Here is a 143,574-nt window from a genome sequence, read left to right as displayed (position 1 = left end):
AGCATTCTGGCAAGTCAGCTTCTTATGTTCATAATAGGGTCTTTTGCCAAAGACTTTCATGTCGTAAATTGCATGGAAATTATTATGTGCTTTGGAAGGGTTTCAAATTTGCAGTTTAAAGAGGTTAGTTGTGCTGAAGGCAATTAACCCAGAATCCCTACCCTCCCATTCCAGCAATAAAACTGGATTCCATGCTGTGAATAAAAACTAGGGTTTTGCCAAAAGTTTACATATATGTCCTCTGCTTATGGAAAAATTAAAGGATGGTGAAAATTAATGTATGATTTGCTTACCTAAGTAACTTTGGATTATAAGTTTTTCAACCTTTACATGTTTGTGAAAACATATAATGAACTCCTGGGGAAACATTCCTGTGGTGGTCCAAAATGTTTCTGGATTCCTGTGGTTAATTTGAAAGAAAAAAAAAAACAGATAAATATAAAAGTTAAATCATAAAGTTTTCATGATAAGTATTATAAAAATGACTATGGGATTATGACAATCCATTTCTGTTAATTCTGCCTCTAATCTCTCCCCAAGTTTAATAATTCTTTGCTACCACCAGATATTCTCTTCTAAAACACAGGAATAGAACTGATGTCACTCCTGTCTAAAAGCCTTCAGTGGTCCCTCACTGCCTATAAATTTAAACTCCTTAGTATGACATTTAAGACTGTACAGTCTGGTTTCATAATTAAAGGACATTATCCTCCATCACTACATTACCATCAATCACTGTAGTCACACTGGGCCACTTAAAATTCTGCAAACACATCATGCAGGCTCTTGCTTCCACATAGCAGTTCCTGAGATTCTCTTTACCCAAAAAGTCTTTCTTCCCTTGCAAAAGTTTATTCACTTTTGGGTCCAATCTCTCTAACCCCAACAAATTGGAATCACTTCCTCCTTTCTTTGCACTTCCCTGACACTCAGCAACCCATTTCTGCACTGACACTTATCTCTTATGTTTTTATGGCTCCTGCAAGATGATGAGCTCTTGTTTAATTGGAGGCTACCAATTTTGTTGATGATATTTATTGAACCCAAACACTTCCCACTACTCATCTTCATATCCCTAGCAACTGTTAAATAATTAAACCACAGTATGTTTGCTGAAAAAAAAATTAAATATGCAGTTTTTAAGTTGTACAGAAGTGTGTTTGAAATAGTATATGTGGTACTGACGACAGAGTAATAATTTCAACAATGTAAGCCTTTTTCTTTTATGGAGGCAAAATTTATATACAATGAAATTTACCTTATAACTTCATAAGTTTTTGTTTTTTGCTTTTTATGATGCTGGTGATCAAACCTAGGGCCTTGCATATGCTAGGCAAGTATGCTACATGAATTACATCCCCAGGCCATTTAATGAGTTTTGATAAATGTATATGCTTATGTAACTGATCCCAGGATAACCAATACCCCCATCAAGATATAGAACATTCTCATGACTCCAGAAACTTTCCTTCCAGACAATCCCTACTTCCCTGAATTATTACTTTGACTTTTATCACCATGACCTATGCTGCAATGTATGTATGTGTATACACACATGTATATATACATACACACATATAAACACATACGTGTGTATATATACATATATATTCATATATATATGTATGTGTGCGTTTTGTTTTTTTTTTAACTACTGGGGATTGAATCCAGGGATACTCTATCACTGAGCTACATACAGTCCTATTTTATTATTTGCTTACTTACTTATTTTGCATTACTGGCAATTGAACCCAGGAGTTTTACACTGAGTTACATCTCTAGTCCTTTATCTATCTATCTATCTATTTATTTATAAGCCAGGTCTCACTAAGTTGCCACAGCTGAGTTACATCTCTAGACCTTTATTTATTTATTTATAAGCCAGGTTTCACTAAGTTGCCAAGGCTGATCTTTTTTCTTTTCTTTTCTTTTTTTATTTTTATTTTTATTTTTTGTTAGTTGCTCGGGACAATACAATGATCTTGACATATCATACATTTGATTCAAATGGGGTATAAATTCTCATGCCAAGGCTGATCTTGAACTTATGATCCTCCTGTCTCAGCTACCCAAGTTACTGTGTTGACAAAAATTGAGACAGGATCACACTAAATTGCTCAGGCTAGCCTGAACTTGCAACCTCCTTACTCAGTTACCTAATAGCTGGGATTACAGGCATGTACTACCACACTTGACTTGTTCATTCTTTTGTTTGATATTTGGAATGCTTCCAGTTTTTTAATGTTATAATAAATAAAGCTACTATAAACATTCTTACACAAGTGTCTTTGTAGACAAAGTCATTACTAAGAGTGGCTTTGTAGGATGATAAGGTAGAGTTATATTTTACTTTATAAAAACTGCCAAATTTCCAAAGTGGTTGCACTATTATATACTCTTACCAGCAATGTTAAGAGAGTTCTACTTGCTCCACACCCTTTGTCAACATTTGCTGTTATCAGTCTTTTTAATTTAACCATTCTAGTAAATGTGAAATGGTCTCCTATTGTTTTAATTTGCATTTTCCTGATAACTATAAAGCTAAGCACTTTTTTCATGCATGTTAGTCGCTCATCTATTTTCTTTTGTTAAGTGTCTCTTAAATATTTTGTCATATTTTTATGAAGCTGTTTGTATTTTTATTATATACCTGTAGCAGTCCTTTGGTATGTATGTGTGTGTGTATGTATTTATTTATATACATATATATATATATATATATATATATATATATATATATATATATATATATTTTTTTTTTTTTTTTTTTTTTCCAAATGAATATTTTCTCCCAGTCCATGATTTGCCTTGTTGTTTCTTTTGTTTTTGGTACCTAGGGTTTGATTCCAGGGGTACTTAATCATTGAGCCACATCCCTAGTCCTTTTTATTTTTTATTTTGAGACAGGGTCTTGCTAAGTAGTTTAGGATCTTGTTGAGTTGCAGAGACTGGCTTTGAACTTGTGATCCTCCTTCCTCAGCCTGCCAAGTTGCTGGAATCACAGGTATGCAATGGCTTGCCTTTTCATCTTCTTAATCATGGCTTTCAATAAGCAGAAATTTCACTACTGACAAAGTCCAGTTTTGTTACTTTTTTTCTTTCTTTCCTTCTTTATCTTTAAAAAAAATTTTTTTCTTTTGTATTTACATGTGGTGCTAGGGACCGAACCCAGTTTCTCATGTATGCTGAGCAAGCTCTCTACCACTGAGTTACATGACCAGCCCCATTTTTTAATTTTATGCTTAGTAATTTTTGTGTCATCCCCTTCCCAAAAGAAATATTTGTCTACTGCAATGTCGCAAAGTTCTTTCTTATGAGGTCCATGATCCATCCTGAATTAATTTTTGTGCTCAGTATAGGATAAGGGTCACAGTTTATTTTTATCTATGTTTACTCTGTTGCTCCAGCACCATTTGTTAAAAAGGCTTTCTTTTTCTTATTGGAACTTATAGTGTTTTTCTCTAAAATAAAATATATTTTGTCAAAAATATAACCTAATATAACCTGATGCTGTGGGTCTGTTTTGGGCTCTCTATTCTATTTCATTGGTCTAATATTATAAATACATTACACTGCTTTGATTATTGTGAATTGGTTATTCGATGTCCTGAAATCAGAGTAAGTAAGTGCTTTAACTTTCTTCTTTTTCAAGATGATTTTGACTAGTCCAGGTCTTTGTATTTCCAGATATGTTTCAGAAAAAAATTTGTTAGTGTCTATGTAAAAGTACACCGAGATTTTTAATTTGGATTGTACAGACTCTACATTAATTTAGAAAAAAGCTGGCATTTTAACAATATTAAGTTTTCTAATTATGCACATAGTATATATTTTCATTTATTTAGCTCTTTATTATATTAAAAGTTTTGTCAACAATATCTTTTTTTTTTAATCTTGCCCTAAAGGCAATTATTTATTTATTAATATTTATTGTTTAGTTTTTGGCAAACACAACATCTTTGTATGTGGTGCTGAGGATCGAACCCCGGACCGCATGCATGTCAGGCGAGCACGCTACTGCTTGAGCGACATATCCCCAGCCCCTGTCAACAATATCTTATAAACTTCATTGTGAAGGTCTTGTGTGTCTTATTAAATTTATTCTAAACTATTTTATGTTTTAAACACTATTTTAAGTAGATTTTTTGGGAGGAGGGACGGGTACCAGGGATTGAACCAAGATTTATAAAATGATGTTTTAAAATAAAATTTAGGTAAATTCAATCCAAAATTAGAACTAATCCAGATATCTATCACTGACAAATGGATAAATAAAATCTGCTTTATCCATGCAATTGAATATTATTTGACAATAAAAAGAAATTGTTCTGAGATATGTTACCACATGGATGAAGCCTGAAAACATGAAAAGTGAAAGAAGCTAGTCAAAAGGTCATATATGTATGATTCCATTTACATGAAAAGTCTGAATCAGTAACATCTACAGAAATAAGGTAGATTAATAATGGTTACCTAGGGCTGGTGGGGATGGATAAATACTGGGTGACTGCTAATGAATGCAAGACTTCTTCTGGGGGTGATGAAATGTTCTAACATGGATCGTGGAAATGGTTGCATAACTCTGAATATGTAGGAAATACTAAATTGTAGACTCTAAATGGGTGAATTATACAGCATATAAATATATAAATAAAGGGTATTTTTTGCGGGGGATACCAGGGATTGAACCCAGCGGTGCTTAACCACTGAGCCTCATCCCCAGCCCTTGTTTATATTTTATTTAGAGGCAGGATCTCATTAAGTTATTTAGGGTTTTGCTAAGTTGCTGAGGCTGGCTTTGAAACTTGTGATCCTTCTGCCTCAGGCTCCCAGGGATTATAGACGTGCGCCACCATGCCTGGTATATGTCAATAAAGTTGTTACAAAAAAAGGGTTAGGTCTCCTATCTAATAATTCTGATTTTTAAATTCTATATTTAATAATTTATAATTTCCTTTTTACTTATAACTATATGGTTTAAAATTTTATCTATTTAAATAATTTAGTGAATTTAGTTGTCCTGGCTTTTCCTTCAGTGCTTTCAATAAACATGACCAATATAATAATTCTACATATTATTATATAGATGCACTTGGACTTTAAAATGATATAATTGCATCCTCATAATGAGGTATAAGGAAATTGTCAAAGTAGTAGTTTTCTTTTTCTCTTGCTTTTACCAGCACCATGTATTGAACCCAGGGGCATTCAACCACTGAGCCACATCTCCAGCCCCTGCTCCACACACGCCCCACCCTGCTTTTTTAAAAAAATTTTTTTTTAGTTGAAGATGAACAAATAATTTTATTTTGTTTATTTATTTTTATGTGTGCCTCACTCATGAGAGGCAAGCCCTCAACTGCTGAGCCACAACCTCACCCCTCTTTTTTTGGTATTTTATTTAGATACAGGGTTTCACTGAGTTGCCTAGCACCTCACTTTTGCCAAGGTTGGCTTTGAACTCGTGATCCTCCTTCCTCAGCCTCCTGAGCCACTGAGATTACAGGCACGCGTGGGCCACTGCCTGGCAATAGTTTTCTGTTGAATAAGGATTGAATGCTAACAACTGTTTCACATCTATTATCTCATGTGATTTTTGTTGTTTTTTTTGTTGTTGTTGTTTTAATAACTCTGAGGAAGGCAGAAAAGGTGGTGTTATCTCTATTTTTTAGACTGGAAATGGAGGCCCAAAGGCTGAAATATATGTCATCCTTAAAAAAAAGAGGGAGAGTAAAACACCAGATCTCTGAATGCCCCTTTCTTTTCCCAAGAACTTAGCCAAGTTAAGGGAACAATGACAGCAATCTGGGCTGGAATGTCCAGATAAATATTATCATGAAGGACACTGGCTTTCTCTGTTATATGCTTGGAATTAGGGCAAGTTAGTATAATGTATGGAAAGTTGCTTTCTTGCACACATGTCAGGATAGCTGCTCCTTGGGATGATGAGCATACAAGGAACAAACTAAACAGTTTAATGATTGTCAATGTTTCTATAGCTTAATTTATTCTTCTTAATTCTTCTCCCTACAGTAACTGGTATGGATCAGAGCACTGTCTAAAGGGAAGTGCTCATTTGCCACCTCCTGACAAAATATCATGATAGATAGGAGGCACTGCTCTCAGGCAAGGCACCAGAGGTACTGAGTGAAGCAGAGGTATACCTGTCCAGCCTGTCACCTCTGGATTCTCAGGCAAAGTTATCTGTCAATCATTGCTACTGGACCTTCCCTGTAAGCATTTTTCAATGAACTTTATATCTCATGTCCCACCTCCAGGTATATTCCTTGGTCTCTCTGATCTTATCTCACTGACCTAGCACAACTGGGCTTAAAACATTACATATAACCTTTGTCTAAGGTAAAACATGCAGTTCAATTTGACAAGAATTTTAATTCTAAATCTAGTGTATTCCAACACTATGTAAAGTGAATCAGTTCTCTTAATTTTTTTCTTTTTTCTAGGGTAGAATTTTTTCTACTTTTTCACTGACATTTTAAATATAAAGGACAAAGGTAGGGTCAATGGGAAATAGAAACATAATCATTTTCTTTAACTCTTATTTTTGAAGAAATTGAAAGTTTGGAGCAGGGCCATAAACATTCTTCACTGTTGAGTAGGGGTAAATTTATAGTATGTTTTCCCTAAATAATTCTATGATTACTTGCATTTAGGTATACCAATTTGTGAACAGAAATTTTTTAACATCTAATATATAAAGTCTAATTATATGTGCTAGAATTGCATATGAATTACAGTCAATGACGTACTCCGTGCAGTCTGCAGGACAGTAACTACCTATATTCCATGTTTTTCTGTACTAACAGTTTTTGTCTAATCTAAAAAAAAAATTAGGTCCTTAATCATTCCTTAATATAAACTTGACAGATCCTAAAATATTATCTGCTACATAATATAGCTAACTCTAATAATCTTTTTTTCTTTTGGTACCGGGGACTGAACTTGGGGTTGGCACTCAACCACTGAGTCACATCATCCCCAACCCTATTCTGTATTTTATTTAGAGACGGGGTATCACTGAGTTGCTCGGCATCTAGCTATTGCGGAGGCTAGCTTTAGACGCTTGATCCTCCTGTCTCAGCCTCCCGAGCTGCTGGGATTACAAGCATGTGCCATCATGCCCAGCTGACCCTAATAATCCATAAACATATTACCTTGAGAGAAAAGTCATCAAAAGGGTAGAAGGTAAACTGATCTTGCCTTAGAAAAATGATCTCTCTCCAATCAGAAATAAGGAATGTTTCTGGAAAGATCTTTATTCCTAGCAAACAACATTAAGGCAAATCTCTACAGTTCTGTGTATTCTTTTTTTGGGGGGCGGGTATTTGGGATTGAACTCAGAGGCCCTCAACCACTGACCCACATCCCAAACCTATTGTGTATTTTATTTAGAGACAGGGTCTTACTGAGTAGCTTAGCACCTCACTTTTGCTGAAGCTGGCTTTGAACTTGCAATCCTCCTGCCTCAACCTACGGAGCTGCTGGGATTACAGGCATGCGCCACCCTGCCTGGCTCAGTTCTATGAATTCTTATAACAGTTTCCATGCTAATTTTTCTACTCCAAGTTAAGAGTGGGTTAAGAAATATTACTTCACTTTCAGAAAGTAAAAAACTGACATGAACTAAGAGACACAGGCAAAAGCAGATATTAACTTTTTGATTCAATGTTGATTTGATTTGTTATAGTATAGGACAAAGAGCCCTTAACTAGCAGTTAGAAAATATGAGTGTTAGTTGATTTTGCCATCTGCTTCTCTGTATGATTTTAAATAAGTCATTTTACATGTGATCATTTGTTTTCTCATCTTTACAGTAGGGTTGAAAATACTTCTTTGGATTTCTTATTTCCCAATTGAATAACATAGTATATGAAATTATAAAGTCTTATACAAACATATAACATATGCATATACATGTATGTAGGTTTATGTATATGTGTGTATAAATATACACTCTAATACTTTTCAATATTAGCCAAGCTGAGAGCAGTGGTACATGCCTGTAACTTCAGGTACTAGGGAGGCTAAGGCAGGAGGATCACAAGTTCAAGGCCAGCCTCAGCAAATTAGTGAGGCCCTGTCTCAAAAAATAAAAAGTATTGGTGATGTAACACAGTTGAAAGCCCCTTGGGTTCAATTCCTAGTATTAAAAAAAAAAAAAATTAACCAAGTTTAACTAATATTTGATGTTCTAATTCTGTTAAACTTTTTTTTAATATTTATTTTTTAGTTCTCAGCGGACACAACATCTTTATTTTGTTTATATGTGGTGCTGAGGACCAAACCCAGTGCCCCGAGCATGCGAGGCAAGTGTGCTACCGCTTGAGCCCCATCCCCAGCCCCTCTGTTAAACTTTTAAGACTCTATGGAATAAAAGATGAACAAGATATAGATTTTGATTCCTAGGAATTCACAGTTGAGAGAGGAGAAAAACATTAAAAATAAACAATTACACAAAAAGGAATAAGAAAGATACTAGAGGTTATACCAAATGCTATTAGAGTCCACAAAGAGATAAACTTATCCTACCTGAGGGGAAAGGAGCAGAAAGGAGATAGCAACTAAAGTTGAAAGAAGAGGTCAATTTGCTAGCATTTTGTCTAGACATGTGGTCTTCATAATAGAACACAAAGAATCCAACATCTCTATCTTACGACCAGCTCTGCCTCCAATAATTAAAGCTGGTATTTAACATATTTACACCTCTCTTACCACAAGTTTAAATGAAGGGCTTAGACAAGATGAACTCATAAGTTCTTCCAGCTCTAAAATTACATGATTCTGTGAGTTAAACTCTGGTGATTATACACAAACCAAGGAAGAGAACTCAAGACAGTAAGGAAATAAGTAGAACTATTAAAAAAGGAGTTCTCCCATTTTAGTTCTTGGAATTAAGACTCTGAGAATAGTATTTATCTCTACCGAGAATGATTCTAGACCTCTTAAAGAGTGGAAACTGGAATGATATCAAGAAGCTGAGAAACAAACAATGCGGGAGCAATAAATAGCATGAAGTGAAACATTCATTTCAGCAAAGATGTCACTTGGGCCAATAAGGAAATAGGGAGCAGATAGGAAGCTATGTTTACATTTATATTTCCAAGAAAAATCTGGAATAAAAACAAACAAAACTAGACATAAAAATTTACACATTCATAAAATGAAGTTGTTGTTTGCCTTGGTAAACAAAATTATAAAAAAGTCCTATTGTTGGGGGTGTAGCTCAGTGGTAGAGCACTTGCCTACCATGCACAATGCCCTGGGTTCCATCCCTGGCACTAGAAAAATAATGATAAATAAAAATAGTAATAATAATAAATTTAAACACCTCTTTGTATAAAGAAGTCCATTTAGGAATTATAAAGAAAAGGATCAAAAACTTAAATATCTACATATGAATTAGTTGTAGGAATGATGACAAAGGTGGATACTACCAGGAAATCTGGTTCATCAAACACTTATTAAACTATATTTAACAGCACTAATTGTACACACATAGTTCCAGTACCACAGGGGTTCACTAGCCCAATATAAAGACTTCAAGTGAGACAGTATAGTAACTCTTACCCATCAATGATATTTTCAGGTGGGTGTTTTTCATCACTTGATGTAGCTAAAACCACTTCAGACCCTTCAGAGCTCAAACAAAGATCAAATTGTCTCATCTTCAAGTGTTAAACCTGCAAATAATAAAGTAAAAAGTAAAAAAGCAACTCCTTGATTCTCTTAGCTTCATCTAAAAAAGGAAAGAAAAGGAAAGCCTGTTGCCTAGCATACTGTTTAACCACCAAGCAATTCAACAAGTGGGAGGGACTCCAGTGTTTGTTTATATAAGTAAAGTTCTGACCTCAACTCTGCTCTACAAAATGTCTTTTGACTACCTAAACTGACATCATTTCTCTGCTCCAATAATTACATGGAAACTGTTAACAAGTCAGGGAGACATAAATTAGTGGAAGTTGTTGATAGTTATACTTCTGAAATAAAAAAAAAAAAACAACTGGAAGATAAAAACAGATTTTATAACTGTTTATCCATATACTTTTTTCTTTTTTGGGGGAGGGGTGGGGTACCAGGAATTGAACTCAAGCACTCGACCACTGAGCCACATTTTGTATTTTTATTTAGAGACAGGGTCTCACTGAGTTATTTAGTGCCTCGCTTTTTGCTGAGGCTGTCTTTGAACTCGTGATCCTCCTGCCTCAGCCTCCTGAGCCGCTATGATTACAGGCGTGCGCCACTGAACCTGGCCTTGTATTGTTTTTTGTTGGTTGGTTTGATTGGCTTGGTTTTGGTACAAGAGTTTACTACCCTGCTTAATTTTTTTGTCATTGAACTATACCTTACATACCGAAAAGTGCACACATCATAAACATAGCTCAATAAAATTTCATGAATAAACGCAACTAGATAAATAAATAGAACACTCGAGAAGCCTTTCTCACCCCCCCCTTAAGAATTACCAACCCTCTTGCCTTCCCATAAGTAACCAATACTAAAGATTAACTTTGCCCAAAATATATGTACATGAAATCACACAGTTAATACTGGCTTTCCCCCCTCCCCTCATTATTGTTTGTGAGATGTATCAACGTCATATATAACAGAGAATAGCTACAGAGGCAACCCAGCCCCTACTCAGTACAACTCTGTATGAGATCAAAGAAACTAGCCCTTGTGGAGCTTCACAGGAAACTGGGAATGAGCTGAAAAGCAAAGACAGGTTTCTTTGGTCTCAAGTACTTAGACACCAAAGCCCTCAAGAAGGAGGGAATTAATCTCATTCTCAGTTATATGAAATCAGAGTCAACTAAAACTATTTAAATCTTGATCTACACTCAAAATAATTTATAGCTAGACTGAATTGGTTTACCCCTCATCCTCACTACTAGATTAAAGAAAGATTGGGTTTTCTCTCTAGGGAAGAAAAGGAGTGGGGGAAAACAATCCCCAAACATTATCTATTTCAGTCTCTACTATTATTTAAAATGCAATATTAAACAAAGCCATTAGAAGCAAATCTATAGGTAACTAAGTGCTGGAATGACCCTCGTGCTAATTTGCATTAGCAAACATAAAGTAAGATATTATATATCTGTTAGAGAAAAGATAGACCAATGAGTAAACAGAAGCAGCACCTTAGCAGGAAATGGAAACTCAAAAATGGAAAACCTAGAACTTAAAATACAGCATCTTGGGCTGGGGATGTGGCTCAAGCGGTAGCGTGCTTGCCTGGCATGCGTGCGGCAATAAAGATGTTGTGTCTGCGGAAAACTAAAAAAAAATATTAAAAAAATTCTCTCTCTCAAAAAAATAAAATAAAATACAGCATTTAAAATAAAAAATTCATTAGTTAGGTGAAATAGTTGATAGGATCTAGCATAAGAATGGGATCAGTGAACCTAAAGATGGATTCAGGGGCTGTAGGCCTTGCTCACTAATACAGCACTTGCCTAGTATCCTGTTGAGACCCTCTTACGACCAGCTCTGCCTCCAATAATTAAAGCTGGTATTTAACATATTTACATATTACGCGTATTAACATATATACACCTCTCTTACCACTCCTCTGCACAACCAAAAAAAAAAAAAAGTCAATAGAAATGATCCAAAATAAAACAAAAAAATTTTTAAAAATTAAGATAACAAACAGAGTAGGGCCGAAGAGCATAAGAAGAAGATTAACATTAAACAGGGATGAGAGGTGGGAGGGAAAGGGAGAGAGAAGGGAAACTGCATGGAAATGGAAGGAGACCCTCAGGGTTATACAAAATTACATACAAGAGGAAGAGAGGGGAAAGGGAAAAATAATACAAGGGGGAGAAATGAATTACAGTAGAGGGGGTAGAGAGAGAAGAGGGGAGGGGAGGGGAGAGGAAGGGGGATAGTAAAGGATAAGAAAGGCAGCAGAATACAACAGACACTAGTATGGCAATATATAAATCAATGGAAGTGTAACTGATGTGATTCTGCAATCTGTATACGGGGTAAGAATGGGAGTTCATAACCCACTTGAATCAAAGTGTGAAATATGATATATCAAGAACTATGTAATGTTTTGAACAACCAACAATAAAAAAATAAATAAAATTAAGATAACAGAATAGAATATTAGATATCCTTTAAATAGTATTAAACTATTAAAGATACTGTTTGGCCCTTTACAGATGCAGACTGAAATACACATAATTGAATTCCCAAGAGAAGAGAAAGTGAATGGTGTAGAAGAAAATGATGAAGAGATATGGTTGAAAATTTCTCCAAATCTATAAAAGACATAAATCCACAAATCTAAGACTCAGGAACCCACGCTAAATAAATACAAAGATTCCATCTAGGCAAAACATAGTTAAAAGTTAAAGAGAAGAAATTAAAAGCAGTCAGATTTGGGGCTGGGCTTATAGCTCAGTGGCAGAGCACTTGCCTCATCCATTTGAGGCACTGGGTTCGATCCTCAGCACCACAGAAAAATAAACAAAATAAAATAAAGATATTATGTCCGTCTTTTAAAAAAAAAGCAGTCAGATTTTGTAGAACAACAGTTAAGAATTAAAATTAGGGATTGAGGCAGTAGCTCAGTGGCAGAGCACTTGCCTGGCCTGTGAGAGGCACTGGTTAGATCTTCAGCATTACATAAAAAAATATATATATATTAATAAGCAAAGATATTGTGTGTCCATCTACAACTAAAACAATATTTAAAAAAAGAATTAAAATTAAAGGGCTGGGGTTGTAGCTCAGTTGTAGAGCACTTGCCTAGCATGTGTGAGGCCCTGGGTTCAATCCTCAAAGGGGAATTTTTTTTTTCAATTTTCATCAGAAATAATGCAGACCAAAAGAAAATGGAATGGCATTTTTGAAGTGCTGAAAAAAAACCCTTCAGAATTTCATATCTAGCAAAAAATGTTCTAACGGCAAATTAAAGGTATTTTTAGATAAAAACTGAGTATACATCAGTAGACCTATACTATTGGAAAAATTAAAGAAGTTCATTAGGCTAAAGGTAAATGATTCCATAGTTACATTCTGGGTTCAAGGGAAGGAATAAAGAGCATTATAAATGGAAAAAATATTGTTAATATAAGTGCATATTCTTAAAATATATTTACAAGGTACTGGGGCTGGCAGTATAGCTCAGTGGTAGGGTGCTTGCCTAGCATGTGCAAGGCCCTGGGTTTAATGATGTCCAGTACCAGAAAAAAGAACTGGACTACTGTCTGGGTCTAAAGAAGAAAAATTAAAAATATTATCAATGAATGGTGGGGATTTAACAGATGCAGAAGTAAAGGCAAGGGGGAAGGTAAGTGAAAGTACTTATAGAGTATTTTAGTAAAGTTCTTATACTGAACATGATGTCATAGAATATTAACTCAAAGTAGACTAGGATGTTAAAGATGCATGTTATAATCCTGGAACTAGAATAAAGTAACTGCTAAAAAAAAAAAAAGTAATATAAGAGAACCATTATGGTTTGGATATGGTTTCTCCCTCAAAGATTCATGTGCTGGAAGCTTGGTCCTTAACAACATATCAACCCAACTCTGAAAGGGGCAGGGGTTGGGGGTGTGGGGGTGTGGTCCATATGCTGTGGCACAAGCCTAAAATTTTACCCAGCAACTCAGAAGGTTAAGACAGAAGGATTACAAATTCATGGCCAACCTGAGAAACTTAAGTGAAACCCTGTCTCAAAATTTTAAAAACGACTAGAGATGTAACTCAGTGGTAGAGCATCTCTGGGTCTGATGCCAGTGCTAAAAAAATAAAAATAAAAAAGTGGGACCTTTAAGAGATGGAGCCTATTGGGAGGTGATTGGGTCATAGCTGCCTTTCTAAAGGAATTAATGCTGGTCTTGTAGTAGAGTGGGTTAGGTCTCATAGGAGTCAATTAGTTTTCTGGGAACTCAAGTTATTATAAAAGAATAGTCATGTCCTCCATCCTTGCTTCCTTTCTTGCCATGTGACCTTTCTATCCTCAAGGATGCCATCACCAGAGCCTGGCAGAAGCCAGTGCATGCTCTTGGTCCTCCAGAACTGTGAACTAAATAATTTTTTTTTTTTTTTACAAATTACTCAGCTTCATGTATTTTGTTACAGAAACATAAAATGGACTAAGATAAATGTCAACAGAAGAGAAAATCTGGAATACCATAAAAATAATCTGGAAACAAGTAGAAAGGAACAAAAGAATAAGAATAGGGCAGACAGGAAAAAAAAAACGTATCAAGAACACAGAACTTAATTAAGTACAAATATATCAGTTTTCCTTCTAAATATTAATAAACTAAGCATTAGACTATTTTACTGTATTTAAAAAAATGTTTTTGAGCACAGGAGCACCCTACCACTAATATACATCCCCAGTCCCTTTTATTTTGAGATATGGTCTCATTAAATTGCCTAGGCTGGCTTCTGGGCAACTTGTGGTCCTCTGCCTCAGCCTTCTGAGTCACTGGGACTATAGGCATGTACCACCATGTCCGGCTTAAGATACACATTATGAATATAAAGATGCAGACTGAGGGCTGGGGTTGTGGCTCAGTGTAGAACACTTGCCTAGCATGTGCGAGGCCCTGAGTTCAATCCTCAGTACCACATAAAAATAAATAAATAAATAAAATAAAGGTATTGTGTCCAACTACAACTAAAAAATATTAAAAAAAAAAGATGCAGACTGAAAGCAAAAATGATCAAGTTAAATATTTGACATGGTAAATTCCTCTACTTAATTATCAAAATTAGTTTGGTCCTATACTTTGTACCTAGCTTATTAGAAACAATTTTCTTAAACTACATGAAAATTTTGAGATTAGATAGCAATTCAATTAAATTATAGATTAATTTGGGGAGAAGAGACATGTTAATGATAATCAGTGCCCTGAATCTAGCATATCTCTTCATTTATTAAAAAACTTTTTAAAAATCCTCCAAATATATGTCTCTTTTGTTAGATATACTCTTAGACACCTTATAGTTTCTCCTTCTATTGAAGTGGGATTTTTTTTTTCTTTTCTGGTACTTGGGATTGAACTCAGGGGAACATAACTATTGAGTCACATCCCCAGCTCTTTTTTGTATTTTCATTTTGAGACAGGGTCTCACTGAATTGCTTAGCACCTCGCTAAGTTGCTGACATTGGCTCACGATCCTCCTGCCTCAGCCACCCGAGCCGCTGAGATAATAGGCATGTACCACTGTGCCCAGCTACGTAAGTGGGATCTTTTTAAAAATAACATTTATTCTTGACTATACAATGGGTCTTTCTTTCTTTTTTCTTTTTTTTTGCAGTGTTATGGATGGAACCCAGGCCTTATACATGGTAGGTAAGCACTCTCCCACTGAGCTATGTCCTCAGTTCTATAAGGAATATTTCTTAACATTTCACCATGAAATGTGTCATGTACACTGTGGTTTTTGTTACATATTATTAAGTAAACAGAAATTTCCTTCTCCTTCTTGTTTGTTGTTTTTTTTCCTATACATATGAATAAGAATTGAGCTTTACCAAATACTCCTCTATATCTACGAAAATAATCATAATGGATTTTTCTACAGATGGTTAATGTGATCAATTAAGAAAATTTCTAATGTTATAGCATCCCCAGTTCCTGGCACAAATTCTATCTACATGTCTATGGTGCATTATCATTTTTACAGCTAAATTCAGTTTCCTAGTATTATATTTTGAATTTTTGCAAATATATTGTTAAGATTATATTGGCCTACAATTTTTCCTTTAGTTCATGTCTTTGGAATAAAGATTGTATTCCAAAGAAATCGGAGAGCTTTGCTTTCTTTTTCTAATTGTTGGAACAATTTATATAAGGTAGGGGTTATCTGATCTTGTATACCTGGTGAAGTGTTCATAGCGTAATTTTTGACAATTCAAATTCAATAGATCTCTTCAGGTTTTCTATACCTTGAGTCAATTTTAGTCAGTTGTATTAATTATTGATAATTTGTATTTCATAAGAGATCAAGTTCTTCTTAGTTTTTATTTTATTATAATACAAAGTAAAGTCCACTTTCTATCTTAGTTTTAAAATCTAGTAGTAATAGTAATAAAAGCTGGGTCACACTGATCAAGAAAAAAAGAGATTTTAAGCCAGGTGCAGTGGCACATGGCTGTAATCCCAGTGACTCAGGAGATTGAGACAGGAGGATCTCCAGTTCAAAACCAGACCCAGCAATTTAGCAAGACTCTAAGCAACTTAGTGAGACCCTGATTCTAAATTAAAAAAAAAAAAAAAATGGATGGGGATGTGACTCAGTGGTTGAGTGCCCCTGGGTCGAATCTCTTGTACAAAAAAAAAAATACACATATATGTATATATAGATATGAATATATGTATACACATATACAGACACACACACACACAGACCAGACTGAGGTGGAAAATATGGATTGTAGGACAGGCTGCACTTTAGGTAGTTTCTTATAACTTTTTGAGTGGCTATACTCAAAATAATAATGACTATTAGAACAAAATGAACTTGTGGAAGATTTTTATCCTTTTAAGAATTTTAACTAGGGCTGGGGATGTGGCTCAAGCGGTAGCGCGCTCGCCTGGCATGTGTGCAGCCCGGGTTCGATCCTCAGCACCACATACAACCAAAGATTTGTGTCTGCGAAAACTAAAGATAAATAAATAAATTGAAAAAAAAATGTACATTCAAAATTTACATAAAAAAAAAGAATTTTAACTAAGGGTACAAAAATATGCTTATCAATTCTAGAGACAATAACAAAGATGGGGTATCAGCTAATATAGCAGACGACGCAACTGGCCCTCAAAAAGAAGTGATCAGGGTTTGGGGGGTATATCTCAGTAGTAGAGCACATGTAGGTAATGTGCGAGTCCCTGGGTTAAATCCCCAGAGCACATGTGCACATGAATGTGCTCACGTGCACACGAATCCCTAGAGCACGTCTGTGCATGCATACACATACACACACACACACACACACAGAATAAAGACACAAGAGCAAGCTAGAAAGATGTGTGGCAATGAATTATAAGTTAAAGATAATCATAAAGGCTTATACTTAAGTCTTAAAAAATTAGTCCAACAAGATCAGGGGTTAGCAAACTACTGCTTTCAAGTCAAATCTAGCTTGCCACCTATTTTTTTTTTTTTAATGATCATGAATAGTTTTATTAGAACATGGCAGTTCTCATTCTTTTACATATTGTCTCTGATTACTTTTGTCCTATAGTACAGCTGAATACCTGTGACAGACTATAAGACCAATAAAGACTAAAATAATGTTTGGCCCTTTACAAAAAAGTTTGCTGATACTTGATTAAGATGTATAAAACTTATTGGCTTCATTGATCTTAAAGTCAATGACGATAACAGTGTACTATATCTATCTCCAAAAGTAAAGGAATGCTATCTTCAATTATTGAATAGGGTTTGAGGGTGCAGCTCAGTGGTAGAGCCTTTGCCTAGCACATGAGCCCTTGGTTTGATCCTCAGCATCATCCAAAAAAAAAAAAAAAAAAGGTAAGGAAATACTATATTGTCAAAATTTCTGAATATAAGCTAAGGCCCTTTTGAACCAAGGGCCAGGCACCATGCTAGTAATGAAAAGATGCATACAACCTAAGTGACTGAGACTTGTTTGTCTTCAAGTTGAGTCAAGGAAGATGGACAAATATGCAATTAATAATACAATGCCATGTTCTAATATAGTGTGACCCACACAGAATAGTTATTCTATATATGGGAAGAGTTTGGTTTTTGTTTTTTTTTTTGGTACTGGAGACTAAACACAGGACATTTTACCACTGAGCTCCTCAGCCCTTTCTTTTTTGAGATAGTCATGCTAAATTGTGGAAGCTGACCTTGATCCTGTCATCCTCCTGCCTCAGCCTCCTGACTCTCTGGGATTACCCTTGTGGTGGACTTGTTTCCTTAAAAAAAAAAAAAAAAAACTTAATTCAACTTTTACTATCTGAATTCATTTGAATGTGTTCAAACAAGTAAACATAGTAAAGCCTGTATTCTTCATTTCTTATGTAGACCGAAATGTACAAGGAAAATTATATTTATGATTTAGAAGAGTTACATTTTAGGAAAATGCATCTGGAATTCACATGTATATTATGTTAAGTAGATAAATGGGATAGGGTGTATTCTTCAAATGTTCAGTTCTTTGCTTACTGCACATTCTTAATTATCTAAGTTGTCTGAAGGAAGCAAACAATATCCTTTGATTCCCTGTTTTGGAAAAATTGCTTAAATAACAAGAAAGAAAGGGAGGGGGCTGAGTTCCCTTTAAGTTTCTTTTGTTACAATTCAGGAGAAAGGCAAATCAATTCCAAAAAAACCCTCAAGGAACAAGAGTATGCTGTTCTCCCAACTCCAAGGTGCAGGTTTAAGATGTGGTCTAATCCTCCATACTGAGATGCCTTGTTCTAAATAAACACGTATTTCTTCAGGGCCTCAGTTCACTGAATGTGGGAGGTGCACTCCAGGATGCCATCCTTCCCATTTTTTTAATCGCTAACCTTGGACTTCCCTGCCTAACCCTAAACCTTGGCCACTGGTTTCACCTGGAGTTCACACGCCCTTTCCGTGCATCCAGTCTCCCCAGAGGCCAGGACCTGTTGCTAGAAAGGCGGGAATCAGCCCTGGATACAAAGCTCACATCCATCCCAAGCCTTTGACTCAGTCCCGTCCCAGGTGACATAAAATACATTAACTGAGCCCGCCTTGATAGTAAATACAATTTATAACTACATGTTGTTATGTTGCAGCTACATCTTAAGTTTAGGCAGATTCGTTAACTTCGATTTGCAATCAGTTTTCCCTTTGGGAGCCAAAGCACTACTTCAAACCTCAAAAAGGTCCGCCCCGGGCCAAGCGGCGAGCACAGGCCGGCGTCAGACGCCTTCGTGAGGCTACCGCTCAGCGCCGCCCGCCACACCCCCGCACCTTCCAAGCCGCGACTCCGCACCAGCCCCCCGCGCTCGCTCCCTTCCCGCCAGCATCCCTTCCGTCCGCCTAGCGCGCCAGACTCCCACCTCCCACGGTGCCGGCCTACTCCACCCCGCTGACTCGCTCGCCTGGGCCTCAAGGTAGCTCCGGGGGTACTGATGGTACTGATTTCCCCCGCGCCCAGCTCGGGGCGCCCCGGCGGAGTCCCGGCCACGCGCACAGCACTACTCAAAGCGCCCCACCCGTCAGCTTCCCTGCAAACTCGCCGGCCCAGCTGCGTAATCCCGCCTGAGCGCCTTTTCCCAGGCCTAACCTCCCCCAGCTCAGCTCGGCTCAGCCCAGCTGGACCGCAGGACCGCAGGACCCAGGAGACCCGCCCTCACGCGGGCACGCACGCGCAGTGCCCAGCCCTGCCGGCTCCCAGCCCCGAGCAGCCCTCAGGTCGATAGCCCGGCTTCCAGGCCCAGCCCCGCCTCCAGGCCGGCCCCGCCCTAGGCCCCGCCCCGCCCCGCCCCGCCCCTTATGCCGGCCCCGCGCACGCGCGCCTCCATGGCCCAGCCCTCCCCCCGCCCCGCCGGTCCCGCGGTCCCACGGCGCCAGGTCGCCCCCAGCCCCCTCCCTCCTGCCACCCTCTCTGTTTCCCACCCTCGTCAGCGTTGTGCCCAGTGTGTCGAGCCGCCTTCCTCGTCAGCCGCGCCACGGAAGGAAGGAGCCGCCGCCGAGGTGCTGCCTCTCGCTGCCCCAGGCAGGGGCACAGGTAGGTGGCGGCCGCGGGCTTGGCCGCTGGCCGAACCCCGGGCTGCGTGTGGCGGCGGGGGCAGGGTGTGAGGGAGGGGCGGGTGGGGGAGGGGAGGTCGAGGGAGGGTGGGAGGATGAGGATGTAGGAGTGTGGGAGGTGGGTTTGAGGGTGGGGGCGGGGAGCCGGGGAGAGCTGTGGGGGCGTGTGAGACTCGGGGTCGGGGTGCGAGGGGAAGCAGCATTGGCTTGGGAGGAGTAGGAGAGAGGCATGCGTGGGAATTGAGAGGGGGGCGAAGGACTGCGGTACCGGGCGAGGCGTAGGGGAAGGTGGTTTGGGGGGGGGTGCACGGAAGAAGGGAGCTAGGAGTGGAATGGGGGAAGGGGTGGGGTCTTGGAAGCAGGGAAGAAAGAAGTTGGGGCTGCGGATTGTGAAGTTGGGGATGGTGAAGCGTGAAGGAATGGGATTTTGAGGGTTGAGGACACAAGACTGGAGAGGAATGGAGAGGTTGGGGTCCGAGGAGAGGAAAGCCCGAGGGAGAGGAAGGGAAGGATGGATGCTGAAAGACCTAAGGGATGTGGGTGGAATGGCGTAGAGACAGGAAGGGAAGCAGGTGGAGGTGGGATTGGGTTTTGGGACTAGGAGCCACGTTTTTGGAAGGGGTGCGGAAGGATTGAAAGGATTGAAAGCTCTGAAGAGGGGGCAGATGAGCTGTGAGTGTGTGAAGGGGAAGGTTTAGGATTTGGGGTGAGAAGCTGTAGAGTTTGTAAGAATATCAAGAGATTAGTTTGCCCTTGAGGGAAAGTAGAGAGCTGGGTACTACGTGAGCCTCCAGAGTTTGTGGGAGGAACGGGTATGGGTGAGAAGGCAGGTAGGGAAGTGCAAGCTACAGGAAAAAAGTAGTGGGGAGAACTGAAAATTGAATAATGGCGGTGACACAGAACAATGAGAGGGGGATTGTTTGTTGGTTATAGGTAGTTTAGAACTGCTTTCTTTTCGAGTCTTTAATGTTAGAAACTTTCTTAAAAATTCTAATAAGCCAAACGTGTCTGCAGTCTTGAAATGAAGGTCATGGGTTGACAGATGTTTTTCTGGTGTGGGATGTGGCTAATTTCTATCCTGGCAGAAAGAAGGGAGGCCTCATTGTAACTCTATTCTGGCTCTGTTCCCACCAATTCTCTCCTCAGAAGTCCCCTGTTTTTTGGTTTTTGTTTTTAATCTCCTCTCTTTTCCCTACCACTCAGCCTGAGCCAGTGAGTACCAGAGGGATCAAACAGGTGGGTGAGATTAATTTTTAACGTTTTTTTAATCCCTAAGATTGATGTCATGTTTTTATTCTTGAGAGAGAGCATCATGCAATGGAAAGAGCTTGAACTTTGGAGTAGTACAGCCTTGACATTGAATTTGGGCTCTGCCAATTACTAGCTCTGTTCCTTGAATAAGTTACCACCCCTTAGGATAAGTAATTACATGAGGTCATTTTATTTAGTACTTATTATAGTGCTTGACAACTGGTAAGCACTTAATAAATGGTAGCCTTTGCATCCAGTATTGACTAATATCAGACATTATTATAACCTGTTATTCTTTTTTTTTTTTTTTTGGTACCAGGGGTTGAAGCCAGGGTCACTTAACCACTGAGCCACATTCCTAGCCCTTTTATTTTTTGAGACAAGAGTCTCACTAAGTTGCTTAGGGCCTCACTAAGTTACTGAGTCTGGCCTTGAACTTGAGATCCTCCCGCCTCAGCCTCCTGAGTTGCTGGGATTATAGGTATACACCAGCACACCCAGTTTAACATGTTATTCTTAAGGGGTTGTTAATTATTTTACCTACTAAAGTTAGGTGCTTTCTTACTTTTCTTCTTCAAATTAGATAACCGCAGGCTCATCTCACAATTTTAACCCTATTATCCTCTGCATCTTCCTCCCTCAGTTCACCCGACTGGGATAATTATGCATTTTGCTTGGTAAACTGGTTTCAGGGTCTGAAAAACTGTCATGTTTAGTTATTTATTTATTTTTTATTATTCAAAGAAGCTACAAAGAGCTGAATTTTGATGTACTAAGGTCATATTTCATTTATTGGAAGAAATGATATGGCAACTTTGGCTCACTTGTGATGACCAGACCCTAGAATATGGACTACTGTATTGTTTTGAAAGATATTGTGTGTGACAAAGTTGCTTATCTGGAGAGGACTGGGAGACCTATTAGAATGCCTGTCACTCTGGCCAGACATGGTGGTACATGTAATCAGGAAGCTAAGGTAGGAGGATCACAAGTTCAAGGGCAGCCTCAGCAACTTGGGAGAACCTGTCTCAAAATAAAAAGGGCTAGAGATATAGCTCAGTGGTAAAGCATCCCTGGGTTCAATCCCTAGTTACCCCCAACCAAAAAAAAAAAAAAAAAAAGCAAGTACACCTGTCACTCTGTTGACCTAATATAGCTGCAACTGATCTACATTGGACATTGTTATTCTTGCAGATATCCACTATTTTAATTTTCCAGTTTCAGATTTTTGCCATCCTATAGAATAGGCCCTGTCTCCTGAGAGGTCAGTTTGTAATAGATCACCATGTACAATAGCCAGGGGCAAGCAAAGTTGAATACAGGAGCTTTGTGTAGAATCATCTTGCCTTTGTGGTTCTTAACCTCAGAAGGTTCAAACATTAATTTAATTCTTAGATCATTTTATAGTACAATACAAACTCCAAGGAAGCACCTTATTGGGAGGATACAGGATATACAAAAATTTTAGTAGAAGAAATCAAAGGTCACTAGAATTTCCTGAACTAATTTCAGTTCCTTATATATCAGTTGAAGAAAGAAAGGCTTTGAACAACTGGACAAATGATATGGTTCTACAAGAAATACTGAATTTTTTCATTATTTAGAAAGAGAAATAGCATTTGTTGAGTAATTTAAAGATAAAATATAGTTATAACTGTGCCTTTATGCAAAATGATCCCTGCAAACTCAAGCTGACAGGATTTGGGGCAGGGGTTGGCAGCATTCTTACTGTGGTCCCAAGCTGTTTGTGTCCTCTGCTGGATGAAGTCACACTTTTCTAGTTTTCATAAGAAAGTGTCATCCATACAATTATTCTTGAATTTGTTTATTTTACTCCAAAGTTTGTGGAAGGTTACTATTGGGACTGAGGATTATGAGCAGTGAATATGGACAGACCCGGTTTCGTTGCTCAGGGCTCATAATGTGCTGATTTATTCTAATGTTATCTTCCATAGAATTTGCCTTTCTACCATTAAAATTAAGTCATTTCTTTTTAGGGCCCTTGGTGTCTACTTCCTGATTGGCAGGTAGAGTAGGCTGTAAATACCATATGAATAAAGACTGAAGGAGATCTGCCTTTTCTCCTCATTAGAATTAATGTCTGTGAGGTTGAAGGGGCCAGATATTAACCTCTGCTGGATGAAGAGTTTAGAATAAGTGAGGCATCTCCTTAGCAGCAGACATTGAGTGCTGGCAAGAGAAGAGTGGGTTATGAGAACTGGCACTATGACAGAATTTTCCCCTAGTTTTTAGTTAAGTTCTTTCTTTCTTTGTTTTTTCCTCCTGGTAGTACCAGTAGCAATATACTCCCTTCATCTGGTCTGCTTCAGCCACCTGCAGAAGGGTCTGGCAAGTGGGGGAGGAGCATGCAGCTGTTACTTGGAGGAGGAGCTGGCTCCTAGCAACAGTATCAGCAGGCCCTGTAACTCAGAGCACTAAATCTGTCCCTTTGAGGTCTCTCCCTTCCTCCTGTTTAGTTCAGCAAATATCTTTTGAGGGCTTACTCAGTACTAGGCATTTTGTTTGTCTTAGGAAAGAGAGATGAATCAAATTTTAAGTGCCTTGCCTTTAAATTGCTCTCAGCTCTTGGTACAGTAACAAGTAAACAGACTTAGACATAGTACTAACTGCTAATGTAGAAGGAGACACTGGGTGCTCTGGGAAAACCAGACAGACATGTCCTGGTGCAGGGGTTGGCACAGGATTCCCAGGAGGGGGATGATGTTGGAGCTCGGTATTAATGAAAAGTAGGAATTAACTAGCTCAAGGAGGCAGAGAAGGATGCTCCAGCTGAAGGGAGTAGAATAGTTCAAGACCAGTGGAACAGAAGAGCACTACCAATTTACCAAGTAGTATAGCATGGCCATGGAGCAGGGGATAAAGGGATGAGCAGGAGAGGGTGAGGCTCTAAGGATAGACCGGGTCCTCTTTTCTGATGTGCTTCATACACATAATTATCCTTGGGAGAATCATGTATAGTACTGATTTTCACAAACAGGATCATTGTTTGATCTCCAGAGACTCAGCATTTGTTATCACTGACTTAATTGTTTGCTGACACTCGTAAGTGGCTTCAGGGCTGCTTGTGGCCCTGCGTTAATGCAAAAGCTGAATTGTTCACTCAAAGGTCAGTCAATCTTAGGGATAATATCAGGCCTATTTATATTAAATTTTACCTCTTTTCTCTTTGAATTGTAGAAATAATTATCAAACACTTTCATTTTATTTCAGATAATAATTTTTCATGTATTTAGAAATCTCAGTTACTCAAGAAAACAAGTATATATTCCAGTTAGTTGTTGGACATATGTCACCCACATGATTGCAGAAAAACCCAACTGTGTTTTTATTTTTTTACTTACTTCAAAAGTGCCCTAACAAAACCTTAATATTCGTGATGCTTTCAAGAGATTTTATTTAGATCTGGTGGTGAAGGCCTTTTTATAGATCCAGAAAATTTTGTTGCTTGTGGTTTATGTAAGGTTTAACAAGTAAGAATGCTTTAATTCCACAACTGTCTGCCGAAGGACTATAACATGCCAAAGTGCTGGTTAGGGAGCTTGGTTGAATTAAACATGGTTCCTCCTCTCAAGGAGCCCAAAGCAGTAGGGGCCAGGCCCAGAAACAAATCAGGAGGAGCCAAGTGTAACAGTGTGTGCAGGATGCAAGACTAGCAAGGGAGTTACTTATTTACAGTCTTTTTTTGTGCCCCCCCCCCAATATATTTTTTAAAACTATAATTTTAATGACTTCATAACATGTCATGGTGTGGAATGGATAGTTTACTTAATAAAAACCCCAATTATTAGACATTTATGTTGTTTCCAATTGTTTTTCCAATATAAACTTTTACCATGAATTTACTTGTAAAAGAATTGTTGCTGACATCTGGAAGAACTTTCATAAAGTGGGCTCTAAAAGATGAGTACGTTACCCCAGGCAAAGGGTAGAAAAGGGTCTTCCAGGAAAAGACAGTAGTTGCACCTCAGGTGCCAGAGTTCCCAAGCAGCTGGTGAACTTCGCTTTCTTCACACCAGCCACAGGGCCTGCTGGGTAGGCTTATAAAGCTCTGGGCACAGCTAGATGAAGTTACATGTTACAGATGGCATTTTAATTGGATTTGCTTCCTTGTGTCTCACTTTTACAGTTGTAACCAAGGCAATGTCTTACTACCTCAACTCAGAAAATCACCTGGACCCAGGACCCATCTACGTACGAGAAAATGGGCAACTGCACATGGTGAATCTGGCTCTGGATGGTGTCAGGAGTGGTTTGCAAAAGCCAAGGCCATTCAGACTGTTTCCCAAAGGTTTTTCTGTGGAGCTTTGCATGAACAGGGAAGATGATACTGCACAGAAAGAGAAGACTGATCATTTCATCTTCACATATACCCGAGAGGGGAATCTTCGGTATTCCGCCAAATCCCTCTTCAGCCTCGTCCTGGGCTTCATCTCTGACAATGTTGATCACATTGATTCCCTTATTGGCTTTCCTGAGCAGATTGCTGAAAAGCTGTTCTCTGCTGCTGAAGCCAGGCAGAAATTCACAGAGCCAGGTGCAGGGCTGAGAGCTTTACAGAAATTCACTGAGGCCTATGGAAGTCTGGTGCTATGCTCCCTGTGCTTGCGAAACAGGTGAGTGTTCTCATTAGGATGTTGAGTATTTTACTGGATGTGTTCATTCTGTCAAGCCCAGGGGCTTAGTGGAGAGGACTCAGGAACTTCCAACATCTATAGTACTTCAGTTTAAAACTTCCAAATATTGGGGCTGGGATTGTGGCTCGATGGAAGAGTGCTCGTCTAGCACGTGCAAGGCCCTGAGTTCGATCCTCAGCACCACGTAAAAATAAATAAAATAAAGGTATTATGTCCAACTACTTCTATAAAAATAAATGTTTTTTTTTTTTTTTTTTTTTTTTTTTTTTAAAAAACCTTCCAAATATAAACTGACAGGGCATTTTGAAGAAAATAAAATACTTTTTCCCATTTCATCTCCCAGATGACATATAACTTTATTTTGAAAATATTTTTCAAGGATTGTTCAGCTCCTCTATTAGGTAGAAAATACTTTGCAGCCAACTTTTCTCATAAAATAGAGAAGATAAGGTATGATCTGCCAAATATCTCTTAGTATGTTCTTGGAGGTGTGAAGATTACTCCCAGAATTCTTGGCCCTATTTCAGTTTGAAGACCATTAAATATTGATTGTTAGATGAAAAAACAACCTTAAAATAATGAGTGATTTAAATTTTAAATATTCTAAAGTTGGGAAATTGTCCAATAAGGTCCCAATGCCAAGGCATGTCTTCTGACAAAGCAGATATTTCCTCTTGTGACTTCCTCTTCTGCTCATACTTTTATGTATTTATTCAAAAGTTTTATTCTACCATAAAAACACTTTCAGAAAATCTACTAATTTAAAACTCTTACAAAAGAAAATAAAAATGGGGCTAGGGGTGTGCCTCAGTGGTAGAATGCTCGCCTTGTATGTGGGAGACCTTGGATTCGATCCTCAGCACCGCCTAAAAATAAATAAGTGAAATAAAGGTATTAAAAAAAAGAAAAGAAAAATGATCAAACAATTCCAACAGGAACACAGAAAAGTATAAAGTGAAAACATAAGTCTTCCCTTCTGTCTCATCTGTTTCCTCTCGCCAGAGACCAACTAATATTATCCATGTCTTTTATGTCATTCTAGAGAGATTCTGTACATTCACATGCTTATATAGCTCTCCATGTTATGACACAAATAATTACATACTGCACACAGAGCCTTGCATCTGGCTCTGTGAATTTCTGCCTGGCTTCAGCAGCAGAGAACAGCTTTTCAGCAATCTGCTCAAAATCTTGCTGTTTTTTTTTTTTTTTTTTTTTTTTGCAGGGGTATGTGGGATTGAATTTATGGGTTTGACCACTCAGTCACATCACCAGCCCTATTTTGTGATTTATTTAGAGACCAGGTCTCACTGAGTTGCTTAGCGTCTCACTTTTTTGGAGGCTGAGTTTGAATTCACAATCCTCCTGCCTCAGCCTCCTGAGCTGCTGGGATTACAGGTGTGTGCCATCGTGCCTGGCCTTGCTGTTTTTTGTTTGTTTGTTTGTTTGTTTTTTTAAGAGAAAGAGAATTTTAATATTTTATTTTTTAGTTTTCCGTGGCCACAACATCTTTGTTTGTATGTGGTGCTGAGGATCGAACCCGGGCCGCACGCATGCCAGGCGAGTGCGCTACCGCTTGAGCCACATCCCCAGCTCCTGGCCTTGCTGTTTTTGAAAATCATTGTTATTAATACTTGTAGACTTTTAAAATAACTTCATAATTCGCTACCATCTGAACTTTTTTTCTTTCTCTCTCTCTTTTTTTTTTATGGTGTCATACTTAGGGTTATGCACCCAGGATTGCACATGCTAGGCAAGCCGTTTATCACTGAGTTGTATTCCCACCTCATGATTAGAAACCCTGAGGGGCTGCTTATCATTAAGATGCACAATCACTGAATGGTAAAATGAGGCTCAACAAAAGGTGTACAGAAGAGAAAAACATACCAGAAATGGAAGAAAAACTCATGTACCTTAAAAATAAAAAAGAAATTATTTAACTGGCTCAGAATTACTGGTTTTACCCCAGGCTGAATATTGTACTTTAAAAAGAAAAGGCATATATACGTACGGAAAAGAATGGAATCTTGGACTCAAACTGAGCAAGCGCCTTTGAAATCTCTGCCTATGTGCCATGGTCTCAGTCTTGGCAGGACTTAGGGCTGCTGCCAGTGGGAAGGAGAAAAATTGCCTTGCCTAACCTAAGTGAAAAAGTCAAGCCATATTTCGTTGTAGCTTATATATTTAATATTCATTTTACTCCTTCATTTTTTTTTAATTCCAAGTTATTTGTATTCATTGTAGAAAAATAAGATGTGGAAAATAGAATTATGTATATCTTGTTTTAAATTATCTTATAAAAACTACATATTATTTGGGAGTTATTACATACTATAAAACTATAATATTAAGAAAATTTCTGCCAGGCACAGTGGAGAATGCCTTTAATCCCAGCAGCTCAGGAGGCTGAGGCAGGTGGATCACCCAGTTCAAAGCCAGCCTCAGCAACAGTGAGACACCAAGCAACTCAGTGAGACCCTGTCTCTAAATAAAATATAAAGTAGGGCTGGGGATGTGGCTCAGTGGTTGAGTGCCCCCGAGTTCAATCCCCAGTACCAAAAAAAAAAAAAAAAGAGAGAAAAGAAAATTTATAATCTCACCACAGTAATCATTTTTATGCATTTGGGAATGTATTCTCTACAATTTCCTCTTCTACCCTTACAGCTGAAGTACTTTCCATGCTTTTGAAAGTGCTGCTTATCCATTTGTTCCTATGGTCAGATTGGTGAGTCTGTGATCAGAAATGCACTTTCATTCACATTTGATGAGCATATAAATTAGTGTATCATTTCTGGAAAGCAGTTTGGCAGTTTGTGTCAAGAGACTGAAAAGCATCCATACCATTTGTTAACCCATAATTTCACTTACAAGAGTCTGTTCTAGTTTCTGATGTAATAATCAGAGGCGGGAACAAATATTTTTATATAATGGTGTTCCTTTTAGTAATACTTGTACTCGTGAGAATCAAAACTAAATATTCAACAATAGGGAATTTGTTAAGCAAAAATAAGTCATATGGTGAAGTATTATATAACTACTAAAGAGTAATCAAGGATCATTTTATGATATAATAAAATATTCATAGTGACGAGTGATCAGAAGAATGGGCATATACTGAAGAATCTTTTTTTTTTTTTTTTTTTTTTTTTGGGTGGTGTTGGGAATCAACCCCAGGGCAGTTGGGGTGATTTAATGGTTTTTTACTCCCCAGTTCTTTTTTTTTTTTTTTTTTTTTTAATATTTGTAGCCAGGAATGATGGCACCTGCCTGTAATTCTAGCTACTTGGGAGACTGAGACAGAAGGATCCCAAGTTGGGAGGCCAGTCGAGCACTTGCTCAGTACATGCCCTGAATCCCCAGAACAACCAAAATAGATAGATAGATTGCACATTTAGAAAGACAAGAGAAAATCCCACCAAAATATAGTCTAGACGGTGGGATTGCAGTTTTTTTTTTTATTTTCTCTATACTTTTCCATATTAATTTTTTCTCTCTCATGAGCATGTATTACATTTATAAAAGAAAATGTAGGAAATGTTTTTAAAGTAATATTTGGGATGTTATTTTGACACAATAATTTTAAACTTTACTATCATTCATATCTGAGTAAAACTTTTCAAATAAGAGTTAAAAAAAAAAAAAAAAAGAAATCCCAAAACTCTCTTCTTTTGCCTCTTCAAAGGAAAATAGAAGGTAGAAAGTTTGTGGTTGTGTTTGCAATCCAGGGCTGAAGTTACAGCTGCAGAGGTTTTGCCAGCACAAAAGAGGTCAGGTCAAAGAGAATGAGCTTGAGAAAATAAGGTAAAAGGGTAGGTGCAGGCAGTTTTGTCTTGGGTGAGATCGCAAAGCTGCCTGTCAGAAGGAGAGGCCAGTGTCTTTGCAACTGGGTTCCAACTCTACAAAAATTTTCTCTTTCCACTTGTGTTGAAACTTTAGTGATTTTAATTCCACTGGTGGCCACAGGGATACAAGTATGTTTTCCTTAAAATAGATCCCTGTGTTACTGAAGTAATAATAATAGCTACCTTTTAATGAGGGGTCTATAAGATGTCATATACTTTTAAAATACTGTTTCTGATTTTCTTAGTTCTGAAAAGAAAATTAAAAGCCCCATTCTGTAGTTGGAGAAGCTGACGCTCAGAAAGCTAAAGTAACTTTCTCAAAATTGCAGAAGTAGTTAAGGTTCTAGAATCCATGCTCAGGTCTTCTGGCATTGAATATGTTTGTGTTTTTTTTCTGTTGCTTCTCCACTATACTGTTCTGACACTTTAAAGGTCAAATTGGAAGAATAGTTGCAAACAAGAACTGGGAGCTTTGAGTATGTACTAGATAAGCATCTGGTATTTTCTATGGTCTAGCATATAGTTTCCTCAGCCTTGATTTTGTAATGTTTTTAATCATGTTGCACAGTGTTATATCCTTCACAAATAACCCTTGTTTTAGAATTACTGAAAATCTTTTGGTTAATTGATCAAAGGATGTGTATTTTCCTCTCTCTGATTGCCAGTAATCCTCTAAATCCCCATTAATATACTTCAACTCTGTGATTGGAAGGTGGAAAACAGCAGCTTTATTTACAGTGCAATTAAAACACATCTGAGTAAATAAGGCTCATTTGTGTACCCAGCTGAACTCAAGTCTTCATGCAGCTTAGGTTCCACAGTTTAAAGAGGTACCAGTGCCTCGAGTCATCTGTACCTAGCAGTCAGGCCATTGATTAGTTCCAGTACATCTGATTTGGGTTGGATGTAGAAAGAAAAGTGATCCAACTAGCCTCTTGCATTCTGATTATTCCATTCTGGTTTTGGCAGTTATACTGCCGATGGAAGAAAGATGTGAACTCTTAGGTATAACCCCACTGATCCTGGCACACCGTCCTGCTGTGGAAATTTAGAGATCTCCAAGAAGAAAGTAGATGAGAATGGAGTGCTCTTGCCACCAGTTTCCCTGGTCCCTTAGGATCCTCTCCTCTCTGGTTCCTGTCACACCTAATCCCTTTCATTTTTTCTCACTGACTTCATCTGAAATAGATGAACAACTGGAAAGTGGGGTGAGGCCCAGCCTGGGCTGTGGAATGCCGTTTTGATCTCCTTTTCCTCTTCAGAGGCCTCCCTGATGCTTCCTGATAAGTTTGGCAAGGTGCTCCAAATTGTAATTAAGTTGCTTGTGCTTATGATTTGTCTTAATAAGCATCTAGTGGAGTGGTTAGTAGGGTGACAGAGTTACAGTGGAATGGATAAGTGCTCAGGCTTAGGTGTGAGGAGGAAAGGTAAAATGTGATCTGCCAAATATCTCATGGGATATTCTTTTTTTTTTTTTTTTTTTTTTGAGAATATTTTTTAATATCTATTTTTCAGTTTTCGGTGGACACAACACCTTTATTTTATTTTATGTGGTGCTGAGGATCGAACCCAGCACCTTGCGTATGCCAGGTGAGCGTGTTACTGCTTGAGCCACATCTCCAGCCCGCTTGGGATATTCTTTAGGGATGTGCAGATTACAACTCAAAGAGTTCCTGGCTTTTTTGAAATCACTGGATTTTGAAGATCAGATTAAAAAAAAAAAAAAAAAAAAAACTTTGAAAGAGTGAATACTTAAAACTTTGAATATCCTAAAGTTTGTAAGCTTTTAGAAAAGGTCCTAACACTAATGCCAAGATTTATCTTGTCTAATAAAACAGATGTTTCCTCTTGTGACTGGCCTTTGCTCATATATCTTTTTTTTAGGGAGGTACCGGGGGTTGAATTCAGGGGCATTTGACCACTGAGCCACAAACCCAGCCCTATATTGTGTTTTATTTAGAGATAGGGTCTCTAAAATAAGCCTAGTGCCTTGCTGTTGTTGAGGCTGGCTTTCACAACTTGTGATCCTCTTGCCTTGGCCTCCCAAGTTGCTGGGATTATAGGCATGTACCACCGTGCCCAGCTCATATACTTTTATTTATTTGAAATGTTTATTCCACTACTGTATGCAAAACCTTTTGAGGCATTTACTAATTTAAAAATTCAAACTGTGGGCTGGGGTTGTGGCTCAGCAGTAGAGTGCTGGCCTAGCCTGTATGAAGCGTTGGATTTGATCCTCAGCACCACATAAAAATAAATAAAATAAAGGTATTGTGTCCAACTACAACAATAAATAAATAAGTAATTCAAACTATGTCCAAGTGTCATCAGTGAAGAAGAGATGATGGGATGTTGACTAGCACAAAGCCACAAACTTCAATGTTCTAAAGGAAGGAAAAGAAAAGCTGTTGACTGCTCTCCACACTCCACAGGTATCTGGTGATTTCAGAAAAACTTGAAGAGATTAAGTCTTTCCGGGAGCTGACTCGCCTGGACCTTTCCTGTTGTAAGCTTGGAGATGAGCATGAACTTCTAGAACATCTCACTAACGAGGCCCTGTCCAGGTACAGACCTGCCACCGCTTGTGGAAGAAATGTTTTACATTTTTAACGATATCCATTCCTGTAGTTATTTGCTAGTTGTTGATTTGGTTTTGATTTTTTTTTTTTTTTTTCCCTAAAACAAATCAAAACCTCCACTTGCTTGGTACAAGCAATATCATTTGGCCAATCCTTAGGAAAGTCAATCAGTTGGTTCTTTTTTCTAAATAACCTTTATTTCAACATGTACTGAAGCTACCTGGGTTATAAATTTTTGCCTTTTGTTAGCTTATTCTAACGAGAGATGAGAAGTTACACCATTTCTCATAAACATATCTGCTGTTTTTAAGTGTTACTGAGCTGTAAACTATAAAGAAAATCGGCTTTTTAAAAATTTTTATTTATTTTAATTAGGTGTATATGACAGCAGAATGCTTTTTGATTTATTGTACACAGTTACAACACAATCCTACATTTCTGTGGTTGTACACAATGCAGTGTCACACCATATGTGCAGTCATATATGTACCTAGGGTAATGACGTCCATCTCATTCCACCATCTTTCTTGCCCCTGTGAACCTTCCCTTCTCTCCCTCCCCTTTACACAAAGTTCCTCCATTTTTCCCATGCCTCCCCCCCTCCCCATTATAGATCAGCATCCACTTATTGGCTTACTTTACTTAACATGATATTCTCCAACTCCATCCATATACCTGCAAATGTCATAATTTTACTTTCTTTTAATGCTGTGTAATATTCCATTGTGTATATATATACCACAGTTTCTTTATCCAATCATCTATTGAGGAACATTTAGGTTGCTTCCACAGTTATTGTGAATTGAGCTGCTGTGATGTGGCTGCATCACTATAGTATGCTGATTTTAAGTATAGACCAAGGAGTGGGATAGCTGGGTCAAATGGTGGTTCCATTCCAAGTTTTCTAAGGAATCTCCATACTGCTTTCCAGAGTGGAAGCACCAGTTTGCAGTCCCACCAGCAATGTATGAGTGTGCCTTTTCCCCCACATCCTCACCGACATTTATTATTGTCTGTATTCTTGATAACTGCCATTCTGGCTGGTGTGAGATGAAATCTTAGAGTAGTGTTTTTGTTGTTTTTGTTGTTTTTTAATTTTTAATTGTAGTTGGACAGAATACCTTTATTTTATTTATTTATTTATTTATTTTATGTGGTGCTGAGGATCAAACCCAGGGCCTCCCACCTACTAGGTGAGCACTCTACGCTGAGCCACAACCCCAGCCCTGAAATCTTACTTTTGATTTGCATTTCTCTAATTACTAGATATATTAAACATTTTTTTTATATATTTGCTGACCATTTGTATTTCTTCTTCTGAGAAGTGTCTGTCAGCTCCTTAGCCCATTTATTGATTGGGTTGTTTGGTTTTTTATTGTTTTTGGTGTTAAGTTTTTTGAGTTTTTCATATATCCTGGAGAATTGTGCTCTATCTGATGTGTGGGGGGCAAAAATTTGCTCCCAAAATGCAAGCTCTCTGTTCACCTCATTAAATTGTTTCTTTTGCTGAGAAGAAGCTTTTTAATTTGAGTCCTCCCATTTATTAATTCTTGATTTTATTTCTTGTGCTTTAGGAGTCTTGTTAAGGAAGTCAGGGCCTAATCCAACATGATGAAGATATGGGCCTACTTTTTCCTCTTTTAGGCTCAGGATCTCTGGACTAATTCCTAGGCCCTAAATCAACTTTTAAAGACAACCTTTTCAAGAACCATAATTTAAAGAAATAGCTCAGTTCATACCATTCACAGATTACCTAGCTGATCTCAGATAACTCAGATAATCTCAGTTTGGCCAGAGGAGTGGAGGCCAGATGGGTTCCTGTATGGTTTCTTCAACACCATGGAATGAAACAGCTTTTTACATCTGCTATGTGGGGCTACCTTCTGATAGTGATATCTACATAGTGCCCTGTACAGAGGTCATTTTATGTGAGGCAGCTAGCACCAAGGCTCATATATCTTAATGAAGGACAGTGTAGCATGTTACTACATCAGTTTCATGTAAACTAGTTGGATTCGATTATGGCCATAGCCTAATAAGCCCAATCTGAAAATCTGAATGCATAAAGCATAGAATTCTTACAGGAATTCTTTTGCAGGCTTTCTTGACCTGTTGAGAATGTTTTTGGTTTTTCACACAGTTGGTCCAAAAATGCAGTTTTTTATGTTAAAGGTATATTTGTCCCCTTAATGGAAGTCCTTTTTTACCTAATACCCGTATTCCTTTGGTGCCCTCTGCCATCTGAGAGTAGTACTACATGACACTTCGACCCTTGAGTTCCTCACTTGATAACTGCAGTAGCACCAAAAGAGCCTTAACTCTGTTCAGTGCATTGGGTGTGACACAGCAGAGGGTAAGGTGGTTTTATATTTTTAAAAGAAATGTTTGAAAGCATGTTCTCAAACTTTAAATAAATTATTTATGGGCTTTGTTTTCCCAGTGTAACTCAGCTTCACCTGAAGGATAATTGTTTATCTGATGCGGGGGTGCGGAAAATGACAGCGCCAGTTCGAGTGATGAAAAGAGGTCTTGAGAACCTAACGCTGCTAGACTTATCTTGTAAGTTTTACTGGCACTTGTAGGTTATTAATGTTGGAAGAGTGGCTTTAGATATTATCTAGTTCTCTTTGTTTTAGAAGTGCTCTTCCTAGGTGCCATAACAAGTTAGTGGCAGAATAAGACTAAAGCCAGAGGCCTGATTCTGGGCCCAATGCCTTTTCCAGCATAGTGCCCTTCTCAAGAGGGCAGGAAAAGCCCTTTCAGATTATCCATGCCACTTTGTGGATGGAAGGCACCAGGCAGCCTTCCATCACATTCATAGCTTGCATAAAGGACATTTGGCACTACTTTCTTTGAGTCTCTTTATCTTGATAAAAAGTTAGGTCTTTTTTGTCTTGTAAGTCTACCTGATGAAAAGCTGCAAGACTCCACACTTGTGGTAGGTAACATACTCAGGATTAGCCGGATATTGATTCCAATGATAGGAAATCATCAGGTCATTTACAGTTTGACTGAGTATCCACTGAATTTGTAACAGGCTGGTGTGGTGCCAGAAGAGTAGGAGCCTGGGGTGTGAGATCAGAGGACTGGTCTTGCTCTGCTACTTTTACTAGCCGCTTACATACCCTTGGGTATATTATCTTAGCATTGGTTTGAACCTATGTAAAATGAGAATAATAAGTGCTCTACCCTATCTTCCAGAGAAGTATATTCATTCAACAGGTGTTTTCTTTTCTTTTTTCTTCTTCTTTTTTTTTTTTTTTTTTTTTTGTGGTGCTGGTGATCGAACCCAGGACCTCAAGCATGCTAGGCAAGTGCTCTACCACTGAGCTACACCCCCAACAAGTATTTTTTGAGCATCTGCGGTGTGCCAGGCACTGTGCTTGTGTCCGAGAGGACAATACTAAATGCAGTACTCTCTGATGTGATAAGGTAATAAGATTCTGGAAAAAAATACAATTTAGTAAGAGTAGTGATAGTTTCTGTGTTTAAAATACCCTTGCAGATCTTTTTAAGATAAATAAGTGCTTTTACTTTTGAGGTGAAATGGCCATGAATGATGAACCATTTTAACACATGTTTATTTGTGCTGTTTTCATATGGTTCCTAATTAAACCCTTTGGGATAACTACTTGGTTCACTTATTTTTCTGTTTCTCCCCAACTCCTAGGAGCCACCTAGTATGGCTATTTCGTGTTACAAATAGAAAAGATAAGACCATTATGTTTAACTTACTCTGAAGAGTTTGCTCACTCAATATTTTATAGTTTATTATTGCCTGGACATTTTTTCTGAGGTTATAGTTTGCATTTTAGCAGCAGTTATATTATAACTGATGGTCACCTTGTTTTTGATATCTAGGTAACCCTGACATCACAGATGCAGGAATTGGATACCTCCTTTCTTTTAAAAAATTAAACTGCTTAGACATTTCTGGGACAGGGCTCAAGGTAAGTAAGACTTTCAGTTGCTTCTCTTATTTTTCCCAAGTCTTGATTAATATTTTGTTCCTGCTAATTGGTGTTTAGAAAAGGCTGGTATTTATGATGATCTTCGTTTGCTACTTAAAACAAGTAAGAATTGACCAAATGTATATCCTTCTAGAGATAGTCTATGTAATCAGGTCACTGCTGGCTACAGTCGATAGCATACATATCAGCATGATCCAGCACTTTGCTCTTGTCACTCAGCAGCTCTCTTGGAGGTCTATTTACACAACTTTGTATAAAGCTACTTAGTAACAGCTTATATTTCTGGTTGGTCTCTCTTTCTCTAGGACATCAACGCTGTCAAACAGAAGCTCCAGACCCACATAGGCCTTATTCACTCCAAAGTGCCTTTGAAGGAATTTGATCATAGTAACTGCAAGACAGAGGGCTGGGCTGATCAGGTACTCCACATTTTTCTCCCCTACAATTAATACAGCTATTCATTTTAATACCACATGTCTTATACAACAACACATTGAGCAAACATTAATCCTTTTGATATTTCTTGGCTGAATTGTCAACCTCATGTCAAATTGGAAACAGTAGTGGGGTAACTGACCCATCTACTTAAGGAGTTAGTGTTGGATGCCAGACCTTCTATCTCAATACTCTGGTCATTAGATTGTGCCAAATCTTTACTGAATATAGGAAAAAATGCCACTTTACAAATGACTGAAAACAAATTCAAAAGTGAATTTTGGCTCGCTATGCAAAAAAGCAGTCTGACATAACTTCAGGAAAGATTCACTTAGCAGTATGTTTATATTGGAAAGAGAATAAACTCTGATGTCACCTGGTATGGATTTAAATCCAATCTTCCCTTTCCTTTGGGCACATTTCTTACCTCCCAGAGCCTTAGTGAAGAAATGTCTTGGTCTTTCTTTCACTGAATCTTGCCAGTGAGAGAACTTAACTTTGACTTTTGTCTTTCCGATAGGTTTTCTCAACTTGGCAAAGTAGAGACTTAAGTAGGAAGTCAAATAATGAAGTAGGGCAGCATGAGCAAAATGCCAGCTTGCCTGTGGCTGGTGCCTTTTGCCTTCAAATGTTTTTGACAAATGTTTCCTGATAGAGGCTTAGAGGACCTATCAAACTCTTTTGTCCTGGTTCTCTCCTTAACTCCAAGACCTACTGCATGATGATGAATCTATCCAGCGGCCTTATGGTAGCATCACCTCCCTGTAGGTAGATAAGAAAGGAGACCAGTGAGTCAGCCTTTCAGAAACAAAGACTTTGAGTTTAATCTAAAACATGCATAATAAAATAATTGCCAGTTTAAAACTGGTTGAGTTCTGGATGCATCCAATGAATTTGGAGTGGGTGTGGGATGGTCACATAAAGGCTTGATGAAGTTTGTTAGCAGGTGGCTTGGTGGAGTCAGAGAGCCCTGGGTTTGGGATCTTGGCTCAACAACCCCAGAGCTGTGTGACCTAGGACAATTTTGAGTCTTTTTTTTCTCTGTCCATAAAATGTAAAAACCAAACTTCTCTTACAAAGAGGGCTTGTAAGGATCAAGTAAAATACCTATCAGTCTGTCCTGAAAGTAAGTTCTTGGGGCAGGTGCAGCTGTCTGCCATCCAGCCTCAGCGAGGCCCTGGGGCTTGGTAGCAGTGCTTTTCCTTGTCTCTGTTCCCTTACAGAAAGCACTTGAGCTTGACCCCATTCTCCTTCTACTGTCATTCTTAGCAGGTGCTAAAGAATGAGGCCATGTAACAGAAGTCTACTTTTTTTCTATCTCTGTCTCAAATTTTCTCCATTTCTTCAGTCATATTCTACTTCCCTCCTGTCTGAGGGAACCAGGCACACTACTTTATTTCGGTGTCAAGCCCTTTATTTCTTCATTTTTTTTTTTAGTCTATACCTGAAGGTCTCCGGTTTCCTCTGTAATATTTACTAATAATTATTTCCTCCTACTTTTCTGCCACCACATAGTCAATGTCACTCTTTGGTAGTTTGTTCCTTTTTTTGACATGTTCCCCATCTCCTCCCTGCCCCCCCCCCCAACCCCTACATGCAACTTTTTCCTCTGTCCAGTATTAGGGATTCAACCCAGGGGTGCTCTACAGCCAAGCTGCATCCCCAGCCTTTTTTATTTTTATATAGGTTCTTGCTAAATTGCCTTTGCTGGCTTTGAACTTGCAATCCTTCTGCCACAGCCTCCTGAGTTTTAGGGATTACAGGTGTGTGCCACTGTGCCTGGCTTCCCCAGCTTTCATTGTTTCCTGTTCTTTTTTGTTGTTGTTGTTGTAGGTAGACGCAATACCTTTATGTTATTTACTTATTTATTTTTATATGGTGTATGGTGCTGAGGATTAAACCCAGTATCTCACACTTGCCAGGTGAGCACTCTATCACTGAGCCACAACCCCAGCCCTGTTTCCTGTTCTCATTCCTCTTTCCTGTTCACTGCCAGCTTAGTTCCTAACCCCATGCAGTCAGTTCTGGCTTCCATTGAGTGTAGCAGATGACCTCCTTCACCTTCCCTGACTTTTCTGCAGCGTGTGATGTAAACATGGATGCCTTAGGGTTTTTCTCTCTTGGGTAATTCCTCCTTCCTCTCTCTTTCTACTCATTCCCACAGTGATCTTATCTTTTACTCAGGATCATATCTATCCCTATGAGAATGATTCTACCATCTCAGACACGAGGCCCATTCCCAAATACTTTCCATAAATCTCTGCCTGGCGCTTCAAATTAGTCTTACCTAGAACAAAATCATTTTCTTCTCCTCTCTCCCCAGTTAGCTCTTCGTATTGACATTTTTGTTAGTGAAAGGAAAATTTTCCTATTTCCCACTAAATCAGCAGATTCAGTTAGTCCATCGTAGCCTTCAATCTGTTCCCATTTTCTTTCTTTTTGTGGGGGGAGGCAGGGGATACTAGGGATTGAATTCGGGGACATTCAACCACTGAGCCACATCCCCAGTCCTATTTTGTATTTTTTTTTAGAGACAGGGTCTCACTGAGTTGCTTAGCACCTTGCTTTTGCTGAGGCTGGCTTTGGAACTCGTGATCCTCCTACCTCAGCCTCCCGAGCCACTGGACAGGTATGCACTATTGCACCCGCCTGTTCCCATTTTCTGTAGCCAGAAAAATTATAGGAGGGTCCGCAGTGAGTATTTATGAAATACTTTCTTTTACAGGACATTGTGCTAAACTCTGTGTGTTATTAATCCTTGTAACAGCTCTATGAAATATATACAATTATTAATCCCAATTAGAAATTGGGACTCAGAAATTAAATCCCATGTAATTCCAGCATCTCAGGAAGCTGAGGCAGGATGATCAAAAGTTCAAAGCCAGCCTCAGCAACTTAGTAAGGCCCTAAGCAATTTAGCAAGATCCTGTCTCTAAATAAAATATAATGAAGGGGCTGGGGATGTTGCTCAGTGGTTAAGCACCCCTGGGTTTAATCCGTGGTACCAAAAATAAAAAATAAAAAAGAAGGAGGAAATGAAATCTCTTGCCAAGGCTTCTCTGGCTAGAAAGTGGTGTAACTCTAGAACCATTCTTAAACTCTGTTGTACTGCTTTTGTGTTGTGAAAATGTTATTCTTTATGATCATTTGATTGCATGCCATAATGAGAACTATTAAATGCAAAGTTTTTGTTATTTTCCATGTATTGAAATTATCATTTACTTTTTTTTCATTTATTTGTATATAATTTATATTCATTCAAATTTCTTTAAGAATTTATAGTAGCTTATAGTAAAAAAAAAATAGTAACAGCAAAAAAAAAAAGAAACTGTAGGATATGGAAACATATAAGAGGAGGTACATTTTAAGGCGTGGGGGGGGTCTAGAAATGTATGAAAAGTGTTATGACTAAGGTTTTAATATTTTAGTATTTAAGGATGTGCAGTTTATTTCTAGCTTGGACTAAGAATGGAAATACTCAGATTTATAGACTTGCCTGACTCCTATAAATATATGTATATTCAACATGTATTCTCATTCAACTTACATGAGAACAGAATATCTGGTTCTTATTGTGAATCATCTGAAATAAAATTTTTTACATGGGGTTTGTGTTGATGGAAAAGAAACAAATGGAATGGGAAGCATTTGAGATTAAAAACTTGAGATTTTGTTTGGATTTAAATTTTTCCAAAAACCTTTTAGATTGTTCTGCAGTGGGAACGTGTGACGGTGGAGGCCAAGAAACCCAGAAAAGTCCCCGAACCTCGAGAGGCAACTCAGTACTTTTGTGAGAAATTCCCTTTATTTTTTTTTTAATTTTTGCCCTTTGGGTTTTGTACCTTTCAAATCATCAGCCTGTCCTCACAGTGGGAAAATTAATAAATAGTATTGGCTTATTTACTATCATCAGGACTTGTATTCCATCATCATAACTTACAGTATAAATTCACACTTAAGTTTGAATGCCATCACTCACCAGCAAGATAGTTTTTTAGAATTATTTATTCATATCGTGTTTTAAAGAAGATTTGTGATGACACAAAAACAAATTAAACAGGAATTAAATATAGCCAAAAGGTGAAAGGGGGTTGGGGATGTAGCTCAGAGGCAGAGCACTCGCCTGTGAGGACTCACCAGGATTTGATCTCAGCATCATTGGAAAAATTTAAAAAAAGTCTTGGGTGGGGGGAGAGTAGGGAGTGACTATTTAATAGTTACAGGGTAAGTTTCAGTTTTCAAAATAAAGAGTTCTGGAGATAGCAGTGATTGCATGTTGTGAATGTGCTTAATACCACAGAACTTCATATTTTAAAAATGATTAAAATTGTTAATTTTATGTGTATTTTTACCACAATTTTAAAGGAAAAATTAGGTGATGAAATCAAAGTGAAGAAAACATAGGTGTCAGACTTTGAATCCAGACATATTAAGAAAATATGAAGTAATATTTATTGTTGGCTGGAGTTGTGCCATAGATTTGGCTCTTCAGATGCAGAGTCAAGTCCAGATTTTGAATAACAATTGTTAGTTTTCGAGCTTTTAATGTGTGATAAGTCCAGATTTTAAGTAGTTGTTACTACTTATAATTTTTGAACTTTTAGTGTGTGCCAGGCATTGTGCTAAGCACTTTATCTATATTATTTCATTTATCTTTATATCACCCTATGAAATAGGTTTTATATTCCTAGAAGGGAGAGAAAACTGAATCTTAGCCAACTTACTTGCTCAAACTCATTTATCCAGTCTGAGTCCATGACTTCAACCTGTGCTGGACAACACTGTTACTGCACAGGCACTCAACAAGATGTAGTTAACCAGACCTCTCCCTGTTTGGGCCTTTGTCATTTCCCTGGGGTCATTTCTGGATTCAAGCAGTCCTTAGCATTCCAGCTTAGTAGATTCATTACCCTGTCCTTTGTCACTCTTATAGATCGGAAGCGGGCTCTGATGGAAGCCTCAAGGAAGTGTCCCCTGGCAGACTCCCACATGAACTCTTCTGGAAAACTCCAGTTCTATAAAGAGAAAGCCCCAGACTGCCATGGGCCATTGTTAAAACGTGAAGCCACAGAGAGCCAAGAGTCAAAGAAGAGCAAGAAGAGGGCTTTTGAGGAGTCAGAGAAGGAACAGAATAATTCTTCACAGTCTTCAAAGCAAAAATATGTATGTCTTGCTGTGGAAGACTGGGACTTATTAAATTCCTACTGACTGGCAGATACAAGTTGACCTTGTCCTCTCAGCTCTAATGGATGAGGAAAGGAGACTGATGATGACTTACTTTTTGTTTGAATTTACCTACGGCATTAGCGTAGCAAGCAGATATTTCTACTTTTGTGGTGGGGGAGGGGAATGCTATGGAAGTATGTAATAATTTCTAATGTATATTTTCAATACATAGTAATTTTTTCAAATAAACCGTTTTGCTGTCCTTAAATTCTGTTTGTGAATGATGAACTGGAACCACAGGAAATCACACTGGATAGAAGACCACGTGAGCTAACAAGGCTGCTTATCCTGGTTTGTTACTCCTACAATTGGCTGGGCTAATAGGCTACATATGTGAATGTAGCTATCAATTATTGAATGTCTCCTCTGTGCCATGTCCTGTCCTTGACACCAACCATGGAGAATAGGTACTTGCCCCAATTAGAGTTAAAAAAAAAATCAGCTTCAAGTTAAATGACTTGTTTAAGTTCACCGAGTTTATAAGTGACAGAATTTATACTCCTTTCTAGCCAACTCCAAAGCCCATTCTGTTACATTGCCTTAAATGTAACCGTTTATTAGAATCCCATTCATTAAGTATGTTAAGTAAACCACCAGGAATCTTTATACTTGATCTCAAGCAAATAACTGAGTCCAGTGTCTTGCCTAAGAGGCAGAGGCTTCTTTTTTCCTTGAGACAAACTTTTGGAAAGGGATGTATAATAAATATTTTAGACTATAAAAGCCATAAAATTCCAATTGTAACTACTTAGCTCTGCACAAAACCAGCCATATACAATAAATAAATAAATGGAGGTGTATTCCAATAAAATTTTATGTACAAAAACAGGTAACTGACTGGAGTTGGCCTGTGGGCCATAGTTTGCTTACCTCTGACTTAGACCCATGTTTCTCAACCTTTTTTGTATATGCAAATCACCTGGGGCTTTTGTTCAAATGCAGATTCAATAGGACTTAAGATTCAGTTTCTAACAAGTGTCCAGGTCCAGTTTGCTTGTGGACTGAACTGAGTAGCAAGGCTCTAGACCTCTCTGTCCCAATTTGGTATTCCCTAGCTGCGTTGAGTATTGGCTGTCAGATGTCAAAGACTTAGTTAATACCAACTACAAATACTTGCACCCATTTTTACTTTTCTAATGTGACTACACAGGGCTTGCATTTTATTTTGTCGTGTTTTTGTGTATGTGGTGCTGGGGATTGAACCCATGGCCTGCTGCATGCAAGGCAAACACTCTACCAACTGAACTATATCCCGAGCCCTAGACCATCTATCTCTAAAAAGCAAGCTAACAGCAGACTACAGGCTATTAAAAGGAAGGGAAAAAATGCCTCAAGAACTGGAGTATATTGGTTTGATATTTGGAAATGCTCTGAAGGTCAATCTAGGATCAGATACGTGTTTTATTTGCTATCCCAAGCTATTCAAGGTTCTATCTTTGTAAAGGTAGCCTGTTGTCTAGGGTCATATCAGAAACTCTGATTTTTGAAATTTATGAAAAAATGCAAATGTGGTGCAGGTTTTTCATTTATTTGAAAACTATCGGGGCTGGGAATTTACCTCAGTGATAGAGTGTACAAGGCCAAGGCCCCAGATTCAATCCCAAAATCACCAAAAAAAATAAATAAAATTATCTATTGAAAGTATAACAGACCAGGTTTTAAGGATTCAACTCAACAAGTATTTGCCTTTGAGGAGATTACAAGTCCTTTAAAGGAAATGAACGAGGGTGAAAGTACATTGAGGGATAAGAATGAAAAGAATTCATTTAGATTTTTAATCAATTTAGAAGGTTACAGAAGAATTACATCTGGGAGAAGAGAGCCTCAGGGAAGGAAAGAAGTGTAGAAGCAAGATGGAAAATGCTTAGCACATTGAAGGGACAGGGGAAAGGAAAAGAAGGCCTAGGGCCTTCCCACTCTTAAGAACAGGTGAAAGAGAAGTAGATGTTGAGACTGGAGATAAAACCAGAAAAGGGCTCAATATAAGGCTAGAAATGAAAATATTTCAACAAAAAAGAATGAATCATAGGCTGGGGTTATGTTTCAGGGGTGGAGCACTTGCCTCGAATGTGTGAGGAACTGGATTCAATCTTTAGCACCATAAAAAAATAAAGGTATCCTGTCCATCTATAAGTGAAAAAAAATATTTTTAAAAAAGTGAATTGTGTTGACGAGTCAAGTCAGATGAAGACAGAATTAGCTTTGTCAATGTGGAGTCAAACCTATGGTCTTCACTGGGTTCAGGGTAAAGGTGAATATTAAAGGCCTGATTGGAATAGGTTAGAGAAATGCAAGATGAGAAATTGAAAATACAGGAAATTTTCAAGAAATTATTATATAAAGGAGTATAAATTTCAAATTCAGTGATAACTGGGGTCTTGGGGTTAAAAGTTTTCCTTTATAACTTACATTCAAACATTCAAAAATAGAATAAAACAAACTTCCATGTACATTGTACCCAACATGGAAAACTAAATAATGGCTCCCCACAGATGTCCACGTCATAATCCCCAGCACGAATTTGTTACACGGGAACAGTGATTATTATGATTAAGGAATTTGCAAAGGAGACTTCTTTTCAGGGCCTGCATTGAATCCAGGGCTAGGCAAGTGCTCTGTCACTGAGTTATATCCCCAGCTCTGAAGGAGATTATCCTGAATTGTCCCCAAGGGCTCTATGTAATCACTAGGATCCTTACAAAAGAGAAGCAACGCAGGATTACACCCCTGTAATCCCAGTTGCTCAGGAGGCTGAGGCAGGAGGGTGGAAAGTTCAAAGCCAGCCTCAGGAACTTAGCAAATCCCTATCTCAAAATATAAAAAGGGCTGGAGATGTGGCTTAGTGGTTAAGCACCCCTGGGTTTAATCCCCATTGCCAATAACAGAAAATTTTTAAAAAGAGGCAGGAGGGCCCAAGTCATAGCAGGATACGTGATGATGGAAGCAAGAGGTTGGAGCGACACAATGAAGAGGCCAAGAACCAGATCAAATAGTGGCCTCTAGATCCTGAAAAGGGCAGGGAGTGACTGCTACCCTACCGCCTCTGGACACAGGAAAATGCAAGGGACTAGGAAAGCCCGGAAAGTGGAAGGATTGAGTGCTCAGCTTCCCCAGTCACGGGCAGTTTGGAGAATTTGGCTTCTTCACAAGTCTTGCAGAGGTGCCTTGCAGACTTTTTTCTCATCTTGTAATTCTCCCCACTGTCCTTTTCATTGTTAAATTAACCATACATTTCTGGAGGGTTATAAGTAAACAAAGGTGACACCAAGTCAAAATAAATAGGACACCTCACCAGGAGGCCTTGCACCCTAGCTTGTAGTGTGGATCCAGGAGGAGCATGAAGCCCAAGCCTTGGAATAGATCTGTAGGAGAATAATCTGGCAACTTTCAGAGCTGTGTGACTCCCAGTGAGCAAAGAGCAAGGGCCTCAGCTTTTCCAGCCTTTAATATTCATCTTTCACTGCCTTTACTTTTTGAACATTGTAGTAAACCCTAAGTTGATAGTTTTTCATAATACATCAGGTGTGTACTCCTGACCATATCTGTGCCCTCTTGATCACAGAAGAGAAACTACATTCAGGAGTTCCTGGGTTGGCCTTACCTGGCTCATTTGGACATCCTATTGTTGTGATCTGAGTTTTCATAGTAGAGGCCCGCTCTACTCCTTCTTCTGCTTCCTGCTCCTGGAGACTTCTGCCCTGTATCAACTCTCAAAAACAGTTCTTCAAGCCCAGAAAAATCATCTCTAGATTGGGAATCAGGGAAACCAGGCTCTAGCCCATTTCTGCCACTTCTTGAAAAACCTCTTTGTCAACTGTGTAAAGAAGACGGTAACAAACTTGCTTGATAGAATTGTAGGAATTAAATGATATTAGTGAAAGTACTTTAAACTATAAAGTCTAGCCGGGCATGGTGGCACACACCTATAATCCCAGCTACTCTGGAGACAGGAAGACCATAAGCTTGAGGCCAACCTCAGCAACTGAGAGAGATTCTAATAAATAAATAATAAATTAAAAATAAGGGATGTAGCTCAGTGGCAGAGCACTTGCCTAGTACGCGCAAAGCCCTCAGTTCAATTGTTAGTACCAGAAAAAAAAAATCTGTAAATTCTAATCCAGACATTATCCAATTAGAACATTATCATAGCTCTTTGTTTTACAGATGGGGAGGCTGAGATTCAGAGAGGAACATATTCATTTTGATAGTTAATCTTTTGTGACAAATTGGCTTTGATATGGTGCCCAGCTATTTGATCTGAGGCCAGTCTAGATGTTGCTGTGAAAGTATTTTTATTTTTGTGGATCGGGGTGAAACGCAGGGCCTCACATATATTAGCAGGCATATATGAGCTATATTCCCAGCCCTGTGAAGGTATTTTCTATATGAGTTTACCTTTTAAATCAGTAGACTTTGAATAAAGCAGATTGTCTTTCAAAATGTATGTGCCTTCAGAGAAAAAGACCAAGATCACCCGAAGAAGAACGAATTCTGCCTCTAGACCACCTTTGAATTCAAGACCGTACCATCAACTCTTGCTGGAATTTCTATCAAGTTAGCCTGCCCCTCAGATTTCAGACTTACCAGCCCCCACATTTGCATAGGTCAATTCCTATATAAATCATCGATTACAAATACAGATATGCACACAGAGAGAGACACACTGTGGTGCTGTTTCTCTGGAGAACTCTGACTAATACAGATATCTTTTCACTTATGTGGTAAATTATTGGGAACTACTGTGGGCCCAGTTAGACTCAGAAAATGAGACAGCGTTCCTGCCCTCAAGTAGGGAACAGGCAAGTGACTTCCCGTGTACAGCTTAGTGTGACTAGTGCTGTGAATCGAGTTTGCCTTGGGACACAGCAGAATGTTCAAATGAATAACCAAGAACTGGAAGTCAGGAAATGTTTCCTAAAAGATGCATGAGTGAGTTTGAAGGATGAATATGAGGTAGCAATCACAGAAGAGAGGGGTCAGGTCTTCCAGGCTCTGTGGGGTATGGAAGAGAGTGGCAGCATTTCCACATGAGACTCTCAGGAGTTCCCGGTGGCTGGGGCCAGTGGGTGTTGGGGAGAGTTAAGTATTGAAGCCGGAATAAACAGCAGGGACCACTTTTAGGGAAGGCCTTTATCCTGAAAATCATAGGGAGTCATGAAAGGAATTCAAGCAGGGAAAAGGTATCTTTGAAGATGACTTGGAGGGGAAGTCTCCTGAAGAGCCAGGTAGGGTGTGAGGAAAGCAGAAAGATAAGAAGAGGTGACAATGGTTAGATGTAATCATTTACTCAACACATATTTGTGGAGCACCAGTTACCATTTAGTAATTCTGCTTAGTGATGGAGAGCCATAATAAACACTGCTGCTAGTGAGCTTAGTAGTAGAACTGAATGGATCTGGTATTCCCTATCAATTTATAAGTCCCTTGGGCCTGGGAGAGAGATTGGAAAGAAGCCAGGAGTGAGAATAAAATCAGGCAGGGAGGGGCTGGAGTTGTAGCTCAGTGGTAAAGTGCTTGCCTAGTGGGGGTGAGGCACTGTGTTTGATCCTTAGCACTACATAAATAAATAAATGTTAGATTCTTAAAAAAAAAAATCAGGCAGGAGAAACACTTTGGGTTAAGAATCTGGAGTCATAGGCAAAATGTTGTGGGTTGAGTTGTGAGCTCCCCCACCCCCAAATTCTGTGGAGAGGATCCACGGTCATTATCACATTCTCAAAGGGAAGAAAAGAACTCCTTCAAAATTAGAAATCATCAAGATAGAATTGGGTGAGGAATTGGCTAAGGATGGAGTGCTAGGGAAGGGCAATGTTTAAAGGGAAGCAGAGGAAGAGAGAACTGAGAAGAAATGGCTAAAGAAAGAGAAAACCAGGACAGTGCACTATTATGGAAACCCAGAGCGGAGTGTTCCAACATGGCGGGGAGCACTCTGGCTCTACCTCCTGGGCAGAGAGAGCAAAGAAGATAGACATAGGCAATTGGGCTTGAAGTTGAGAAGGTAGCTATAGAAGAACCTGTTAGAGAAGGAGGCGGTTTTAATATCAGAAAGACTGCAACATGGCACATGCTTACATGCTTCGAGGAACAAGTCCCTAGAAGGAGAATAGGCACTGACCAATAGGCTGCACCAGTCCTTGTCCTTCAGGATGGCAGTGACCATGCTGGCTTCCATGGAGCAAGACAAAGCCAAATAACAGGTAAATGAAATTTTGGTCTGAATAGGAAAAGCCAAAGACTTCAGGACTGTGCAGCTTGAAAGGCCTCAGGGGAAAAGGACTGCTGCTTTCAGAGAAAGGCCTTTTCTGGGGCAGATGGACATGATGTGTTTTCTGGATCCAGGACTAATTAATGAAAGACCAAGAAGATACAGTTGCAGAAGGAAATTTCTAAAGTAAAGGAAATCAGCAGGAGTGGCAAGTTCCTTGTTGTTAGAAGCCTGCAGAGGTTGGGTGGCTATTTGTCGGAGTTTGTACATAGTCAATATCAACGCTTAGGTGGGGTTGGATTTGGTGAACTTAAGGTCCCCTCCTGGCTTGAGAATCTCTAACCCATACCCCATTTCCCTGATCATCTCAAAGGGTTTTGTGAAATGATCAAAAAGACTATTTTACTTGGTTTTTTCCCATGCCACATAGTGCTCATGAAGTTAGACATAGAAAGGAATATTGTAGCTTACCAAAACAACACATTTAGTAAGTACTGTAGCTTTTTTTTTTTTTTTTTTTTGTATGGATTTGAAACCCAGGGGCGCTTTACTACTGAGCCACATCCCCAACCTTTTTAATTTTTTTTTTATTTTTTTATTTTGAGACAGGGTCTCACTAAATTGCTGAGGCTGGAATTCTCCTGCCTCAGCCTCCTAAGTTGCTGTTAATTATAGGCATATGCCATTGCATCTGGCTTGTTATTTGTATTCTTGATGTCTGCCATTCTAATTAGAGTAAGATGAAGTCTCTATGTAGTTTTGATTTGCATTTCCCTAATTGTTAAAGATGTTGAACATTTTTCTCATGCATTTGCTGGCAATTTGTATTTCTTTTGAGAAGTATCTGGTTCATTTGTTCATTTATTGATTGAGTTATTGATTTTTTTGATGTTAAATTTTTTGAGTTCTTTAAATATTCTGGATATTAATCCTCTGTCAGAAGAGTAGTTAGCAAAGATTTTCTCCCATTCTGTAAGTTCTATCTTCATGTTCTCATTTCTTTTGCTGTGCAGAAGCTTCTTACTTTGTTGCTATTGTGTTTATTAATTCTCAGTATTATTTCTTGAGCTTTAGGAGTCCTATTGAGGAAGTTGTGACCTGTGCCTATTTATTGGAATCCTGACTCTACATTTTATTCTAGCAGTTGCAAAGTTTCTGGTCCAATTCCTAGATCTTTGATCCTTTCTGTGTTGACTCTGTGAAAGGTGAGAGATAGAGATCTAATTTCATTCTTCTAACATACGGATATCCAGTTTTTCCAGCACAATTTGTTAAAAAAAAAAAAAAAAAAAAGTCTCCTTTTCTCCAACATATATTTTTGGTGTCTTTGTCACTGTCACAGATCAGATGATTGTAGATGTGTGTGTGTTTGTCTGTGTCTTCTATTCTGCACCATAGGTCTATGTGTCTATTTTCATGCTAGTACCATGCTGTTTTTGCTTACTATACCTCTGTAGCATAATTTGAAGTCAGGTATTGTGATGCCTTTAGCATTACTTTTTTGGTATAGAATGGCTTTGGATATTCTGGGTCTTTTATTCCTTGAAATGAATTTTTGAACATTTTTTTCTGGTTTTGTGAAGAATGTGCGGTATTTTGATGGAGATTGCATTAAATCTGTGTATTGCCATTTTAACAATATTAATTCTGCCTATCCATGAACATGGGAAGTCTTTCCACCTTTTGAGGTCTTCTTCATTTCTTTATTCAGTATTCTATAATCTTGATTATAAAGGTCTTTCACTTCCTTGATTAGATTTATTTCTAGGTATTTTATTTTTAAAAGACTGTTGTGAATTACTTTCCTTATTTCTTCTTCAGCAAATTCATTATTGCTGTATAGGAAAGTATTGATTTTTGTATGTTGATTTTGTATCCTGCCCACCAAATAAAATTTTAAATTAAAGCCTTAAAGTATCAAACTGTTCCAAGAAAATTAACTGTAGTCCTAGAATGAAGCATAATAATATTTATTAGAAATAAAAATATTCAGCACCAGACATTAAAATTCACATCTGGAATCCAATAAAAATTATTTGATATGATCTAGAAATATACTCTCAATTTATGATCAATTGATTTTTACAAAGGTGCCAAGATGATGGAATGGGAAAAAATAGTATTTTCAGCAAATGGTACTGGACAACTTTATATCCACACATAAAAGAATAAAATTGGATCCTTTTCTCATACAATATGCAGATTTTAACCCAAAATGATCATTCACTTAAATGTAAGAATTCAAACTACAAAACTCTTAGAAGAAAACAGGCAGAAATCTTCATGACCTTGAGTTAAAATTTTCTTAGGTATGACACCAAAAGCATGACTGACCAAAAATTAACTAATTAATTAATTAAAATTTACCTAAACTAAAATCTGTTATTTATGCTTCAATGGATACCATCAATAAAATAAAAGGCAACCCACAGAATGAGAGAAAATATTGCAAATCATATCTGATAAGGGTCTAATACCCACAGAACATGAAGAATTCCGACAAATCAAAAAAACAAATACCTAAAAAAAATAGGCAAAGTGTTTCAGTAGACATTTCTCCAAACAAGATAAATGACCAATAAACATATGAAATTATGTCTAACATCACTAGCCATCAGTGAAATGTAAATCAAAACCACAGTGAGATGTTACTTTCTACCCACAAGTAGGGCTACCATCAAAGTGAAGATAATAGCAAGTGTTGGTGGAGATTTTAAAAGCTGGAACCTTCAGACACTATTAGTTGGGATATAAAACAATACCATTGCTTGGGAAAATAGTCTGGTAGTTCCTCAGAAGGCTAAACATAGTTACTATATGACATAGCAATTCTGTTCCTTGAGAAATTAAAATGTATATCCAAAACAAAAATGTCCCCCAAAATGTTTATAACAACATTACTCATAACATCCCCATGGTAGAAATTGCCCAAATGTCCATCAATGAACTAATAAACAAAAATGTTGTATGGTGTAATATTATCCAGCAATGAAAAGGAATGAAGGACTGATATAAGCTACAGCAAGGATAAACCTTGAAAACATTATGTAAGTAAAAGGAGCTAGTCACAAACATAAATTGTATGCTTCCATTTATATTAAATATCCAGAATATGTAATTGTTATGGTTTAGATATGAGGTATCCAAAAGCTCATGAATGAGATAATACAAGAATTTTCAGAGGTAAATGATTAGATTAAGAGGTTTAGGGCTGGGGATGTGGCTCAAGCAGTAGCGTGCTCACCTGGCATGCGCAGGGCACTGGGTTCGATCCTCAGCATCACATACCAATAAAATAAAGATGTTGTATTCACTGAAAACTAAAAATAAATTTAAAAAAAAGAAGTATAACCTAATCAGTGGTTTAATCCACAGACATGGATTAACTGAGTGGTAACTGTAGGAAAATAGGGGGTGGTTGGAGGAGATAGGTCAATAGCAGTATGCCTTTGGGGATTATATTTTGTCTCTGGTGAGTGATGCTCTCTCTGCTTTCTGATTGCCATGTCTTGAGCTGCTTTTTATCCTCCTCAATCTTCTGCCATGATATTCTGCCTCATCTTGGGCTCTGAGATGGAGTCAGCCATCTATGGCCATCTATGAACCTCTGAAACCATGATCTCCAAAATAAACTTTTTTTTCCCCCTAAGTTCTTGTTGGGCCTTTTGATCTTAGTGATGAAAAAACTGATTCAAACAGAAATTGGTAGAAAGACTAGGGTCATTGTTGTTTCTAATATAACCATGTGGTTCAGAAGCCTTTGGAGCTGGTTTGTGGGGGAGGAATTCTCAAAAGTTTAGAGATGCAAGCTAGAAAAGCTTTAGAACTTTGTAAGGGAAGCTAATGTGGGAGTCTAGTGGTAGCTCAGGAGACAAAAATGCTAAATGGACTATGGACAGTAAAGACTGGGTTCATGGGATTTCAGAGGGGAAGGAGGATTCTTTGGGATATTGGACTAGAGGCCATTCATGTTATGCTCTGGCAAAAAAGTCATCTACATTTTGCCCATGTCCTGAGATTTTCTGTGAGAATGAATTTAAAGGTGATGGATTTCTTAATCTTGTGAAAGAAATTTCTATGCAACATAGAATTCAGATGGTGGCATGGATGGATGTTGCTGGTGACGTTTAGTCAAGTTTATTGTGATAATCAGGAGCAGAAAGCAAAGAAGAAAGATTTGAAAAACTTTAAATTTGGCCAGAAAAGTAAGAGTAAAACTGAGGTTAAGAAAGTTATGGTTGTTAAAGACATTGCAGCCACTAACAGGATGCTGAATACTTTACTCAGAGACAATAGGAAAGATGATTTGAGGGCATCTCAGAAAATGGCAAGACCACACCCATTTCAGGTCAAGGGTGTAAAGGAAAAAATTCCTGCTGGGCAAGGTGGTGCATGCTGTAATCCCAGCTGCTCAGGGGGCTGCGACAGGAGAATCACAAGTTCAAAACCAGCCTCATCAATGGCAAGGTGCTAAGCAACTCAGTGAGACCCTGTTTCTAAATAAAATACAAAATAGGGCTGGGGATGTGGCTTAGTGGCCGAGTGCCCCTCAGTTCAGTCCCCAGAACCCCCCCCACAAAAAAAAATTCCTTTGAGAAGAAACCAGTGGTACACTCTGCTTGCACAGCAGGCCTAGGAAGTTGTTTCACTAAGGAAATCAACCCAGACATTCAAAGGCTGCTGCAGCCATGATCCCAAGAGTCTTGGCTACTGCTCAATATGGTGGCAAACCTTTCGGTTAACTACATGATGCTGGGTCCACAGGAATGCAGAATGCTAGAGTTAGGGGGTCATGGAGACTTCCACTGAGATTTGAAAGGAAGGCCTGGGAGGCCAGGCAGAGTACATGAGGGTCAGAATCCCCATAGGCTGCCCCTGAAAGGTGTTCATGAAGATTTGATCCTCAGCACCATATAATAAGAGTCCAGGGCTGGGGATGTGGCTCAGTAGTAGAGTGCTTGCCTAACATGTGGTCCTGGGTTTGATCCCCAGCACCACAAAAATATAAACCAAGAGGCCATGGGGGGCTACATCCAGCAAGATCATAGGAATAGAGCTACACAAGGCCTTTGGAGAGAACATCAGGATACCATGTGCCCCAGATGCTGGATATGGTGCTACAAGACTTATTAGCCTAGCTAGATTTTGGTCTTGCTTTGGTCCCATCCCTTCTTTTTATGCCCGTATTTTTCCCTTGTGGAATGGAAATATTTACTATGTGCCTTTATATATTGGATATCTGTGACTTGCTTTGGATCTTTATAGGAGCTCACCTGAGAGTTTGTCTTGAGTCTTAGAGGAGACTTGGACTTAAACTTTTGGACAATATTTGAACTATGGGGACTCTTGGAAATGGTCTAAATGTATTTTGCATTGTGAGATGGGCATGAGCTTCTGGGGACCAGGGGTTGAATGTTATGGTTTAGATATGAGGTATCCCCGCAAAGCTCATACATAACATCATGCAAGAATTTTCAGAGTTGAAATGACCCGGTAATAAAAACCTTAACCTAATCAGTAGATAACTAATCAGTATAACTCCATCAATATGGATTACTGGGTAGTAACTATATGTAAGTAGGGTGTGGCTAGAGGAGGTATGACACTGGGCCTAAGGGCTTTATATTTTGACCCTGGTGAGTGGAGCTCTCGCTGCTTCCTGATTTCAATGTCCTGAGCCGCTTTCCTCTACAGCTTTTCCACCATGATGTTCTATCTCACCTTGGGACCAGAGCATGATTTCAGACCTCTAAAATTATGAGTGACCAATAAACTTTTCCTCTTCTACATTGTTCTTATCAAGTCTTTTGGTCACAGTGGAAAAAAAAAAACTAATACAGTAATTCTATAGAAACAAAGTAATTGCCTAGGAATGGGTAGTTGGGGAATGACTGCTATTAGTTACAAGGGTTTCTTTTGGTATGATGAAAATGTTTTAAAAGTGAATATGATGATGGCTGCACAACTCTGAATACACTAAAAAACATTGAATAGTACATTTTAAATGAATGAATTGTATGGTATGTAGATTATAACACAATAAAGCTGTTGTATTAAAATAAAATTACTAGGCATTAAAAGAAGCAAGAAAGTATACCTCACAATGAGGAGAAAACTCAGTTTATCTGAATCAACTCAAAACTGATACAGATATTAGAATTGGCAGAGAGAGAGAGAGAGAGAGAGAGAGAGAGAGACAGAGAGATTAATAGCTATAATTGTGCTCTATGTGTTGAAGAGTTAAGTAGAGACATGGAGAATATCAAGGTCCCAAATCAAACTCCGGAGTGAAAAACGCACCAATGGAATTAATGGCAGATTAAATATTGAAGAAGAAAGAATTGTAAATTTGAAGACAGAGCAATAGAAACTATCCAAAATAAAATGCTGAGAGGAAAAACAACTTTTTTAATATTTATTTTTAGTTGTAGTTGAACACAATACCTTTTATTTTATTTATTTATTTTTATGTGGTGCTGAGGATCAAACCCAGGGCCTCGCATGTGCTAAGCCAGTGCTCTACCACTGAGCCACAATCCCAGCCCAGGAAAAACAATTTGTAAGACCATGAGCAGAATATTAGTGAACTGTGGGACATATACTGCTCAGTATGTATGTAATTAGAGATTAGGAGGAGAGGAGAAAAAGAGGGACAGAGAAAATACTTAAAGAATTAATGGTCAAAATTTTTGTAGATTGGACCAAGAAGCCCATACCAAGACACACAGCATAATATAATTGTTCGAAAGCAATGATAAAGAAAATCTGAAAAGTAATCAGAGAAAAAAGACATCCTAACATATCCACACTGTATATACTACTCTCCTGTTAGAAATTAATAGCCCTTGACTATTGAGACATTGCAGTGCTTGTATTAAAGTAACCCTTATTTTGCTTAATAATGCCCGAAAGCACAAGAGAACTATTGCTGGCAATTTTATTAAAGTATATTGCTATATTACAGTATATCACTATTTTATTAGTAGTTATTGTCATTAATCTCCTACCATGCCCAATTTATAAATCAAACGTTTCTATGTATGTATAGAAAACAACATAATATATGTAGTTTTGATGCTATTTGCCCATCCTCTAGGAGTTTTGGAGTACATCCCCACAAGACAAACAAGGACTATTGTGTGAATACATGTGTGCGTGTGCCTTTTTAGGACTCATCAAAATTGCTTCTACCTGTTGTTGGAGTTGTGGGTGGCCCTCACAATCCCCAGCAATAGCCACTAGGCAGTGCAGCTTTGGGTTAGTGTTCTCTTTTACAAAAGCCTGGCTGGTGGGGCTGGGGCTGTGGCTCAGAGGAAGAGTGCTCACCTAGCATGCAAGAGGTACTGGGTGTGATCCTCAGCACCACATAAAAATAAAATGGGGATATTGTATCCACCTATAACTAAAAAATAAATGTTAAAAAAAAAAAAAAAAGTCTGGCTGGCCTCTGAGGTCCCTGCTAGCTCTAACGTCTGTGGCTCTGTGAGCCTAAGGATGAAAGGAGAGCCCGGGGCAAACAGTGACAGCAGACAGTTAAACCAGACCAGATTTCCCATCCAAGCCCTGGGGCCAAGCCTGAGCCACTTTAAATTCCATTAATCTATCCCTGAGTGTTTGCACAGCAAAGAACCTGTTGTTCTTAAAGTCCTGATCTTGTTGCTGGGGCCAGGGAGGATGAGAGAGGACAAATATTGACACGGGCTGCTGGGTTCTTGCTCCAGCCTGCTCTGCCTCCTTGGTCTGGGGAGGGCCTGCCAGGCTGCCCTGCGTTGCTGTCTCTGGGGGCCTGCATAAGCAGCGCTGTTGGGAGATTGCTATGGCACCTGCTCCTTTCTGAAAGGAAAAACCAATAAACAGAGGAATAAACAGAGGTTCTGCCAACCTCAGCCACTTCCTGTTTACAGGCTGTGGCTCCCTGGCTCCCCATTCCTGGAGGGAAGACCAGGCTGACATAGAGTGAGACATCAGGAGGGCTGTGATGGGCTGAGAATTTGGGCCTGTTTAAGTTTAGCTCCTGTTTAAGTTTAGCTCTATCCTGAAGGCTATGTGATGGTAAGCAAGCAGCTTCATCTCTCTGTGCCTCTGGAAGGGTGTGAGTAATAAACCAGTTTCTTGAGAACTGGAGGAAATGATATTCCAGAGACAAGGCTTGCAGCGGTGCCAAGCCTGGACTAAGTGCTCACTAAACACTGCAGCTAATACTCCCCAGAGCCTCCGGCACAGCTCTTGGCAACCCTTCTTCTGTTTCCTGATGGCATTCGCACTCTGGATCTCACTTTGCCCTCTTGGCGAGGCTGTGAGCTAACCTGGTGCCTAGTCATCCTTCCTGAGCCTTGCTTGCAGCCACTTCACTCCCTCAGTCAAGGTCCCTCTCTGCAGCTTGTGCAGTCTGGGCACAGAGAACACTTCATGCTCCTTTAGTTACTGGTGCCCTCCCTGCGCCTGGCTGCCTGTCCCTGCCCAGCCCCTACTCCTGTCCCAAATCCATCTGTCCTCCATTTCCCGCTTTCCTCCTGGCTCAGTCCTCTTCGAGGTCAAGGCCCTGCTCAGCCATCCCCTCTGAGCAACTGGAACCAGCTCCTGAGACAGGGGACCCCCCTGAGCAAGCTTTTCCAGCCCTCCAGAGACAGCACAGAATACTGAGCTGTCACGGCATGCGCCTAGGCTTCGGAGTCCATGCGTCTGGTTCTGGTCCCCACCAGAAACATGCCCTTCAGCCAGCCGCCTGTCTCTACCAGTGAGAGGTCTTAAGTGCTCTAAAAGCAGTCCCGTTTCCCTGCTTCGCGCCCCCCACCATGACACCTGACTGGCCTTGGGATGAAGTGTGACCTGCTGTGCCCACCATGCTCGGTCCCTGCTCCCCGCTCTCCAGCTGTCTCCTCTGCCACCCTACGCTTTGGCCACTGGCTGGGTGGACATTCCCTGGCTGAGCTGTACCCTATCACGTCTCAGTTCGCATGGACCAACTCAGGAATGTCCTTTTCCTCTACTCCACCCTCTGAAAAGCCTCCCAGCCCCCCAAGGCCAGTTCGATGCCTGAGCCCCTCCACAGCCCCTGCTTGGGCTGCAGTTGGAAAGAAACCCAACCAATGGTGACAGAGCAGAAGGCTGACTGTCCCTCTGGCAGGACCCCAGAGGTCCCCGGTCCCAGGAACTGATTCCAGTTGCTCAGAGTCAGGGATGGGATTGTTCTGGCTCCTAAAGGTCCTTCCTTGGGGCCCAGAATTTCCTGCTGTCCCACCCATCCCTCCAGGGTGTGAGGTGTGATCCCGGTAAGATTCCACATTCCTCCTGTGCTGAGACCCAGTTCTCTTCTTGGGGGGACCAGCACCCTGCTCCTGGTTTGCCCAGAGAAAGCAGAGACTGAGGCATGAACCAACAAATGAATGAAAGAGGGGAAGAGTGACCGGGGCTCACCAGCCTCTCCAATGCTCATTTTCAGTTCAAAACTTATGGAAGACTGCTATCTGGAACCAATTTCATTAATTTCCAATGGGGACACACCTGTCTCCTTTAACAGGAACCCTCCCCTTGGCCAGATTCCACGACTCTCTTTTAGAATAAATGTGGGACCATTTCTGCCCCTCAAGCTACCTCTTACAATACCCCACAGAGACTGCCCCTGCCAAGGTAGGGCCATATTGGTAGCGTTTAGAAAATTCTTGAGGTTGAGGGCACATGTGGGTACGTGGAACAGTTTCAGCCTTGACTTTGCTGCAAGATCCTGGGCAAGCCATTTCCTGCTCTGGGCCTCAGTTTCCTCATTTGTCTAATGGAGACATCTATCCCTACCTGCCTGGGTGCTGTGAAGCTGGAAAAGTAGGCAGAGAAATGGCTCAGTCCAGCTCTGGGACCAAAATAGAGCCCCTTCCTCAAGAGCCCAGGGCTGCTCAGCTAGCTAAAGTGGCCTCCAAACCCAGCACCATCTGCCTTAGATACCAAATAGGCAGGAAGTGGCATATACTTTACTTATGTACCCCCCCTTGGGGGCTAAACTCCTAGCTTGACACTTCAGTCTCAAACATTTCTTCTAAAGGGGACAAGATTGGGATCAGCAAGCCTGGCATGGAGCAGAGGACCACATTTCCTCTGTGTTGTCTCAGAAACAGGCCTAAAACCATAGGGGCAGATTCTCCTCGTCTTTGTTAGAAACTGACAACGTGATAGTGAGCTCCCTGTCTCTGGAGGCATTCAAGCAGTGGCTGAGCAACTGGAAAAGTGAAGAGGTAATTCCCATGGAGATACAGTGTGTAGATCCTGCTAGATGATTTTGAAGGCTCCTCTTGCCTTTTGGTCTAGGACTTGATGTTCTTGTGAAGAGTTACCAGTGTCATTCGAACCAGCCTCTCCCGCTGGCCTGGAAGGCCCTCTCAGGGTCCGGGACAGGAATACTCATCGGACCAGTCAGAGCAGTGCTGCACGTGGTCCTGGCAGAGAGTCCTTGGGATACAGCTGCAGTATTTGAAGACAGTTGGAGAGCAGCGCCACCACCCAGCGTCACAGGGTGGGCATGCAGTCACTGAGAGGATAAAAGCAGGTAGGAGAACCACTGTGGAGTCCCGGAACACTCCAGGCCCCAGGGCACTCCCTAGCTCTGAAACCTGCCATAGCTCCCCATAACCCCACCCCATCTGACATGGGCCGACTGTGTTCTTGGAGAGAATTGAGACTCCACTACTCAGTGTTTCCTCCCTCACCCTGCCTGAGCCTCAGTTTCTGCATCAACTCAAGATTGTTATTAAGGAAGACAGTAGTGCTCAAATATGAATGGCTGCTGATTCCCCCTCCCTATCACCTGCTCTACCTCCCAGCCTTACCCTAACTCCAGCTATACCAACCCCTGAAGGTTCCCCAATGGTGCCTCACAGACTTCTCTCCCTTGCCCTGTACCCTGTACCCTGGACTTCATGTCAGCCTCTGCCTATTGAAACCCTGTCTATTCCCCCCGCCCCTCGGTGTGGGGCAACACACCCAGGGCCTTGTGCATGCTAGACAAGTGCTCTGCCTGTGAGCTACATTTCCAGTCCCTTTTCTTTTATTCTGAGACAGAGTCTCGCTCAGTTGCCCAGGCTGGCCTCAAACTTGTGATCCTCCTGCCTCAGCCTCCAGAGCAGCTGGGATTACAGGCATGCACTACCACGCCCAGCTGTTGAAACCCTGGTAACTTTCTAAGACTGGCTGGAATGTCACCTCTCCTGAGAAGCCTCCCTTGGCTCCTTCAGGGCCCAGCATTTCCTTTTGTCGTCAGCATGATGTGAGTCCTGGAGGCATCCTTATCTGACCCCTGACTGTCCCCCACTGGAATCTTGTACCAGGCCCAGGCCCAACAGTGTTCTGGGCGTGTTTGTTGATTGAACACCGGGGAAGGGATTTAAAGGAGCAAGACTCCAGACAGGGAGTCAGGAGACGGGTTTTCACCCGAGGTCCCTTTCTGTCACTTGCTGTCCCTTCTCCTCCTGGTGCTTCAGCTTACCTACATACAAGTCGGGTCCAGCCATTCTTGCCCTGCTTTCTTCATGGGGAAAACCCAGGTTCAAATCCCAGGTGGGCCATGCATGTCTCCTTACATGATGACCTCTGAGTCCCAGTGTCCTCATCTGTGCCCTCAAAGGTAAGTTGCCCCCAAAGGAGAAAGAACGGCCAGGAGGCCCTGAGGTAGTGAGCACCCCACCCCGGGGCATTCCAGCAGGAGTAGAAAGCTTCTTCCCGGGATGCAGGGAAGGCAGGTAGAGTGGACCCTCACAGATTCCCTGGTCAACCTCTGCCCTCTGGCCACGGCCTGGCCACCTGCCGCAGTCCCTCCTGTGCCAGTCCCCCACCTGGGCTCAGCTCGTCTGAGCAGTCCCCGCAGTTGTTGATCCCATCACACTTTTGGTCTGAGTAGATCCAGGAGGCCAGGTCTCCACAGCGGGCCACGAGGAAGCTGGGGAGGTTCTGGGGCACATCTCCTGCAGAGGGACAGAGGAAGCAGGAAGAAGTTCACACCCAGCCACAGCTCCCTCGGGGCTATCTGGAGGTGGATCATCCTGGCCACCCTGGCAGCTGTCAAACTCAGGGTCACTTCCTGCTCGTCCCAGGAAGGGCACAGGTCTCGGGGGAAAGGAGGTCAAGTCCACGGAGAGGAGTACTTATTTGCCTGTGCATCCAGCAAGAGGCCCAGAGGGCTGCCTCGCCCTTCCTCACCCCTGCCCAGCTCCGTCTCCCCACCACACCATTGCTTGGGCTATTTCTCCTTCCAGAAAAGTCTCCTTGACACCAATTTAAAATCATTCTGCCTTCAAGTCCAGGCTCAAACCCCTTCACCTCCAGGAAGCCTCCTCCAGCTGGAATGTAACGGGTGCCATTCTTGCACTTGGGTCTCAGAACTAAGCAGGTGTGGCTTATACGCCTCATGAGAGGGACCCAGAGCGCCTTTCTCAAAACTGTGTTAGGCGGCCGTGTGACAGGAAAACCCAAAGTTCACACAAACTTAGGCCACATCCATACTGGAGGGAAAAGATCCAGACTGGGGAAGAGACAAGTCTTTGTTCTTTGGACTGTCCGAAGTGTGATGGACGTTTCTGGGGCCTGACTAGGGAGAGGGACATGGGCAGTTGGCATGTGCTACACTGGCAGAATGGGAAGGAGCAGGAACTGGGTCCCCTGGAGGATGACTGTGGGAGTTGAGGGTGTGACCTAAAGAAGGGGGCCAGAGAGGAACCCCCAAATCCATGCAGAACCACCATCACAGGGGAAGGATTGAAAGGTGGTCTCTTGGGGCAGGGGTTGAGGAGAGAGCTGGGCTGGAACCAGTCTGGGGAAGCTCTGGAAACAGCAGTACTTGCAGGACAAGGCATGCCTTTCCTTGGGAAGAGCATCCAAAGCTGGGGGTGGCCACCCCAGGCGGCAAGTTCCCCATCCCAGGAATATGCAAGCAGAGGCTGGTGACTTGTCGGGGCTTTCAGCAGAGGGGATGGATAGGAGCTGGGGCACCGACTAGAGACTCTTCAGGGTTTGTGTGCCAGGCACTGTCCCTGCCCGCTCGGCTCTGCTCTCCACCTCATCAGGCTCTCTCCCCATTGGGGCTTCAGGTACTGAATCTCCCCCCTGCTGCTTCTCCTTCCTCCTGAGATCTGTCAGGCCTCTGGGGTGTGGACCCAGGTCTTCCCATCCATTCATCCACTGGTTCATTTAGTATCATTCCAGGTACCCATCTGTGCCAGAGGGCCCCAAGCTCAAGCAGAACGGAACTGCCCCAGGGGAACTGAGTCCCATGGAGCTGCAGAGATGACACCAATATGCCTAGGGCTGGGTCACAGGGAGGCTCGGCAGTTGTAGGACCCTCAACCTAGTGCAGGAATCAGGGGAGGCTTCCTGGAGGCTACTTCACCCTTGAATTCTTTCCTGAAGGACGAATACAGGTCCTCTGGGAGTGGAGGTGCACAGTGAAGGCATACACGCGTGTATACCTGACTGAGGCGGGGTGGGGACAGGGGTTTCCGGCCAGAGGCACTGTATCCTCAAAGGCCCGGGGCCTGACTTGCTCAGAGATGGTCAGGCTTCAGTGGAGCTGCAGGGAGAGACGAGGTGGGGGCCGCCCTCGGGAGGGCTGATCTGGGCAGGGCATGATCGAGGGGCACTCACGGCACAAGCTCTCATCCTCGTCATCGCCGTGGGGACAGGTGCGAAGGCCATCACACACCTGGCTGGCGGAGATGCAGCTCCTCCGGTCCCCACACAAGAAGCCTGTCCTGTTAGTCAGCGTCACACAGGCCTGGGCCCCTGCGTGGGCAGGGGGAGGCCCCAGAGAGTCAGGGTGGTGCTCACAAGGGCAGCACCTAGGCGGGCCCTGAGCCCCTCTCAAGCTGCACCCTGAGAGGCTGGGACAGCGTGCCGGCCCTGGACTCAATGGTGGGCATTGTTTAAGTCCCCGTGTGGCCTCCTGTCAGCTACATAACCTTGAGCAGATGACCTGACCTCTGGACCCAGGGAGGGCTTCCCAGGGGAGAGCTAAGTCTGGCACAAAGCGACCCAAAGCCCACCCCCGTAGGACTCATGTGGGTGCAGTAAACGCACCTAGAGCACAGAAGGCGCACAGTCAGCCTCGGTCCGGCTCTTACTGAAGACTTATCTGCACTCTCACAGGAGGCTCCGGGGACAGTGCTCCACTCAGGGAAACCTCAGAAGCAATGTATTGGGGCTGTCATGAGGACTGTGGGTCATGACCCCTCTCATCTGGGCTCAGCTTCATGGTTCACAGAGCACGGTCTCAACTTCATCCCATTGTTCCCCAAGCATCCCTGAAATGTCATTGTCACCCCCCCTCAGAGAGAAGAGACACCCACATATTCACCCCTAGGGCTGCTCCTAAGACTTAGGAAAGAAGCCGGCAGATGAGATGGGTGGTCCCCTTGCCCCAGACTGTTCACGTGTAAGTGTGTGCTCACTGGGGGTGGCAGCAGGTTTGTGTGCATGTGTGTGTGTGTGTGTTCATGTGAGCCACATCTCAGCTCCTGGCACCCTTGGTTAGTGTGAGAAGGCCAGCAAGACACACACACACAGACACCCACACTGCCACACGCATGCTCATACAGACATCTGCACCTACGTGCACAGTCCCACGCAGACACACATACCCGTGCGTACAGGTGCGTGCAAACACACTGGCACACACGGTCTCACAGACACTCAGGTGCACACAGGCATGGGACTGCGACTCCTTGCGTATTCCCAGCTCTGCTCAGTCCCCTGTTCCTGCACAGGAATGTAGAGGACTGTGAATTTCACTCTCTCCCCATCTTGTCCCCTTACACCCACCTGCCTGGCGGCAGAGCCATCTGTTGGAAAGGCAGTTCTGCTGACACCCTCCCTGGCTCAGTCCCCTTCCCACTTTTCCTGTCCTCTGGTCACCTGGCAGGCCCTCCTCTTCATCCTTCCTCCCACCCCAGGGACCCGCACAAGCTGTTCCCTGTGCCTCGGGTGCTTTTCCTGACTTACTCTCCACTAACCAATCTCCATTTTTTTCTTCTCACTTCGGTTCCCTTTCCCTTTCTCAAGGTACCCACCCTGACTCCCAGATTAGGCCAGAATCCCTGGCCCAGACTCCCTGTCCCCCACTAACCGTGCGCCCCACTGGACCAGTGCCCACACTGCTCTCCAAACAGCCCCATGAAGGCCAGGACTATGTTGAGTTGCTCTTCATGGAGGCTGGCTGCAGAGATGTGTGGGACATGTCCCTGTCCTCAATGGTGGAGACAGACACACAAAGGGACAGTGCCACCCAGGGTGGCCAGGATAGGGGAAGAGAAGTGTGGAGGCTGTGGGGGCTGAGATGAGGCACCTAACCCAGCCTCGGCGTCAGGGAAGGCTTCCAGGAGGAGGGGACATCAGAGCTGGGTCTTCTCAACATCTCGTGTCATAGATGTGAAAACCAAGGCTCAGAGACGTGGGTACAGTGTGTGTCTGCGTTTGCATCCTAAGGAATTATGCAAAAAGCACTTGCAGAAGCCAAGGAGGGCTGGGCTCCCCGTACCCCGCAGCAGGTCTGACCCATCCCCTCGTGACCACCTGATGTGCGTGAAGGGAGTCCAACGATGGTGACCAGGGTGATGAGGGCCGCGAGCAGGAACAGCAGGAACAGCAGGAAGGCCGAGAGGCAGGCTCCACGTCGGGAGCAGCAGGGGCCGCAGGTGGCTGTGAGGGTTGGGTCACATGTTGATGCTGCAGCCAGTGGCCCAGGGGTCCCCTGCACTGATCTGGCCCCAGCAAGCATCCCCACAGGGAAGGCCAGGGCAGGAGAACTTTCCAGAAAGAGGACTCCTGTGTCTTCCAAGGGGCTCTGGCTTCTCCCTGCCAACCCACTACCACCAAGTGCTACCCAGCTGGCCTCTGCTCCAGACCTCATCCTCCACAGTCCTCACCCGCCTATGCTCCAAGCGGCCTCCTCAGGATGCAGAAATGGAAACCTGTGCATTCAGTCCCTACTGTGGGGCGGAAGTGACATCAAGCCCTTCACAATCATTATTTCTATTTTTCAAAACCACCCTTTATTTATTTTTTTTGGTACCAGGGATTGAACTCAGGGGCGCTTAACCACTGAGCTATACCAGCCCTTTTTTTACTTTTTATTTTGAGACAACATCTCACTAAGTTGCTGAGGCTGGCCTTGAACTTGTGATCCTCCTGCCTCAGCCTCCCAAATCGCTGGGATTACAGGTGTGCACCGCCATGCCCAGCAAAACCACCCTTTATTTTGATGGATGAAGAAACTAAGGTTCAGAGAAGCAAAGGTCCAGTTTACTCTATGAAAAGCTAGGATGTGAGTCCACACTGTCAAATGCCACAACTGGTATCCTTTCCAGGATTTTAGTTGCTTGTCCATTCTGAAGCCTGTCAGTACATTGGAGTCCCAGCTCCACCCCTTCCTAGGTGAGCAACATTAAGTCACTTATTTTTTTCTGTGCTTCAGTTTCCTCATATGGAAAATGGGGACCATCGTATGGGTCAGTTTGTTGAATTAGTGTACCAGGACAGCATTTGCACACAGTAAGTGCTAGGTGTGAGCTATTCTTAGTGTTTATTGAGCATCTCTCTTGTTTATAGCAGTGATGGGAGACATCCCTGTGCTCCTAGGACTACATTTTGCTCTCTTGCTGGCAAAATAATGAAAGAAATCTTAATTGAGGACCTTCTGGGTATCTTGCTCTGAAGAGGACACAAAGGTAACTGTGGCTCTGATTTTGTTCCCCAAAATTTTATGGTTGCATTAGAAGGTGAAGTATGAACACAGGAATGAGTGTGGGCTACTGTCAGGTCCAGGTCACAGATACCTCCAAAAAAAAAAAAGGGGGGGGGCAGGAGCAGGTTGATTCATTTCTGTGACCAGCTCTGAGGCAGGCACACAGTAGGTGCTTTGTGAATACTTTGGGATATACTCACCCAGAGGTCCAGGGGAAGGCTATCAATTTGGGTGAGTTTGGGTCATTTCCACTCAATCCACTCACTTGTTCAGAGCCACCTGCCAGTTAGAAGTGGACCTGGGTGGCGTCAGGTGTAAAGGGTGCTAAGAAAGTATGGGCCAGGTGCCCCGTGAGCTCCATGCAACTTCAGAAGCATGGGCGCTACCCCTGCAGGGGAGGCCAGGGAGGCCTAAAGAGGGTGTTCCAGGAGAGGCCATGGAAGCCTGGAAGCTGGTGGATGGCCTGCAGGACAGGATGTGGGCGTGCCCTGTGCTGGGAGAGGTGACAAAAGCAGGTCGACGACGGGAGGCTCAGGGTAAATCTAAAGCCAATAATCCCTGCAGCCCTGGCGGGTAAACACAGGGCAGGTAACCCGGGAGACAGTGCAAAGCTGGGCAAGGGGAGGTGTCCTGCTCAGCCAAGCAGCCACTTCTCAAATATTTGTGCAGCACAGGCTACTTGCAAGGTGGGGTCCCCGGGGGAAGGGAGAGGGGGGACTCAGTGCTGAACCTGCTGAACTGAAGCTCACACCCAGGAGAAGATGACATACTATAAAGCCCCAAAAGCTTTATGTGTCATTGCCTCCCTGGACAGATGGAGGAAAGGAACCTGCTGGTCCGGCAGCCACGCCCACCGTGAGCTAGGACTTGGAAACAGAAACACCAGTGCAGAGCAGCAAAGGCCCTGGGCCGGGCACAGTGGAGCGTGCCTGTGATCCCAGCACCAGGGGAGGCTGAGGCAGGAGGATCGAAAGTTCAAAGCCAGCCTCAGCAGTTTAGAGAGATCTTAGCAACTTAGTGAGATCCTGTATCAAAATAAAATATAAAAATGGCTGGGGTTATGGCTCAGTAGTTAAGCACCCATAAGAGAAAAAAAAAAAAAAAAAAAAGCAGTGTGCTTTGCAACAAGAGGGACCTTGTTTAGAATTTCAACCCTGTCTCTCCCACCTTCTAGCTGGGTGATGGTGACCTGGTTATCCAAACCTCCTAGCCTCAGCTGTCTCATCTGTTATTGCTCTTAACAACCCCCTCCCCAACAGCTGTTCTGAGGATTGAAAGAGACTGTGCAGAGCCAGACACACAGTAGGGTGGATTCTTTATAGCTGTTGCTGTTGTCTGCCTCTCTCTGGGTCTGTTTTGTCATAGAGCAAACGTGGGTCAAGACAGGGCACATGGGAGACACTCAATAAATACATGCTCTTACTTCCCTTTGCTTCATAAAGGCAAAGAGAATAGCCCTGGTAGCACCGTGAGTCAGGGGCACATGATAGGTGCTAAATAATTGTGTGATCCTGGGGTCTTGATTCCTTAGAGGTACAGAGAGTTGCCCACGTCACTCACCGAGTCAGGGATTTGACTCTGGGCTCCTTTCTCAACATTACATGGGGGCATTGTAAGCAGCGCAGTGCCTGTGAGGGACACAGCACACAGTAGGTGCTCCATAAATGCTTGTGCATGGAGGTAATGAACAGTCCTATTAAGTAATTGACTGTCGGCATGACTGGCCAGGAAGCTGGGAACAGATGCCATTGACATGGGGGGGCAGAAGACAGTGGAGGCTTGGACCCTCTTTGTGCCTTTGCAGCCGGCTGCTGGGCTCCAAGGCATCCCCACCCGAGGGAGGAGGCCCACAGACCTCAGGTCCTTTACCTTCCCCTCCAGGGCGGGCTTTGGTTCCAGCAGCAGCATTGCGGGTGACATCCCCCTGCCCAAAAGAACAGAGCCTTAGGAGAGGTGGTGCCCAGCCTCATGGCGTCTTCAGAATGGGAGGCTGAGATAAGAGGCCTCAGATAAGACTCCTGGTCCCACAGCTGTAACTGGGAGTGCCCCACACTCTTGCTACTGCCTCCCATTTCCACTCCCTGGTGGGGCGGAATCCCTTTTCCTCTGTGGTCCACTTGGCAAACACTCATCCTGCAACTTGCTCTGGCCGCTCCTCCCTGGGGCCCTTCTGCCACAGTGCTGATAGCTTCCCCATCTCTGTGCACCTGGCTCCCGGCTCCCGCCCAGCACTGGCCACTTGAACTCTGGCTGGTTCACCTGCTGGGACCCCTGCCATGTGATAGGGTGGGCTCTGACTCACCGTGGTGGTCCAGGGGGGCGTCTAAGGACCCACCTTTCCTCTCCACTCCTAGGAGCAGGGTTTGCCATTGGAGGGCAGGAGCCAGCTCAGGGCAGCTCTTACCTGGGGGAAGATCTTGTTCATGCCTCCAGCGCCCGGACTTCAGGAACAGAGGCAGAGAGCAGAGAACTCAACAGGTACCCTACCTTGTCACCAGGGGCTACCTGGAGGAGGGACAGCAGGAGGCCGCACCCTCTTCTGTGGGTGGTCCCCTCCCAGCTGCCTCCCCAGCAGAGGACTGGGCAGGGAGGCAACGCTCAGTCTGACAGCAGCACTGTAGGTGAGATCCTCACTCCCACTGCGCAGATGAGGAGCCCGACGTTCAGAGAGGGAGAAACCACCCTGGGCTCCAGGTCACACAGTGGGTGGAGGGGTGAGATTTAAACTCTGTAAACTTTTTAGCATGTACTTTTTCCTCCACATCAAAGGTGAGACTGCAGCATCTCAAGGCACCGGCTGCACCGGGGTGCTGGGTACAGGCAGAAATATCCAGAGTTACATTCCAGGGCTAGAAAGCAGGGGTCATTTTCTCATGGATGTTCTCCTATTCAGTTAAGTAGGAAATATCAGCTGAAAGAATATGCATTTGCCACCAAAGTTACAAAGCAAATATAGTTTTGGATTATTGTCTTTTAAAACATGGCACTGTGCGTTTTTAGTTTTCCTGAGATGGCATCCGAGGTGGGGGAAGTCAGGGAGCTCCTTCCACACACCAGTGTGGTAGGGTTTCCCCAGCAACCTACTCCACTGCTCAGGACACTGGGGCTCTAGAAGTTTATGGGACTGGTCTAAGGACCAGCACTAAGAGAAAAGAGGTGTCACCTTCTGAAATAAGTCCGGGGGTTTCAGGCAGGGTCCCTCTGCACACTGTGTCTGGTGCCCCTGGGTTTTCTAACCTGTGATCATTGGAAAATAGAATCCTGGAGGGTGGAGGGGATGGGCAGACCAGGGACAGCCCTCAAGAGGCAACAAATGACACTGGGAAAGGCTAAATCCCAGGCCTGAAGAATGGGGTTCTCCTTAGGGCCCTCTCTCTGGCTCTGGCTTGGGAAAACCACTCTTTCCCTTCCATAAAATAAAGGGATAGGCTGGAGGAAGGGGTGTTTGAGTTTAGGATTCCCCAGAATCAGACCCCAAGACAAGAACCAAGGGAAATGGATATAAGTGGGAATGAGCCCAAGAAACGTGGGCTGGGAAGGGAGGGGAAGGGGACAGGGACAAAGGGCTTCACCAAGGGCTCGTGGGCCAGCCAGCTCCCACTGTGCTAGTGGAACAGGGCCCTTCTGGGGCATCCAGGAACCTGGTGGAGAAGACACCCCTGCGGTACCCGACTGGAGGCTGAGGGCTTTGCAGCTTTAGTCCCCATCCCTGCTGGCCATCGATTGGCAGTGGCTGCTGGCTGTTCATTCCTGGCCCCGCTGACCTGCAGTAAGCAAAGAAAGGTCAGTGCTGGCAGCTGCAAGCCCGCTGATGTGCCCTGAAGCAGAAGGGGCTGAGGGGGATGGGCTCGTGTCATTGACTGGTACAAGCTGTGTGAAGCTTGGGTTCAGCAGGATTCTGAGGGCAGCTCGGTGATTGATTAGCGATGTCTGCCATGGGTGTGAGAGTGGAGCATGGCATCATCCAGGATGATTAGGTCATGCCCTCCAGACTCTGGATTTTTTTTGACTTCTTTGACTTTAGCCTCTGGCTTTTTTTAAATTTTTTTATTCTTTAGTGTTCCTTTAGAAGATGACTCTTCAGGCATGGGAAATGTCCCTTTATTTGGGTTTCTGCTACAGTCCAGGTGGAGCCACCTCTGACTGTGCTCAGGCTGTCACCAAGAACCATGAGGGAAGGGCAGCAGGGACCTGGCAAGATGGAGGAGAGGCCCTGTACCTCGATCCCTGAATTCTTAATGTCACAGTCCCCGCGATCTATAACCCCGACCCTCCAGGGGAGGGGAAGAATGGAAGGGTTGTAGCTATTATTTATTGAGCAGCTACTAAGCTCTAGGCACTACACCATTCACATTACACACATCCTCACTTGACCCTCACAATAACTCTATGACATAGGTAATATTACTCATTTTATTGATGAGGCAACGGGTTCAGAGAGGTTAACTAACTTGCCCCAGGCCACACCGTGTATAAATGCCAGAGCTGAGATTTGATCCCAGGCTAGCTTTGACTGAAAGCCTGTGGACTTGCAGAGCTGTTTACATCCCCACTGTTGTGTATGAGAGTTTCTTTTTTATTCCTCACATTTTTATTGGTATATTATAGTTGAACATAATGGTGGGATTTGTTGTTACACGTGTACATGCACACAATATAATGATATAATTCCTCCCTCCCTCCCCTCCTCTCACCTCCTGGTCCCTTTCCTCTACTGACCTCCCTTTGATTTTCATGAGATTCCCCTCCTCCCCACCTTTCCCCCACTTTTTCCTCTCTAGCTTCTGTATATGAGAGAAAACATACAACCCTTGACCACCTGAGTTTGGCTTATTTTGCTTAACATAATGTTCTCCAGTGTCATCCATTTTCCTGTAAATAATATAATTTCTTATTTCTTTATGGCTGACTAAAACTCCATTGTGTATATATACCATATTTTCTTCATCCATTCATCCATTGATGGACACCTAGGCTGGTTCCATAGTTGGGTTATAAACATGGGCATGTGTATATCACTATCATATGATGACTTTAATTCTTCAGAATAAAGACCAAGGAGTGGGACAGCTGGGTCATATGGTGGTTCCATGCCTAGCATTTTGAGGAACCTCCATACTGATTTCCATAGGGGTTTTATTAATTTACAATCCCACCAACAGAGTAAAAGTGTTCCTTTTTCCTCCAGATCCTTTATTATTATTTGCAATTTCTTTTTGTGGGGTTGAGGGTACCGGGGATTGAACTCAGGGGCACTAGACCACCGAGCCACATCCTCAGGTCTATTTTGTATTTTATTTAGAGACAGGATCTCACAGAGTTGCTTAGGACCTCACAAAGTTACTGAGGCTAGCTTTGAACTCATGATCCTCCTGCCTCTGCCTCCCAAGCTGCTGGGATTACAGATGTGCGCCACCACGCCCGGCTGTTATTTGTGTTCTTGACGACTGCCATTCTGACTGGTGTGAGATGAAGTCTCAGTGTAGCTTTGATTTGCATTTCCCTAATTGTTGATGATGTGGAACATTTTTTCATGTATTTGTGGGCTATTTGTATGTCTTCTTTTGAGAAGTGTCTGTTTAGTTCATCATGTCAGAAGAGAAGCTAGCACAGATTTCCTCCCATTCTGTAGGATCCCTTTTCACATTTCAAATTGTTTCCTTTGCTATGTGGAAGTTTTTTAATATGATGCCATCCCATTTATTAACTCTTGGCATTAGTTCCTAAGCTTCAGGGGTCCTAATGAGAAGGTCATTGCCTGTGCCCACATGCTGGTGTGTTGACCCTACATTTTCTCCCAGGAGTCTGTTCACCACCAACCTGCTGACCCTTAGGGCTGTCAGACTTCTGACTCCCGCCATCCTGGCGGCTGCAGCTGGCAGGTGTCAGGGTCTGCAGTCCTCTTCCCACCCAGGCTTGCTCTCAGGTGCTCATTTCGGAGCAGGAAAAATGACCAGTGTGGGGTGGCGGGGACAGTTCTAGCAGCAACTTAAGACAGAGGAAGAAGCTGGAAAGAATGGTCACAGGTCCTCAGGTCCCCTCGAAGCATCCAGGACCTCTGTTAGCAGAGCAAAAGGAAACTGGGACTCAGGGAGTGCCATGGTCTCATATTACAGCAGTGGGAACTCAGGTGGGGTGAGGACTTGCCCCAGGCCACACAGCAGTCAGTTTCCTGACCTGCCCGTGCTCCAGCAGGTGGCCACAGGACCTTCCCAAGGGCCTCGACTTCTTCCTCACCTGTGCAGAGCCCCCGGCTGCCAGCCCTGACTGCCCCAGCAATTGTGCCCTAAGGGCACCAGCCAGATGCTGGGCCCGAGTGGTCCCGTCCCCTACTCTCTCCTCTCTTTCTGGGCAGTGAAACACTCAGGGGCTTTCATTGCAGTTGTTGGGATGGTTCTCTTGCAGAGAAGGGAGGGCATGGGCTACATTGTACAAAGCCCCCTCCTCCCTGCTGGGGCTTCGGGGCCAGAACTGAGAGAACATCTAGCAAGAGCACAAGCTTTGGAGATGATAGTCCAAATGGTCCCACCACTAGCAGTGACCTAGCTTCAGGTTTTCCGGCACGTTCCATGACTAAAATACTCAAAGTCACTCTAGGTGAACTGGGCTGCACGAGATAATCACACAGAGACAGAGAAATGCCTTTTTCTTTGGGTCCTGTGACGGCTTCTCTGACTTTAGGGGTCCGTGGAAAGAGAGAGAGAGAGAGCAGAGCTGAACCCTTTTTATTGGGGAGAATCCATTCAAATGAGGCAAGGGGTCAGGTTTCAGGAGGCTGAGTCTAGCTTCCTGACATCTGTTGTCAGCAGGTTGACTGACATCTAGGGAGGCCTCGCCCATCTCAAGAGCTGTGTGGGGATCATGGCAGAGCTAGTAAAAAGCTCAGAGCGAGGCCCGTCCAAACAGAGGGGCAACATCAGTTCAATCCACGTTGTGTGCTCAGTGCTCATAGTTCACACACACACAGCCTGTGGCTGGCTCGCCACATCTCCACATTCCCATCGCTCAAGGCTAAGGCGTGTATGTGACAGCTCCCGACACTTTCCCAACTTCTCTAAACTTCTTTTCCACTTGTCCCTCAAGCAACGTGGCACCCCAACAGGTAGATCTCTCTTTCCTCCCTTCCCGACCCAATACCACACCAAGCTCACTCTCTTCATTTGCTCCAGTACCTCTCCACCCCCTCTCCAGTTTGGCCTCACAAAAGAGGTTTCACAAAAAAAAATATATATATATATATAAAAGTAGGAGGAGTCATGTAATAAATTGTGTCTACCACTGAGTCAATGCTCATTTCCATTTAGTCATTTTTGCTTCAGGTTTTTTTTCTATCAGTATGGCAAAATTGAAAGCCTATTTTTTCCAATTGCATTCCTTCTCTTCCTCTTTGGACTGTTTCCTCAATATACTGTGGATGCTTTTACTCTGTGTGTTCATATGCATAAACTATATAGGACTGCACTTAAGGGATTTTTTTCTCTTTTCTTTTTTTTTTTTTTTTTGTACTGAGTTTTATTGTACCCAGGGGTGCAGCTTAACCACTACTCACATTTCCAGCCCTTTTTTAAATTTAGAGACAGGGTCTCACTGAGTTGCTTTGGGCCTTGCTAAGTTGCTGACGCTGGCTTTGAACTCATGATCCTCCTGCCTCAGCCTCCTGAGCCATCTGGGATTACAGGCATGTGTCGCTGCTCTACCTGGCTCTTCCTTTCTTTCTTTTTAAAAAAATTTTTTTAGATGTCGATGTACCTTTATTTTGTTTATTTATATGTGGAGCTGAGAATTGAACCTAGTGCCTCACACATGTTAGGCAAGTGCTCCACCAACGAGCCTCAATCCCAGTCCCTTCCTTTTTTTTTTTTTTTTTTTTTAATTTTTATTTTTTTTTGCAGCACTGGGGATGGAACCCAGAGCCTATCACTGAGCTATACTTCCAGTCCTGTGATACATTTTTAAAAACTTACATAAATATCACTAGTGTACTTATCTTTCTTGCTCTTTATCCACACAATACATGCAGAATCACACTGTAGTGGGGGGCAGCTTCAACTTTCCCCATATTGTCAAACTGTGAAATTGGCAGTGCCAATTTGCCCTCTATTAGTTGAGTGTTAGAGTTCCTGTCTCCCCAGGCTCATTAGCCCTTGCAAACATCAGACATCCTGACACTTGCCACTCTGTTAGGTGTGAAATGGGATGTGGTTTAACCTTCACTTCTTTAACTATTCCTGTGGCTGCCACCACTTGCTAACATTTATGAGTGCTTGCTGTGGCCACATGCTGTCCTGCATGCTTTCTGTATATATCACCATCCTAGGACACAAGACTATCAGTATCTCCATTTTACAAGTGAGGAAACTGAGGCTAAAAGAAATACAGTTCCTTGTCCAAGGTTCACAGCTGAAAAGTGTCAAAGCCAGGATAACACACTCATCCCCACCTGCCACCTCACTGTTAGCAAGTGTGACCTGTGGACCAGCAACATCCACAGCATCTGGATTCCAATTAGAGAAGCAGAATCTCTGGTCTCAAATTGGATCTCAAAACCAGAATCTGGATCTTACAAGATTCCCAGGAGATTCGAATGCATGATAAATTTGAAAAACCCCTCCCCGCCCACCCTGTGCTGCCAACCCCCTTACAGATACATCGGTCTTATGGATTTCCTCCCTGGCGAGTTGCTTTTTCTTATATGTCACCCTTTTTTTTAAAAAAAAAATATATTTTTTAGTTGTCAATCGATCTTTTAATTAATTAATTAATTAATTAATATGCTGTTCTGAGGATCCAACCTGGGGCCTCCCACATGCCAGGCAAGCGCTCTACACCGAGCTACAGTCCCAGCCCCAATGTTGCCCATTTTTAAATGAATGTTTTCTTTTTATTCATTTATGGATTAACTTTATGTTGAGGGAGGACCACAGGTTTATTGGGGCTGCAACACACACACTCTCTATGTCACAGGACAATGGCCTGCATGTGTCACCTTGGACAGCTGGGCCCAGAGGCAGTAGAGTATACTCTCCTCCCTGGTGGCCCAGACCCAACTGAGTCCTTTCCTCCTGGCCTCTGGGGTGGGCTGCAGGCCTGGAAAGGGGAACAGAGCAGATGAGTCCAGGAGGGACCGGGGCCACCAGGGGCTTGCCTGCCTCACCCCAGAAACCATGTCACAGCAGCTGAGGGAGAGCACCTTCACTGGGCCGGTCTCAAGGAACAAGTCATCCACAACAGTAAGCCTAAGAGAAGTTGAACACATGGCCCAGTTTACACACATTGTAGAAATATTCCTTTAAGACCTCCATGAAGTTGTGTCTGTGTCCAGATAGGCCAGGTAGTGGTTATAAACAAGTGACCCAAACAGGGACAGACCTCAACCGCATGGCACATTTTCAGGGAAGGAATATAGCAACTGGTTACAGGAGGGGTCTATGTTTTATATGTTTAGTGTGACTTAATCATTAGAGACTTAGAGCGTGGGGGCTGGGCAGTCAGGAAACCATTTGTGCAGGTTCAAAGCCTAAATCAGGAAACCAGGTTGCAAGAGTTCAAAACCCATTGTTACTGGGATGAAAGTCCAGAGCCCAATGTTTGCCTTCTTTCTCCCTGGGGGTTGTTACTCTATATCCTTCATTGTCATCGGCATTCACACTTGATGCAGGAGTAGAGGCCAGTGTAGCATTGGTAGATGACAGTAAAGTCCCCTAACATGGCAACCCTGTCAGGACCTTAGTGGCCCTGTCCCTGAGGCAACTGGGCAGCTCTGGCTCTCCATGGATTTCTTTATGCTGGATGTGAATGATTTGTTATATAGGTTATAAATCCCAGTCTGTGGTGTGTCACTTGCCTAGAGTGACTTTTGCTGACTCCCTCTACCTTTCTTTCTTGCCCAAACCAAGTAAAAGTCTCATCTGGTGAAGCCTCCTTTGACCCTCCTTCCTCCCCTTGGTTTTATCTTCCTGTCTCTGCCACAGGCTCTGGCTCCATCCTAGCCTGCCTATAGCCACTAGAAACCCCTGGACCCTGGGTGGGACAATCCCAGCTTGAGTTGGACCGACCTGAGAATTCACCCTGACTCTGCTGGGCTAATACCTACTTAGGGTGACAAGTCAAAGCCTCTCCAAGTGGCAGTTCCCTCATCTGAAGAACTGGGTGAGGGTATTATTTCCAGAGTGTGCGTAGGATGAAGAGCGTGCACCCTCTGAGGGTGGGAGGTTCTTTCTGGATGCCTGGGTTTGTTTCCAGTTACAGAGATGTTCTGGAGGATCCGAACTGCTTCTTAGCCCAGGGCCAGCACTGGACAAGGCTAAGTGGGCACCACAGAGGCCCAGTCCCTGCCTCAGCATCTGTCACTCCTGCCTCCCACCACCCTGGAGTCCTGGCTGAGACTGTTCCCTCAACCGTCAAATGGAGACATTAACCCCATCTTTTCCTAGAGAGATGGTAATAGAATCCTTTTAACTAGAGGGGTGAGACTGCTGTGAAGGGCTTAGCTGCTATCAGTGGAGAATCAGTAAACCCCATTGTGAATTATCTAAGGCACTTTCACAACATAGCATCATAATTTTTTTTAATGCAGAGGATCCAATTTTTATTGATGTTTTTACATTGAAGCATCATGACATTTGCAGATTTGGAGCTTCAATAATGACAGCATGGGCTGGGGATGTGGCTCAAGCGGTAGCGCGCTCGCCTGGCATGCTTGCGGCCCGGGTTCGATCCTCAGCACCACATACAAACAAAGCTGTTGTGTCTGCCGAAAACTAAAAAATAAATATTAAAAAAAAATTTCTCTCTCTCAAAAAAAAAAAAATAATAATAATGACAGTATGATGATACTCATCTTAAGCAGGTAACATTACCAAGAGCTTTTGCTGGAACCTTTCATTTCCAATCAATTGCTGATTTCATTCTTTCAATTATTGCTATTCTAATTTTGCTAAAAAAAAAAAAAGAAAAAAGAAAAAAAACCCAAGTGGGCTGGGGCTTTAGTTCAGCAGCAGAGTGCTTGCCCCGCACACGTGAGGCCCTGGGTTTGATCCTCAGCCCCACATAAAAATAAATAAAAACAAAGATATTGTGTCCATCTACAACTAAAAATTAAAAACAACAACAAACAAGTAAGAAAAGCACATAAGAAGCAGGAAAAGGAGCTGGGGTTGTAGCTCAGCAGTAGATCGCTCACCTAGCATGTGCGAGGCTTTGGGTTTGATCCTCAGTACCACATAAAAATAAATTAATTAAATAAAGGTATTGTGTTCAACCACACTTAAAAAATAAATATTAAAAAAAGAAGCAGGAAAATAGCCCAAATAATTTAGAACTGATCAAGCAAACAAAAATAAATGACTCTTACAATGACAAAATAAAATCAGACAACCTCTAAACCAGGGGTTCAGTGAGTTTTGTTTGGGGAAAAGAAAACCTTTATTTTTACCAACTTCTAGCTGAAGATAACATTTTTTTCAATTATGAAGGTAGGCAGCAGTCTGGGGATGTGGCTCAAGCGGTAGCGCGCTCGCCTGGCATGCGTGCGGCCCAGGTTCGATCCTCAGCACCACATACAAACAAAGATGTTGTGTCCGCCAATAAATAAATATTAAAATTTAAAAAAAAGAAAGAAAAAAAAAGGAGGTAGGCAGCAATCCACAGCAGTATCAGTAGTACCTGTGACTTCATCAATAGAAACCACAGACAGCTAAATTATAGTCATTGCACATATTTAAAGTCACTTTGAAACTATAAATTTTAGAACTGCCCCTTATTTTATTTTATATTAATAAAAATGCCTACACTACTCTATCACAAACTTTTGAAAATATTTTAATAAAATTTGTTTCATCTTAAAGTCCCTCTGCCCCAGATTCCAGAACAAGTAGTCAAGGAAAGAGATTAAAAAGGTAACTCAAGCTGATGATACTCAAACATGACAACAGGACATGCTTAACAACTGGACACCTGGAAGGCAGGGCTTAGGAGCATACTGAGTTCATAGAGGCTGGCTGGCAAACCTAGAATTAGAGGATGGTGGGACACTGACTAGTATTTTAGTTTAAAAATTTAGCCCAATAAGAAGCAGTCTGCTGAGAAGCAGGGCCCATAGAGCAAACTTCCCAATTTGCTTGGCAGCACTGACTGTGACCAAGACACAGAAAACAGGTTTAGGGTTACCATCCAAACAACAATGTGAGGGGAAAAAGTAGCTTTATAGATAAGAACTTTAAAGTATTAGTAAAATAGCCAGTGCCGTGTTAAAACTCAGGAGGCTGAGGCAGGAGGATTGCAAATTCAAGGTCAGCCTCAGAAAATTAGTGAGGCTCCAAGCAACTCAGTGAGACACTGTGTCAAACAACAAAAAGGGCTGAGGAGTCAGTAAAATAAATGATATTAAAATAAAGACATTTAAAAAAAAAAAGGAGTACTATGGGACTAAAATATTATTGATCTCCGGACTTGTCCCTTTGGTCTATCTTCCACAGTTTTTTTTGTTTTTCATTTTTCAGTACTGGGGAATTTTTTTTCAATATTTGTTTTTTAGTTGTAGTTGAACACAATATCTTTATTTTATGTTTTTTAATGTGGTGCTGAGAATCGAATCCAGAGCCTTGCACATGCTAGGTGAGTGCTCTACCGCTGAGCCACAACCCCAGCCCCAAGTACTGGGGAATTTTTACCACTGAGTCACTGAGCTACAACCCCAAACTTTTTTATTGTTTATTTTAAGACAGGGTTTCACTAAGTTGCCCAGGCTGGCCTTAAACTTAGGATCCTGCCTCAGCCTCCCAAATTGCGAGCTGCCATGCCCTATCTTCCACATTATGGTCCAAGTGAATTATTCTAAAACATTGTTACCCTCTTGTTTAATATACCAGAGATATGAAAAATTGTGCTCCATATGTGTGATAAGAATTGTAATGCATTCCGTTGTCATATACAAATAAAATAAAATAAAAAATACCTTGCAATGACTCTCGACTGTGCTCAGGATCAAGACCAGGTTTAGAGAGGTCCTTGATTATCTCGTCTGTCTAGCTCAATCTATTGCTATGCTTTTTTATGCTGTATTTCAAGTCTACAATTCACAGTTCCCTACCTCCTTGCCTCTAGCCCTTTAGCCTACTGTTCCCATTGCCTAGGATATGCTCCCTGTATTTCAACAGACTTTCCCTTTCCCTCTCCCTCCAGGTTCAAGCTTGGCTTACTTCTTCCTGGAATTAGGGATTTATATTAATAACAATATCTCTCTCCTTAGACTCTGAGCATCTGGAGTCAGGCACTGGGCCTTACTGCAACCCTATCACCTAGCGTAGGGCCTGGTACTCAGGCTCTCAACTTGTTGCTGCATGGTTAACTGTGGATCTATAATAGAATGTCTGGGCAAAACCACTGCCTTCATGTGGTAGTAAGGGTAACCAGAAACCTAGATCACTATCCCCAATGTGATCTCTAAAAACTCAAGTCCACGTAAGTTAAAATGGAGTTATTTTATGAATTTTAAAAATCCAAACCAGGTGTGGTGGCACAGGCCTGTAATCTTGGTGACTAGGGAGGCTGAAGCAGGAGGATCTTAAGTTCAAGGCCAGCCTTAGCAACTTAGTGAGGCCTAAAGCAACTTAGTGAGACCCTGTCTCAAACAGTAAAAAGGGCTAGAAATGTGGTTCAGTGGTTAAGCACCCCTGGGTTCAATCCCTGTTCCTCTCCCCTGCAGAGAATAAAATAAAATCCTGATAGAAGCAGTTCACTTCTCTTACGATAAAGCCTGACAAGCAACAAAAAGTAAATTGCTGGTTTTTGACTGAAATACCAAAGCAAATTTCTATGCTCAGATTCCCTGATGAAGGAGGCACTGCCAAGAATCTGAGATAAGACTAATAAACCTGATAATCTGGTAATTCCTGATTTACCAAAATGTATCATAAGAGTGCCCAAGAAATTCTGTGAAAAGATGTACAAGGGCTGGGGTTGTAGCTCAGTAGTAGAAAGCTTGTCTCCCAGGCATGAGGCCCTGGGTTCGATCCTCAGCACCACATAAAAATAAATAAATAAAAATGAAGATATTGTGTTCATCTTCAACTTAAAAAAAAAAAAAAAAAAAAAAAAGATGTGCAACCTGGGCCTACATCATTCTAGGTAATCACCTGAATTAGTATGTCTCTTAGATTACAGACCTGAACCTAGACTCAAAGGCCTGGAGAATTTGCTTAGGCCAGAGACAAGATTATCAGGAAGATGCTCCCTGTGTGGCAGAGAGAAGACAACACCTCATAGGAAGGAGCTGTGTAAAATTGCACCTGTCAAAGGACAAAACTGTTATTTCAGAAGGGGCCTGGAGTTTATTGCTTCAGTTGAGACTCTCAAGATCAGAAACATTTTTATGCTGTGTACATTTGGGGGCATTTGTTATTTTTTTGTGGTGCTGGGGACTGAACCCAGGGCCTTGTGCATGTGAGGCAAGCACTCTACCTACCAACTGAGCTATATCCCCAGCTCACAATTTTTTAAGTGAAACCAATTTTAAAAATGTTTTTTTGTTTTAAAAATTTTTATTGGTTATTTTTAGTTATATATGAGAGTAGAATCCATTTTTACATAATTATAAAAGCATGGAATATATCTTGTTCTAATCCAGACCCAGTGCCTCTCCTTCCCCTTTCTCTCCCCACTCCCTTCCTTCTATTGATCTTTCTGCCATTTACCCATAGGTACAATTACTAATTTTGTGTGGATATATATGATGGTGAAGATTCCCAGTCTGGTTTAATCACTCCATAAGTAAAAGGAGACAAATATCTAAGTGGTTAATAATGATCAGGAATGTTTTCACACACAATGAATTATCTCTTACAAACGAGAGTAGAAATAGTTTGATTAAACTTGTATACTTTCTGCTGTGTTGGGGACTGAACCCAGGGCCTCAAGCATGCTGAGCAATCACTCTACCACTGAGCTACACCCCCAATCTTGGATCAACATTTTCAAGAGGGAAGTGGAAGAATATGGGACAATTGTATAGTGGTTTCTTCCTTTGTAGCTATTTCTTCGTATTGCTTTGTTTTTATAAGGGAGGCCTTTCTTAACAGTGGGCTCTCTGACTTCTGTATCCTTTTCCCCTTAGTTTACTTTACTGGGTGCTTTACAATTAAACCCGTGTCTGATTAAGAAATATAAGTATACACTATGGATGGGAGAGGCGACAATTTGGCTGCTTTAAAAAAATTTTTTTTTTCACATTTGTATTACTGTAGGTAAAGGAATGGTAATATTAATTTTTGTCAAGTGAAATTTATACCTAATTCTGTACTACAAAAGTATAACTCTTAGTGTCCAAATGAAAATTTTTCTCTGAAAATATTGTTACCTTATACTTGATACTATCTGATGGAGAACAGATAGTTCTCTGGAAAGACTCACTAACAAAAACATACAGCCCGGGCAAAATGACGTTAAATGTATTGCTGAGAGGCTCATTTCTGCTTCAACCCTGGCTACCTATTTACACAGCAGTAGACATGGAACACCTAATAATTCTTTTCTGGGTTAGGTGAGGGCAGGAGGGAAGACCAAGCAAATCAGATACTCAAATTTCAGCATATAATTATTCAAATAAAATTTTAATAATTCCAGTTCAATACAACTGAAAATGTAGTGTCATTAAACAGTATTTTCTGCTAAATTTCAAATTACAGGTTTGTGGGCCATTTTTGAACTGAAGCATCCTACTAGGTATTCAGTTTATTAGCTAAGAGAACTGACAGTATTGTGGCAGGAGGTGGGGAAGAACAATGATCAGCTCGTAGAATTTGGCTAAGAAAGAAAAAAAAATTCAATGCAGTTAACAAAGTAGCTACAGACATTAGTAAAATAAAAACACAACCCCAAACATCCATGTCTTAAATTACTAGAAAAAAAATACAGGTAAAGTTACAGCAAATACAGTCTTCACAGATTTGGGTAACTTTATTTGCATTTATAGTGATTTCTTAAGGCTATGTCCAATGAAACCATTTTAAAAAGCTCTAGAAGAATGGAAATTTAAGTGTCTATGACACTTTTTAAAACAAAGCTTAAATTTCTGAATGAGCAAGATTCACTTTTGTAGGTAGAGGCCCTGCTTCTTCATGATCTTCAGTTTTAGATCTAACAACCACGAGAGAAGAAGCTGGATATCTGCTTAGTTTTTGTTCATTCACAAATTCCAAGTCACCATAGATACTCAGCTTCTGCAAGAGAAAAATCAGCACACATAAGGAATTTGATCACTGGGAACTTCTCCAAGTAAGTGATTTTGGCCATGAAAATCTAAGTAATTTCTCTAACATTACATAAAATGTAAAATTATTTTTATAATGAACAAAGGAGAAAATCCCCCAAAAGAGGTAGAGTATTTATACTACAGTATTCTAAAACAGGAAATAAAAACAGTAATATGTATCAAAAATCACTTATACTGAAAAAAAAAGGGCAACACAAAATTCTAGATAGATGAGTGACTTTCCTGCTTTTTTAAATATGTAGTTTGTAAATTTCTAAACCATTACAATACTTTTATAATAAAAAATGTACTTAAAATTATTACCTAGGCCAAGTATGGTTTCACCTACAGAGTTAAAGCCTAAAAGTAATATATCCAAATGGATTTTTTCCACACATTTTTTGGAAAATATATCTTCTTAGAGAAGTACAGCCTCTTTTACAGTACAGCACATTCTCTGCTTTCCTTAACACTTTATACAACTATTATTGTGCCACTTAAACTAAACACCTTATCAGCCATAGTAAGATGGTATACAGTAAAAAATACAGGAGTTAATCTAAGGACATAAACTTCATTCCAGCATCAACACTTTCATAGTTATGAGATCTCAGAAAGGTCACCTAGATTCTGTAAGCCTGTTTATTCATCAAAAAATGGAATGATAAAACCTGCTGTAGAATATTGCTGGACACTGTACTGACATACAAAATATATGAAAATACTTTGCGAGTTATAAGAACTACTTAAATGTTAGTTATCAACACCATCCTAGTCTACTTTCTAGGTACCTGTGTCTACTCAACCATGCCAATGACTTATTATTAGATTTTATTTTAATTTCCCTCGTTTCTTCTTTTCTCTCTTTCTATGGTGCTTTGGAGACAGAAGAAAACTCCAGTTTATTTCAGCTGGATCTGATGTCAAAAACCATTACCTTATAGTTATATAAATAACTTTCTTTCCTTGAATGCTAAGTTGAATCATCAAATTACAGCTTTTTTTATATTTAGATTTTTTAATGTAAATTTTTCTATTTATATATGACAGCAGAATGCATTACAATTCTTATTACATATATAGAGCACAATTTTTCATATTTCTGGTTATATACATAGTATAATCACACCAATTCGTATCTTCATACATGTACTTTGGATAGTAATGATCATCACATTCTACCATCATTAATTACCCCATACCCCCTCCCTTCCCCTCCAACCCCCCTCTGCCCTATCTAGGGTTCATCTAATCCTCCCATGCTCCTGCTCCCTACCCCATTATAAATCAGCCTTATTTGTTTTTTTGGGATCAGCTTACTTCACTTATTATCTTCTCTAACTCCATCCATTTACCTGCAAATGCCATGATTTTATTCTCTTTTATTGCTGAGTAATATTCTATTGTATATATAGGCCACATTTTTTAATCCATTCATCTATTGAAGGGCATCTAGGTTGGTTCCATAGTTTAGCTACTGTACATTGTGCTGCTATAAACATTGATGTGGCTGTGTTCCTGTAGTATGCTATTTTTAAGTCCTTAGAGTATAGACCGAGGAGAGGGACAGCTGGGTCAAATGGTGGTTCCATTCCCAATTTTCCAAGAAATCTCCATACTGCTTTCCATATTGGCTGCACCAATTTGCAGTCCCACTAGCAGTGTATGAGTGTTCCTTTTCCCCCCACATCCTTGCCAATACTTATTGTTGTTTGTATGCATAATGGCTGCCATTCTGACTGGAGTGAGATGAAATCTTAAGAGTGGTTTTAATTTGCATTTCTCTAATTGCTATTGATGATGAACATTTTTTCATGTATTTGTTGACTGATTGTACATCATCTGAGAAGTGTCTCTTCAGGTCCTTGACCATTTTATTGATTGGGTTATTTGTTTTAAATTACAGCATTCTCTCCAAACAAAAATTCTTTACCTTGGCAGTTATGTTTCCTGGGTCAGTTTAATTACTAAGGAAGTCACAATAGTATTTGCTCTCTAGGGGTTAGCTACAGAACACAACAACTCAGAATCAAACAGCCTAGTTTTACTGCTTCTAAAGCAATAATTACTCCTTAACATTTGTGGCAATTAATTTAAAATTTTAAGTGGTTCTACAAGTCATCTCTATGCCACCTTAGAAACTGAATGCTAATAGTTCTTTTCAGTCTCAGAGAACTGGGAAGAGACACTTTGCTCAAGGCAATCAACATTAACGTCACCACAGTAGTTACCATCATAGAAAACCAGGAACAATGATTCTTGTGTTGCAAACCTATAATTTTCATATGTGCCAACCTCAACCAGATTAAAACCACCAAATTTTCTCTCATTCTGTTAGTAGAGAGACCTTGTTTTTTTTTTTTTTTTTTTTTTTTTTTAAGTTAAACAAATAAAGCACTTAAAATGGTTTCATATGGCTCAGTCTTAAAATGGCCCAAGGGTAAGAATTAAATTTACCTCAGAGGGAACATACTGCTCTACAGCTGTAGCAACAGCTGCACAACAAATCCAGAGCAACACCATCACCGAAAGGACAAGAGTCATGGTTAAAATCCACCCAGAGTTACTGGAAAAAAAAAAAAAAAAAAAAAATGAACAATTAAAATTTGGTAAAATAAAAAACAAAAGAGTCTTCACATAATTAAAGGCAAGCAGCCTTATATACTTACCTGATTAATATAATTAAGACTTTGTGTACTATCTAAAAGTATTTTTAAAACATGCTAATAGAAGGAAACATTATAATAGCAACTAGTGTATTAGGGTGATATGATGTCCTTTCCTCCATTTCTAAAGTTTCTGTAGCATGGCTACATAACTTTCATAATAGTAATAATGATGATAATAATAAAATCAAACACATTGACTTTTCATTAAATACATAAAATTAAACTACTTTATTGTAAATAATACTTTCTAGGGCAGATAAGTGTCCTATAAATTGAAAAATTATTTATATTAAGTGTCACATGTTATTTTTTGCAAGGCATTACATTATACTTTAGGAAAACTCAATATCTCAAAAAGTTATGAATTAGGTAAATTAAAAGATGATCATTTGTTTTACAAACAGATTCACAACTGGCTTCCAAAATTCAGCTTACCTATAACAATTCAAATATTTAACTGCTACAATTTACTTGTTCTTGAATTTAAAAGAACTCATCTGAGGCACCTTGTAACCATTATGATATACCATAATAATGAGACAGTTATATTTTCATTATGATTAAAAAATCTTTAGGCAAAGATAAGTTATGAGAATCAGTTACTATAGAATTTTTTTTTTTCATAATTGACTAATTAAAATTTAAAGAACTGGGCCTAGAGGTGCTGGCCTATAATCCCAGAAGCTCAGAAGACCAAGGCTCTACGCAACTCAGCAAGACCCTGTCTCAAAATAAAACAGAAAAAGGGCTGGGAATGTGGCCCAAAGGTTAAGTACCTTTGGGTTCAATCTCCAGTACCTAAAACAAAAAGATTCAAAGAACAGGAAAAAGTCAAGCTATTTTTTTTTTTTTTTTTAATGTTTTAAGAATCTAATTCTGGGCCTGGGGTTATAGTTCCGTGGTACAGCACTTGCCTACCATGCATGAGGCCCCAGGATTGATCCCAGCACTATGGAGGGAAAAAAAAGAAAGAAAGAGAAGAATCTCATTCTGAAAAACTGTATACTATTGGCTGCCAAGCTGTGCATCAGTCCACTGGTCCCTGCCAAGAGGTAGCAGCAGAATGGTGGAGCTGTAGAGCCAGGCCTAAGCACAGGTAGACAGCATGGGGTTGGGCACAAGGAACCAACCACATGGTGGGCCTGAGGTACAGACCAATGCCCCAGGTGAGCCAAGGAGTACTGATCTGTCATCCCACCAGAGCTCAGCACTGCCCAGTGGACACCAGCTCCACACAGCACTGCAGCTCCAGACCCTACCCCCTCCCCCAATGAGCATGTGTGACTTGTGAGAAAATGGAAGTAAGTCAACCCTGAATGGGATTCAGGGCTAACCAATATCATTAGTACTTTTCCAAACCCTGATTAGTATGAATTTGGACCAATAGTGTTGACTCAAGTGCTATATAAACCCCTAGACTAGTACACTTAGGTGGCAACTCTCTTCCGTCCCCTCTCAACTTGTGGGAGTTGTTCCTATTTCTATTCTTCAATAAATCCTACATGCCTAAATCTTATACTCATTCATCCTGGCCTATGGATTTCATTCTTCCATTCATAAGACAAGAAACCAGAAAGAAGAAACTGATGGTGAGCTGCTGGGGTCTGTTGCAACACTGGAAGGCATGGCCATTAAGAGATGCAACACTTTTCCACTGCAGAGACCTGTAGCTTGTGCAGATCTCACCTTCCAGAGGAAGTGGAGAAACTTGGGTATCAATATGGTAGTCTAATTTTTCACATTTCTGCTCATCAGATCCTACCTAATAAATATCTACACTTTACCAATTCACTTAATGGTTTGTCAACTCTTGGACATACCAAAGAAATAGTATACCCAGACACTGTCTCCCAGCAAAAGAGGTGAATTTTGGAGAATGTACTGTATTAAAAAGCAGGGAAATTTACTGTTATGCCTTAAAGCATTCCAATTTAAAAAGAGTAAGATATATTTTTAATGGAAAAAACACCTACTTTTCTCTATATGATCCAGCCCTACTCTGAGAACTACGGAATCTATTTCTATGAATGAGGATACACCTGATAACTGGATTGCACTAGCAATTTGTTAAAGACAGAAAACTGGGGCCCAGCCAGGCATGGTGGCACAAACCTAATAATCCCAGCTACTCAGGAGACTGAGGCAGGGGGATCTCAAGATTGAAGCCAGTCATGGCAACTTTGTGAGACCCTTTTTCAAAATAAAGTAAAAAGGTTAGGGATGTAGATCAGTGGTAAAGTGCTTGCATAGCACATGTGAGGCTCTAGGATCCATCTCTAATACTGGGAAAAAAAGAGAAGAAAAGAAAACCATGGCTAATCTTAGGGTTCATCTTCTTCCTCAACCTCAGGTACAAAGAAATCCCTACATCATAAAGAGTCTCAACTATCTCTGTTATCTCCTGTTCTGCTTATCAACAGCCCTAGTTCTTGCTGATTTACCCAAAGCTCTCCAGCCTGATCCTTTAATTTATCCTTCACATAGAGGCTTCTTTCTGAAAATTATATTTGATTATTTTGCCACTTCTGTCTGGTTCTTGTCTACCTATTTTGGTCAAATTTGTGACAGTCCTGGACTTCCATAAACAGTAATATACTTCATACATTTAATAGGAAGACACTTTATCTGAAAAAAAACTTAAGTTCAGGGCCAACCTCAGCAACTGAGTGAGATCCTGTCTCAAAATAAAAAATAAAAAAGGTTGGGAAGGTAGCTTAGTAGAGTAAAGCACCCCAAGGATCAGTCTCCATTACCCCCACCCCCCTGCAAAAATGCCAGGTAATGTACTATTGAGAATCAATTATAATTTTAGATTAGGCAATTATTTAAGTTTCTACAAATTTAAAACTGCAAAATAAATAATAAACCGAAAACCAAAAACAACCTAAATAAATGCAAGAAAAACTGTCTTTTTCTTTTTTGCACAAGTCAAAAGCAGGTTTATAAATGAAAGGAAGAAGAAATTTAAAGTTAAACCCTCATTCTCACATAGTCTTTAAACATTTTGTTTAGAAAAGGTATTAAAGTTCCATATAACATTATTAATATGTGATAAAACCTGCTAAGAAACTGTAGGAAGCACACAGTTTGAACAACTGTAGCATTATATTTGAGACAGAACAGCCCATTAGAGTGTACATATTGTGAAACGGACCTGTTAAGACATGTATAGAAGTGCTTGGTCTGGTATCTGACACAGAAGAAAACAATCAGTAAGTGACATAGCCCACTGTGACACAACACCACCCTCCCAACCTTTGTGTGGAAGGCAGCAGAGAAGATGAGAAGACTCATATTAGAATGCCTTGGAGGAGTACAAGCATGTACACTTTGATAAAATCCTCTTCTTACCCTCAGAAAGCTCAATAGTCCTTCCTAAGAAAGAATAAGGTACCCTTTACTCCTGTCTTCCTTTCCTATTTAAAAATCCCTGGCTTAGAGATGACATTCCATAGTGTATGATACAAAACCTTTTTTTTTTTTTTTTTTAAAGAGAGAGAGAGAGAGAAAGAGAGAGAATTTTTTAATATTTATTTTTTAGTTTTCGGCGGACACAACATCTTTGTTTTTGTTTGTATGTGGTGCTGAGGATTGAACCCTGGCCGCACGCATGCCAGGCGAGTGCGCTACCGCTTGAGCCACATCCCCAGCCCAAGCCTTTTTTACAGTCTTTATCTGTCTCCTCTAGCCTCATATCTGGCCATTCACATAAAAACAACAACAAAATCAGATCCCAAAACCATTCAGACATATTTTAAATTAGAACATCATTCAAATATCTAGAGAAGCACATTTTTTAACATTAATTAAGGAATCCTAACAAGAAGAATGCTCTTACACTGTGGAAAACAAAAAATCTGCTTGGATTTCACTAAAGTAACATGGGAGAGAAGGAGCTAGGAAGAGGCTGGTCAGGGGTACACAGTTATAGTACTGGCATTTTATTTCACAGAGTTAACGATAATGTATTATACATTTTAAAATTGCTAGAACAGAGGGTTTTGAATGTTTCACCACAAAGAAATGATAAAGATTTGAGGTAGTATGCTAATTACTGATTTGATTATTATGCAATGTATACATACATCAAAATATCACTTTGTACCTCATAAATTTGTACAACTATGTATCAATTAAAATAGAACATTTAATTTATCTTCTGTACACAAAAAGAGGCATACATACAGAGAGAGGCATCTTAAAAAGCCATCGCTTTCTCCATCCTCAAGATAGTTCCTGTGTGCTTGTGCACTTCTCATTTGTAGATCTGCTGAAATAATAGTACAAATTTATTACATCCTATATTCTAAAAGCTAGTCTCATATGTTTACCCCTAGATATACTCACTGCACAGATATTCAACAGTTTTTATATGTGTAATCTTAACACATTTTATATGCTTGAAAGTTCCTTTGGTACATCAAAAACCAAATGGATATTCTACCACATAAAAGGTTTTCTTATTTTCAAAATCTTATTGACATTGATGCTGTTTAATTACATGTAGGCTTGAATGACAGAATTTGGTTTATTCTAGCCTAATTAAAAGATGGTCTTACGTATGTTATAATTGTCCACAGTTCCTATCTGCTAATATAATGAGAAGTTAATTAAATCAGCATCTAAAATAAGGTCATTTATTCATTTGTACTGGGGATTAAATCAAGGGGTGCTCTGCCACTGAGCTACATCCTCAACCCTTTTTATACTTTATTTTATAATAAAGAAAGATTCTCACTAAGTTGCTCAGGCTGGCCTTGAATTTGTGATCCCCCTGTCTCAGACTCTTGAATACCTGGAACTATAGGAATGTGCCTGGCTTGGTAGTCTGTAAAATTTAAAAAGGAAGCTGTGTTTTAACTTGATGTCTTATGATCCTATGAGTTAAAATTCACTTTTTTTTAAAATTTATTTTTTAGTTTTAGTTGAACACAATACCTTTATTTTATTTATTTATTTTTATGTAGTGCTGAGGATCAAACCCAGGGCCTTAAATGTGTTAGGCAAGCACTCTACCACAATCCCAGCCCCAAAATTCACTTCTAATATGAAAATAAAAATAAAACTATATGGGCTGGGGTTGTAGCTCAGTGGTAGGGTGCTTGCCTAGCATGTGTGAGGCCCTGGGTTTGAGCCTTAGCACCACATAAAAATAAATAAATAAAATAAAGGTATTGTGTCCAATTACAACTAAAAAAAATTATATAAATAGGATAGAATAGAATAAGGAACTCATACTTTGGAGATAGTTAGTTTTAATATTTGGTTAATTTGTTGGGAAATACCAGAATATTTCACTAGTTCATACTCAAAAAATCAAACAACCTAAATGTTTTAAAAACAGGGGTTCACAAGTGTGGTCCTCAAGATGACAGCATCAGCAAAATATAGAATTTGTAGAAACTCAAATTCTCTGATCTTCTCCCAGACCTAGTAAATTAGAAATATGCAGGTGGAAAGTCAACCCTACTATAACCAGATTTGACTACTAATGTTTTTATCCAAGCCATTTAAAATAAAACTTACAGGACATTTTGCTTAGAGATGATTCTCTCAAATTTGTAGGTTCCTGCTCCAACTGTGGTGCATACTGAATTTCTGGCTTAGACTAAAATGATAATGAAAGCAGTTAAGACTTTTTTCCACAGCAAGTTCTATAACATATTATCTCTATAAACACTTCAGCTGAGAAAATGTAACAGAAGTCTGATATAAAAAATAAAACATATTAATTATAATGTTTTAATTGCATTTCCTGACATTAGATCTAGTGCTTTGCAAAGAAACAGATTTCTGAAATCATCAACTATTTAGGCAGTTTAATTTTCTGACCAAACAAAATGAGCCAGAGAGAGAGCAAGAGGCAAATTATACATTAAACACTAGAACCTGTAAAAATAATTTCTAACTCTAGTTGATCAGGAATAACTCAGCTGACAAAAACTTTTGGCTAAACACATATTTATTTTTTTCTTTTCTAAGTATTAACAATTCATAAACTGTAGGCAAATACTCCATATTTTCCATCTTTTATATAGCTATAATTTTCTGAAATGGGGTTCCTCTATCCTATTTACAGTCAAATTGACACAAATTCTACAGAGAACAGCTAATCTCACATCTAATGAGGAACAAGTGAGGGCTCTATTCTCAGTCAACTTAAGCTTTAATGGCATTACGTAGCTTAAGAACACAGAATTTGCTCATGAACTAATTATTTCAGTGCTGGGGATTGAATCCAGGGCCTCACACATCCTGGGCGAATGCTCTACCACTGAACCCCATCCTCAGCCCTATTAATTTTCTATTTTGAGACATAAGTCTCCCTAAATTGCCGAGGCCGGCCTCAAATTTGCAATCTTCCTGCCTCAGCCTTTCAAGTTGCTGGGATTATAGGCATGTACCACCATGCCCATAAATATAAAGTCAGAAAATTTCTGTGTTTTACTTATTAGGTACAGGGGACCCAAGCTTAGCATAGTGCTCAAAACGACATACTAGCCATTCAGTAAACTGCTTAAATGGCAATAGTTAAAAGGTATACCATATTCTTCCTCTAAGAGAAAGACAGTGTCACAACATAATTTATTGACTGGCAAATTTGAGGAATTTACGGAATTAAATGGAAGACAGCATGGTAACGTGGTATACTTGCCTTGGAGCTAAAGTACCCTGCATTTGAAGCCTAATTCCGTCACTTAACTGGCAACATGACCTTAAACAAGCTAAACTCACAGTTGCCTCATCAATAAAATAGAGATAATATAACCTCATAAAGTTGTTTGAAGATGTGAGATAATATAGTTAACTTCCATATATCATCCATGGGTTTCACTTCTTTGGATCCTGTAATCATGGATTCAACCAATCACGGATCAAAAATATTTGGAAAAAATCTGTACTGAAAATGTACAGATTTTTCCCTGTTGTCATTGAATGATGCAGTATAACAACTATTTACATTGTCTTACACTGCGTTAGATATTATAAGTAACCTAGAGATGATTTAAAGTGTAGTAATGCACTGTTCAACAACAGCCTGCATATTTGATGGTGGTCCCATGACTGTAGCATGTAGTCATGTTTTAGCCATTCTAGTTTAAGTACTCACTGTGAGGTTTCCACAACAAAGAACTTGCCTGATCATGTATTTTTCAGATTGTGTCCCATTATTAAGTGACACATGACATATTATTAAGTACATGAGAGGGTTGTGTAGGCTACATACAAATACTGCACCATTTTATATAAAGGTCTAGAGCATCTTAAAATTTTACTATCCACAGAAGTTACTGAAACAAATCCCTCATAGACAACTCAGGAATAAACAAATCCCCCATAGTTAACTCAGGGTAACTGCAATATATAAAATGCCTAGTGTAACTGAATTTTCTAGGAACAGCAGCTATTATCAAATCACATGGTAAATGACAGGAAAAGTGATCTCTAATAAGAAAAATGTTTTTCCACAAGTTCTCTTAAAAGAGTTATGAGAAAAAGCATTTTTTTAATTATAAACAACTAAATATTATGGCATATTACTTTCCTCTAATATCTGTATGCTATCTGCCACTATTTACATGCAAAATATATTAATTATTCTTATTTCCAATATCTAAAGATTTCATTTTTATCAATTTAACTACCAAAAATTTTAGATGACTCAAAGTTCCAATTAGATAAGAACAAAAAGGCTTTAGATAGGGCTTCCAGGAGCACAAGAAAGGGCAAATTACACAGTGTTCTGATGTCCCCTATTTTTATGAAGGCCAAATAAGTATTATTTGATGACATGTATTTGTAAGTGACTGAGTGTATGGTTATATGCCAAGACATTCTTTAAGAACAATATATTTACTGTTGTTATTTAGATGGATCTATGAAACATGGTTGTTACCTGGAATATAACTATTTTTCCATCATCAGCTTGAAGATAAAAAGTCCATGAAGAGGTTATGAAGCTCTGTGCAGAGTCCATCACGTCACTCCAGAATGACCTCACGAGAGTTAGAGGGAACAGGAGATGCATTTTTGGCATCAGGGACATGAGCTAAACAAACAAAAAATTTAAATAATGAGAAATACATTATATATGTATGTTCAAGATTCCTCAAATCCTTACTGCGATATGGAATAAATAATTACATGATTTCTCCATAATCATTAGCATTAAACTTTTAAACTATGCAAATTAATAATTAATGGCAGAGCCTAAAATTCCAGGCTTCTTTAACTGCACCAAACACATAAGCTATTTGTGCCCTCTAATACAATAGCAGGCTTTTGAGTCAGATCCAAAAATATGGACTTTTAAGATTTGAGTAAATACAGACTAATAAGGTCTTCAGAGGTAGAATGAGAGGGGACAAATCATACCATTCTCATCTTTAATGCTTTCATGTAGAATAAAACATGCTATTACGAACATTAATAAAAATAAGGAAAAAAATCAACTAAAAGAATATATGCATAACACGTGAGATATCTGGTAACAGAATAGGGTGAGGAGATTATTTTAGGATTAAGTATATGTAGTAGGTGCTACTGATAGATTTAACATAATTGGTATCACCTCCTATCTAATTCTGACTTATTTAGCAGCAGTGGGCTCCTTAGTGTGAAATAACACTAAGGCATTATGGGATATTTAGAACAGTTTTTTAGAATCAGAAGATCTATATTCAGGATCCAATTTTCCCATTTAATAGTCGAGAACTCTTTCAATGATTCACTGAATAAGCATTTTATTGAGGTTATAAATTCAAACAGACTGGGGAATCATGTGTGGTTTTAATAATCAATGAATATCTATGTTTTATCTCATAATCTATATAAAATAGAGGTTCAACACAGGTTGATACGTACATACAGTGAGAGGGGTAGTTTGTATGTATAAACAGTGAGTATATATACATACACAACTGGGGTGAGGGGTAGATAAAAAGGTTTCGTAAAGTAATGACACTTGCCTACAGTCAAGGATACACTTGTCTACAGTCAAGGATTCACTAGGCACATAGGAAGTAGAAGGAACAGACATGAAATAGCATGTCATAACTTGAGAACTGTTTAGTATGTACACAATAAGCAGAAAAGGAACTTAAAACACTTGAAATATTTAATGGCTCTTAAACAGTTAAAAATATGCTTAATGTTGGTTAAGAGAAATGCAAATTAAAACTACAATAGATTGCCAAGGGCTGGGGAAAGGATGGAAGGAGAGTGACTGCTAATGGGTATGAGATTTCTTTTGAGAGTAATGAAATATTTTGGAATTAGATGATGATGATGTTTGCACAACTTTGCGAATATATTAAATATCACTGAATTATACACTTTAAAAGGGTATGTTTTTCATAATATGTTGCTCTTTTTTCAAAATTAAAAATGCTCATACCTCTTAACTCAGCAATTCTATACCTATGGTTTTAGTCTATAGGTATATTCACAAATGTGCACAATACAGAATATCATTTATAAAATAAAAAGATTTTAAAAAACCCTCACATTTACAAATAAGGGATTGCTTACATAAATGATACACCTATATGGAATATTATATAGTGGAAAAATGAGTACAAGCTCTTCATTTATACTTGTATCTACGTAAAATAAATATGTATATTCCTTTACATGCATAAAATTCCTCCATATTGATAACCTTGGCTACAAAATGGAGGAAAACTGAGGGCTTGACACAGAAAACTTTTCACAAATGGGGAGTAGAAGAATAGCAACATATATTTCCTATGTAAAAATTAATAAAATTAAGAACTATTCCTCTAGTATGTTTGGAGTATAGAGTATGAGGAGTAGGGAACTTTAAGAGATGACACTGGAGAGGTAATCAGGAGCTAGGCTGTGATAATCATTTGAAATTATACCTATATGTATTTGGGAACTACTGAATTATGTAAGACAGGAGAATGACATAATATTTGCACTTAGAAAAAACAAATATCTAGACCCGGTTAAAGTGGAAAAACTGTGAAAAATAATTTAGCCCATATTGATAAGAAACAATGATTAGCTGACTTAAGGTAATGGCAACTGGGATGCAAAAAAAGGACTCAGATTCTAATTTCTCTTATGCTCAGTTTTTTCACATGTAAAATTGGATATCTCTACCGAACATAAGAGACAAAATGAAAATATAGAAGTAAATGTAATTTTTAACAGAAAAGCATTGTTTAGAAGTCATTCAACTGACTTCCATTTGTAAATACAATTTGTTTGATGAAAACTAAATGTAAAATAGAATACTTAAAATAGGATCAAGTGGGTAATAAGCACTTCAATCAATACAAGTCAGAACTACGGAGCAGGCAATTTTGAAAGGCAATATGGTTTCATACTTGTTCCTGTCTCAATTCAGCAAATGGCAGCTGATTCTGGCAGCCAAGATGGCAAGCATATTGCTCATCAGATTGGGAATATGCTTCTGTACATGCTGAAAGAGAAAAACAGTCAAATTTAAAAAGAGATGAAAAGAGAATGGATAGGAAGAGAAAAAAAAGGATTTGGCATTTTATAAAGAAATTTCTTATACTTAAATAAGTATTTCATCAACATGAATTTCCAAATTTGATAATAGTAGGAAATGTAATATTTTAATAGAACTCCATATTATCTCCCTTCCACAAGTCAAATGTTTCATGATCATTGATTTCTAAAAATTTAAAATAGAAATACCACTGCCTACCTCAGGTTGATGAAATAATAAGTGATTTATATAAGTATTTGAGATTACTGTTAATAAATGGATCACTCAGTTGAGAAGCAAGGGTATCAGAATGGCAAGGGAAAAATAAAATAAATCAATTAGTTTAACACCCTAAATTCTAAGAAAACTGAACTAGAAAATGTTGTCTAGTAGGTGACTCTAAAATTAAACTGGCCCTTTACCAGACATATTCTCTCCATTTTGTTCATTGAAGCCATTTTTTTTCTTGTGATATATACCTTTCATCAATATAATAATTGTGTTTTTCTTCTCAATTCAGTCATGAATTTGTAAACTCAGAGGTGCTAGATATTAAGCTGAACAGCATTAAGCAAATATAAAGATGGCCAATTAGAAGACTGAGCCATAAAAATAAGTTTACAATAACACAGAAGACTGGATATGAGCTTTGGCATGATGATAGGTGACATTCTACACTGAATAAACTGTACTGATTAGGGAAATTCCATTACACTTATTTATAAATGTCCACTGAGCCCTGATTATAGATTTATTTTATTTATTTATTTTTTAAAAAATATTTATTTTTTAGTTGTAGTTGGACACAATACCTTTATTTTATTTACTTATTTTTATGTGGTTCTGAGAGCCCCTATAGATTTATTTTATTAAAAACAACTCTTCTAGCAAAAGGAAAGAACAGTGATTCAACTGAATCAAAACTGGTAACAAAGCCTCTGGTTACTTCTTTTACTAGCACTAGCATGATCAACAAAGAATATACTATTAAATACTGAGTCAGAAGCCTGACTCAGGGGCTGGGGTTGTGGCTCAAGGGGTAGTGCGTTTGCCTAGCATGTGTGAGGCACTGGGTTCAATTCTTAGCACCATATATAAACAAATGAATAAAGGTCCATCAATAACAAAAATTTTTTTAAAAAGCCAGATTCAGTAAAAGCCTTCAAGTTAAGTCAACCAACCTGTGATTCAAAGGCTTAGGAAAATTATACTACCTCTGAAAAGGTAATGATGAATTACAGGTAGAGTAATTACTGCTGCATTTGTCTAAACAGAATATATTTTTATTTTTTTAATATTTATTTTCTAGTTTTCGGCGGACACAACATCTTTGTTTGTATGTGGTGCTGAGGATCGAACCCGGGCTGCACGCATGCCAGGCGAGCGCGGGCTACCTCTTGAGCCACATCCCCAGCCCTGTCTAAAAAGAATATTTAAACAAAGGTGTTCGATCCATAGTACAAAATAAATAATGTCTCAACAAACAGATGAAATTTAAAGCCCATGAAATATCTAGAAATACCCTTAAAACTCTAAATTCATAATAACTACAATATGTTGGATGACCAGTTTAAAAAGTATGTCATTTTCTAAGGAAAATGCATAAAAACATAACACAACTCAAAGAAAACACTAATGTTCTATATAGCTTCTTACCAGATTCACATTCCAATTTGGTCCGATTTAAATCAATTCCATCATCCACAAACTGACAAATTGAAAACAGCCTGCAACCTCTTTGACAAGCATACAACTCCTCTTCCTAGGAAGATCAAGAACAGGGAGGATTACCAAAAAGTAAGATTTTTTTTCTCAGGTAAAAAAAGGTCAAGAAGAAAGTAAAGTTAGTAGGATTTATTTTAAACCATCCAATGACTTTTATAACTGAAAGAAAAAAAAAATGAAAGGAGCCAAGTAACACCAAACATTTGTACAACATAAAGAAGTTTAATTCTTAATTTTAAAAGGGATACCAAGAAAAACATCTAGTAGCTAAAATTATCATCCTTTTCCCATATTCTGTGGTCACAATTTGTGGGGAAAAAATTGAAAATAAAAATGACAGTGACATAATCAGAAACCTAACAAAGAGAGAAAGAAGTAAGCAGTACCCTATGACCAAAGGTGTGCTTCTGCCACATGGTGTTTAAATCTTAGGATTATAGTGACTAGCTTCAGGTGGCAAATGGATCACAAAGGCCTATCAATAAAGTGAGGTATACATGTATAAAAATGCTATGTGAAAGAATTGCTTAAGTTTGGCTTACTTTAACTGCAAACACAAATAAGAGCAGAGTGACATACAGAAAAAGCTACTGCAATAGTTGGACCTGAATCAAACCATTTAAGGAAGTAACAGCACAAGTTACTTTACGTGTCAAAATCTCAGCTTTCTCATTACAAAAGGAGACAATAGCTGTTATCTCCAAACTCCTCTATAATTCTAGAAGACAGCTATTCCTAGCACAGTGCCTGAGACATAGAACGTACTTAACAAATGGTAATATTAAACATAATAGATTTTAAAAATAAGAAACAATAATTACAAGTATCACTGTACACGTGTGGGAGCTCAAAATAGGATGGACGTATGGTTCTTCATTACTGAAAAATAGTAATTGCTTAATAATACTAACAACAGTGTTTTCAACAGTTTTTTTTTCTATGATAAATACATATAGTTTTCAAAACAGACTAGTGCATACGGGGAAGCCCCTTCAACTTACTGTGTGGTCCACTGTGTACAAACTGGCAGGCACCTAATAAGGAAACAGCATGTGCATATACCAGTTAGCAACTAATGGAATACAATGGTATGCATTTCTTTCCAGCAGAAGAATTAGTAAAATTAATGCAGCAGCAACAATACATAAGAGAAGGCTGCAGATCTAGTATCAAATAAGTTTTATTATACAACTTCAAAGGTTTTTGGACCTCAGTTCTAGTTGCATTTGTTAAGCTCTTGTATGTGCCAGTTAAAAGTATCAGACCAGAAGAGGCTATGTGAGCTTATAAATTCATCTAATTTCTTATAACACACACTGCTTTTTCTTGAATGGCAAAGCATAATAATTTGCTGAAAGGCCAATAGAAATCAGTGAAATAAATACATTATATACTTGTAATGTAATTTTATTAATAGGTGACAGCACAGGGCATCGGTTTGATGACTGAATTCTTATTCCACTACTTCTCTGTCATAGGACCTTTGGTAAGTCACTTAACCTTTCCTAGTTTTAATTTTAAAACACTACTTGTCAAACACTACTTTGCAGGACTGTTGTGAGAATTAGAGAATACAGTAACATAAATTCCCCATCATACAGGTTAACAGATAGTAGAGAGTCAATAAATTTTAAGTCCAGGATATTTAGGGAGCCATAAGATTTAGGGTTCCTGGTAAGAATTCTTTAATGAATGAGTAAACATGACTTATCAATAAAACACTGTTAGATAACAGTGGCTATTTAAAAAACGGAAAGGTTCCCAGTATGTATATCCTTTCAAATTATTTATTTTCCCAGCATTCTACCCCATACTACATATTTGCTAGGAAAATCTCAAAAAAGAAAACAAACATTAGAACAATACAAAGTAAGTCTTGACCTAATTCTAGGCCAAATCAATATTAATGAGTTTCTTCTGAGTAGCCTCTTAATGATGTGAAATTTGTTTGTAAGAAGATAATAGTGTAGTTAGGGGCAGTATTCATTGACTTAAGTCTGGAAGTCTTAATTTCTCATTTCTCTCAATTAATATCTTGCACTCTGAACGTTTTAGAATAATCTCATCTTCTATGCTTTTTTAAAAATTGATAATCCTCATGCAATTAAGTAAACAAAGTACAGAAAGTAACAGCATTTGGAACTTTTTCAAAGACCTGAAAACACTTCCCAATATGGAACATCGTAAATGTCACTGGAATTGTCTTCATAGCCACTCTGTAGTTGAAGAGTGCAAAGAAGGCAAGCCACATCGGTTAAGCAAATAGCATTCAAGCGATGAAGGGAAAACGTGGGAAAAGAGCCCAGCAACATCAGCAAAAGCACTTACAAAGTAAAGTGTGTGGGGGGAATATACCCAAATTATATATGGCGAAGGTGTGGGGACAGTTGTCAAGTAATTTAGAATGCTGAGTAAACAGAGTTCTTAAGAGGCCGAAAAACAACTTGAGAAGTGGGATGAAATTAAAGGAAAGGCAGCAGCTAGGAGCTAGGGGCTAAGGACAAGGGGCAGGGGGCAGGAAGTGCGAGTAGGGTGGCCCTCTCTTAAACTGTGAACACCTTTCTGAGGACAGTCTAATCTTTACCACCCGACAGATTCCGTCTTCCGCACACTGAGTAGTTTGTTGGTTTTTGTTTTCGAAGGCAGAAACCTAACTGGTGCTTCTGTAAGACATTCCAGGTCTTATCGGCAACATGCCAACACAGGCGGAAGCCCTTTCTGGACGCCTCACGACTCCTGGGGCTGCTTAACACTTTTCAGACTATAGTGAAATAAATTGTCTACTTGTCTGACTCCCCACTCAGCACTCCCGAACCACAGAGGCGCTCAATAAACATGGGTGTCAGTCTTCCGCGGCCTCGTGCATCGGCGCCTCCCTTCCCACCCCCCTTGCGCTCCTTGCAGGCGAGGACCCGCAGTCATCACCCGCATCCTCCTCCTCGCCACTGTTCGACTCTGCTGCCGCTCGTCAAGCACCCACAGGAAAGCGACCGCGTCCTACTCATCGTGGGGGCCCCCAGCCTATCACCGAGTAGTGCAGCACAAACTTCCGGTAATGAAAAGCACCAACGGGTGCAGGCGGGGTTAAGGAGGAAAACAGGGGCTACGTGGGCAGATCGCGGCTCTAGGGCGGATTCGCCGCTAGGGTCCCAAAGCCCACACTGGTGTGGGGAGCCGAAATGGGCGGCCTGGGAAAGGTGGAAGCCCGGTTTGGACGGGCCCTACCTTGGGGTAGGTGTGCAAGGGGTAGGTCAACTGGCAGGCCCGGTGGCAGGACGCCGTATCACCCAAGACCGAGTCAAACGCTTCAGCCGCAGCGGTCCCAGAACCTCCGGCCAGGGCCATGGTCAGCAGCAGCAGCGGCGGGAGCCCCAGTTGAGCCCGAACCCAGAGGCTCGCCTTCGGCGCCGCCATTTTGTTCCCCTCTGTCAGAGCAGCTCCTCTTGTTGCTGTTTTCTTTTCAGGGTTTCTCCTCCTTCCGGGCCAGCCCCTTTCCCGCCCCGCCGGCCGCAGCTTCCGCCTCAGCCGTGGCCTCGGCTCCGCCTGAGCCTAGCCGAAATTGCCGCCGCGGGCCCCACCTCCGGGATTAGGAACCTCTAGGCCGGCGTGGGGAGGTGGGCCCAAGCATCGCGAGTTTCGGCGCGGAGCGGCGCCGGCTCCGCCCCTCGCGGGGCAGGCTGGGGCTTGTAGTTCTCCGCGGTGTCGGGCGGCGTGCCCTAGGGGAGCGGCTCCCGGGGACGGCCACCACCCTGGGCGCCCCGCCCGCCCCTCGCGGTGCATTCTGGGGAGTGTGGTTCGCAGCCTTCGGGGGACTGGGCGGCTGAGCAGGCGAGCGAACTTATAGCTCCGACGCTCGCGGCTGGCGGGGGCTTCGCTGGGCGCTCCTTGGAGGCGCAGGTGCTGTCAGGGCTGCTTTTCGTGGTGGGTGCCCTTTCCCGCGCTCCTGAGTGCGGGGTAGGGGCAGAGAGGGTGGTTCCTTTCCTCCCTCGGGGTCCGGAGCCTGACAGTGGTGGTTGGACTCCTCTGACCATTGATCAGTCCTTCCTGGAGATGGCTGCTTATTGTGAGGACCTGCCAGGCCTAGAGGAGGTCGTTGCTGGTCACTAAGTCAACCTTTGGGATCGGGGCTGCGGTGGGGTAGTTGTTTAACAACCCTGACCCTAACCCTGCCACGACCTTCCTAAGTTGGAAGACAATTTCAGGCCGCTTGCCGAGATCGGGATCCCCTCTACTGCCTGCGCTTCTGGAAGCTAGGAACCTCCTAACCCAGGAAGTAGACTTTCTGTATAGTTTCAGGTCTTAGGCAGAGCCCCTCCCCCGCCCCCAAGAACTCTTACTTCCTGTTAATACTGTCTAAGAATCACCACGATTCAGGAGTGCTTCCAGAAAACCCAGTCGTTTTACTTTGGGGAACACACACATCATGGCAGCCTTGATAAAGTTTTAAAATCTGCCCTCTTTCTTAAGCAGAAAACGCTGCGAGCACAAGAAGGTAGTTGGAATCCCCTAACGATGGATAAATTCGTCATTCGAACGCCTCGAATCCAGAATAGCCCACAAAAGAAAGACCCTGGAGGAAAGATTTACAAACAGGCCACGATTGAGTCTCTGAAGGTGAGAGGGTATCTGAGACTAGAGCAAATGTGCTAAAACTGCGATAGCAGACAGTTCCAAAGGGGTCTATTCTGGGATTCCCATGAGTTATTTTTTGCTATGCCCTTCCACAAAGTTTATGTGACTATTCCATTGCTGTTTTCCCAGTATGCTATCGCACTTCTGTTTATTGATTCCCACATCCCTGCTACGTTCTTCTAATTATTCTGGCTTTTAGATATGTCTTCTAGCAGGTAGGACAAGCCCCCTTGTGTTTTGTATGTTTGTTTGTTGTTGTTTTTCTTTTGGAAAATTTTCTTGTTAGGTTAATGTTAAACCATCAAATATAATTCTATGTGCCCTGTCCAGACTTGCTAAGGAGTGACTGACAGTGCTTATAGTACTGTCATAATTTACCGGCCACAACTATATCACATGGCCTCCACAGCTGTAGCTTGGCCAGAGAGACTTTTAATGGGCTCTGCTACCTGGAACTCAGTTTTATTTATATTATCAAGGAATAGTCAAGGAATATATACAAAAATCCAATGAACAGGGCTGGGGATGTGGCTCAAGCGGTAGCGCGCTCGCCTGGCATGCGTGCGGCCTGGGTTCAATCCTCAGCACCACATACAAACAAAGATGTTGTGTCCGCCAAGAAGTAAAAAATAAATTAAAAAAAAAAATCCAATGAACATAGGTATTTAATAAATACTAAAATGATTATTATTTCACTAATAACAAAACAGCTTGCTGTTAGCTCCTTTTGTCATCTTGAACCTACGCCTGCATTTGACTTTTTCGTTTCCATTTCCTTTGTAGGTTCTGCTTCCTCCACTAGATTCCTAATGTTTTTGCTCCCAGAGTTCTGTCACATTTTATGTTATTTGGCCAGGGTGGCTCTAATCTATCTCAAAATTTTCTATTCAGATAACTACCAAACCTGAACTTCCAGTCTGTGTCTCTCTGAAAAGGAGAGGGGGATTTGGGTTTAGAGACAGTATACAAAGAACTATGACAACAAATTAGCAATTTGAGTGCTTGACTTAGATACTTAGTTGGACTCCTTTTCTATATGTCTCACAAGCTTCCCAGACCCATAAGAAAGCAGTGAAGGGGACATAGACAGAAGTATTGGGTCTGGGCCCTGCTGTAGATCTGGGTGATCTTTAGCAAGTCAGTCCCTTCTCTAAGGCTTCAGATCCCTTATCTACAAAATGGGGAGGTTGAACACTATTGGTGTTTATTCAAGGGGCACAGTTGTTGTTTAGGGCAAGATAATCTTCATTACTTGAAACTACCTATGAGTTATGAGTTATAGGATGTTTAGCATCCCTGCCTCTGAAGCATTAAACACAAATAGGACCTCCCAGTGTGAAGACCACAAATACCCTATCTAACATATTTCCAAGCAGCAGGTGGTTGAGATCTGCTGAACTCTAGATGAGCTCTAAAGTCTCTTCGACTTTTGTAGTTCTATGACTTCATGGAACATAATCAAGTTTTCGGTTATCTCGTTTCATCAGAATATTAATAACTAAAGGAAGGCTCATGATGTCAGACCCTCTAGAGGAAAATGGGTGGTAGTGGTAATTAAACTACATGTATGCTTACCTACACACACTTTTTGTTTTTTTTCCAGTACCAGGGGTGCTGTACTACTGAGCTATAGCCCCAGCCCTTTTTATTTGTTATTTCAAAACAGGGTCTCTCTAAGTTGAGCAGACTAGCCTCAAAGTTGCAGTCTTCCTGCCTCAACCTCTTGGGCCCCTGGGATTCTAAACATATGACACCATGCCTAGCCCCTACTCATTATTTACACTCTATTCATTGTCAACCTCTCACAGTTCCAAAGATGACATGTTCTTTTATACCTCTGTACCTTTGCAAATATACTATACTATCCTGTTTGCCTGAAATGCCTTACTTCATTGTCTTAGAGGCAATATAGTGTAGTAATTAAGAACACAGACTTTTGCCAGGCATGGTGCCACATACCTGTAATCCCCAAAACTCAGCAGGCTAAGACAGGAAGATCACAATTCAAGGCCACCCTCAGCAACTTGGCAAGGCACGAAGCAACTGAGCGAGACTCTATTTCAAAATATAAAGTTAAAAAAAAAGAGGGACTAGGGAGATAGCTTAGTGGTAAAGCAGCCTTGGGTTCAATCCCCAGTACCAAGAAAACAAATAAGCAAAAAAACACAGACTCTTGAGCCAAATTTTTTTTAATATTTATTTTATTTCTTAGTTTTTAGGTGGACACAATATCTTTATTTTACATTTATGTGGAACTGAGGATCAAACTCAGTGTCTCATGCATGCTAGGCAAGTACTCTACCACTGATCCATAACCCCAGCCCCTTTAGCCAAAATATTTGTGTTAAAATCCCAGTTCTGCCTTTGTGACCTTGGGTAAATTATTTAATGTCTTTGTGTCCTAAGGATTAATGCCTATTTTATAAGATACTGTGAGATTCGAGTAAGTCAGTATATATAAGTGTTTGGAACAGAGTCCGGCACATACTAAGTACTATGCAAGTGTTTGCTGTTATTGTATTATCATTACTTACTGAAATCCTATTCATTCCTTATGATGTAGTTTAAGAGTTTTCTCTACTTTGAGGCCTTTCCTGACTACCCTTTTCTCCCCCAGATACAGAGCCAATCTAATCAGATATGTCCCATGCTATGCCCTGAGCTTCTCCTAGATAACTGTATCCATAGTATTTTCCCTGTAGGTTAAACTTTGCGAAAGAGAGAGAGAGATTTCTGAATCTTGAGCTGAGGAAGTATAATAATTTTGTGTCCTTAGTACCTTAGCACAGGACTTGTTAAGAATGAAAACATTGCAGTGTCTATTTTAGTGGTCAGAGAAGGCTATGTGATAGGACACCTTAAAGGGACGGGAAGGTTTGGCTAGAGGGAAGTATTGGCATGTAACTGTTCCACAAGTGGCAGTTGCTGTTTTCTTTCTTTCTTCAGTACTGGGGATTGAACCCAGGTCTTGCACATGCTAGGCAAGCACTCCACCACTGAGCTGCATCCCCAGCCCCCAGGGTTTCACAGAGTTATCCAGGCTGGATAACTTAAGCTTGCAATCTTCCTGCCTCCTGAGTAGTTGGGATTACAAGCATGCACCACAACAGCTGGCTGTTTTCTTTTATAAATGCATGGTGCTTACTTTCAGGTGTGTAGAATGGCAAATTGAAGGCAAGGTGAGCTAACTGAATTCTAGACTGTTAGCTAGGTCCACTCTCTGCTGAGGGACTTATTCCCACACACCAGCATCATGTTTTAATTCCAGGAATTTACTGAATATTGAAGTTTTTGGTTTTCTCATCAGTCACATAAGGATAACACCTAATAGTACCTAACCTGCAGAATCACTGTGAGGACTAACCAAATAAATGCATGTTCATAGGACTGAGCATTGTGCTGTCTATTAGTAGAAACTAATTGTTTGCTCTTCTTATGCATGAAATAGGAGTAACTTTTGTAGTAAAAGAGCTGAAGGTTCTATGAACCTTTCTTTCCTTTATAGGACTGACTAACCAACAATGTCTGCTGCCCCCACCAGTGCCCAGATTATTGCTTATGAGTAAAATCATTTGCCCTACTGCTTTTGTCACACCACACCTCATATTGTACCCATCCCTAACTATAAAGACTAACAGTAATTGAGCCCATTTCTATGGGCCAAGTATTGTACTAGTGCTTTACATATATTAAAAGTCTTAGTAACAATTCTGTGAAATGTATGCTTTAAAAAAATATATTTATTTTTCAGTTGTAGGTGGGCCCAGTACCTTTATTTTATTTTTATGTGGTGCTGAGGATTAAAGTTAGTGCCTCATGCATGCTAGGCAAGCACTCTACCTCTGAGCCACAACCCCAGATCAAAATGTATGCTTTTATCATTTACATTTTGCAGTTGAAGAATATACAGCACAAAGAGATTAAGTAGCTTGCCTAAGGTCATGCATCTGTTAGTGGCAGAGCTGGGGTTTGAACTAGACAATCTAGATCCTAGTGTGCCCCCGTAGGGTAAACTTAAAAAAACAACAACAACAAAAAAAAAAAACTAAAGGCAGATTTCTGAATGCCAAACTGAGGAAGTATAAAAATCTTGAGATATTAGGATCATTGTACTTCTGTTATCAGTATACTGCAAGTAATTTTGCTGTAGCCTTATCACATTCAATAAAAGTGATACTCAATAGAACTCATGTAGTGTACATTTAAATGGTAAAGGTTAATTTGGTTAATCTCTTATTAGTCCCTCAAGGAGAAATGATTTCTGTTGTTTTCAATAGCAGAATTTTTTTAAATTGAAAGTTCCTAGAATATGCTTTTTTTTTTTGAGGGGGTTGGGTGGGCAGTTTTAGCATTTCAGAATGTTCTATGAACCTTTCTTTCCTTTGTAGGACTGACTAACCAATATGTTGTCTGCTACCCTCACCAGTGCCCGAGTTACTGCTTATGAGTAAATCATTTGCCCTGCTGCTTTTGTCATACCTCATATTACACCCATCCCTAACTATAAAGACCAGATGGAGAGCGTATCTTCTTTCTGGCATAACTGTTCCACTACTCATTGCAGCTTCCCCAATGATAATTTTTGTCCCAAGTTTCCATGTCCTTTTGTATCCTAAATAATTCAGGTAAGAATTTTCAGGCTCATATTTAGACAGATACAAGGAAACATTTCTTCAACATATATAGAATTCTTCTGCTCTGAAAACAGATTTTTTCTCCCATTTCTTCCTAAAATTTCAGATCTGAAACATAGTACTGTACATAATTTTGTGCACTTATATATACTGTGCACTAAGGATAGAGAAATAAATAACATATTGTTGCTGCCCTGGAGTTAGTCTAGTGGAGAAGACAATCTCATTGAGCAATGTATGCAGAAAGCGTAGATGTGGTAATTGGAATCTATACAGTTTACAATGAGACCTAAAGGAAAATGGTCAAATGTGGTAGGAGAGAGGCAAGTAAAGCTTCATAAAAGAGATGATCCTTGAGGAGAGTCTTAAGAAATAAGTAGATTTTTTTATCAGGCAAAGAAAGAACATCCCTAGGTTAATAGTGTGAAATACTGTGATTCATTTAGGTAGCTGCCAATAATTTGATGTATCTGAAGGTAACGATAAGACCAAAAAGAATATCAGGAGCCAGGTTATGAGAGGCCTTTTTTATCATGCTGAAGAGTTTGGACTTCTATAATTTCATATGGTGAAATGATCTGACAGGAACTCCTAACCCAATTCTAACCATGTAGAAATGCTATATAGTTAAAAAAAAAAAAAAATATCCAGGAGCCACGAGCAATGGTGCATGCCTGTAATCTCTGTGGCTTGGGAGGATGAAGCAGGAGGATCATGAATTCAAAGCCAGCCTAAGCAACACAATGAGACCTTGTCTCTAAATAAAATACAAAAAAGGGCTGGGGATGTGGCTCAGTAAGCACCCCTGGGTTCAAACCCTTGCACCAAAAACAAAATAAAACAAAACTCCAATACAGAACTAAATTTGAACACAAGAAAGGGAAGGGGCTGGGGTTGTGGCTCAGCAGTAGAGCGCTCGCCTAGTATGTGCAAGGCCAATGTGCTGGGTTCGATCCTCAGCACCACATAAAAATAAATAAATAAAATAAAGGTATTGTGTCCAACTATAACTAAGGAAAAAACAAAAAACAAACAAACAAAAAAAAAACAAGAAAGGGAAATTATTTCTGATGTGCCAGGAAGAGAGAAGAAATTGACACCAAAAGCTATGATTGGGAGCTGAAGCTAAATATTTCCAGTGAATATTGAAATCAGATGCAATGCTTAGGCACTGGAGTTGTAAGATCAGTGTGGGGCCAGGAGATAAGGCCACAGGCTAATATGATAGGAACTGGAACTGACTCCTCACATGAAAAAATGGCAGGGCTGCCATTTTTGTGAAAAATGAGCTAGAAAAATTTTATCCACTGGGTTGGGGTTGTGGCTCAGTGGTACAGCGCTTGCCTAGCACGTGAAGCACTGGGTTCAATCCTCAGCATCACATAAAAATAAGTAAATAAAGTTAAAAAAAGGGGCTGGGGATGTGGCTCAAGCGGTAGCGCGCTTGCCTGGCACGCATGCGGCCCAGGTTCGATTCAGGGGCCGGCAGTTAAAAAAACAAAAACAAAAATTCATCCATTAGTCCAGGAAAACAGCATGAAGACTGTAATCATTTCTCCAGGTCTTAGATGGAAAAAGAGTTGACTATATAATACATTAAAATCACACACTTACTGCTGTGCATGAATATATATATATATCTATATATCTATCTATTTATTTATTTATTTTAAGTTCATACTGTCTGCAAAGCTGAAAGAAATTTCACATAAAATCTGATCTAGTACCAGGAGAATCCAAGGTCCTTGGCAGGGGCAAATGAGAGATTTCCCTGTTAAGTACTTCACATCCTAGGATATATAGAATGTCCATGGAAAATAATCCCCTTTTAAAAATGAACTCAAAGTCAAAAAATTATAAGCTTTATAGATTCTCCATCTCAAGAATTGGAGGTAAGAGAACAATCTAAAAGAGATTTTAATTGAAATATATTTAGAATGTTCATGGAAGTGGGAATAAGGACATGAATAGAAATCATAAAAACAGGATAGTATGTAAAGAACACAGGCAAGTTTGGAGGAAAGAACAGAACTTGTTCAATGAAAAAATATATTTGTTGGAGAAGAAACATATTGTTCTGTATTTAAAAATAGACAAGCCATAGCTAAAGAGAGAATTGGTGAATTGGAAGCTAGATCTATCTGCATTACAAAGAAATAAAGAGATACAAACATGAAAGAAAATAAGATATTAATAAGAGTTTTTGAAATAAAGGCTTTTGGGGAGAAGATATATAGATTTTGTTGAATAAATATCTTAAAATGATAAAAGTAAACACTAAAATGAAAGAAATATGGTGTCTAACTTCCAAACCATAAAGAAAAAAACAAAACTAAACTTGGTCCATTACATAGGAGAGTAAGTGATGCCTAATTGTTAATCAGTAATCATAATAAATACAATGGACTAAACATCCATATTAAAAGGTAGAGATCATTGGTTGGATAGCAATAATATCTATCTTTTAATAAAATATTTATAAACACATTTTTCTTTGTGAGGGAGCAAAGTAAAGTAGCTTTAGGCTATTTAAAGTATATTGACCATGAAAAGTGGAAAGTAAATGGGTGGAACACATACAAAAAGCTGTTACGGGCAGGAGTTCATTGAAGCAATGTTTGTAAACAGAAAAAAATACAGGGAAATAAATCCTAAATATCCATTAGGGGAATAGATTTTAAAATTCCAGTCATTTGTATGAAAAATAATGGAATACTATCTAATATTAAAATGGATCAATTGGGATTGTATATATCAGTATCAATAAATCAAATTTGTTGAGTTAAAAATGCCTAATGTTTGGGCAGTGGTTGTAGGTCAGTGGTAGAGTGCTTGCCTAGCACACATGAGGCACTAGGTTCGATCCTCAGCACCACATAAAAATAAATAAATAAAGGTATTGTGTCCATTTACAACTAAAAATGTTTTTTCAAAGCCTAATATTTGCTCCTTTTCCTTTATTTATTTTTCATGCCACTTAACAATAATTATACTGTTTTATATTATAGAGATTATAGAAAGGGATTTTTTTCAACTTTGGCCAAGGACCCTAAAGGCTGAGAACAAAGTAATAGGTAGCAAATGGTGTTCTCAAATGAGATTTTGGACCATCCATGCAGAACTTGGGAAGACAGAAATGTTTGACCAGTTTTAGAATCCTGAACCCATTACCCACCAGAGGCTCTAAAGAAGGTTGAAGTTAAATAAGAGGGAAGAGAGAATTCCTTCCGATGAAGTGAGAGTACTGTAGCAGTTTCACTTGGAGAACTGGGCTTCAAGGAGTTGGTAGACTCAGAAATTAGACCTGTGCCTGAGAAAATCCAAAGATGGAGTGACTAATGCCAGAGAGAGAAGTGACTGGGGAAGGCTGATACTCTTGGAAACTTTTAGGACAAAGATGTGGGCAATCATGGGAGAAAATGCTGGCTGGCATAGAATAGAATTAAAGTGGCTGGGTTTACAAGAATCCTTGGACACCTACAGAGAGAGTCTGTGTGAAGTGGGTTGCCAAAAACTGGGAACTTAAGGGAGGACTTGTAAGTGGGTGGCTGGAAGAAGCACTGTCCACATTATGGGTACCAAAAGTGAGATCTCAGCAATGGGAGCTCTCCAAGGAACTACAAAAGCCACCCTGAGAGAAAAAGAAAGAGTCAACTTCAAATATCTGCCAATTCAAAGAGCACTAAAACCTGATTAGCATAGTATCACAACAAAGTAAAACTTTTCCTTTGCTCCTTTCCTTTTCCCAGCTTTGAACCTGGATGAATGGGGAACCAAAGCAAATAAACATATTGGGGAAGAGGAGAAACCAAGGCCGGGGAATAGAGGAGTCAAACATATCCTCCTCCCACCATGGCTTCTAGACTTGAAGCAGACCCCAGGCAGGGGAGGGAGATGGGACTTTTAGATAGTTGATTTTTATTTAAATTGCCATATTGAAAATGCATATAGCAAAGTACACAGATCCTAAGTGTACATCTTAAGAAATTTCCACAATGTGAACACATCAGCATTCAGATCAAGAAACATTACCAGGGCTAGGGATGTGGCTCAAGTGGTAGTGCGCTCGCCTGACATGCGTGCGGCCCGGGTTTGATCCTCAGCACCACATATAAACAAAGATGCTGGGTCCGCCGAAAACTAAAAAATAAATATTAAAATTCTCTCTCTCTCTCTCTCTCTCTCTCTCTCTCTCTCTCAAAAAAAAAAAAAAAAAAAAAAAAAAAAGAAAAGAAAAGGAAAGAAACATTACCAGGATCCCAGAAGCTATAACCCTTTCTAATTCCTAACTGCCCACCTTCCCAGGGTAGTAATGATCCAAGACAAGATTTTTTATTTTGCACTTATGAAAGCAACTTCATTTTTTAATTGTCTCTGTACTTAAAAAGTTATTAGTTGAAATACTTTCAAAATTAAAGTTAGAACACAGTACAAAGAACTTTCCCATTCCCTTTACCCATATTCCTTCATTGCTAATATTTTACACTTAATGGAAAAATGCATATCAACTTTAAGATGGTAGTTTTTTTCCTGGGAATGTAAGGGTGGAAATGAGTTTGGTGGAGAGTATAAAGGGACTTAAGTTTTATAATGTTTTGTTATTTTATGATGGCAAAGTATTAACCTTTTTTTATTATAAGTAGTGAGTTACTCTCCTGAAGTTTTAAAAAATTCTTCCAAAAAGAAAGAGTTTTCTCCTCTACAAAGTGGGGAACTATTGAAGCATGTTTTTTATTGTTGAAATAAACATGCCTTTATGACCTCTGCTCTCTGTCCATGCTTGTGAATTAAGACACTCTTAAGTGATCTATAAGGTTGATTCACCTCAGCATCATTTTTCTTTTCTTCTCTTTCTTATTACCTCTCACGGCTAAGTGCCCAGTAGTGTCTGACATGGTAAGATTAAAACTTGCACTTTTCCTAATAGATGCAACTCTCTTCCTGATTTGCAGTAAGCAGGACCTGCTTTTAAGCAATTACCCATCATTTGGGGCCATCAGACACACTGTGCTTTGGTTCAGGTCATAATCAATAATTCATATGTCAATAGGAGCCCCATTAGCTCAGGTGAAGGCAGATGTCTTTCTAATGAAAATGTTCCATTTTCCAAATGACTTTTCTTTTTCTCAGAGAGTTGTGGTTGTAGAAGACATAAAAAGATGGAAAACTATGTTGGAGCTTCCTGATCAAAGCAAAGAGAATCTAGTTGAGGCCTTACGAGAATTAAAGAAGAAAATACCCTCCAGGGAAGTGTTAAAATCAACAAGGATAGGTATGTTCCTTCAGAATTTTATGAAAAGTCTTGTTTTTTGTCTCCTTTCTTCCTGCTTTCCTCTTTACTTCAAATTTTAAGTTATCTGTCCTACTAGTGCTTTTCAAACTCTCTGGATAAGGACCATTGTTTAAAAACTTCTCCATTGATTGCACCCAATACTTTTGTAATATATAATAACATTTAACAGAAAATGAAATTATAATATACAAAACAAAGCCCCAGTTTTTAAAATTAGGTCCAACACATATAGAATACCTATAAAAGTTTCTAAATGCTTCCAGTTTCTATACTTACCTTATAGACCAGTAACACAGTGATCTGTAGATATCATTTTGAGTGTGCAAAAATGAATAAGACATGGTTTGTGACCCCAAGGAACTTAAGGTTTGCTAGATGGGACAAGCATTTAGACAAATAGAAGCAGTGAAATACTGTAAGTTATAAATGAACATATAATATTCTGGGTATCATTCTGACCTGGGCAATATATGCTGGCACAAAAGACAAAATAGTCACTTAAATCAGGGAATTAAAAAAAAAAAAACTTCGTAAGGGAGATGACAAGTTTTAGTTAAATCTTGAAAGAAGCTTGGCTTTTCTGTCTTGAGTAGAAATAATTTGCAAAGCCTATTTTTTTTAAAAGAAAAAAAAACAACAGCAACAAACTATAGCAACATTTGTCACTGTGTCATTTATTGTAGCTTTGGAGATATATCAAAGGTAAGTGAGAGACTATGTTGAATTGCCATTTTAGTACAGTATGCAACTGTGGATAATATGCAAGGGAGGGCCAACATGTGTTCCTCAAGCTGCTCCCAGTTCCCTAGGGAGTCCAGGGCAGTCATTCACAGCTGCTGCTCTTGCCCTCATGAGTACAGCCATTGCCTTGTCTGCCTCCCCTTGACCTCTTGTTTCTGAGAAGCAGGAGAGAGAGCTGCTTCAGACTGGCACTAACAGCTGGGAAGAGCTGTTTTGAAATCCCCAGAGGGTCCCCCAAGAGTTTTAGAGTTGCACCCCTGTAATACAAACCAGAATCTGAGAAAATTAGATGCTTAAAGAACATAAAACCGAATCATTCTGGCCAAGAAGATTCTCCCATCTGCTGCTAGATTTTCTGTCTTTACAGGTTGTGGTCACTAGAGGGCAGTAAGACCATTCATATGAAAAGATAAGACATTTCCACCAGTAGAGGGTACTAGTGATTAATATTTTATGACATGTATATATGTACATGTGTGTATGTGCATGTTCATATTTAGGCATATATCACAAACACGTGTGATCAGATTTAAATATCAGTGTGATAAACTGGAATTGTTCTACAAATGCAGAACAGATTATTTTAAAAAAATCATTTCTGTATGGCCTTTGAGTATAATTGTGCGAATGCTTTCAAGAGTGGGTGTGTCTGAGCTGGGTGTGGTGGCACATGCCCTGTAATCTCAGCTACTTGAGATGTTAGGGCAGGAGGATCACAAGTTTGAGGCCAGCCTGGGCAACTTAGCAAGACTCTGTCTCAAGATAAAAAATAAAAAAGCTTAGGGATGTAGCTTAGCAATAGAGTGCCCCTGAATTCAATCCTCAGTACTTAAAAAAAAAAAAAAAAAAAAAAAAAAATGGTGGGTATGTCTGATGTTCAAAGATTTTAGTTCCAGGGTCATAGTGAAACTCAAGAGGGCTTGACTTATGAGAAGCTGGAAACTATTCAACTTTTGAACCTTGTTCCTTTTCTAAACCTTCCCTAAACTTGAGGTTATTTGGAATATAGGGGTTTCATGGTTCTTTTATAGTTATGTCAGTTGAATGATGAAGATTCCATTTGAATCATTGCTTGAGAATGTTTATATTTTATACCTTTTAGCCTTTTTGCCTGTCACTATGCTGTAGGTTGTAAGGAACAAATACTTATTGAATATATTTCTTGTGCTAAGAATTATGCTTGCAAATAATGGAGAAAGGTATTGTTTTCTTCTTTTTGGAACAAAAAGGGGACAAGTCTAATGGAAAGACAGATACAAGTCTAATGGAAAGACAGATATTTTAATGAGACTTTGTCATACAGTGTGATGAGCACTCTGATGATGGAGAGAAGTTAATCAAGTGCCTTAAGTATAAAGAATAAAGCAAAAGGTGTTTGGTCTTAACAATAGATCAGTTGCTATCACTGTGTAAAAATTACCCATAATTTAACTGCTTAAGACATTATTATTTTACACAGTTTTTCTGAGGGTCAGCAATCTGGGAGCAGCTTCTCTGGGTGGTGTTGGTTCAGGGTGTCTTTTAAGAGGTTGTAATCAAACTGTTGACTGGGGCTATAATCATCTGAGGCTTGATCAGGCCTTGAGGACCTGCTTTTAAAATGACTCCCTCACAGGATTGCATGGAGAAGGCCTCAGTTCCTCATCATGTGGGTTTTTCTTTAGGACTGCTCATTGCATGGCAGCTGGCTTTCTCCAGAACAAGTTATCCAAGAGAGAACAAGAAATCTAGAGAAAACCAAGGGAGAAGACAGTTTCTTTTATAACCTAATATCAGAAGTGACATACTGTCACTTCCCTCACATTCTCTTGGTTTGAAAGGCAGCTACACAGTGTGTGAATAATAGGTGAGAATCATTTGGGGTGATCTTGTAGATTGGCTAGCACAGCAGGTACTCCTTTGTACTTATCCTGGATATATTATACTTCCTAGACCTGCAGATTCCTTTTCAGTTGTTGAAAATTTATAGCTATTATCTCTTTAAAAGTGTCTCTTTTGTTTTCTCTATTCCCTCCTTCTGAGATTCTACAACCAGATTCCTTTTATTCATATTCTTTAGCTTGAGTGTCATCTTTTTTAATCTTGTCTGTTTCAGCTTTCTAGATAATTTCTTCAGATATATATCTTCCAACATCTAATTCTTTCTTCAGCTGATTCTAATGTACTGTTTAACCCATTCATTGAATTCTTTATTTCAAAAACTCTTGTTTTCCATTTTTGAAAGTTTTTTCTTTCCCCTAAATTTGACTCTTGTCAATGCTATTTACATATTCTTTTGATTGTATTTTTATCCTTTGAAACGTTTAATACTTAGCTCTTCTGTATTCTTCATCTGACTGTTCTTATATTTATAGTCCTTGAGGATTTATATTTGTTGTTTATTGTTACTACTCTCATCATCTTTGCCTTCCTGTGTGCTTGGTGGGTTTTAGCTGTAAGCTCATTATTTTATTTCAATCTATAGGAATTCTATGGGGTTAAATTGGAAAAGCTTCCCTCTAAAGAAGATTTGCTGCCTTGTTTGTTTCTGTCAATAGTCAGGAGCCACCTCTGGCCTAGAACACTTCAGCACACCTCTTGAGGATCCTACTTCAGTATGTCAGTACTAAGATTAGCTCTTGTACCTTATCACTGACCCATAGCTAAGTATTTCAGCAGCATTGCTATTGGTGTCAGCCCTGAAGATAGCCTCAACTCTCCCTAAGTCTATTTTTCTAGACTCTGCTAACTTTTTGATGGGGATAAGGTAGCTTTTATCCAGGATCTAGTTGTGCTGTAGTGAAGGGGTACCTGTAGTCCACCATAAAGCCTGAGAGTTTGCTCTTTATTGTAAAGATAATAGTGTAATTGAAGAGTTTTGAAAAATCTATCTGGTTGCCATGTGGGAAAGGTGTTGGGGAGAAGCAATCCTAGAGGTGGAAAGCCCAGTTAGGAAGCTAATAAACAATCTGGATACGACATGAGGGTGACCTAGATTGTGTAGTCATGGGGATGCAGAAATGTAGTTGGAATCAAGAGATACATATATAATAAAATTCAGAGGACCAAGAGATTGATTGGATGTTGGGGATGAAAGTGAAGGATTGAAAGTTAGGGCAGGTGGTTGGATGGTAGTACCACTCTGTAATAGAGAACAGGAGTTTTGGAGGTAGGGGAATGATAAGTTCAGTTTTAGACTTATTGTGTTTAACATACTATAGAACATCCCAGGGGAAATGTTCAACAAGATGTTGGATGTACAAGGCTAAAACTAAGGAAAGATTATAATTATATTCTTGAGAGTCATTATCAGCATATGGCCAGGAATTGAGGTGATCAAAATAGATAAGCTTGCCCAGGAGGAATATGTAAGAAAAGCAAGGAGCCAAGTCCAAAATCCTGAAGCACACTAATATTTAAAGGACTTGAGGAAGGAAACTGAGAAAGTGTGACCAGAGAAACAGAAGGGAAACAGATGAGAATGCTGTCATGGAACGCAAAGGAAAGCGTGTTTCCAATGGGAAGTTGGTTAGCAACGTCCATGGTTGTCAAGTGGCCAAATAGCAGTCTGAAAATTGCATGGTGGATTTTACCAAAGAATTATTTAGTAATCTTGTTCAGAACAGGTTCAAAGGCCAGATTAGGGGCAGGAGCTTGAGGAGCCAGGAGGAGGTACAAAAGTGAAACTGAAAATAGCTCAAGAAGTTTGATATTGAAAGAAAAGAATGATGTGACAATATGAAAGGGAATAGAGAATGACCAAAGTTCTGATTTTTAAGATAGGAGGGAATCTTAGTATGATGGATGCTATTGAGAAGAATTTAGAGTGAAACAAGTTATTGTAGAAGAAAGATAACAGAATGAAGTCACTAAGCTGTTAAGACTGGTGGATAATATGAGGCCTGGTAAGAAACTTGGATCCTGTTTTGATCTGTTTTATTTAGAATCTAGAATCATTTGCCCAGGGCTGGGGTGTGGCTCAGCGGTAGAGCGCTCACCTCGGATGTGTGAGGTCCTGGGTTTGATCCTCAGCACCACATAAAAATAAATAGATAAAATAAAGATTGTGTTCAACTACCACTAAAAAATAAATATTTTTTAAAAAGCCAAATATTTGAAATTTAAAAAAAAAGAACCATTGGCTCCTTCATTTGTTCAATACGTATTGAGAACCTTGTGTGTAACATTGCTTATGCTGAGTGCTAGAGAGTAATGCCTGGTCCGTATGTGTAAGGTACTCACATTCTCTCTGAACAAAGGAGCATATGGGAATGTAATTATTATTGGCGTGTGAAAATACTAACATCAAGGGGTATACTAAGGTCTGTGGGAGTATACAATTTCTTTTGGGATTAACTGGGAAGGGTTTTTGAAGAAGAGGTGGAATTTTGCTAGGTCAAAGTGAGATCCAGGTCATTGCAGGCAGAAGCATGAGTAAAAGAATGAAGGCTTTAAAATCCTGAGAACAGCATTTCAGAATCTAGGATGCATGGCCAGGATAGGCAAGGGTGGAGAGAGGAACTTAAAAGCTGACCAGTTGAGTCTGGACTTTATGTCAGATGCCAGCGTTCTCTAGAGTGCCTTTCTCAGAACTCTGATCCTATGAGGACTCTAGAGTTCAGATAAACTTGGGAAAGGCTGCATTACTATCTCTTCTGTCTTTGAGATTTTCAGTGGCCTGAGAAATTTCACAGTATAGAAATCTGGGCTGGGGATGTAACTAAGTTGTAGAATGGTCACCTAGCATGTGCAAGGCCCTATGCTCAGTCCCCAGCAGGAGGGAGGGAGGGAGGGAGGGAGGGAGGGAAGGAAGGAAGGAAGGAAGGAAGGAAGCTATTAAATTTTGTTTTACCTGGGTTTCCCCATGAACTCTCTTATTTTTATTTTTAATGGAACATCTGTTAGCAATCTATAAACTTTGAAAAAAAATAATACTGGAGCCATTTAGTGTTTTTAAGATATAGAATGATATGATTAGAGTTCTGGTGACCAGGGGAAGAATATGTAAGAAAGGAGTAATATGGAGAAAGGGAATTCAGGTCATCCCAATATCCATTCAACTGATATTTGAATACTGAATGCCTACCCTGTGCGGGTACTGTTCTGGATGCCTGTGACCAAACCTGGTAAAAACCCATTCTTGCGAGGCTCATATTCTACTGAGGAGACAGGCAATAAAGAAGAAACAGAAGTAAATTGTCTAGTTATAAGATGATGATTATTGCTGTGGAAAAGTGAAATGGTAGAGCAGGCGGCAGGAGGTCATGAATGTGGGTGGGGGTGGTCAGTAGTGGGTCTTATGGAGAGAGTGACATTTGAGCAAACTTGAAAGCGATGAAGGACTAAGTCCTGGGACAAGGTGTGTCTGTGGTCATTGAGTTGAGACATGATGAAAACACTGAGGACTGAGAGTGTGGAGAAGAGAAGCAGCTTCTTCGTGAGACTTTCTCAGGGAGAGTAGACTGGGCTTGGCAAGGGTTAGCCATGGAGGTGAGGGAAATGCTGTGTCCCAGTGCCTCTCTGCCCCAGTGCCTCTCTTTGTTGCCATTTATTATCCTCTGGACTGGCTCCTTCTTTCTGCCTTCAAACATATACAAATCTTCCCTCCTTTTATAACCAAATTCCTTTTAAAATGATTGCTACTCACAACTTCCATTTCCAGAACTTCTTACTCCTTTATTAGGACTTTTTCCAAGCTGGCATCTCCCACAGCCTCTCAGGACACACACAAGTGGTTGCATTCTATACAAATCCAATGGTCTTGTCTCACTTCTCATCCTCCCAGACTGTGAATTTGAAACCATTTTTTATTCTCTATTTTGGTGACATAAAGACACTGAACTTGGTTGCCGATTCTCTGTTGTTTTTTGGGGGGGGCGGGCAAGGGGAGCAGTAAGCAGGGATTGAGCTCAGGGGCACTCAACCACTGAGCCATATCCCCAGCCTTATTTTATTTTTGCATTTTTAAAAAAAAATATTTTTCTTCGTTGTAGATGGACACAATACCTTTATTTTTATTCATTTTTATGTGGTGCTGAGGATCGAACAGTGCCTCACACATGCTAAGCAAATGCTCTACCACTGAGCCATAGCCACAACCCTTTATTTTGTCATTTAAAAATTTTTTTGTAGTTATAGATGGAAAGAATGCCTTTTTTTATTTGTTTATTTTTATGTGGTTCTGAGGATGGAACCCATGCTTCACATGTGCCAGGCAAGCACTCTGCCACTGAGCTACAGCTACAGCCCTTATTTTTGCATTTTATTTAGAGACAGGGTCTCACTGAGTTGCTTGGTGCCTCACTGTTGCTGAGGCTCCGAAGTTTCGATCTTCCTGACTCAGCTTCCCAAGCCGCTGGAATTACAGGCATGTGCACCTCACCTGGCCCAATTCTCTATTTTTAAACTGTTTCCTTAGCCTTCATCTCAGTTTGTAATGACGTATTTAATTATTTATTTCTTTATTTCTTATTTGCTAGGCAGTACCCTCCATGCCAACAGGACCATGCTATTTTATTCACCAATATATTTCAAGCTTTAATGTCACATATGACAGGAGCTATGGATGTGTTTAGCAAATTAGTGAAAAACAAAAGGTTTGACAGAATTTTTGTGACTCTTCTGGCCTTCCATCTCTGTTTCTTCGGTGTTCTGTCTCCCCTCATGAGTGAGGCATGAGTTTCCCTGAGACTCAGCCCTTGATCTCATGCTGCTTCTTTAGAGCATTTAGAGAGCGTGTCCTCTTCTCCAGCAATTTAGGCCTTAATCCAGACACCTCTTGGATATGCATGTTCTGTCTTTATCCATTTTTGAGTCTTTGATTTTTAGAAAGTTTGTTCCATTTCTGTCATTTTCCTAATTCTTACTAGTCTAAAAGTCGCCTTCTTATTTTCAGTTACTGCATAGAATGAATTGTTTACCATGTGTTTCTTGGTACTTTGTTCTTTTTCTCTTTTTTTGTAAGTGTTCTTTGTCTATTTACTGTGAAATCTTATAATTTTTCTTATCTATTTCTGTGAGCTCTATAAATCCATTTGGCTGTCTCAGTTTATTTTTTTAATGCAAATTTTTTAAAAATAACCTTTATTTTTATGTGGTTGTGAGGATTGAACCCAGTGCTTCAAACATGCTAGGCAAGCGCTCTACCACTGAGCTACAAACCCCAACCCTGACTGCCTCAATTTAGAAACTAGGATCCAAGACCCAGAGAGTTGAAGTGACTCATCTAAGGCCCCAGGAGTGAGTTAGGACCAAAGATATAATGAGAACCCACGTCTCTTGGGGCAGTTCCTTCCTAGTTAGCAGACTGCACTGTGCCCTGGACCCCGGCCATATGTCTTCATTTTATTGGACCTTCTCTGGGTGCTGCCATCTGCTCAAACTTAACCTCATTTAAATCAGAATTTAGTGCTTTTTCTTTTGTACCTCAAATGGGAATTTTGTCTTAGCATTTCCATTTTAGTCAATTTCTCTATATTTTTGCACTAACATGAACTCTTTTGGTGATAATGTCTAACAGGAAATTAGAAATATGGGATTGAAGCTCAGATGAGAAATTTACACTAGAAATTCATATTCCAGGAAGCTCTTGCTTAAAATCACCTAAGTGGGTGAATCCTCTAGTAAAAGGAAAGATTAAAGGGTTGAAGGACTGAAGCTGGGAGAAAATGCATATGGAGAAGTGGGAGGAAGAGGAGAGCCAGCGGAAGAGACAGAGGCAGTGTAGGTAGGGGAGTATAGTCACTTCAGGCCACGGAGGAGAGCATTTTTCAGAAGCAGGAGAAATGAGTGCACTCAGTGTTCCTTGGTGGTCACCAGACCCAAACTTGAGGGTCAACTGCGAAAAAGTCTTTGGACCCAGCAGTTATAGAGCCTCTGTGAGTGGATGCCTGTATTATAAAGAAAGCCAATGGGTAAGGGGTGTCGAGAAAACAGCTGATGAGATAGTGAGGTTAGGCCTTGAACTCTCAGCCTGGTGAGCAAGCATGCACCACTTTGCAATACTGAACATATAAATATTATGGGGAAAGGTTTATGTCAGTCATATGAATCTGATTTCAGAAATGCCTTATTTTCATTTATGATTGGTTAACAACAAAAACCCTTCTATTTATAAATTGCTTTCACATCTCTGACCCATTTGATCCATATAACAATTCTGTAAAGTCGATGTCATTTTTTTCTCCATTTTAAAAATGAGAAACCTAAGCTTAGAGAGTTTAAAGTGACTTGCTCCATGTTAGACAACCAAAATAAGTGCCAGTGCTAAGATGTTCTTATACTCTTTCTTGCTACCTCCTGAAACCTAATGATGCATAAAAGACTAAAGTCAAGGTGTTGGCAGCTCCATTTCCTTGCCTTTTCCAGTTACTAGAATTTGCCTGCATATCTTGGCTTGTGGTCCCCTTTGTCCATGTCAGAACTAGCACTGATAAGTCAAATTCTTCTCACATCTAATCTCTCTGACTTACCCTTCTGCTTTTTTGGTTCCTTAACCTTGATCAGTCCCTTTTGCACCGTAAAGGAACATAGTCACAGATTCTGAGGATAGAGCAGGACATCTTCTGAGGTGATTATTTTGCCCAACAGGTCCTCAAGTTATGCCACACTATTTTAGTCTTTCATGCTCTTGTTTCTCTACTTTTTGTGCCATTCCTGCCCCTTTCAGTCATTGTGAAGACTCAGGACAAACATTGCCACTTTCTCTTCTGTCCTTTTGATTCTCTTAGGAGTTCCCCAAACATTTTGATCTTAGGACCTGTAACACTTTTGTGCATTCTGTGTTTAGCTGTCTTCCCCGTGCTCAAGGGGAAGCTCCTGCCTGAGCTCTTTAGTGCAGGGCCATGTCTGGCTCAACATTCTAACCCAGTGCCTGGCACAGGGCCTGGTAAATGCCTAGTATTTGGTAATATTTGTTAAATGAGCAAAAAACTGCTTCCTGCTGGGAATTTGTCTTAACAATGTGCTAGGATGCAGAAACCCCTTAACCTTAAACCCAGGGGACTTGACCCAGGTCATAAGACTAGCCAGTGGCACTGCTCACTTTAAAACATAAACTTCATGGAGCAAATAATGACTTTTTGCAGATCATTAACTTCCTTGATGTACCTACTGACCAACTTGTGACCTTGGGGAAAGGTCATGGAGCCTCATTTTTTTCATGTGAATCAGGAGGAAGTAGGACTGTCTGATCACAGAGGCAACAGTATAGGGTTAAAGTAGGCTCTGGAGCTAGACTGCCTATGTGCACTTGACACCTGGCCCTGCTTTTTGCCATGCTTCCTGAGTTACTTAGCCTCTCCGTACCCCAGGTTCTTTACCTGTAAGACGAGACACTATGATAGCACCTACTTCGTAGGGTTGTTCTGAGGATTACATTTGTTCAATATGTCAAGTGTTTAGCACAGTAGCAAACTCATTAATGTTATTTTGAAATCGCCTTTGGGATCTGAAATTTACAATTTGTTTTTTCTGGGGGGGGGGGGCGGCTAGATAACCTCCTCTTATCTCATTTCTTGCCCCAGACTGGATTATCTTTCTCCATCTCATTCTTTGGACTGTCCTCCCTCTTGCTAACAAGTCTTGCATTTCCCCTAGGCTCCTTTATAGCTCTGCTCTTCCTGAGCTGGTTTCCCTAGCAGAGCCTCCAGACCAGTCTGGCATGGCTCTGTGGGAGCATCTGTGGAATGTACAGGCTGAAAGCAGCAACTCTGCTGTCCTTGCATGAGAGTGGAAGCCTGGTATCCTTGGGCCATTTCTCAGGGCCTGTGCCCTTCTGGTTTGAGAAAACCAAGAAGGTGCACAACATTATCTCAACAGAGCCGGTGCTCTATGTGTCAGTCCCTAATAGAAAATTCCAGGGTCTTAGGTGTTCAGTGTGAGGCTCTGGAGTGAAGCTGCTCTTTTCAGGTCCTGCCTTCCATACAGACTAGCTGTGAGACCTTGAGCAAGTTACTTTGCCCAGCTTCAGCTTCTCATTTGTAAAGGAGAAAAATAGTAGTGGTATTCAATGCATTATCTAGTTATAAGAATTAAATGAGATAATTTATACAAAGCATAGGTAAGAATTAGAAACTTTTTTCTGTTTCCCAATACTTTTGGATCCATGTCTTTATAGTATAGTCTATTATTTTGTCTGCAGTTGTGTGATTTCCCAATCAATGGAATCCATTTCCAAATGTTAGTACGATTTGAAAGCCAAAGGTACATGCTTTTTTTTTTTTTTTTTTTTTTTAATATTTTTGGTTGTAGACACACGGTACCTTTATTTATTTATTTTTATGTGGTGCTGGGGATGGAACCAGAGCCTCACAAGTGTCAGGCAAGTGCTCTACCACTGAGCCACAACCCCAGCTCCATACATGCTTTTTTTATTTAACTGTTTTGATTGAGCTTGGCAAACATTTATTAATTGTTTCTTCCGTACTTGGCCCTTTTCTGGGACTTGGGAATATAACATGGAGTAAGGTACAGGTTCTGCCCTCAAGACATTTACACTTTTGAGGAGAAAGTGGGCATTTACATATTCTAGATAGGACTGGGGATGTAGTTCAGAGGTAGAGCATTTGTCTAGTCTGCACAAGGTCCTGAGTTCCATCCACAGCACTGCAGAAGTTCAATAAATAAAAACAGTAAGTGCTAAGGTACAGAAATGTGAAAAGGCCAGACAGCATCACCCAAAACAGGAACCTACAAGCTACTCACTGTATCTAGAACTCAGTGCATGGAGAAAAAGGTGTGGAAGGACTAAAAGAGGACAGTATGGCATAAAGTAAGGCCAAAGAGGTTCTGGACATGCAGAACTTTAATGCTATACTTAGAAATAAACTTGAGAGCAATAGAGAGCCACTGAAGGATTTGGGGGAGTAATATGATCAAATTGTCTTTTTTTTTTTTTTTTTTTAACCACGGATCGAATCCAGGGACTCATCACTGAACCATATCCCTAGCCCTTTTTATGTTATATTTAGAGACAGACTTGCTGCATTGCTGTGCTAAGTTGCTAAGTTGCTGAGGCTGGCTTTGAACTCACAATCCCCCTGCCTCCATCTCCCAAGCCACTGGGATTACAGGTGCCCAGTTTGAATCGTCTTTAAAAGGTCATTTTGACTTCAGTGTAGAGGTTGAGTTAGAGAGGGCCAGATTGGGGCAGAGATGAACTTTTGTAAAAGACTAGTGGAAAGGTGGTGAAAACCTGAATTAGGGCCATGTAAATGGAGAGGAAGGTGAAAAGGAAGAGGAAAAGATACAGAGACTGGTAAGGAAGTGACTCTATATGAGTTGGAGTGGTTGAATGAACATAAGGATGAGAGAAACAGTGGAGCATTAAGTGATGGATGGGTGGCAGTGCCATCATGTGACAAGAATGGTTGAGTTAGAGATGTTTAGAAGGGAACTGGTTAAATGTTTGGGTCTTATGCACAGTGGGAACCTTTAACTAGAGATACATAGGTGGAAGTCATCTGCTTGCAGGTGGAGGTTGGACCATAGGAGTAGATAAGATTACTCAGAGAAGGAAAGAAGAGGCCAAGGATAGTGCCCAAGCTGGAGCTCAAATAATTAATGGGTGGGGAAAGGATAAGCAGCCAGCAGAGGAGATATAGAGAAAGAAGAAGAGACCCAGTAAACAGGTAGTTCAGAAAGCAGTGGAAGAAAATATTTCAGAAGGAAAAAGGCCAGTGTCTGAAGCCAAGCAGTGTCAGGATGGAGGGAGTCCACTGCATTTGATAAGTGGGACTCTGTTTGAGGGGCTTCTGCATCTTCAGTTTTCATACATATAGCTGGATCAGCAGGGCCTTTCTAGAATAGAGAAAAAAGATAAGGTGAAGATCACATGATGGGAAGGACTCTCTGTTCCAAAGGAACTTGAATGTGTCCCTTCTATAGCAAGCCCCGGCTGTCAAGATGTTTGTTTGCGTGTAAGCCTGCGCCTAGGTTGAGCCGAACTGTATAGTCCCCCTACTCAGAAGAGACCTCTGTTAATCATTTTATTGTAGGGCTGGGGCTGTAGTTCAGTGGCAGAGCGCTTGCCTATCATTTGTGAGGCACTGGGTTCGATCCTCAGCACCACATAAAAATAAATAAAGATATTAAGTCCAACTACAACTAAAAAGTAAATGTTAAAAAATAAATAAATAAAATAAATAAAAGCATGCTGTCCATCTATAACTTCAAAATTTATTTTAAATAAAAAATTTTAAAAAATAATTTTATTATAAATGCTTAAGACTTTCTCTGCATATAAACAAATTAGATGTTTATATGTATACACATGTGATTTTTAAAGTCCTTCATATGCTGTGCAACTGTGCATGCTTTTTTTTTTTTTTGTGGTGCTGGGGATTGAACCCATGGTCTTGTGCATGTGAGGCAAGCACTCTACCAACTGAGCTATATCCCCAGCCCTGTGCATCCTCTTTTGAGACCTTTCTTTTTCACTTAACTGAATGCAATGATCATCTTTCCATGTTACTACATGTAAAACTATTCCAGTTTTTAATGGTTGTAAAGTGGTTTGTTTAAATGGACCATAAATTTTTTTAACAAACTGAACCCATAATGATGAGGTTGTTTGTATCTTTTCACTACCTGAAACTATATTGGGATGAATATTTTTGTCACATATGTCTTCCCTGTTCACTTTGGCAGAGTGTTGTAGTCAGCTTTTTTGCTGCTGTGACTAAAGGACCAGACCAGTGTAACTGTCGAGGAGGAAAGGTTTATTTAGGCGCTCACGGTTTCAGAGAGGTCTCAATCCACAGATAGCAGACTCCAGTCCTCAGGGCTCAAGGTAAGACAGGACATCACATAATGATCAGAAAGCAGAGAGAGACTCCACTTTCCAGATACAACTATATACCCCAAAGCCATGCCCCAATTCCCACCTCCTCCAGCCACACCCTACCACTTCAGTTACCACTTAGTTAATCCCTGTCAGGGATTAATTCACTGATTGGGTTAAGACTCTTCTAACCCAATCACTTTTCCTCTGAACTTTCCTGCATTGTCTCACACATGAACTTTTGGAGGACACCTCACATCCGAACCATAACACAGGGTAAGTATAAGCCAATTCCAAGGATCGTGTCCTACTCATCTCTGTCCTCATCATCAGGCACAAAGTAGGTACTCAGTGGGAGTGTTACAATACCTTGAATATAGGTATCTTATGCATTTTTAAATGTTTTTATTTGATTAATTGAATGATTAAACCCAAGACCTCATGTGGTAAGCATGTGCTCTACCTCAGAGCTACATCTCCAGCCCTGATCTTTGTGCTTTTAGCGATCTGTGTGTGTGTGTGTGTGCGCGCGCGCGCGCGACACACACACACACACACACACACACACGCAAAATTGCTGAGGGAAGAGTCTCAGTTATATCAAGAGCTGTACCCAGGAAAGGAAAATATCAGTAGTGATTTCTGCTTTGAAATGATGTGTGTTTCAAAAGCAGTCTCCTCAGCATTATCATCTAAGAAATACCTTTAGATGTCTCTAATGAATGCTCTGCATTCCTCTTCCTCATCTTCCTGTTTATGGTGAGTATTGATGTACTCCTTTCCCTGCTCAATAGAAAATCCAGATAAAAATCCTTTCCAAATAAATGGTTACAGTGAGAAGTTAAAGACTCTTAATATTCTGTTACCCCTATCTTTCCTTCAACACTACTTTTTTTTTTTTTTCTTTTTTTAACCTCCAGGATTCTCTTTAAACTTTAAAGCAGCAATAGTTACTTGTTCAAGACCCCCATGACCAGTCCCTGGCTAGTACCCAGCACAAATGTCCTTCGGGAAGTGTGTGGAGAGTAAAGGAAGCAAATAGTGTTGGGCTATATAGTTGGCATAATTGGAGAAATTTTGTTTTGACCATTTTCCCAAATTTAAATGTAAATGTCTGCCTTTCTTTTAATTATTATTGCTTTATATATGTTCAAATATCTTATAAGGCTATTTGTACCTGGGAAACTCCTCTTTTTCATACTCTTGCCCAGTTATCCTTCTAAGATAAGTCTAGAAACTTTTGGTTGTGTCTAACAAAAATAATCATTGAGACATTTTCATTGAGATTACAAATTAATTTCTATCGTGGTATTTTTGTGCTTATCTATCATCTAATTATATGTTATATTTTCCCCTTTATTAGATCTTGTTAGATGCATCTAGTAAAACAACAAGCTTCTCTTCTTGCTTCTCCTGCCACTGTGCTCACTGCTGGAGATACAGAGATAAATGTGTCACAGTTCTTTCCCTCAAGAAGCTCTCTTCAGTGATTATCTGATAACTGATCAGATAATTACAACTAACTATTGTATTTATTGTAATTCTTGTGATAAGCAGAAACAAAGGGGCCAAGGGAGCACAGAGCAGGGGTCCCAACCAGGATAGGGGTTAGTAAGGGAGACTCCTGATAGGAGACCCCTGAGTGGCTCTGAAAGCCTGAATGGAAGCGAGCCAGATGCAGAGGGAAGAGAGTGTTCCAAACAGACAGAATGTTCATTGGGATGTGAATTCAAAACTAAAGAGAAGAAAAATATTTAAGTGATTTAGGAACTACTGAAGGATTTAAGTGCAGGTGTGAAAAGGTCAAATTTGTGTTTTGGAAAAAAATGAGAAAGAAAATAATCAAATTAAACGAAGGCCTCTCTAGCTGCAGGAAGATGGCATTAACAGGTTCCAAACCTAGCCAGAGAGGCCAGTCAGGAGGCCTTTGTGGTCACCTGGAGGCAGTGTGCCCCAAGGCAAGGGCACTGGTTCTAGGAATGGAGCAAAAGAAGCATCCAGAGCTGTTAAGGAGGTAGGCACCACTTTCATTAATGTGTTACTAATATAGTTTTTACTAGCTTAGGCAGGATTTTTTTTTTTGCCTATTGGATTCTAGCTGATTAAGAAAGCTCTTGATTTTTAAACATATATCTGTCTTGAATTCTTTCTTTTTCTGAAATTTTAATTCCTGTGTTTAGTTGATTTCTTTGGCTTTTTCTGCATATTTATTCTTATAGGTAATTTTGCATAGTGATATGTTTGACCCTTCCCCCTTTCTTCCATTTTTATTACGACAATCTGAAACATACACAAAAATAAAGTAAAATATGAGAACAAAATTCCATATGCCCTTTGGCCTCTCTTCATCTTTCTCTGTTTTGCTTTTGTGGTGTTTGCCAGATCTTTTGTCATTTCAGCTCAGTGTACTTGAGTATGCACCTCTAAAAAAGTATGAATATTTTCTCAGGTAACAACAGTGCCACTTTCTTGCTTAACAAAATTAGCAATAATTCCTGAATATAATTTAATTTCTGGTATTTTTATTTATCTCAAAGTAATTGGTTTTTTATGATGGAATCACATATCACATTTGGTGGTTCAGACTCAGTCCTTAACCCTACCCACCTTTTTTTTTTTTTTTAGTTGTAGTTGGACATAATACCTTTATTTTTTTAAATGTTTTTTCAGTTTTTGATGGACCTTTATTTTATTTATGTATATGTGGTACTGAGAATAGAACCCAGTGCCTCACACATGCTAGGCAAGCATTCTGCTACTGAGCTACAACCCCCACCCACCTTTTGTTTTATTTATTTATTTTTATGTGATGCTGAGGATTGAACCGAGCACCTTGCACGTGCTAGGCGAGCACTCTACCACTGAGCCACAACCGCAGCCCCCTACCTACCTTTTTTAAATGTTGAAGAAACTGTGTCTGTTATCTTGTAGATTGTCCCACATTCTGAATTTGTCTCTATTTCTTCATACTATAATTTAATTTAACTTTTTTTTAAGTACCAGGGATTGAACCCACAAGTATTTAACCACTGAGCCACATCCCCAGCCCTTTTATTTATTTATTTATTTTTGAGACAGGGTCTTGCTAAGTGGCTTAAGGCCTCAGCCTCCTGAGTTGCTGGGGTCACATAACTTGTACCACCACACCTGGTTCTTATTCTTTTTAAGAATCTATTGATGATGCCTCTAGTTTATGACTTACTCTGTCAACAAGACTGATTCTCTTCACTAATGAAACCAGCCTTTGTGAAAACCGTCTCATTTACACAAGACCCTTCACATCCTTAGGTATGTAAGTGACTATCAGTGCCACACGTGAGACCATTAGTTCTGTGCTTTTCAGAAATAGATACAACTACCTCTCCTTTGTTTTTTCTCCTCCTTTTCCAGGTCACACTGTGAACAAGATGCGTAAACACGCAGATTCAGAGGTGGCTTCTCTTGCCAAAGAAGTTTACACTGAGTGGAAAACCTTCATTGAAAAACATTCGGATAGACCTTCTATTGAAGTTCGAAGTGATCCCAAAACTGAGTCACTTAGGAAAAATGCCCAGAAATTACTCTCAGAAGCCTTGGAATTAAAGGTAAAGTTCTAATTGGATTGTGATTGCTAGGAGCTCTTGCTTAAATAAGCCCCAAGTTTTCATGAGTCTTCATAGACTTAATGCTGTGACCTTGTTCTAACAGATAACTCTTTAAGGATTCTAGATTTATAAGCATTCTGGGAAATAGTGTTGTAAGAGTGTGGGCTTTGGAATTAGCAAGACCTAGGTTGAAACCCTGGGTGTCATACTTCGAGTCATGATGCCTTAGGCAAATTTCTTAACATTTCTGAAACTTGCTTTCTTTTTCTAAAAAAAGAGAATTACAATTCCTACCACTGACATGGTTATTGGGAAAGTTAAATGAACCATTTATACAAAGGAATAGTAGCTAGTGCCTGCTGATTACAAGTCATTTAATGAATATTGGTTCCTTCCCATTTAAAATTCTTTCCCTTCCCAGTGAAGTAAAAATTCTGAGATGGCCTGTGTTTTGGAATATCAATGACAAAAGAAAGAGCTGTCTACTGAGTTGGGGGCGGGTGGCACACACTTGTAATTCGATTGGCTCGGGTGACTGAGACAGGAGAATCACGAGTTCAAAGCAGCCTCAGCAATTTAGTGAGGCCCTAAGCAACTTAGCAAGACCCTGTCTCTAAATAGAATATAAAAAAAAAGCTGGGGATGTGGCTCAGTGGTTAAACACCCCTGGTTCAATCCCTGATACAAAACAAAACAAAAAAAAGTTGTCTGTTGAGAAAACTCTGCTCTCCCATTTTTGTTATCCCCCTACTTTAAATTCTAAGGCATAAAATCAATTGCATAAATATATTCCCTATCATCTTCATAGCCAGAAGTTGAGATGATATTAGTGGTTTGAAGTATATATGCTGGAATAATTTTGCTCATTAATAACGGTATTAATCACCACCAAACAACAAATCTTGCAAGCTAATTAATACTCTGGAAAATCAGATATATAACATTGTTATGATTTGAATCAGAAACATCCTTCAAATTCTGATGTGTTGAATTCAGGCTTGGGTACCCAGTGCAGCAATGTTTAGAGGTGGAGTATTTGGGAAGTGGTTGGATCATGAGGACTCTGATTTCTTCAATGGATTAATCCATTGATGGATTCATAATTAAATAGAGTTCTAGGAGATGGTAGACACTGTAGAAGGTGGGGCCTAGTGGGAGGAAGTAGGTCACTAGAAGCATGTCCCGGAAAGGTATATCTTATCCCTGGCTTCTTCTTTGGACTTTGTTTCCTGGCTGCCATGAGGTGAGCTGCTTTGCTCTTCTCACCATTCTGCCCTGATGCTGTGCTTCATCCCAAGCCCAGAAACAGTGGAGCCACCTAACCATGGACTGAAACCTTTGAAACTATGAGCCAAAATAAAGATTTCTCCTCCAAGTTGATTTTGTCAGGTGTTTTTTCACAGTGACAGAAAGCTAAATAAGCAAAAACATCTATATTTTTTTCTCTTCCCAGGATATCCCAGGCTCTCCTTATTAAAATATCCTTAAAGAACAATTTAATTATTTTTAATAAAGGAAGGAATTTAGAAGTCTCGCTGAGTGTTAGATCTGTTACTACATTCTCAAAAAAAAAAAAAAATTCTTTTTAACCTTACCACTTCTATCTGAATTTTTATCTACAAAAGAAGAGTAGGTGGACTTGTGATATATTGTTTACTTTTTGAAAAGAAGATTTTAGTTAAAAAAAAAAAAAACTTAGAATAGAAAATGAGAAAACTATAGAAAGCAGGGAAAAATCTCCATTGAACCTACCACCCAGGCATAATCTTAACATTTTGGTGCATTTCCTTTTTCAGAAAAATTATTATAGCTTTTTAAATTAATGCTGGGCAAATTATTATTAGAGCAAATTATATGCCAAACATTCTGTAAGATTTTTATTGATTATTTAAATAACATTGCATAAAATTGACATGATTATTTACATTTGGGCTTTCTCTTCAATCTTGATCAATTTTAATTAACGTCATTTTATATATCCTTTTCTATATATCTTCATTTTTTCATGTTTATAATTTTTAATGTCTATCTGATGGTGCAGGGAATTGCTATTTAGTAAGTTTGCTTAACTTCTTTTAAATGAAGCTTCAGTATGAATATTGGAAGAGAGAAAAACATATGTAGGTTATAAGTAACTTTCCAGAGTATCGATTAGCCAACAGACGTGCTATTTTAAATAAAATTCATTTTTTAAATAAGCCAAAATTATTGTAGAAACATACAGTGTGGGTATATAATATGTAGTTAATGTGGTGGTAAATACCAGTTCCCTGTGGTATCTTTTTAAGTAAATGATAATAACGAAGCTATGCTTGTAAGGATTAATGAGCAGTTTGCCTGCTATATTAAACTCCATAATAATTATCCTTTTAGTTTATCCATTAATTATCCTTTAAATGGCACATCAAGTGGTAAGCACTCAAGTGTTACAAAGCAAAGTTAAAAAAGTGATACATTCGTTAGTGCTTTCCATCGTAATTGGAAAAAATATCAGATTAAGCATAGCTGAATGGTTTTGTTCCCAAAGAGTAAATTTTAAAAATTAAAAGTATGCATCTTACTGTCTTCCTTGGGCAAAAGAAAAAAAAATCAATCTGTTTTTCTTGCATAAATAGCATTTGATGGTATTTTTGTTGGTTTGGGATGTAAGAAAATGTAAATACAAACACTTTTTCGTAGGGTTAACCCTAGCACCTATCATGATGAGACATTTCCATATTAGGGTAAATCAATGAACCATCTAATCCAGTATCTGGTCTTTGACAGTAATCAATGTGGAGTGCATTCAAATCAGACACTAGGCAATAGTAGTAAAACCGTTGGGTAAGTTATTGGCCCAGTGACTGAAAAGCTTTTACAATTTGATCCTAGCATGTGTTTTTGTAAATACCAAATCTACTCATTATATTCTTTGTAGAAAAAGATGTTTCCATGTTGTTTCAGTTATATCCTTTAATAGTGAAAGTCAGAAATGAAGAATATACACACAGCCAAAAGATTCATCTCTTTACTACCCTACAGATCTTGCTTTCTAGATTCATGGATTATTTTCTTGTTCTTGGAATAATGGAATAGATGAATAAAAACTCCATCGTTCAAATCCAAGCTCTATTCCCCTTTACTATCTCCCTTCCGGATCTTCTTTGTTCTTCTCCGTCTTTTAGATCTTTCCTCATATGAACATCCCCTGTGGTGTCATTCTCTTACTTCCCCTTCCTCATTATCCACTCTCCTTCCTACCTCACGTCCTGTGATCATTTTCCTATTATGTCATTAAAAAAAATGAACCTGATTCTCAAAGTGAGCCTGTATCATTAAGAGTTATGAAACACTGGCTGGTTGGCTCAGTTGGCTGTCAGATGGTGCTAATGAGATCCAGGTCAGGGGTACATTCTCGTATGGGACTGTTGGTTTTTTTCTTTGTTTAATGGCTTCAGGCTGCACCCTTGGCTTTGACCAGCTCTCTCATAAATGTATTCAAGTGGTCAAAAAGAAGTGTGGGTTGATACGCACAAATCCAATCACGCTATCAGAAAACCCACACAAAGTTTGCTTCTTGTGGATGTTCGATTCATTGAATGTTTAGTGGGATTCTACTAGGTGTCAGGGGAAAATACAAATATAAATGAGCTGAAGTCCCTCTCCTAGGAAAGCTTGCTATCTCCTGGGCTGGGGTTCCATTCCCAGTAACAGAGAGAGAGAGAGAGAGAGAGAGAGAGCGCGAGCGCGCGCGCAAGAGAGCGAGCTAGCTTAATATCTTTTGAATGAGAGCCTGTAAATAACAAACAGAAACATGAGGCAGTCTGAAGTAGTGGTGTAAACCCAGCAAGGAGTATAGACACACAAAGTATGGAAATGTTAACTCTGGTGTAGGAATTTGGGGAGGATTTTGCTAACTAGAAAACACATAATAAAAAGACATTCATCTGCTATCATGATGTTATTGAGAGGGCAGGAGAGGAGATAGGTGTACAAGGGGAGTAAGCACATTCATTTAACAAATATTTATTGAGCACTTCCTATGGTTAACAAAGGAAGAAGACCTTGTTTCCTTGCATTTATAGAGCTTACAGATGTGGCAAACATCATAATTGATGATGGCACCATTTCCCACCAGATCTATTCCCTGGTGAAGAAGAGCCCTAGGTGGTCATGTTTTATATCTTCCCCCAGCTAGAGCCAGTTTGCCCAGGATTAGACAACTGAATTACACACGCTCCACACACAGACACAAATAGATAAGGAAGGCACGTCAGATTCTCTGTCTCCGAGAAACGGGAACTAGGAAATACCAAGAAAACATCAGTGCAAGTATTGAAACAGAAGGGATGTTGGAGGAGTTATGAGGAAGCAGAAGGTGTGGGTAGAGATGTGTAGCATAAGAGGAGAGAACCAGGCGGTTAAAATTGGTAGTGAGTAAGGCCCAGGGAGAGGAGCAAAAATGTGTGAGAGAGACCAGGCAGAGGATGAGAGAGAGAAATTTTGCTAAATACAGCAAATCGCTAGATCTCTTCTAGGGTTTCTGTTCCCATTCCCATTTCCACAGATGTATCTCATAGCAAAATCTCTTTTTCTCAGGGTCTCAGTGAAACTGATCCTTTCATCCAAAAGGATTTACTTACCTAAAGCACCAAGTTAGGACCCATTGGAAAGGGCTTATCAACTTGGGCAAGTTTGGATTACCCAAGGCTGTTACAAGATAAGCCTTCTTCACTTTGTGCAGTGAATTTCTTAAACACAATGGTGCAGGACGAATTATTTTCCTTTATGACTTATATTTTAATATCACAAACATTTTTTTTTCTGCATTTCTTCATTTCATTGTCCCTCATTTAGCAAGAAGCATGCATGAGAATTGTTAGTTGCTACCTATTCCCATCACACCGCAGGCCTAGCTCCTATCAAGCTGCGCCAGGCACTCTCTGTACATTCCATCTCCTTTCTAGGCTGTGGCTTCCTAGAGGGGAGGGGTCAGATCTTTTATGTGCTGTATCTCCAAGAACCAGCCAGACTCAGAGTACCAACTCTTTTTGCTGGATTAAGATATATGAGCAGCCAGTTATGTGAATTCCAAGGCACTCTCAGATTTGGGTTTGTTTTTTTATAATAGCACAATTTGATGAAATGGCTATGACTTTCTTTTATAAACACACAGACCCTTCTTCCCTTATAAGCATGCCCCTTTTTTAAAGAAAGATTTTCTTACTTGTTAAACTAAGTGAATCTCTAAATATTTGGTGAGTAACCAGCCTCATACTAGAACAGGAGCCTCTCAGGAAAATGCTATGGGTCAAATGCTGGGCAGCTAGGCAGCCACCTTGCCAGCCTCCCAACGTAGTCTGGTACCAAGGCTGCCTCAGGCCATGGACTCACTAGTGCATCGTCTACTCAGGAACCCTTGACTTGAAAAACTTGGGCACTGTGGGTTCTAGAGAGCCATGGTGGCAAGTCCACTCCCTCCAGCCCAGACCTAGAAGGTAATCAGCCAGCCACTGGGACCACAGGCTTTCATGAACATCTTTTGCCTACTAGACCTTGGCTTATGTCTGGGCCTGACAGCATTCATATTCTGTCTCACTCTCTTTTTCTCTCAGTCCTATTCTGCTCCCTGTTTGGTTCTTGTATCTTCAGAGTTTCTTTTTCTTCCGTCTGTGTCTGTCTCGCATGTTAGGCCATGTTATCAAATATCAGATAGGACTTTTTTTTGGTGTTCTCTTTCTTTGTTTTTCCTTTTGTGTGTATGATGTGTGTGTGTGTGTGTGTGTGTGTGTGTGTGTGTGTGTTTCACTGGGGATTGAACCCAGGACCTCACACATGTTAGGCAAGCACTCTACCACTGAGCTACACCTCCAGCCTTAAAAAAAAAAAAATATATATATATATATATATATATGTATATATATACACACACACACACACACACACACACACACACATATTTTCGTTGTAAATGGACACAATACCTTTAGTTTGTTTATTTATTTTTATGTAGTGCTGAGGATCAACCTCAGTGCCTCATACATGCGAGGCAAGTGCTCTGCCACTGAGCCACAACCCCTCCATCCCTTTTTTTTAAAAATTATTTTAGTTGTAGTTGGACACAATACTTTTATTTATTTATTTTTATGTGGTGCTGAGGATTGAACCCAGGCCTCTCACATGCTAGGCGAGTGCTCTACCACTAAGCCACAACCCCAGCCCCTCAGCCTTTTTATTTGATTTTGAGATAGGATCGCACTAATTTGACCAGGATGGCCTTAAGCTTGCAATCCTCCTGCCTCAACCCCCTAAGTAGCTGGGATTACAGGTGTGTGCCACCTTTTTCCTTTTTATGCTTTTTACATAAAGTATAGGATATACAGAACAGTGTGTGTCCGGCTCACTGAACTGATCACAAAGCAAACACCCACTTTACCTGGCCAGATCCTAGAATCCTTCAGTTTAGGAAAAACATCATTTCCTCCTGAAGCCAGGTGCTGCCCTTCTGAGTGAGGTGACTTCCCTGTGGCTGTGCTCCTCGGCATTCATTCCCACCCCCTTTCCTAGCACTCAGTGCCCTAATGATCCCCGTTCACCACCTGTTTCTCTTATTGCCTTTTCTCCTCATGGCCATAAAAGCTGTGCCTACCCCAGTCACTGCTGTTCCTCAATCCAAGCACAGAGCCTGGCACGTCATAGATGCTGAATAAATATTCAAATAAATGTCTAGCAGGAAGGGAAGGAATAAAGGGGAAAGAGGGAGTAAGAAAATTTTGTTCCTCTTTTCAAAGAACTTACTACCAGGGGAGACAAACTCAAAATATAGATTATTATGACATTATGATAATGACCAAGGGAAGCTCAGGACATAGTGGTAGCCTGAAGAACTTTCAGTCCTTTGTGCTAGGGTTTTTGTTGGTTTCTCCGTGGGTGTATGTTTGCCTAAGCTTTGACGTACAAACACGAGTGTTTCCTGAGGAAAGGTGTGTCTTCTAAGGGAACGTGCGCTGGTGCCGTGGCATAGAGGAGCATGAAAACAGCTAGAGCGCTTAGGCCGGGGACGGCGGAGAGGGAAATGGGCTGGGGGTCTCTGACCAGCAGCCTGACCTGGCTTGGATCCAGACCATGTGGACATAATTCCAGACCTGGTCTGCTTTGATTAGGTCTGTGACCTCAGGGTGGCCTGAGTATGAGCCAGACCACCCCAGAATTGCTCCAGGTCCCATCGCCTAGGCCTGTTCTGCTTAATTGAATCTGCATGGGTCTCAGAATGCTGAGGGGGCCGCTGGGTGCCAAAAGGGGAGGACCGTGAACTTTGCAGTCAAGGTCTAGGGCAGAGTTCCAGCTCTGTCTCTCAGTAGCTGTACAGTCTTGATCTTTTACCTTTGAACCTGTTTCCTTATCTATAGAATGAGCATTAGATGGGAAAAGTGATTTATAAACTGCCTCATGCACATTTTTGGATCCAGATCCAGTGTTTCTAAAATGCTGTAAGGGGTTAAAAGGCCCTTTAAAAACAAAAAGAAGCATGAACTGCTCCACTGATTTATTATCCTTGGACTTCGTTTCCTGGTTGGTGAAGTACAGGGCCCAGTACCCGTTGCTTAGTTCAAGCCAGTTTCCTGTTATAATGGCAAATATTACCACCCGGCAGGGGTTGTGAATGAGGTCCCTGTCACAAAGCACATGGCCTTGTTCCTTAATTGCCAGGGTGGAATTAATTTGCTCTTCCTGTTTCTCTTGTGACAGGAAGTAGATGTCCTTGAATTTCAGTTGATTAATGGAGGCCTCGAGCAGAGTGCTGCAGCCTCTCTTACTTTTAATCCTTATGCAATGCAAGGCCCTAATTTGATAATTTTGCTGTTTTTTAGATGGATCACCTACTGGTTGAAAATATTGAGCGGGAAACGTTTCATCTCTGCTCCCGCCTCATTAACGGGCCATACCGGCGGACGGTGAGAGCTCTGGTCTTCACATTAAAGCACCGAGCTGAAATCCGGGAGCAGGTGAAGAACGGCTCGCTGCCCGTCGGCACGTTTGTACAGACCCACAAAAAGTGACCCGAGGACGGTTCCAACCCTGGGCTGGGCAGAGAGGAAAATGGGCCTCTCTCTGCCATTCAAAGACTCTTTTGAGTCTGGGTGATGGCTGGTGCTGGCTGTGCTAAATTTTCCCATGGTGCCATTCCTTCAGACAGAGGATGTGGGGAGCCCTGGGAGACAGGCCTGCGGGAACCTGCTTCATTAGCCACCGCGCGCTGGTGCTGCCTAACAGGATGCACGCAGGCTGTCACTAGGAAGCGCCATACGATTGCCATCACCCAACACAGTGAAAGGGTGACGGATTTCACTGTGAGCATGCCAAGGACACCTCTAAACTTCCCCCATGTCAGGCAGATGAAGTTAACACTTTATTTCGCCACCCTGCAGGTAACTGAAACTCAATTACCGCTGCTGCTCACTCGGTTCCATCCCCCTGAGTTTAGACAGCTCCGGTGCCTCTCAGAACTCCCTGTCTGTTCTCTTTGCTCTACCCCAGGGGTGAGCCTGCCAGAGCCCGCCGACCAGCCCTGCTTTCCAGAGCTCACTTATCTGAACGGTTCAGCTCTCCCTGGAAGACCTTCTGTGTGGGTCTCCGGAGCCCCCATGCTGAGGCCTCTAATGAGCAACTGGCCCGAAGCCTCCCCACACCTCGGGGTTTATTTGAATACGCTGGCTCTGGTTTAGGGCTCTGTAGAACATACATAATGAAATTTCTTCTGCAATGAATTACTGTGGTAAGAAAAAAATGCATATTTTTTAAAAAGTGAAATACCTCTGTACAGGCCTGATCAAAGAATGATGTAAATGATATTTGCCTTTTTTAAAGTACTATTAAACTGAGACTTGTGTTCTAAAACAAAAGGTGTGGTTTCCTCACTGAAAAGTGTTCTGGGTTGCGAAGGGGTACAGTTGGTAAAATTAAAGAATGGCAGGACGAGAATTTGAGAGAAGGAATAAGACCCAAGGAAAGCTTTTCAGACTAGGGGAGACAGGTGCATGTCTGCAGTCTGAAAAGAAGGACCCAATTACAAGGGGGAGATTTAAAATTAAAGAAAAAAGGGATGGGTTAGAAAGCGAGGACGGAAGGAAGGGCTAATGTCTACCCTGGCGCTTTTCCTTAGAGGATTTATTGACATGCATCTTTATATATATGGTCTTTGAAAACCCTGTTAATTCCGTGGTTTGGTAGGTATTGTTCCAATCTTTTAGATTTGTTCACTACTGAGCAACGTTTACCTGGTGCCCATTCCATGGGGCATGCTGGATACCTAGCAGTGGCCGCAGTGAGACCTTGAGGCTCAGAGCACAATATGCTGTTCAGTTGCCACTGCTAGTCACTGCTGGAGCTAGAATAATAACTGAGCACTTACTGTGTGCCTGGGACTGTGGTAGCATTTTACAAAAAGAAAATACCCAATTAAAGATGAGAAAGGTGAGGCTCTGAAAAGGGCAGTAACTTACTCGGGGTCACAGACAATGAATGACAGATCTTGGGCTGCTTGATGGTATATAGTATATAGTCTCTGGTTGATTCCATCAGCTCTCATATTTTCAAGCTTCATTTAGATGCCAATGACATTCCAGTTTGTATTTGCAGCCCACACCTGTGCCCTGTTTTCAGCAGTATCTCCTAGATATTCCGTGGACATCTGTGATGTTGAAACCCATCAGTGGATCCCTGTTACCTTCTGGATAAAGTACAGCACCTTCATGCTGGTGTGCAAGGCCACCTGTGATCTGGCCCCGTTTTCCTCTCCTTTCTCACTTCCTTCCATTTTCACCAGACTGCTTGTAGTTCTTCCACATCGTATTTCTTTTTTTTTTTTTTAATATTTATTTTTTAGCTTTAGGTGGACACAATATCTTTATTTTATTTTTATGTGGTGCTGAGGATCGAACCCAGTGCCTCATGCATGCCAGGCGAGTGTGCTACCACTTGAGCCACATCCCCAGCCCCTCCACATTTCTTAAAGCAACTGAGCATTCCCTTCCTAGAGTGCTGCTCCCCGCCTAATTCCTTTCTTGCCCTCACCACAGTACCCTGTCTACTCTTCTAGACATATCCATGTGTTCTGTCATTATGTCAGTTCTGTCTCCCCACTCTATTGTAACCTCCCTGACATCAGAGATCCCGTCTCACTGGGTATCTTCAGTGCCTGGAACAGTGCGTGGCCATAGTAGTAGCCATAAATATTTGTGGATGTCCAGATGTCTGTACTCTTCATGGTTCCCCCTTCCTCTGTTATCCACAGAGTAGCCAAAACGAGTCTCTTAAAATGTAAGACAAATGATCTCTTCTTTGCTTAAAACCTCCCAGTGACTTCCATTTCTCTTGGTGTAAAATCCCTTACCATAGGGCTGGGGACATAGCTTAGTTGGTAGAGTGCTTGCCTTGTCATGCACAAAGCCCTGAGTTTAATCCCTAGCATCACCAAAAAAAATCCTTACCATATCCTACAAGGCCCAGTGTGATCTGGCCTCTGACTGCCTCTGACCTCATTTCCTGTTTTGCTCTCCCTCATGCTTCTGTGGTCCCATTGGCTCCCTTGCTGCCTTGCACCTACCTACTAAGCATGCTTCTGTCTCAGGCCTTTGCACTCACTGTTCTGATAGCAGTACTTGTTCCTTAGATGTCTACATGTTCCTGTCCTTACTTTGATCAAGTCTCTTTCCCTTATCAGAAAAGCCTTCACTGACTTCCCTGAGTAATATTCCCTCCCAAATATTCTATAATACTCTACTCTGCTTTCTTTTTCTGCAGAGCATTTCATATCCCTTGACACAATTCTTTATTTCTTTATTGTCTTTCTCCTGCTTCAACAATCTAAGCTTCAGGAAAGCAGAGGCTTTGTTCTGTTCCCTGCTGCATCTCCAGCACCTGGAACAGAGACTGGCACAAGCTAGATCTCCTTAGCCATTATTGCCTAGTTGAGTGAGTGGCTGTGGATGGAGAGGAGAAGCATCTAATTCAACCAGGAAATACTTCCTGGAGGAGATGATACTTCTGTGCATTTTAAAGGGCAGAAATCAATTGGGTAGTTGAAGTGTATGCCTACAGAGAAGACAGTAAGGAAAAACCCAAAAATGGAGATTTCTGGAAGATGATTTGGGCTGGGTATGGTGGTACACACCTGTAATCTCAGCAGCTCAGGAGGCTGAGGCAGGAGGATCACAATTTCGAGGCTAGCCTCAGCAACTTAGTGAGGCCCTAGGCAAATTAGTCCTACCCTATCTCAAAAAGTAAAAAGGGCTAAGGAGGTGGCCCAATGGTTAAGTGCCCCTGGGTTCAATTGATACTCCACGCCCCCAAAAATGATTTGTATGGCTGGAGTGGGGGACACATGCAGGAGAGTTGCTGGAGATGAGGCAGGAGAGAAAGGCAAGAATCAGGACCATATTTGGAGTGTCCTGAAAATCAGGTGAAGGCCTTTGACTGATTCCCAGCAGGAACTGGTCGTTTTTGTGTTATAGAAGCTGGGGCAGGGAGAGTGAGTGGATGTAGGAAGCTTCATTTATAAACAACCAAAGAGTTCTGCTAACTTGGGAACCCAGAGTAAGTTGAAAACACTGCTTTCTGGCTGAAAGGCTTCAGTAGTGATAGTTGGAAAGTAAAATGATTGCAGAGATGTGCTTTGGAGATTTGGAAAGCGGGCTGTGTTATTTGTGGCTGTTTTCTCCTTGATGCATGTGCAGAATTTCCATGAACGCTAATGGAGCTATTCTGAGCACTTGCAGAAGGGAAGGAGGCTTGCAGACACCCATCCACACTTGCCCGCCCACCAAGAAGCACTCTGGGCTCTAGTCTGTTAAAAATGAAAGGGTTGCTCCTGGAATGGAGTGAGAAAAGTTCCTGGCACCTCTGAGTTACCTGTGAGTTTCGGCGCACGTGTGCCTTTCAGCCCTTTCAGTCACTTAGGAAATTTGTAAGCAGCATCCGTCTACACCAGCGGCTTGTTGATCCTCTTCTCATGCTGGTTAAATTGGAGTCCTGGTTCTTTGAGTTAGGGACAGAGTCTTTGTATTTTCACTCATTCACTCCACAAACAAAAGTTATTCCTCTCCTTTGTGCCAGGACTAGCCTGGCACTGGGGAAACAGCCGTAAATGAGATGTCATGTCCACCTTGAGGGGCTCTTAGTCTGGTGAGACAGACACAAGTAGATAATGATAGTAGAGCATATTGGGTGGTTAGACATTTATTTCAAATATGGAGACAATAGGGAAAGGAGTGATTAATGACTCAGAGGAAGAACATCTTCAGAGAAGAGCTCATCTTTGAACGAAGGCTGTGCAGAAGCACAAAGGTGTGAAACGTATGGCTGGCCTCTGAGGGCAGACAAGGGGCCGTGGTTAAGCCTAAGGGCTCAGGAATGAGTCGCGGTGAGAAATGGGCAAAAACAGTAACAAGGGCCTTGGAGGCCTCACCAAAGACGTTGGACCTTGGCCTCCAGACCGTGGAAGACCATGAGAAGTTTTTAAGGAGCTGAGTGACCTGATTAGATGTGTGTTTTAAAAAGATTTTTTTTTTAAATGTTCCTGCATAAACATATTTAAGAAAAATCTGAACATTTATTTTAAAAACTCAATATTTTTTTAAAAAGGAAAGAACACAGTAAATGAGTAAATGAGAGGTTTTTGTTTTTGTTTTAATTGAAGTTTAGAGTTGCCCAAACAGATACCATTAGAGTCCCGGGCTTGAAAAATGGCAGGAGGCTCAGATAACGCACTTACCGCGTCAGTGGGGAGAGAACAGGCAGCTGGCATTTTCTCATTTATACAATGTCGGGTTCTTAAACTTGTGCCTGTCAACCTTGGTTTTCTTTTGCAGCAGCCTCAGGCCTCACAGCCTCACTCTGAGCTTTGTAATGTGTTTTGGATGCGTTTATCACAGCCAGATGGGGCAAGGGCTCAGTTTGTTACTGCCCATTATTGCTATCAAAGGGAGTCCATCCAGAAAAACAAGGCTTTGGGAGCTTCCATTAGTTCAGTGACACTGCCTTGGTTTCAAAGGAGAGATGGTTTGATTGGATGACATTGTGTTCTCTTTTAAATTACCCAAAATGATACAATTGCTGTCAGGGATGGACAACCCATAAGCTGGGTATGTTGGTTTCAAGATCCTAGAAGACCAAGATGTCCAATCAAATGCTGTTTTTCATCTTGTTGAAGTCACTCATTCAGTGCATATTTGTTGAATTCCGTGCCAGGTACAGGGATCACAGGGATAATTGAGACAGTGTCTGGCCTCAAGTTCATGGTCTAGCAGAGGAGAGAGAAAATAAATGGACCATTTTTTAAAAAGCAAACAACTATGACTTATGGGAATTCAAAGAAAAGGAAATAAAAACGTTAAAAGATGCTCAGCCTCCCTGGTGATCAGATGATGACAGAGATTAATGCCGTCCTTAGAAAACTAAAGGATACAGGGGTGGAGATCCCCAGGCCTCTCTAGTTAACCCCCTGGACTGACCCCTACACAAAGCAGGTGGCTCCTAGAAGATGACTGCAGCAAGACCAACCACGAGAGTTCTGCGGGCAGCTGCCGTGCCAGATGTGGTGTCTTTCCTCGAGCATGTTATCACGTTCTCAGGCTGGTGGTATGTGGCTGTGGACCTGGTGAGGGTTTTCTTTCTCTACCCTATCACAGAGGAAGATCAGGAGCAGTTCACATTCACTTGGAACAGATAAGAGTATACATTTACAGACTTGCCCCAGGGATGTTAAGGCTCTTACCCTCTCACAGCCTAGCCTGAAAAGACCTGTACAGCCTAGACATCTTACAGAACATCACGCTGAGCCCAGAGATTGAAGTCATCAGCTGATTGGTCCACAGGAGCAGAACCTGGCAAGTCTATCAGAAGCCTTAGACAGGCTTTGCAGAGAATGGTGGAGACAAACCTATGATGATACAAGGGGCTGACAGATCAGTGAAATCTTTAGGGACCTGGGGTCTGGATATGCCAGGGACATCCCTTATAAAGCAGACCAATTGTTGCATCTGCCACTCCCACCATTCTGGGCAGGGAAGGCAGCATACATTCACACCTAGGAATATTGCTCCACCCCTACACTAGATGGAACAGAAAGCTGCTGGGTTTTATAGGGGCTCAGAGCAGTAAAGGGCTCGGCAGCAGGTCCACGCTACAGTACAAGAGGCCATGCTGCTTGGGCCATATGAGCTGGCAGAACCTGGGGTATTTGAGCTATCTATGGTGGGAAAAGACACCCACTGAGTTTATGACAAGGCCCAATAGGAGAGTCACCACAATGTTGACCCCTAGGAATCTGGAGCAGGGCCATGCCATCTGTAGCCAAGAATTGTACACTCCTCAAAAAACAGCTCTGTGTTGCCACAGGGTTCTGGTATCTGACCGTGGGTCATCAAGTTGATCATGTAGCCAAAGATGCTAGGATGAACTGATCTTACTGGATTTATCAAATCACAAAGATCAGACAAGTCCAGCAACAACTCATAAGATGGAAGTACAACCAAGATGGGCATAGCAGGACCAGGGGACAAGCCACATCATGAGCAGGTGGCCCGGACCTCTATGTTCTCCACCACTTTGGTACCAGCTCACACCTATGGATGCCTGGGGAGCACCTTATATCCAGCTGATGGAGAAGAAAAATGAGCTAAGCTTTGTTCACAGGTGAATCAGGTCAGGATGTGTGAGCACGACAAAAATAGACCGCGGCTGCCTGGTGTGTGGCCTCAAGTTCACATAGGGATGTCCTTAAAAGACAGCAGAAGGGGAAATCCTTCCAACAGGCACAACTTTAGGTAGTGCACCTAGTCATCCACTTTTTATGGAAAGAAATGGGGCCAGGTGAAGTGGACATCATGAACAGTGGAGAATGGCTTGGCTGCTTGGTACAGGGTCAGGAAGGAGTAAGATTGGAAAATTGAGGTCAAAGAAACTTTGCCAGACACATGTGGATAGACCTATGGGAGTGCTCACCAAGTGTGAGATCCTTGTATTCCATGTTAACTCCTATCAGAAAACATAGAAGAAGCACTAAATAACCATGTATATGCAGTGATGTCCCCCAGTCTCTCTCTGAGGCTACCCTACAGCCGGCACAACAGGTATATAAGTGGAGTAACCATCATGGCATGAGAGAAGACATGTAGGGGCCCAATAGCATGATGTTTAGTTCATTTTCTGTTGCTCTAACAAAATACTCAAGACCAGATGATTTATAAAGAATGTTTTATTTGGCTCACGGTTCTGAAGACTGGGAAGTCCGAGGGCATGGTGCCAGCATCTACTCGGCACCTAAGGAGGGCCTTCTTTCTCACTGCACCACAGCAAAGCAAAGGGCATTACATGGCGAGACAGAGCAAGTGTGGTCTGGTGTCTTCCTCTTCTTGTAAAACCACTAATGCCATCATGGGTCCCCACACTCATTACCTCATCTCATCCTAATCACTTCCTAAAGGCTCTACCTCCAAATACCATTAACATATGAATTAAGGGAGGAACTTTCCAATCCATGAGCTTTTGGGAGACATATTCAAATCAGCATATGAGCTCCCACTCACCAAGCTTTTGCTGCTGCTGTGTGTCCAACCTGCCAGCAACAGAGACCAACACTCAGCTTCAGATACATCTCCACCCTGCAAGGAAAAGCACCAGCCACTGGGCGAGTCGATTATATGAAACCCCTTTCCCTGGAAGGAGCTGTGATTCATTTCCCCTGGAATAGAACTGTCCCAGGGTTTGCCTCTGTTGCTTACAGGGCTTCATTCAGCACAACCCCTGAAGGGTTTACAGAGTTTTAAACCTGGAATAGGTTACAGGATCTATAGATGATAGGACAGTCATGTGGGATCCCATATGGCTCTTCAGCACGGGAGCTGCAGCAGGGGGCACATGGCCATGGGGCCCACTCATCCTTTCACATATGACACTCTTGAGCTGCCAGCTTGGAACAAACTTTTGAAGGCACCAGCTCAGATGTGACCCCCCCCCCTGAAGGAACAGGATGTCATCTTCCAGGATGAAGCACACATTCTAATCAAAGACATTTACATGGCACTTTGTCTCCAATAGGGAAACTACAGGAACCGAGCATGGGAAGCGGGATTGGCCCACTGTTACCATGACTCCCAGCGACCCTCTAGGGCATTCGTGCTCCCAGTCCTGGCAACTCTGGGCT

General features: G+C 40.6%; 5 protein-coding genes and 1 non-coding gene across 22 annotated transcripts in view; 2 read left to right on the top strand and 4 right to left on the bottom strand.

The window, feature by feature from the left end:
* The window catches only part of Ift25 (intraflagellar transport 25), a 29,104-nt gene extending 9,366 nt beyond the window's left edge, over positions 1-19,738 (bottom strand). The window contains exons 1-4 of one of the 10 annotated variants that reach the window (XM_076860321.1): positions 19,609-19,738; positions 17,868-17,936; positions 9,589-9,701; positions 294-400 (exon numbers count right to left, since the gene is read on the bottom strand). In XM_076860321.1, the coding sequence (XP_076716436.1) occupies positions 294-400; positions 9,589-9,686 (205 nt within the window). In that variant the 5' untranslated portion in view covers positions 9,687-9,701; positions 17,868-17,936; positions 19,609-19,738. Of the gene's footprint in view, positions 1-293; positions 401-9,588; positions 9,709-17,867; positions 17,937-19,049; positions 19,392-19,608 lie in introns of those variants that run through there. The other 9 variants (XM_076860326.2, XM_076860324.1, XM_076860316.1 and 6 more) reach the window with 9 other exon arrangements.
* On the top strand, positions 19,534-41,907 carry Lrrc42 (leucine rich repeat containing 42). 2 transcript variants are annotated; one of them, XM_076860314.1, is made up of 9 exons: positions 19,534-19,720; positions 20,944-20,976; positions 25,139-25,625; positions 31,921-32,052; positions 34,508-34,626; positions 35,929-36,017; positions 36,344-36,457; positions 40,179-40,263; positions 41,407-41,907. In XM_076860314.1, exons 3-9 carry the CDS (start codon positions 25,153-25,155, stop codon positions 41,679-41,681), a joined length of 1,287 nt encoding a protein of 428 aa, XP_076716429.1. In that variant the 5' UTR covers positions 19,534-19,720; positions 20,944-20,976; positions 25,139-25,152; the 3' UTR covers positions 41,682-41,907. The 2 variants fall into 2 exon arrangements, with proteins under 2 accessions (XP_076716429.1, XP_076716430.1); XM_076860315.1 differs by lacking the exon at positions 20,944-20,976.
* A 16,367-nt stretch (positions 41,908-58,274) lies between these two features.
* Ldlrad1 (low density lipoprotein receptor class A domain containing 1) lies at positions 58,275-67,046 on the bottom strand. Of its 2 annotated transcripts, XM_076863421.1 has the most exons (5): positions 67,026-67,046; positions 66,491-66,545; positions 61,528-61,665; positions 59,724-59,852; positions 58,275-58,423 (listed from the first exon to the last, which is right to left on the bottom strand). In XM_076863421.1, exons 1-5 carry the CDS (start codon positions 67,044-67,046, stop codon positions 58,275-58,277), a joined length of 492 nt encoding a protein of 163 aa, XP_076719536.1. The 2 variants fall into 2 exon arrangements, with proteins under 2 accessions (XP_076719536.1, XP_076719537.1); XM_076863422.1 differs by lacking the exon at positions 61,528-61,665.
* Positions 67,047-80,210: 13,164 nt separating this feature from the next.
* On the bottom strand, positions 80,211-99,381 carry Tmem59 (transmembrane protein 59). 4 transcript variants are annotated; one of them, XM_076860310.2, is made up of 9 exons: positions 98,973-99,381; positions 96,749-96,781; positions 95,679-95,784; positions 93,895-93,989; positions 91,437-91,589; positions 89,066-89,147; positions 87,725-87,809; positions 83,328-83,436; positions 80,211-80,838 (listed from the first exon to the last, which is right to left on the bottom strand). In XM_076860310.2, exons 1-9 carry the CDS (start codon positions 99,159-99,161, stop codon positions 80,683-80,685), a joined length of 1,008 nt encoding a protein of 335 aa, XP_076716425.1. In that variant the 5' UTR covers positions 99,162-99,381; the 3' UTR covers positions 80,211-80,682. The 4 variants fall into 4 exon arrangements, with proteins under 4 accessions (XP_076716425.1, XP_076716426.1, XP_076716427.1 ...); XM_076860311.2 differs by having other exon boundaries at positions 87,725-87,806; XM_076860312.2 differs by lacking the exon at positions 96,749-96,781 and having other exon boundaries at positions 98,973-99,380.
* Positions 99,382-99,542: 161 nt separating this feature from the next.
* On the top strand, positions 99,543-136,248 carry Tceanc2 (transcription elongation factor A N-terminal and central domain containing 2). Of its 3 annotated transcripts, none has more exons than XM_076862683.2 (5): positions 99,543-99,644; positions 100,218-100,361; positions 110,144-110,285; positions 127,198-127,391; positions 135,242-136,248. In XM_076862683.2, the coding sequence occupies exons 2-5, from the start codon at positions 100,260-100,262 to the stop codon at positions 135,428-135,430; spliced, it is 627 nt and encodes a 208-aa protein (XP_076718798.1). In that variant the 5' UTR covers positions 99,543-99,644; positions 100,218-100,259; the 3' UTR covers positions 135,431-136,248. The 3 variants fall into 3 exon arrangements, with proteins under 3 accessions (XP_076718798.1, XP_076718799.1, XP_076718800.1); XM_076862684.2 differs by having other exon boundaries at positions 99,543-99,668; XM_076862685.2 differs by having other exon boundaries at positions 99,543-99,668; positions 100,215-100,361.
* On the bottom strand, positions 133,517-133,588 carry Trnaa-agc (transfer RNA alanine (anticodon AGC)). Its single transcript has one exon. It is a non-coding gene; the product is annotated as a tRNA-Ala (tRNA).
* Positions 136,249-143,574: the final 7,326 nt, after the last annotated feature.

Source organism: Callospermophilus lateralis, chromosome 7 (assembly GCF_048772815.1).
Source record: "Callospermophilus lateralis isolate mCalLat2 chromosome 7, mCalLat2.hap1, whole genome shotgun sequence".
Taxonomy (NCBI): domain Eukaryota; kingdom Metazoa; phylum Chordata; class Mammalia; order Rodentia; family Sciuridae; genus Callospermophilus; species Callospermophilus lateralis.
The sequence above is the reverse complement of the archived record's forward strand: the minus strand, read 5'-3'. Positions and strand labels throughout refer to the sequence as shown.

Excerpts from the sequence above, each read along its gene's own strand:
- Lrrc42 (XM_076860315.1), top strand. The coding sequence starts at position 25,153 with ATGTCTTACTACCTCAACTCAGAAAATCACCTGGACCCAGGACCCATC. Across the intron at positions 34,627-35,928 it reads AACGCTGCTAGACTTATCTT|GTAACCCTGACATCACAGAT; the intron begins GTAAGTTTTACT and ends TTTGATATCTAG. Across the intron at positions 40,264-41,406 it reads AGAGGCAACTCAGTACTTTT|ATCGGAAGCGGGCTCTGATG; the intron begins GTGAGAAATTCC and ends TCACTCTTATAG.
- Ldlrad1 (XM_076863421.1), bottom strand. The coding sequence starts at position 67,046 with ATGAACAAGATCTTCCCCCAG. Across the intron at positions 66,546-67,025 it reads TGAACAAGATCTTCCCCCAG|GGGGATGTCACCCGCAATGC; the intron begins GTAAGAGCTGCC and ends TCTTTTGGGCAG. Across the intron at positions 61,666-66,490 it reads AGCCCGCCCTGGAGGGGAAG|GGGCCCAGGCCTGTGTGACG; the intron begins GTAAAGGACCTG and ends CTGCCCACGCAG.
- Tmem59 (XM_076860310.2), bottom strand. The coding sequence starts at position 99,161 with ATGGCGGCGCCGAAGGCGAGCCTCTGGGTTCGGGCTCAACTGGGGCTC. Across the intron at positions 91,590-93,894 it reads CTGAATTGAGACAGGAACAA|CTCATGTCCCTGATGCCAAA; the intron begins GTATGAAACCAT and ends TTGTTTGTTTAG. Across the intron at positions 87,810-89,065 it reads ATCTCTAAGCAAAATGTCCT|CAGATCTACAAATGAGAAGT; the intron begins GTAAGTTTTATT and ends CTATTATTTCAG.
- Tceanc2 (XM_076862683.2), top strand. The coding sequence starts at position 100,260 with ATGGATAAATTCGTCATTCGAACGCCTCGAATCCAGAATAGCCCACAA. Across the intron at positions 110,286-127,197 it reads GTTAAAATCAACAAGGATAG|GTCACACTGTGAACAAGATG; the intron begins GTATGTTCCTTC and ends CTCCTTTTCCAG. Across the intron at positions 127,392-135,241 it reads CAGAAGCCTTGGAATTAAAG|ATGGATCACCTACTGGTTGA; the intron begins GTAAAGTTCTAA and ends GCTGTTTTTTAG.